Source organism: Apus apus, chromosome 3 (assembly GCF_020740795.1).
Source record: "Apus apus isolate bApuApu2 chromosome 3, bApuApu2.pri.cur, whole genome shotgun sequence".
Classification (NCBI taxonomy): domain Eukaryota; kingdom Metazoa; phylum Chordata; class Aves; order Apodiformes; family Apodidae; genus Apus; species Apus apus.
In genome coordinates this window covers 57,327,310-57,440,255 of record NC_067284.1, presented here as the reverse complement: position 1 = coordinate 57,440,255, position 112,946 = coordinate 57,327,310, and the positions used below count along the sequence as shown (strand labels likewise).

At 43.5% G+C, this 112,946-nt stretch overlaps 4 protein-coding genes and 3 non-coding genes across 7 annotated transcripts; 6 read left to right on the top strand and 1 right to left on the bottom strand.

Annotated features, from left to right (window-relative positions):
* Positions 1-10,270: 10,270 nt before the first annotated feature.
* On the top strand, positions 10,271-17,778 carry SPDYA (speedy/RINGO cell cycle regulator family member A). The gene is made up of 7 exons (XM_051615025.1): positions 10,271-10,356; positions 10,877-11,123; positions 12,165-12,223; positions 12,476-12,561; positions 14,144-14,315; positions 15,908-16,202; positions 17,681-17,778. Exons 2-7 carry the CDS (start codon positions 10,895-10,897, stop codon positions 17,776-17,778), a joined length of 939 nt encoding a protein of 312 aa, XP_051470985.1. The 5' UTR covers positions 10,271-10,356; positions 10,877-10,894.
* Positions 17,779-17,954: 176 nt separating this feature from the next.
* Positions 17,955-25,369, bottom strand: TRMT61B (tRNA methyltransferase 61B). Its single transcript, XM_051615361.1, has 7 exons — positions 24,840-25,369; positions 24,634-24,736; positions 20,875-21,065; positions 19,596-19,687; positions 18,950-19,179; positions 18,237-18,317; positions 17,955-18,063 (listed from the first exon to the last, which is right to left on the bottom strand). Exons 1-7 carry the CDS (start codon positions 25,326-25,328, stop codon positions 18,020-18,022), a joined length of 1,230 nt encoding a protein of 409 aa, XP_051471321.1. The 5' UTR covers positions 25,329-25,369; the 3' UTR covers positions 17,955-18,019.
* Positions 25,370-25,420: 51 nt separating this feature from the next.
* On the top strand, positions 25,421-50,934 carry WDR43 (WD repeat domain 43). The gene is made up of 18 exons (XM_051615359.1): positions 25,421-25,709; positions 30,293-30,427; positions 32,074-32,195; positions 38,021-38,141; positions 39,333-39,472; positions 39,982-40,084; positions 41,146-41,210; positions 41,592-41,763; positions 42,233-42,319; positions 44,170-44,301; positions 44,743-44,880; positions 45,340-45,426; positions 46,763-46,794; positions 47,588-47,651; positions 48,542-48,655; positions 49,093-49,162; positions 49,647-49,702; positions 49,791-50,934. Exons 1-18 carry the CDS (start codon positions 25,497-25,499, stop codon positions 49,908-49,910), a joined length of 1,971 nt encoding a protein of 656 aa, XP_051471319.1. The 5' UTR covers positions 25,421-25,496; the 3' UTR covers positions 49,911-50,934.
* On the top strand, positions 38,286-38,369 carry LOC127383435 (small nucleolar RNA SNORD53/SNORD92). Its single transcript, XR_007889203.1, has one exon. It is a non-coding gene; the product is annotated as a small nucleolar RNA SNORD53/SNORD92 (small nucleolar RNA).
* LOC127383437 (small nucleolar RNA SNORD53/SNORD92) lies at positions 39,594-39,677 on the top strand. The gene has a single exon (XR_007889205.1). It is a non-coding gene; the product is annotated as a small nucleolar RNA SNORD53/SNORD92 (small nucleolar RNA).
* Positions 43,127-43,205, top strand: LOC127383434 (small nucleolar RNA SNORD53/SNORD92). The gene has a single exon (XR_007889202.1). It is a non-coding gene; the product is annotated as a small nucleolar RNA SNORD53/SNORD92 (small nucleolar RNA).
* Positions 50,935-70,286: 19,352 nt separating the features above from the next.
* Positions 70,287-98,748, top strand: TOGARAM2 (TOG array regulator of axonemal microtubules 2). The gene is made up of 14 exons (XM_051615024.1): positions 70,287-70,299; positions 75,307-75,441; positions 77,921-77,998; positions 79,972-80,136; positions 80,959-81,094; positions 82,693-82,798; positions 84,479-84,714; positions 85,902-86,060; positions 88,742-88,859; positions 89,776-89,879; positions 91,121-91,322; positions 92,649-92,865; positions 96,264-96,350; positions 98,516-98,748. The coding sequence occupies exons 1-14, from the start codon at positions 70,287-70,289 to the stop codon at positions 98,746-98,748; spliced, it is 1,989 nt and encodes a 662-aa protein (XP_051470984.1).
* Positions 98,749-112,946: the final 14,198 nt, after the last annotated feature.

The window sequence follows — 112,946 nt, the reverse complement described above, 5'->3', positions numbered from 1 at the left end:
TTTCTGCTGTTTTTCTAAAGCACAAGCTAGGTCACTCTTGGGCTGCTTTGAAATAAGTTGCTTCTGGTGCTGCAGTATCCACACTTCCCTTTGCAGAAAAAGGCAGTCTTTGGTGCTTTGTCCTACAACGTAACAGGTAGTGCTGAAGCCCTGCAAGGCTGCTGAGGAGGAAATATATCCTGCTGCTGGTTTTAAAATGGCTCTCCAAAGGGTAAATGCAATGCCAAAACAGAAGGTGAAAGATAGGTATGGTACACTGAAAGTATTTCCTGAAGCTTTTTTTTAAACAAACAAACAAACAACTGTATTAATTCAGTTTAAAAAAATATGTAGAGACCTTTCTGAAAGATGCATTAGTGTCCTAGAAGAACAAGTTATTTTAGTAGACGAGAAAACCAGAAAGACGTGTCTCTAAGTCTGTTCCTGCGTTTATAAGGAATCAACCGCTTTTCCAAAGACTTAAAACTTTCTCTCACTAGTGTTTACATTAAAAACTTGTTGCTGCTTTTGTATCTGCAGAGCTCAGTTAATGAAACTTTTGAAAACCTTTGCACGTTCTGAACTGTAAGTTATCTTTGTTGTTTTGTCTCTGTGCGCAGCTGTGTTTGTGTTGTATCTTTGGGTTTGTACTTACTATTGTCTACAGCCCCCTGCTCATACCAGGTTGGTGCTGTCTCAGATGGGTTAAATGAGTGTTTTTTGGGTTTGCTCCTGGTTCAGCCCTCATTAGGTTTTTGCAACATTAATCTTGATTCTTCTTGCATTTTTGTATGGCTTCTTAATACTCGTCTGATACACTTGTCAAAGACTCAAAGTGAGATAATGATCTTAGCAATGAGAAAAGTTGGGAAGGTTTTAAGTCTCAGATATGGACTTCTCAGTTTGCTGCTGTCAGATGATGCCATTCTTCAGAAAGATCAACAGGATCAATAACCTCAGAAATACCCGCCTTGTTGTAAAGCTCATTTTCTATATGAATGTACTGGTTTGTTTGAGATGATAAGAGTTACCCTGTTGTTACCAATTCACTAAGCTGAGCTATGTAAGCCTTGATAATATGGAACAGTACATTTTATTATAGGATTTTGCCCTTTCAACAAAAAAGAGGTAAATGCAGAATAATATAATAGTCTGGGTACATGCTAACACTTCTCGTTCTCTTGGCCTTCGTGTTGTGTAGGTAAACCTTGGTGCCCAGTTTTAAAAATCCAAGCCTTAGTCTGCAGTCTTCAGACCTCACGCTGGCTACTGCTGAAAGTACCTACTAACTGCTAGAAAGCTACTGCTTCTTCAACCACCTCTTTACCAGATGGGTCTTTGCTGTCAGTATACAGCCATAACCTTTTGTGTCTAAGGGTTGAATGATCTTAGGATATTTGTGTGGGGTAAATAAGCCTGTTGCAGTGTGTTTAGTGTTTTTACTACAGCACATTATGTTTTCCCTGAACTGTTGGTATCACCTGTAGAAAGCCATACCATAAATGTGGTGCAAAGATAGGTGCATCATGTTTATTTTTGTAGTGTAGCATTTAATTTGTCTCCAATTTGTGGGAGCTAGCAAAGAGCTCATTATCTATAATTTTCCCAGGTTTCCAATTCTGAAGAAATTATTGTTTAAACATTGCTCAGTATTTTGGAAGCAGAAAGGGTTTTTTTATACAATGTCATTCCCCAGAAAAGCAGTAGAAATAAGGGCCCATTCACAATAGCATTAATCTTACCTTCTTTCCAGGTTATTTTGAGGGAAGCTTCTCCCTGGAATCAGAGCCAGTGGAGTAGCCATATAGTTAAAAAGGTAAAACGGGCCCAAGTATTGAAGTAACTTCATTACACAGGTTCCTTGGTGCCTTGGAAGGCAGTGTCTTTTTTGTACCTTTTGCTGCATTACATAGCTCTTTGTGCTGCAATAAAATTACCTTATTCAATGGCTTTTCTAAATTAACTTTCCTAAGGCCTTGCTTATTGGTTATAAACAGGATAATTTTATCAACTGTTGGAGATACCTTCTCTTATCAAATTGCTGAATGCTGATGAAGCAGTGCAGTGTAGGCTAGTTGTGGTTTACACTTATTAAAACATAATTACAGCTCAGACAATTTATAAGTTAAATGCTACAAACACATTACCAGCTCTATCATACAGAAAAGTGGAAAAAAAAAAAAAATCATCACTAGACCTTAGTGAATAATTTAACTTCTGTTTGGAAAACTCATGTGATTTGTCTTTTTCAACTTTTGCTCTGTAGACCTGTTTGGAGAATAAAGTTCATTTCACTAAAGTATTATGAGGTGCTGACGCCAGTGGGAACTATTTTGTTGCCTTTAGTGAACTGTGGATCAGATCTGAGGAGGTAAATCCAACTCTTTCTGAAGTCAGTAGGAATTAGTGTGGTATGGGGATCTGGCCTAGGTCTTTATGACGTCATTTCCAGGTCTTCCCTAGAAATTGGGTAATTGGGCTTTGTGATACTCCCCAGGCACAGAAAGGGCCAAACTTTGCTTTCAGGGAAAGTTGCAGCGATGTCTGAGTCACTCCTGAAGTATCAGGAAATGATTGAAGGTGGGGCTGTGACATGCACCGTGGTCAGCAGATCAGAGAGATGAGTAGAGAGAGCGTGATCAGTGCCATTGGAGTGTTTGGCAATCTAGCTCTGAGATTCTTCAGAGGCTGCAAACCTGATCAGTTTTGGGTGTACCCTTCTGAAGATAACCAAAGTCTTGTCCCTAGAAAATAGGTCATATATTATACCAAATTGCAAAACATAGTCTTACTTGTGTTTTCTAAAAAAAAAATAATAAAAAAATTAAATACTTCCAAAAGTTCCTAATGACTTTTAACTGTTTAAGGCCGACAAAGTTAGAAACAACCAGAAATAGTCATAGGCTCAAAAATGCCAACTGTTTTTTCTTTTACTGTAGACATTGGTATATACATTATCTATATTACAGAGTTGCTCAGGAAAATTTTTATTAGGACAGTTTTAGAATGTTTGTGTTCAACTTCTTTGGCAGACTGGGCCATCTGAAGCCTCGAAAGAACTGTAGGAAGAGGAAAATAGTGAGAAATTATACAAAGTGTCTTGTCCATCCTGTGTTTCTGAAGACTTCATGCCTTCGCAAGCAGAAGTATGCTGCTGCTCAAAGACATGTAATAAAACTAGTGCTTCTGTGTATTTTGGTTTTCCTGCAGGTTTGAAACCCACTATATAACAGGGAAGTATTGTTATACTGATTTGAATAATGAGAACATTCAGGGTCATGGAGAACTTAAATGTTTTGGCTATATGGAACTGGTCAAATATAGAGCCAATAAAAAAATAAAAGAGCAGTCATGTCTTTCTGCTACACTGAGGGTCTGACTACTTCTGAACACTGTAAAAAAGCTACTTTACACATTTTGTTTATTTTTGGCCTGTTTCTGGATTGACTTTTTTTTTTCCTTTGGATAATAACACAGTTTATAAATGTAACTGTGTGTTTTGCTGAAGTTGTCATGCACACTGGATATGGAAATTAGTTTAGAGGCAGTGTCCTCAGCTTCAGAAGCCCATAGCTTGGTTCTCTATCAGGACTGAAAGTAAGAGTATCTACTAAGAGGTAAAGTGCTGCTGGTTCAGAGGTTCATAAAACTAGACAGGGTGTAGCCACAGGAGAGAAATGCCCATGCAATTAATGTATGTTCTATTTGCGTCTTTGAGGATTGTAGAAACCAACCTGTCTGATGCGTTGTGGCATCCTCACCCCTCTGTCTTAACTCCAGTGGGTGGGGTCAGTAACAACCTTGTCATCCTTGTCTTTACTTGAAAATACGTCACCCTAGCAGCACTAGCTGTAAAAAACTTAGTAACTCTTCATCCAGACTACTTTGTAGCAGAGAGGCAAACCTATTCATTCCATACTGTGCCCAGTCCCTCTAAACACTCACTGGTTTAGTAGGGTTTGGAAAGGGCTCAGAGGAAAACATGAGATTGCTAGTTGTAGAAAGATAAAGAGCTTTATTTTTGTTGCCTTTTTTTTTTTTTTTTTCCAGCCATTCTTTGTGAAGGAAGGTTCAGATGGAACCTTGTCAAAGCACTTGTTAAAAACCATTTGAGAGTCCTAAACAGTTTTAAACATGCTTTATCACGTGACAACATCTCTGTGCTGTAGGCAGAAGCAAAGCAGATGGTTATGCAGACACAAAGTTTTCCCTTCTCTCAGTATGGTGTTATCAGAAGGCACACTAAGTACTTTCCTCACAACCTGAAGGTGTCTGCCATTACACTTGCTTTTGATGGACCTGTCTGTATGTGTAAGTTGCTACAAGGCTAGCTAGGGTGTGGATTTAGTGTGTCAGGGAACCCACAGTAACAACCTACGGACACATCTGTGCCCAGCAGTCAGCAGGAGACATTTATTCCTGAATGAAGAGAGAGCCACAGTGTGCACACAGGTAGTTTCCATGGAACAGCTAATATGCTGCAAATTCCCATGCATTCTTGCCTCACTCTGACTTGTGTGTGTAGTCATACCCCAAGCAAAGGTGAACAAATACACCCGTGGGCTGAGCAGGAAAATCCTCATCCCACAAACACCATTTAGTGTAACACAATGGGCAGCAGAGAGCGGGGTTTAGAGAGCTAAGTGTTTGATAGCTCACAGAATGCTTTTGTTTTCCTTGCTGAAATAAATTGCTTTTGTGTTGAAACTACTTTCCTAGTTCATGAGTTTCCCTTATTTTTTTTCAGTTAGCAATAGCTCTTACCAAAGTTCATCTGTTTCTCTTTGCACTTTAATTTACAGCCCTTATATTAGTTGTTTTATTGCTTCAACCTCTGAGTGAGAGAACTTTTACAGCTTGTGATTACTGAAGTCAGAGAAACAAGAATGCTTTTTGACCTGCTGTGGTGTAATTATAGAGCTCATTGCTTCTAGGGAGGGGCGTTCAATGTTTAACAAACTGTGGCAATGCTAATTTAACTCTGTGGAGCCTGGACCATTGGATGGGAGTAAAAAAAAAAAAAAAAAAAAAAAAAATTTCCAGACTCTTTCCAGCTTACATTTTAACTTGTCTGGTTTTAATCTTCAAAGGACTGGCCTCAAAGTTCTGCCTTCTCTCTATTGAACTTGGTGTTGTTCCTTTCTGAGCAGTATGAGGGGATTGGAGCCAAACTATTTGCATATGAAAATAATTTTTACTTCAGAAATTATAGCAACAGTACTCTTGATTCATCCTTTCATGGGGTGAGTCTTCTGAAGGCCATGCCAAAAATAAGGCTCTTGACAACAGAGAAATTGTCCTGTGTTAATTACTACTATTGTTTAATATTGTAGGGGGTGTGGTAATGGACAAAGATACAATTGTGTTCAGCAGTGTTTTTAAAAAAAGAGAATAGATAAATACCCTGTGCTTGAAAGAGTTTGTGATCTGAATTATGTGACCAGTACACTAAGAGGCAAATTGAAACTTTGGAACTGGAAAACAAGATAAGAAATATTTTATGCAATTCACATGTTTTTGCCTGGTTATAGAGTCATATGCCAGATGGCTAAGATTCAGAAGGGTCCCACTTTTCCATTGTATCTTTTTGTACCCCCTCAAACAGGTATTTAAGAAATGCTGAACTTGCCTTCAAAAAAAGAATTAAGACATTGTGAAAGCACCAAAGTTTTTCTACTTTTTCTACTTTTCATCTCCCTAGATAAAAAGATGTTTCCTGCATAATAAATTGCTTAGATCTTTTGTGGTTTTGTGCACTGATGTGTACATACACATTGCCATCAGACTGTGCACGTGTGCTGTTCACTAGATGCAAATGAAACATTTTCAGCTCATGTGATTTTATACCAAAAATTCTACACATTTTAAAGTGAAATTCTTGAAGTTTTATTGGCTCAGTTACATTTTTATCACAAACGCTTTTGAAGTCTGGGGTTTGCTGGTTATTTCTGAGAGGAAAGAGGAGGAAAACACAAAGAGGTCTCATTTTTCAAGGCAAATGTGGGCGACCCAGCCCCTGGGCAGGCGCAGTGCGGGGGCAGCGCCCTGGGCACGGCCAACACACACCTGCTCCTTGCTCCTACCCCTGTGTCTCGGGAGGCCTGGTGCTCTTGGCAGCTGGAACAAACGGCTCCAAGGGCATGGTGAGATAGAGGAGTCCTGTCTATTAGTGCCCTTCACACAACACAGCATCAAGAAACAGCATAGGCACAACTGGGTAGCAAATAACTGTGATTATTAAATATGATACAAAATTATTGCAAATACAGTACAAAATACAATACAAATGCAAAACACAATCTCCAGTGGCTTTAAGAAGTTAGCATATGGTGTATGATGTCAGAGGATTAAGAAAAACAACACTTAAAGGAGCACTGCACAGTTCATTTTACCCTTTAACACTGAGTTGTTGAGACATACATCATTCATCACTTGCCATTTTGTGACATGATGGTGAAGACCTAATGTAGTCTATCTCATCTTTTTATTTTGACAAAGTAGTTGGGACTCTTCAGACCAGGCTACTTTTTTTCATTTACAACCAGCACAGAAGTACCAATCCTTAAAAATAAAACCTTACAGGCTTCCATTGTCTTCATTGCATTTAAGTTCATGCACGGTGTATCAGTCTATTTACAGTAGAAATGAACAGCAAGTTCAAACTCATGTTCCCAGTACTTGTAGATTTGCTGCTGCAGAGTTCTGGGCTGTTCAGAAGTATGCAAGAAGCAGCATGTTTAAACATGCATTGTTTGCTGGCAGCCCTCACATTCTTTTACCGTTTGCTGTATTAGTCTAGTCAGTACACTTCTTGTTCACTACATAGTTTCCAAAGTTTTTTTTCTTCTACTTCCGAATTTCTCAGTACCTGAGAATAACTACAGCTCTTCTCAGACTTCAGTATTAGAAAACCCTGCTGTGTGCTTAGAATTTCCATTCAAGTAAACAAAGCTGAAAACGATTTTCCTGTCCATTCATCCATCAGTGACATACACTGTGGCACTGGGCCATTTCTAGTTCTAATCATACTGTAATGTTTGTCAAAAGCAAGGATTTAGCTGTTAGGCACCTTTCCAATGTCCTTGCTATTTCAAGCCATATTCAGTCTGCTTAGTTCTAGGCCAGACACCACATTGTTTCACTCAACTCATCTAAATCCTTAGTCTCTCTTCCCACGTAAAAAAAACAGGTTTCTGGTGATAGATGTGGGTTCAGGTGATTTATCTGTTCCTTTTTAATTTACTGAAACTTGTGTGACTTGCTACACCCTTTATTCACCACATATCCAGAGTTTGCTTTTTAGATGAATGGTTCAGTTTCTTTATGGACTCAAGGAATCAAGCTCTCAGTCCGTGTGCATTTCATCTAGAATATATTTGGTTGTGAGGCTTGGCTCCCCCCAGGAAGGTCAGGAGTCATCTCTACTGGGAAGAGAGACTTTTTTTTTTTTCCTTCTATTTCACACTCCGCAGTGATTAAGGAAAAGTCTATAACTGAAAAATATGTATTTTATTATGAACTTTATAATGCTTTGAAAAGACATACCAAGTGTTCTTTCTATGGTAATTTTGGTAATCTTTCTTAAACAACAAAAAAAGTTGACTGGGAAGGATGTCAGAGGCCAAAGGCATTTGTTTTCTTACCTCACAAATATTAATTTATTAATTTATTTTAATCTATGTATATCCTAAATATAATTTATCAAAATACTAGCCCTATGTTTTTCTTCAGTGATGCTTCTTAATCTATCTGTAAGCAACTCCATCAGTGAAAAATGTTATGCTATTTTTTAATTTCAAAGAAGCAAACTGCTTCGTAACTGCCTTTTTGGACCAGCTACTGGGTAGCTATATAAGTATATATCTCATATAATTGAGTTCCAGTGCATTTATTGATTTTTATTTATTTTTTTTCAAAAAAAAATTTTGTAAGAGTTCCAGGTCTTTCAAACCCAGTTCTTATTAATTATATACATATAATATGATCAGTTCAAACTGTGATTACATATGAAGATGAAAAGTAGCTACATTTATTTAACATCCACCTGTAGGAAGGATTAGGAATGAAGTACAACATGAAATCCAGTGTGTTAGACTAGACAAACGCTGCCTTGTCTCAGTTTAAATTACCGGTGGTGAAGCACTGCCCCCTGATGTCCAGCAAGCTACCTGGAAATCAGAAAGCGACATTCTTCCAGATATTCTTGGATAATTGTTCAACAATCTTCTAAAAACTGTCGTTACTAATAAACAAAGTTTAGAACCAGTTAAGTCCACTATATCCTGATTGAGAGTCAGGTAGAGTTCTGCTTCCTTACTGCCACTGTGTTCAGCATTCAATCCATGTTGAAGTTTTTCCATGTTTTTTCCAGGTTGAATCCTTGAGTCATTGCCAACTCAGCAATCCTACCTCAGGCTGCAGAGTCCTGCAAGGAAAGAAAAGCAGAACTGCAGATTTCACATAGCTTTTTCTGACAAGTTCAGCCTCCTCAGAGTCTGAGCCAAGGTTATACAACTGGTCTGTGTCAGAGGAGAGCCCTGGGTCCTGGGACAGAGGAAATTGAGAGTCACAGTACTTGTTGAGTAACTTGGTTGTAACAGATTTTTGAGAGTGAAAAGAAAAAAAAAAAAAAATCTTTTAATATTTTGTTCCAGAGCCACCAGCTCAAAAAAACTGCAGATTTTTGTTTTGCAGTAGGGAAAAAAAAATGGAGAGTCCTGTTTCCTAGTCTGAAAGGTTTAGATGGCTGTGTGGAAGTTAATGTGACTTATCCTTTCTTTGTTTTCCACAGTTATCATATGAATGGTAATTAATTTAAGAGTGTTTGAGTTCCTTAGATGAAAAGTGTTAAGCAAAAATACAGAACAATTGAATGCGGGGTAACTCAACCTGAACATGTGCACGAAGAGAGAACCTCAAAGAAACAGACTTTTGTGAAACTGATGTGTTTGGTATTATCTCTGCCCTGCTGCTGAATTTTCTGACTTCAGCCCATTTCATACAGATATCTTGTCAGTTTGTAGATTTACCACTTGGTATGCTTTCTCTCTCTCTAGAGTACACAGTCAGAAACTTTATATGACCCTTCTCTGAATATTAACTGACTAACTCAGAGCACCTAAATAAAGATATCTGGCAACTTATTAATAAAAGATGAGGAAGGAGTAAAAAGGCCTCTCTTCTCATCTCCATAACAAATGAGACCAGTTACAGTTCGATTGCCCTGTACAAGGGGAAACAAGGAAACTGGATGTTCTTGCTCTCTTCCTAGAGTGAATCTTTAGCTCTTGCAATGAAAGACAGCAGTGAGTTTTCACACTAAAATCTTACTAGCGAAAGAGAGTTCTTAATTCCTGTTGTTACATTTCAATAAACTGCGTTAGACTAGCGGCACAGCACTACACCCATTAATTGCTCCTGCGGAAAAGGAACAGCAGGGTATATCCCACCTGCGTTTTTCATCATCTCTCAAGCTAAGACGTGCCTTCTCCCTCACAGCCTGTGTCTGGCGGGGAGATGTTGGCCATCCCGGGCGGGTGAGTGAAGGAAGCTCCTGCAGCGCTGTCGGGCAGCTGAGAGAGAGAACTCGATCCCAGCCCGAGCTCAGCCGCTGGCACAGCCAGATGTGGCGCCACACAGGCGGCACGGCCGAGGCGGGGCCCGGGGCCGCTCGGCACCGCACGCTGCGGGCGCCTGGTCCCCCGGCACGGCCCGGCCCGGCCCGGAGCTGGGGCACAGCCCGGCCCGGAGCTGGGGCGCGATCTCAGCCCCCCCAGCGCCGCGAAGCGCCCGCGCCGCGCCGCGCTGCGCTCCCTCCCTGCCGGCCAAGGGCGGGAAGCGAAGCCGGGTCCCCGCGGCCCAGCCCCCCGGCAACAGCTGCGCCGCTCCTGATTGGCCGGCTCCGCCCCGGGCGGCAGGTGTCCCGCCTTCCGATTGGCTGCGGCCGCTGCCTGGCGCGCCGGGATTGGCTGCGGGAGGCGCCATCTCGGCCTGGGGGGCTGCGGCGCCGGTGCGGGCGGCTGAGGCGGCGGGGAGCGGGGAGCGGGGAGCGGGGCCGGGCCGGGCCGGGCCGGGCCGGGGGCTGCCCCGGGGCGCCGTAGGACCCCGGCTCACCTGCTGGGAGCCAAAAGCGCCTAATCTCACCCACACCTGAGGGGATTGTCTGTCGTTTGCGTGGCCGCTAGCGAGGAGCTGAAGAGCCGGGTAGACTGCTGTGAGCCGGCCTCAGGCAGCCCTGTGCTCTGTGGAGGGATCTGGCGAAGAAATAAAGGCATTTGCTCCTGTCTGAAAACACCTTTCCTCGGGCTCCATTTGGTAGCTGCTCGGTTTTTATAGTTACAAACACCTCAGGTTTGTCTCCTGGGTTATGCCTTCAGGGTATGTCCTACTCGAGGGTAAGTTTTATCCCCGCCAGCTACAGTCAAATGTTATAAAAATGGGGAGCTCAAGACCTGAATTTTATTCTTACACGGCTTAATGATGGTTCTGTTGCATTAATTCTATCAATGTTCTTTTAAACATACACAGCCACAAGTTGGAAGGGGGGAATGGTAATTCTTTGGGAGATCTAAGGAAGCGTGTAGGGCTACAGGGATGTGACAACCAGCAACCTTTCATGGGAAGGATTTTTTTTTTCTTTTTTCCATTCAAAATTAAAAAAAAAAATGGAAGATTGAAGGCTCCCTCCACTGAAAAAGAGTTTGATATAATTAGAACTAAATTAAAGGCACTTACATAGTTGGCTAAGGCACAAGACTTACTAGTATTGATACAATTAATTTTTGTATCACCTGACAGACAAGCTCTACCGAAATGCTTCACCTGAACAAAAGAAATACAGAGAACTGCTAAAACTAATTTTTTTTTGCAATTAATTTCTTCTTCTTTTTTTTAACAGGATCCTTTACTCACCAAAATGAGGCACAATCTGGTGTGTCCCACATCTCCCACTGTCACTGTTCCTGTAAAATTGAGTACATCCAGATCACATCACCAAAAAAGCCTTCTTAGACTAAAGCGGCCTGCTTTTAAAGACCATGAAGAAAATGGTGAAAAAAAGATTCCCAGTCATAAATATAAATGTCCAAAGGGGCCATGTCTAGTTATTCAGCGTCAGGAAATGACAACTTTCTTTAAACTATTTGGTAGGTTAATAATGACAGATAAAAATGTATTGACTGAACAGTAGAAAACTATTAAGCAAATGTTTTCTAAACTCAATTATGTTGGGAGTTCTTTTTATATAGATACTAATGGCCATGTCTTTGTCTAAGTGTATTTTGTTGCTATATTTTACTGTATATTTAATGCTTAAGTTAAAGATGCAAGGGCTACCAAACTGATTGAAAATATCTTCTGAAAATACAAATGAGACAAAGGTGGTATGATACTTCCTTTTATGATAATTCCCCTTTCATTTTTCTCTTATATTTTAACAAATACATGTAAACCAATATACATCTTCTTTTACACAAGGCTTAAAAATGCTGGAGTCCCATTTTTTATAAACGTTATTTATAGTGGGAATAACCATTAAGGGGGAGGAGAGGAATGGGAAGAGAATCTGAGCAGTTGTAGCATCTCTCTTGAATTTTTCATTTCATTTCAAGTTTTGTATTTGATTTAGTGAAAAGATTCAGTAATAGTGGAAGATGACACTTGGTTGTGATATGAACCTTAAAGTACAGAAGTGTATCAGAGGGAGTTTGTGGTAATCCTGTTACAGCACATGTTCACAGACTGTAATGCAGCACTGACCACAAATAATCAAGCAAGTGTTGCCTTATAAAGGCTGTCAGGTAACCAAGGTGCAGATATCTCAACACTCTCAAGTTCATCAGAAATAATGGTATGTGATTAGATGGAACCACTTAATGCAGGAAGAAGTCAGATAAACAGCAAAAAATACTTGTGATTTTTCACTTTCAATTCCTACTACTGAGAATGAATGAAATACAGTCACTAGATTTTTCACCTTGCCTTTCTGGTAGTTTGTCTTCTTTTGGTGCTTCAGGTTTTTTTTAGTATCTCTTTTCTCCTGTCAGTTTCTCTGTTCTCTACTGGCGCGTCTAGCTTCTTTCCTTTTATTTGCTCCAATAAAAAGACCATCTGTTATTTATTTACAAATACTTTCTAACAAAAACCAATTTTGGTGTTTGAAATGCTACAGCCTGCTTTTGTTGCAGATGATGATCTAATCCAAGATTTCCTTTGGATGGATTCTTGCTGTAAAATTGCAGACAAGGCAAGTCTATTTCCTTCTTAGTTAATAGAACATACATTGAGTGAAAAATCTGCCCTTAATTACTTGATACTGTAATGCAAATATAAACTATATTTTCTTCCTAATGTGTTTATGCTTCGAGAAATTAAATTTCTGCTTTCATCATTGACAGAAATGATCAAAATATCTTGGTGCAAGATAAATGTGTGAAGCATTTTAGAAAATAATATACTGAAATAATATATTGATACTTCATTTTACATTTTAAAACAGTATCTCTTGGCAATGACTTTCGTTTATTTCAAGAGGGCTAACTTCACAATAAATGAGTATACCAGAATCAATTTCTTTGTCTCTCTGTAAGTACTTTTAAATTACCTGGTTATATTTGCATAAACTTTGCATTGTTTTATTCCTTTGTTTATGCCACTGATAATTATGAGACTTACTTGATGTGTGTGTAGTTATTTGGGTTCTGTATGAAGTATAGAAACATAATTACATTATATATATATATATATATATATAGTGCTAATTCAACATTCTTCCTCTGATGACCCACCTGGGTGGAACAAGCTTGAGCAGCAGTGAGGGGATGCTAGTGTTGGGGCAGTGATAGGTAGCGTGGCAGTCTGCATACCAAACCAAATCTGTCAACTGTTTTAAGCATTACGAGAAATATATGCAGGGCAATACATGGCCACATACCCGTGGCTCATGCTTCCTGTTAGAAGACACTGTATCTTTGCTAGCCTTTAAATAATTTGTACCAAAATGTTTCATCATGATGCCCACCTTGGGGGTAACTTTTTATTAAAGTTTCTGTTAACATAATTTAAGTCAACTGTGAAAATGTTGGTAGAGAATTCATAAGAATTTTCTGAACAGTTCTAAAACTTCTGTGCTTTGGAACAGAGGTGCAACCAGTAATCTGTCTTTACCAAGCCTATATACAATCTCTCCATATTTGGCTGTACCTACAGAGGATTCAGCATTTTCTTTCATAGTGTTATGGTGCTCAGCTAATCTTTTCCCATAATAGTATTCCTCAGATGCTCTGATTCATGCACTAGTGTGGGAGAAAGGTGTTTGTTCCTTCTCCTGTGAGTGGTATTCTGGGTAGTGCCCACAGAGCATGGAGGAGGAAAGTGTCTGACTCCAAACTGAAGGAAGAAAAGCCAGGCCAGAAAAAAAAGAGATTAGAAAGGGACAAAGGATCTGGTGAGAAAGGGACTAGAGAGAATATCTGGGTAATTAGGAGAAAGTGAGAAAATGGGGGAGGAATTTAAACATAAAAAAAAAATTCAGGTATGATTTACAGGCGTTTAGTACTGGGTGGATCCAGAGGAAATAAATATTCGCCTGTTGTCTGAGAAGACAGGCCAGATCCAAAAGTAGTATGTAGTGAAGGAAGGAAGAAATATGGACACAAAGAAAATAATTTAAGGTTTTCATTTATACATGAAACTAGACCTATATTTTAGATGTTTGCTGCTAATATAATGTGAGTGATATAATTTTCCAAGAATAGTTAAAATCCATGAAGTAGAAAATGTAAAGTTTAAGATTTCACAAAATAGTTTTAAGCTTCATTTAGAGAATCAGTCAGAAACTGCTCATTTTAGTACAGGGGTATCTTGCCAGTTTGGAGAAAGCTGTCCAGATATGTTAGTTCTTGCATATCCTCTCATTTATGAAACTGAAGGGTAAAGCAATTGCAGTAATAGCTTAAGTTAAGTTTGTATTTACCCAAAGATACATACGCAGCTTTCTGAGTATGAAAACACTGCACTCCAGAGGGTAGGCTGGTTTTTTCTACTGTTTTTCCTACAATACTGGGAAAAAGAACTACTTCAATATTATGCCTTTTAATGTTAGAAATCATACTAATACAGTGATTTAAGATTGAACGTTTACAGACACAAACATATGTATTTGAAGGTATCTGGCAAATACAATTGAAGAAGATGATGAAGAATCAAAGTATGACATTTTCCCATGGGCCTTGGGAAAAGCCTGGAGAAAAATCTTCCCTGATTTCCTAAAGTTAAGAGATCAACTGTGGAGCAGAATGGACTACAGGGCTATTGTAAGCAGACGCTGCTGTGAAGAGGTAGGGAAGGTTTTCATATTGTAGATACTGAAACTACAACAATTAATACCAAATAACAATCTAGCTTTAGATGAGTAATTTCTTCCCAGAAGTGTGTAGACAAGCCATGGGAAAGAAAAAAAAGCAGTTAAAATGGAATGGTCCATTTATTGTCCATGATTTTTTTTTTCTTCTGCATTTAAAATACATTCTTTGAAACTGCTTTTGAGGTAAACTAAGATACTTTACGTTGCACAACTGTTGAAGCTTTTATTGACTGGAATCTTTCTGCTTTGCATAAATATTTTTATTTAAAGTTTACCATGTTTTTTTTCACTTCATTCACTTTAGAAATAGTTCCGTGTTTGCTTCATAAATTACAAGTTTGTACATGAGTGAAACTTTAAAATAAAAATCCCAGCACATCTTGTGAAAATTTAACCCCTTCAAAATTAATAATACAACTTCAGTTGACTTTTTAAGGTAATGGTTTTTCACTGCATTTACAAAAGCTCACAAGGACACACCTTTAACATTCTCTACTATTAATGCACTATTACAACCTACATTTTTCAAACGTATTAGGAGGGAAAAAGACACTTTTCAGATGGAATGCATCTGTCTGGAAAAGACCAGTCATGTTCCAAGAACATTATGTTTACTACAGCTGTTGGAAAAGAAAATCTCATTTACTCTAGAATCCCATCTTGGGGGTGGGACTGGGTGCTTATGGGAAAAGGAACAAGGGAAGTGCAGAATGCTTTTCACAGCACGCCTTCCCAGCTTCCAACTGTCACCAGTTCAGTGAAATTGTGAACCACAAGATCCATCTAGTTTGTTTAGTAGTTAGTAAAAGACACCATCTTCAGTGCAATATACAAACCATGAGCTGGTATTTGTGATGATTCGCATTAATATTGTTGCTGGAGCCTGTTGCTGGAGCATGTCCAGAGGACACCAAGCTGGTGAAAGGTCTAGAGAGTAAGTCCTACGAGGAGAGCCTGAGCGAACTGGGATTGTTTAGTTTGAAGAAGAGGAGGCCGAGGGGAGACGTCATTGCTCTCTACAACTACCTGAAAGGAGGTTGTAGGGAGGTGGAAGTTGGCCTCTTCTCTTTAGGGAATAATGACAACACACGAGGAAATGGCCTGAAGGTTTAGGCTGGATATTAAAAAGAATTTCTTTACCAAAAGAGTTGTTGGACAGTGGAACAGGCTGCCCAGGGAGGTGGTGGAGTCACCATCCCTGGAAGTATTTAAAAGAAATGCAGATAAAGTGCTTAGGGACATGATTTGAGCTCTGAACGGGTAAATTAGGTTATGGTAGGGCAATTTAGATTATGGTTGGACTTGATGATCTTCAAGGTCCCTTCAACCAGGATGATTCTATGAATATACAAAGCTGCAAACTGCTGTGTTTCCACATCTGATTCATAATAGTTCCCCTTCTTGTGCCTAAGGTAACAAACTGTCTAGTGAGAAAAAGATCATAGGCAACACCCACTGCAGCTATGCAGTATTAATCCTCTGCCATACATGAATTCAATCCCTTTTTTTCAGCTGTATGTCCTCTTGTTACTTGTATGGTTTCTGATTCATGGCTGGTTCTGATAGGTGATGGCTATTGCTCCAACACATTTTGCCTGGCAGCGAGAACGTTCTGTGCACCACAGCGGAGCTGTGAGAAACTACCACAATGCTCAAGTTCAGCTGCCCCAAGGACCTAATGCTACTCCTACAGACTGCCTGCTTTGTGGTAAGAAAGGAAGATTTGTACGACTAGGATTATCACCATCTTCCTCCTCATCTGCTAGCACTCTGGAGATGGAATTGCCTTCAGTCCAGAACTTGAAGGACACTTTTACAACTGAAAAAATGCTCATCAAATCTCCTTTGTATTATGCCCAAGGTATGGTTTAATACTGCACATAATTTTCAATTAATTTAGGCAACTGAAGCCATATTTGCCCTTCAGACTACTGAAGGGAATACTGTGTCCTTGGTGTGACATGACACGATCTCTCTGTGTGAGCAAACGTCCCTACTACAAATACAGTTACCTTGGCAGGACTGTGCTTTTAGTGCCATAGCTTCATTTTCACATCTTGTCTCTTGACTTCCTGGAAATACCAACTGTTTTATGTTCAAAGTCTGTTCAAATTACCTTTATCTACTGTGGTAGATTTTGGGTCACATTCCAGTCTATGTATGCATTTATTACTATTTTTGCATTATAAATTAAATTGAGACTCCTATTTTAAATACTAAGGATTGACTAGAAGAAAGAGTAAAAGTAGTGGTGTGTTGTCATAAGAGTTAAGCATGTGTGTTACATGAGATAAAGTGCTTTCTTGAGAGCACTGCTTTTAGAAAGGGCAGGCTGCTCAGTTGCTGTCATCAGTTTGGACATATGTTAAATCACAATTCACACTTTAATTCAAGTGTTTCTCAATTTTTGACAGAGTTGATACAAATTTCCTGTTAAGGCTGGTTGTGAATATTATTATTCTAGGTTAACTGAACCTTTGCATGTTAATCTATTAAAAATAGCACTTTGAGCCTTTGTATGAGAAGCTTCCATTACATACAACAGCTATGGGGCAAACACTCCAAGAGATTGTATAATTGAGAAGTAAACTTCCTGGTGGAGCTGTATAGGGCCTCAGCTCTTTAAAGATACTTTATGGGCTTAGCCACTACAGACTTCTTAGTATATTTAATACAGGGTTAGAGTTATTTATAGCTTTATTTTTTAAATTTGCATATGTTCTCATTAATATAAACATTTTTACTATTACAGTAGAATTGTGCTTTTGACAGTTTCAGTACAACTGTGACTCTCAAGGGAGCCCTCAGCTTTGAAAAATTTTGGCATTTGAATCTTCCTTGAGATACAGAACAAGTCAGGTGTCTGCAACATGTCACTTAATACATTTAACATGTTAAACATCACCATGTGTTTATATGGAGTCTTATGCGAGACTCTGGAAGACTTAATTCTAAATCTAGTTTTACTTCAGAGATCTTGCTTTTCATATCTGACAGAGGTCAGAAAAGAAATGTGTTTGTTTTGACCACTTGAGAATGTTTTAGATACAGTAAAGTTCACAAATAACTAGGCAAATTTCAGCACAAGTGCTGGAAGTGAACCAAAGCTACACATGTCAGCAACTGGTCTTTTTCTTAAAATAAGCACAGCTCTATCAAGCAAACATTCAGTCTGTTTCAGTTTCTCTTCCAGCTGTGCTTTAAGAACACTGCTCTTAAAGGAGCAATAGCCACCAGATAGTAGCCAGTGAAGTCAGAACCTGCTTCATTTGCATTTCAAAGGGCAGACTTTGATCCATTATTTCCTTACCAATTATTTTTTCTCCTTATTTCTGGCAGACTGTCAGAGCCTGTCCAGCAAAAGGAGACGAGGTAGCATCTTGAACCAAGACAAATCCATGGACTGGTTTACAAGCAATGAAGAATACACCCAGTGAGATAGAAGCAGATATTGTGCTTTGTGGAACAATCTGTGTTGCATCACAACACTATACCTGATGATTCTGTTAAAACTTTTCCCTTTAAATAGTCGGTGGGATTTCTAACTTTATACCCAGTAGAAAATCAAAGCTGTTATTACTTAAAAGTTATACAACTTGCAAAACACAGCAGCTACTTTGTAACATTTTATTTTATTCTGATACAATGCTTAAATTAGCAGCTAACATCTCAGCAGCCTCAAGAAAGAAGCGGTCGAAACTTTCTCAGCTTGGTAAGGAATGCTAATTAAAAAACAAAACAAGTTACTACTTCAGTATTTCAATATACAATTATTAGTTTATTATTATAAGTTCTAGGATTTCATTATATAGTAACATGTCAAATGCTAGTACAAAAAAAAGTTTTTAAAACCCACTAAACATATAAGATAAAAAACATTTTCCAAATGTCTCACCTGAATGAGCCTCCTGCCAGTAAGATGGTCTAGCAACGTAAGGCACCGAGCAGTATGTTTCAGGATCATTAGAAAGTGATTCTGTGAGAAGTAATTTTTAAAAATTCTTTCCAACAATTTAAAAACATACATGCAGACTACAGTTGCCAATGCGCATGGAATATTTCTCCCTGACATTATTTTAATTTTCTTTTTGCTTCTGTTGAAGTAATTTGTTGTCACCTATCAGTACATTCAGACCTCTTTGCTTTACTATGGATTTTGCAAATCTGTACTAGTATGAGGCATTTTTTTTCGGACTTGCCAGAACAGCAGGATTAAAAACCAGAGCACCCTGGTAACATTTATTCTGTGGTAACCTTAAGCCCTTCAGGGTTCTCTAAAACAGCTACAGGACTAGTATTCAGAGGGCTGAATTTTAGTAAAAAATAAAAATTTGAAAACAGCAGTGGAAGGGCAGTCATTCTTTATTTGCAGATTGCAATTTATTTTCTATTTAGTCTAGTTTAATAGACATTTAAACTTAAATAAGCATTAATATATACTTTTTCAAACCTGACAAGGTCTAGGCTGTCTAGAAGTTTGTCTATTCTTCACAACCATCTCAGCTGACCTAAGAAAAAACACTGCCTTTTCCTACAAACTTTACCTTCATGATAACCTTGCATTATCAAATTGCAGTTATAGAATCTCATCAGCAATAACATTCTTACCATTGTATTCTCTGAGAACTACTTGATCCTCAATGTGGCTTTCTTTGTATTCCTTTTGAAGTGGTTCTTCAGTATTTTCTTCAGTCTCCACCATTTCGTTTGATTTGCAATTCTTAATTTTAGCAGGGAGTACCAACCAATTTCTATGAGTTACCTCAATGATCTTTTCACACAAAAAAGGGAGCCTGCAGGTCCGTATTCTGTCTAAAAGGCCAATAACCTGTGTGATGCTTTTGAAGAAATACAAAGGATAAAGCAGTATTTAGAAACTCAAATCATACAGTTAAGTCTCAATTCTGCCTTTGTAACATTCTTTACCTTTGATGAAACACAAGCCCTTTGATTTTAAGGTAAAGGAGCTAGCAACCTGACTACTGAACTGGAAAACAGTGCAGTTATTTTGAGGATGTCTTAAGTGAAAACTTCTACTGACCATAATGAGAACATTTGCAAAGTAAAGGCCAAAGGATTGAGCCAGATGTAATTTATACTGAGTGCAACGCCCAAAACAAAAAACATTACATGGGGGAAAAAAATGTTATTAAACACTTTCTTAATGCTGGATGCCTATTTTAAAAGATTTTTTTATTTTGTAATGTTAGGCAATGCCTGAATAAATGCACAAGTGCCAGAAGTAAATACTTACTTTGCTAAATACACAGCACAGACACCCCCCTGTTTCAGACTTGTGTGTACAACAGGCAGAGCAGACTGTGGGCTAAGCATATCCAGAACTATCTGCAAGAGAAAGATACATATGTTTTTTTTCTAGTAACTTTTTATACATCTATAATTTTTTCCCATAACAACAATGCCTGCAAAACAATGTCTATCTATGAAAAATGAATGCATACAAGAATAGTATGTAATCACAAACCAGTTTTATTACTGCCTCTCAAAACCTTAAGAGAAACCTGAGGTCCACACATTTACAAAACAAAGTTCTTGCTACTTTCAAATGTGTTTTTATTAAAACAGCAAGTAGTGTTTCACCAGCGCAGAAGTCCTGTGTTAATGTTTAAACTCTTCCTAATTAAATTCCATAACGTAGACACTATTGAATACTTTTTGAAGACAACATTTACTAGTTTTCAAATGTAAAAAAGTAAATGTTCAAGTGCATCTTTATCATTAAAAGAACACACTACAAATCTCAGTGTCTAGCTTGCTGTTTATTTCAAGATTTAGAAAATCCATCTTTGGCAATTTATCCATCCTCTGCTAGAAAACAATTCAAACTGTACAACAAATATCTGAACCTTCCTGTAGATTGTTACTTATAACATTTAAAAAAAATTATATTTTTATGCTATATATTTTCTTTCTCTGCTCGAACTGTTTAACACAACTGTTTGTTTAAAGCATTAAGGTAAGTAGTTTGTCTGCTCTACATGGAAGAGTGGCTAACATCTAGCTGTTTTCCCCAGCACACCTCCCTTTACGAAGCAGGACAAGAGAGCAAGCAAGAACATTCCTTGTTCTAACTTAGGCTTTAGTTATATTGTGCATTCTATATAGCTGATAGCAAAGTGTTTACCTATTTATATTTTCAATAAGCTTGTGTTTTTCTTATGCTTAATGTTTGAAATACATGCCTTAGTCAGATACGAAAATATCCATTTCTCCAAAATACACTAAAGTAAGTTTGTCTTTGCTTACAAGACAGCAGTGATTAATTGTACTATTGTATTTGTGTACTTCAGCTATATTGCTCTTTCATTTGGGAACCTGTAACTGAAACCTTAAAAATACTTGTAATCTGACAAAAGAAGAAAAAAAAATAATCACAATGTTCCTTCCAATGTATGAGGATTCAGTTGTTTTTTCTCATGTTAAACTACATACGAGAATGTGAGTGTGAGCACTAGAGGTCTTAATTTATGCAGAAAAGATAAATGTCAAATGGGGAGATTTCTTGGACTTACTGCGTCACATGTTAAAGATTTCATATCCTCAGCAGCTTTTGAAATGTCTTTAAGAATGAAATCCACGTTATCTGGCCACTCTTCCATATGTCCTATTTCCCATGCAGCACGCCAGTGCCTGTAATTTTTCTTAGCTAAATTATGATGATCGTCTCTGATTTCATAACTTATAACACGTCCTTTGGGCCCAACTGAAAACAAACAGAAGATACTAGACTTTCCCCTCCTGGTAATAAAGAATTTAGAAAAATAAAAAAGTAGCATAGTAAGTAACAGAAGTACATCTTTACATCTCAGATTCACTTCAGGAAATTACCAGTTACAGTTTATTTTTTCTTTACATTTAAAACAAATTTATGCAGATAAAGTGCTGTGTTAGTTCCTTCACGGTCTGAAATCCATCAATGAACAGATGAAGTAAAGCATAGTTCTAGTATTACCAGTTGTTCCTAGGATGTTCTGAAGTAACTCCTGCAGCAAAAGACAACCTGAGCATCTGTGCCACTATCAATCTCTGATTCTCTTGCTACAGCTACTAGAGGTACGGGCTGAGAAAACTGCCGCATTGGTCACTACTCACAGGTGCTATAAAGCTGACAGACAGCGACTGCTTCTGCTGCTAATAAGGTTTGAAACAGCTGGTTTAAAATTTTTGCTGAAGTTTGCTGTTTTCCAGGCATAATTTTTTCTCCACCCGTCCCTTCTTAGGGTTGAGGAAAGGTTAAGAAAAACCCCACCCCTGCTCACTGAGCTCATGCCCTTGAACAAGATTTTAAGTGTATCCTGTGATTTACATAGGGTTGTGTTATTTCCTGTTGTTTTCCTATGTCATCCCACTACAAATCCATTCAGAACACTGAACAAAAAAAGGGATAGGTTTCCCAGCAGTCCTTCCCTGATCTAGCTCACCCTGGATCAGACAGAGGTCAGAGCCAACACATAAGAAGTGAAGGCTTCAGCACTGTCATGTGTGACCATCTTTAACAGTTGTAGAATAGCATCACCAATTCTTTATTACTCAAGATTATCAGCTTGCAACTATTGGAGGAATAAAATTATTCACATTGGTCCTCTGCTCACTCAAAAAATTTCCTACATTTTCAAACTGACTTCTGGAAAAACAAGGAAAACTAGTTAAAACAGCTACATATCTTCCAAATCCAAAGATCTTCAAGTCATGACAAATGCCACATGCTTAATACAGTCTTAACTTTGTCATGTTGCATGTCAATAGTTTCTGGGAAAAAATAAAGTAATAATGGAAAATAAAACAAAATGAGAGCAAAACAAAGAGAGGAGATTAATGAAATCTGTTAAATAAATAAGAATTTCGGAAATTAAATACTTCCATGGACCTTGGTAATGCATCCACTACATTTAAATTCCAGCATTTACCAGTGTTTTCTTTGTTGGGTTTTCACTGTATAAAATGGTGGCAAAATTAGTCACCATTAGGAAAGAGCACATTAAATCACTATTTTTCTTGGTCAGCACCAAATTGTGTTAAGCTGTGACTAACACTGCCTATATTTGGTGCTGATGTAAGTTCAGTAAACTTGAAAAAACAATATAATCTTGTACCTTTCCACCCTCTCTCCTCAAGACAGAGCTGAACTGGCACACAAGAACCTTCTTCCCATGGATGGGGTTAACAGCCTGGCGATGCTAAGGATTTTGCTGACTTAGCATGATTACAGCTAAGTTTAAGGGGTCAGAGGAACCTACTGGACAAGACTGGAGAAGGAGAAGAATAATTAGTAAGTCCAGGTGTGGTGGTAAGAAATAGCCACAGTGGACTGAATATTCAAGGCAGAAAGTAATTTGCTGTGTTTAGCACAAACTAACTCTTGCCTTAGCCAACCTCAGGTCTTCAATCTCTTTCTTAGGATTTAGGGTCTGCGTGTAGAGGAGGATAGAAAAAGCTAATTACTCTTATTTTCCCTCTTCCCAAATGCATCTCTGGAAATAGAGGTGCTGACTTTCATCTTCTGTTTTGTCAGCCTCTAGCTCCCATGGCAGCATTGGCTGCTTTAAGGATAATGCCACACAATTTTCACAATCCCATTAAGGAAATACGAAAAAACCCTAGTGTCTTGGAGAAAGATGATCGAAGGAACTAAGGAATAGCAGTAGGAGATAGAAAGTGGGAGGGTGGGGTGGGAGCAGAAGTGCAGCTGCTGACCTCAAAACTTGGGCCCAATGTATATCATGACCACTTGCAGCTGAGTGATCTTGGGGCAACACTTAATTAAAATCATCATTAAAACATGCATTTCAACTGAATTAGCATGCCAGGCAGAGATTACTGCAGCTAAACCAAAGTACTAAGAAGAACAAACTGCTCTGTTTGTCTCAGTAGAGGAGCCTACAGATTCCCTTTGCTGCTGCTTACATATCCTCACCAATTTTAAACTCCTACCATTTACTGAGTGTAACCATTCCTAGCTCCTCACAGTGTCCTCAGCAGTATGACCTGGCATCTAAGAGCAGGGCTGGAGTAATGGCAATCATGACACCCTTGCCAAAAACTAAAACTCCTCAGAAAAACTCAGGCTTCTATAAAGCCTTATTGTTATCCCAGAACACGTGTCAAGGGACAGCAGATATACAGAACAGCTACATGGGAGAGTTCAAGAAAACCGATTTGCTGTCCTAGACTCTAAGGTTATTTAATGGACTTGAACAAAAAGAGTGGCTGATTTGTTCAGTTTGTCCCCTCACAAGAGTGTAAGAGGAAGCACCACCTCCCACAGATACTTAGCTGGGAGAAAGGTTTTCTGTCATGAGCTACTGAATGATTCAGAGTACAACAACAAAAGCAGCCGGAATTGTAACCATTTTACAAAGCATAGAATACATTGGGAAATAGTAATAAAGAAATGCTGGGGTTTCACAGAAGCTCAGGATACAGGAGGCTTCTTGGATTCCGTGATTACTGCTGGCACCTTCAGGTATTCACTTACTCTGACGGAGGGGCACACACAAACACTGCCTTTGAACAAAAGCCTTCAGGATATGCAAGTCGTGCTTTTCTGCTGTATTTATTAAAGATGATCCATGATGAGGTTCCTGTCTTTAGCCTTATTAGTCCTTTAACATTGCAGAGAAGGGCAGTATTCTGCAGTAGCAGAAATCCGTTTAAAAATCAATTGAAAAAGAAATTTAAAAAGTGCTTTTACTTTCAGGCGTGTGCAAAAGCAACCACAGCAAAAACAACTGTGGGGTTTTTGTCTTCTTTCCTTAAGGAAGCTGCTCTATCAGGAGCCCATAGGTCAAATTACTCTAAAATATGGTCCACTAACTGAACTGCTACAAATGAGATGAAATTGAAGGAGGAGGTTTCACCCTCGGGTTGCTGAGTGCAAAGGCTCTCTATCTTTTACAAGACCGAGACCTAGATCAAATCAGGCCAACTGTAACTTGAAAAAATAACAATGAGGATCCACATACGCATTTTTACTGTTATCAGAGAAAGGATCTAGTACGGTTAAGCCAAAGCCAACAATAATAACGGCTAAGACTCAGCTTTTTGCAGGACCTTTGGTAACCCTTTCTGCTATGGCTCTCAAAATACAACCAAAACAGCCTGCAGTCCCTACAAAGGTTCTGGCACAGATGTAGTCTTCCTTTAAGTCTACAAACTATTTGTGAACATACAAACTACAGCAAAACTTTCAAGAACTGACCAGAAGTATGCGGTCGAAATAAAGTTAAACATGGTAAGCGCTGCTTCTGTGTTTTCTAAAACCAGGTTCTCACCTGCCCTCGACAGAAACAAGCTCATAGCACCAGTCCCGCTGCCAGTTTCCAAAATGGTATCTCCCGGATGGATATCCATCATCATTAACAGAGCACTCACATCCTACAGGTAAGAAACAGACGGCACGTTACCAGCCTTGAAAACCAAGGGTGGGATTTGGTCAGTGACCTCCCGGTCACCAGCCAGACCGGTGAAGAGCCGATACCTTAGGGTAGGCGATGGTGGGCCCCCGAGGCATCAGCAGCACGTACTCCTCCAGCGAGGGCCGCCTCAGCAGCAGCCGCGCCCCGGCCGACGTGCGCAGCATCTCCCCGGGCAGCCGCCCGATGATGTCGCTGTGAAGCAGCACGCCGCCGGGGCCGCTCAGCGCCGAGCCCGCCTCCAGCCGGCACAACCGCTTCAGCGTCCTCTCGTGCTTCCTCCGCATCTCCGCCAGGGCCAGCTCCCCAGCGCGAAAGGGCCCCGGCCGCGCTCCCGCCTCCCCGGGCGGCACCTGAGGGACGGCCGCTTCCTCCCGCTCGGGGGCCGCCGCCGCGTACCGCTCCAGCGCCGCCGCTTCCTCCAGCGGCAGCAGCCGCCTCACCCGCTCCAGCGGCGACAGCGACGCCCCCCACGCCCGCTGCCGCGGCCCCCCGCCCGGGGGTGCCCCCCGCCCGGAGGACGCGGCCCGCCGCAGCCCGGGCCAGGCCCGCATCGGGGCAGCCCAGGCGGCAACGGACGCCCCAACCGCCGCCCCGCGCGCCTGCGCCGCCGCGCGCTCCCCCTCCCCGGGCGTCACGCGGAGCGCGCGGCGGCGCAGGCGCGCGGGGCGAGCACGCGGGCGGCGGAGGCGCCGGCGCGGAGGGGCCGGGCCGGGAGCGCCATGGCGGCGGCAGCGTGCGGCGGGGAGGCCCTCTGCGCCTTCTCCCCCCGCGACCGGCGGCTCTTCGCCATCTCCAGCTCGGATGGGCGGCTGCGGGTGTGGGAGACGGCGAGCAGCCGCCTGCAGCACGAGTACGTGCCCTCCGCCCACCTCAGCGCCGCCTGTACCTGCCTGGCCTGGGCCCCGCCGGGGGGACGGCCGCCCCCCTGCAAGGTAGGGGCAGGGGGCGAGGGGAGGGAGGCGGGGGGGGGGACGGGGCACGGCGGGGGAGCGGGGCGCGGGGGGCTGGGGAAGGCGGCAGCTGCGACGCGTGGCCGCGGCCCGCTCGGCGTCACCCCGCCCTCCCGGCGCCATGTGGCGGGGGTCGGCGTGGCCGGGCGAGCCGGGGAGCGGGGACGGAGCGTCCCGGGGTGGGGAAGGGGGATAAGGCTCCCGTGGGTAGGCGCTGAGCTCCGCAGAGTTCCGCCGCGGTCCGCGGCCACCCCTCCGTGGTGTTCGCGGCAGGTCCACGCGTGACAGCCTCCGGGGCGGGGGGGGGGGGCTCCGCTCCCCTCGGGAGCGTCGCGGGGTTGCGCTTCACGAGGCGAGGTCCAGGCGCTGGCGGGGGAGCAGCGCTGCAGCCTCTGCTGCTTGCTGTGAAACCAAAGGGGTGCGGGCTGTCGGCAGTAGCACCGGCGGTGTAACGTGATGTGTCTTGCGTGCGACCTGCGTGGAGGACGCCTTCACTGAAGGAGCTAGGTATGTTACCTCATGGCACATATCACCTTAATTGAAAAGATGATGCTGCAGAGCAGGTTGGCTGCTGTGTGTTCACTTAGCTTAGGTGCAGTTCACATTCCGGTAAAGGCAGTATCTCTCCATGCTTCCTTACCCTTGGGAGTGTATCCATGCAAGCTGCTGTGCTGTCTTTCCAAGCTCAGGAATCCTGTGAGAAGGTATTCAGTAACTTTATTCAGAGGGCTCAGATGTTCTCTGCTTTGAATTTGTTTTATTTAACTTCACCTTAGGTGAGCAGTCAACCTGAACATACTTGGCATGTACACAGTATGTGTATGGCATGTACATAAACCTTTTCGTATCGTTTATGTTGAAGTAAAAGTATTTTTTTTTAGTTAGAACATACCATTTCCCAAGAAATAAAATGTATCCCTTGAATAAAGTACGTGAAATCTATCTCCTACATCATAAGTAGTAGGGAGGCCTTTTTAAAATGCATTTTGGTAAATCAACTATTTAGTTTACTTGAAATTCTGTAAAAGGCGTTTCGGAATGCTTAACATTGGATTGCTGATCCAAAGGTAGAAGGAATTGCCGTATTTTTCTCAGCTGAGCAGCTTAATCCCTGAACTTTGATAACTCCCTGAACATTTGAAGAATGCAGCAGAAAGGGTTACTTTTATATTGGCCTTAACCTGTTCATTTGTCACGTAACTAAAGAAAAAAGGGTACATTCATTAATTGCAGGATTAGGTTCTTTTTCACGCTTAAATAAACTGTAACTGGCATGTGAAAATGGGCTTCGTATATCCTCTGTGAAAAAAACCCCTTACATAGTGCACTGCTGTGGTGCCATAAGTCAAGAGTTTCTGAGTGGCTTTTAAAAACCAGCCCTTTTCTAGAGACACACTCCTAAACCCCACAGATACTCCAGTTTAACCTGGTTTGGGGTTATATAAAAAATAGACTTGATGAGATAATACTTGTCTTCCTCTCAGTGCTTTCTAATTATTCCATTATCTGGAATTTTATTAATTGCTTGGAAGTTTGTACATTTTCAAGAGGAGCTCAAAAACATACAATTTCTTGGGATAATGCCATAAAATTTTGTAATTCAGTGGTTTGTCTTTAGACTGAACTGAAAAGCCAAGGCTGTGATGGTTCTGCCAAATACATTTGATTGAATATGGGGTTTTTGACATTACTTAGTCTTTTTTTCTTCTTTTTTTTTAATTCCTGAAGAGTTGACATCTCTGTATAGTACTAGTATCTGCTGTCCATGAGTAAAACTCTGCCAGTAGATACCTATAAGTGATGTTTGGCCAAGTTACACCTAAACTAAGTATGTTTTGGACTGTTGCCATGTTAATGAAGGCCATGTGTTACAGGGGAATATTAGAAACCAAGTTTTGAACTGCAAGCCCAGGAACTGCTGATGCAGTGGTGGCTTATTCGGATGTTCCCTGCATGTGTGCTTTCACAGTGTCAGTGCTTCCTGCTGCCACTGGTCACCAGCTCCTGCTCCATGAAGTGGTGCCTTCTGCAAGAATTTGTGGGCCACCAACTTCCAAAATACCTTATTCTTCTTTCATTCTAGTAAGCTTCAAGTGCTCTGTCATCTTCAACTCTCAAGTCTCTTTAGGTTTTTTGTGTTCTAAGTGATTTACTTCACATGTGAACAGCAGAGATGGGATTTTGTTTTGGTTTTTTTAGAAAGTTTTGGTGGCTTACCTGCTCAAGTAAGAACATCATGGAAAAATACATGCAAAGTCCCCTTTACAGATAACTTCTTTTAAACATCTCTAGTAATTAAAACACTCCTTTTTCTGTCAAAGCTGGAGGATTTCTGAATAAGCTTGAGTTTCCATAAATCTGAAAAAATCAAAAGGAAACTAACAGTATAGTTCAGCTGTTCTGTCCTGTTCCATCCTATCCATGAAAACAGGGTGCTCTTACATTTCAGACCCCAGTCCGCAGGCAAGTCCCACATGGATCTCTACTGCAGTTGGCAGCCTATGTACTAATCTAATGCAGAGTAGAGAAGTTTTATGGATTTTTTTTTGGTATTTATTTATTTATTATTGACGTTTCCCCCCCCCCCCCTAATTTCCAGCATTAGTAGGTGTCTGAATTTTCCACTGGCATTTCTTTCATCCAGAAATTTCTGACTAAATGCCCCATTAACACTCATGATAAAGGATGGTCAGTAAAGAAATACATGAGAAAAAAAAAAACAATGGAAAAGCCTTCTTGACTCTAGCTTTCTTCTCAACACTGGAAATAACTGTGGACTTCCGTGGGACTTTTGTTTTACCTTTGGGTTGTTCCAAGGGAAATTGGCCATAACAAACTGAAATGGAGGAGAAAAAAAATTAGTTAAAAGATTTATGCCAGGGAAGAGAGTAAAATATGTTCTTAAATGTGGTTTTGTTTTGCAGTGGAGTTGTGTGAGGTAATAAAACTACATAAATAGATTGAAAAGTACCAGAAAACACATAAACTCTACTTGAAGCTCTACTGGCTCTGTGGCCTGTATCTTTGCATATCAGTGAACATTTTCAAGATGGCTTAGTTGGCATTGCTTCCAGAAATTCTAACTAGTTGTCTTTTCTTTTATATTTTTGTGGCAACATGGTTGATTTACTTGGTTGTGTTTTGTGACTGGTAGTTTATCAGCACCTACATTTTTGTAATATTTTATAAACACTTTTCCTTCCCAGGAGAGATGAAGCCTAAACAAATGCTTGCAAAAAATCCAATGTAATCTCTTTTCTCAAGAGACTGCTTTTCATTGAAAAATATCTATATATCATTTTTATAGTTACTGGTCTAAACCAAAATGCTTTTCTTTGCAGAAGGTGTTACCTGCATTAAATATGGAGGAAAAGAAAGTCCTGCTTCAGTGAACCAGAGCATTTATCCTGCACTGTTGAACTTCTAAATCTTAGTTGTGCTGAAAACTCCAAAATCTAGATTGTCACTGTATCTTTGGGCCTGAGTAAAAATTATTTACGTTTACAGTGTGATACCTGTTGTATGACAGATTAGCTACACTACATGATACTTCCACTGAGCTGGTAGCTCACATTTTATCAGTTTCCTTTGGATTCTTCTAGCTGCTCATCTGTGCAAATATTTCTGTTGTGTAGAGGAAGCATTAGCTTATGTATAATTATGGGGCTTTTTTTAATTGGAAAGAATGCTTTGTTGTGATGTATTAAATGTAAGGAGACTTACTAAAGTCTAATTTTAAAACTAATCAGTAGCATTAGGGATGATTTTTTTCTCCTGAAGTCCTTGAACAGTTTTCTATGTTTGTGTGTGATTAGTTATGTGAGATTAACCCAGTGAGAACAAATGTACATGGATCTTCTACCTTCTTTATTTTTGTTTCACATGCTCAAGAGCTGGTTTTGTTCCTTCTCCCCTTCCCAGGGATGTGCTACATTCACTGTTGAGAGATGAAGTGAAATCCCTCCTTGAAGTGGTTGGTAGCACTTGCAAAGAAAGCAAGAGGGTGAAGACTTAAGAGTTGTCTGATCCTTGGACAGTCTCTCATACTGACACCAGGACTTGGGCAAACCACTTAGCTTCAAGTCTTGGTTGCTTCCCTCTGCTGAGTGGGGTAGCACTTTCTTTTTCAGAGACATTATGAGCATTTGATTTTTGCAAGACTCTTCTGAATAGCTTTTGATAAAAAACAAAATGATCATTCTTGATCAAGCATTTCCATTTAGTGGATGAAGTATTCCGGTAGTGTTAATCTTCTGCTTCTGGGACACTCTAAAAAACTTGAATGTGGTTTCTTTTTTCCCCACATGGATGTGGTTGCTAGGCTAGCAAAAAGGCTTCCATCAAACGTTTCCAATGACTCTCACCAACTTCATTACCTTGCACTTGGAAGTACAAGATGAGTCTCTAGGTTGCTGAGCACTTCAGTGTCTTCATTTTGTGTCTTAGCAGAGTTTTCGCTGGCTGACTGGGTTTCAAAGTTACAGAAGTTTTTTTCCTCTCTGCTTTAACACTGAGAGTAGCTGATGAGCCTAATTAATTTAATGTTTTCTCTTTTGATTTTCCAGGATGGCCCCCAGAGGAAAAAACGGAAGTCTGAAGATGCAGAAGTGGACAGGCAGTTAGATATCCTGGCTATTGGTACAGCAGTTGGTAGCATTTTGTTGTACAGCACAGTAAAAGGAGAATTACAGAGCAAGCTAGTAAGTAATATGCTCTTCATCACATGCTACCAAGTACTGATGATTTCAGTCAGTTTATGCTGTTCTTTCTGCTGCTTAAAAATGGAATAAGTTAACCTAATTATTCAAATCTTTTTTTTCCTTAATAGCTGCATATACAAATAGAGATGCAGTAGCTCAGGTGCTTGGGAATCCTCAAGTGGTACTTTTTCTATTGTTGGCAGTATGTACACATTGAGAAGTCTTTATTTCAGAGTTAATGCAATATCCATGCACAATGCAGATTCATCCATTGTGCATGGATTTGTTATTTTGCATTAAAAATAACAGCAGTGGTGAAATGCCTAACTGGAAAGTTAAGTCTTCTGTGGAAGTGTTATACCCTTAGTTCCTGCACGGTATTGTAGCAGAAGAGGGCAGGACTGAAGTACTCCTTGACTCCTGAGATGGTGTCATTTTGATGGAGTCTTCTGTACAGATGAAAACTTACCTCCCTTGTGGAAGCTTTTGAGGCCTCTCAGCAAATGGTCTTTCTTGAATGAGATATGCTGATTTTCAGAGTTTTCCTTTCTCATTGGTATCTTCCCTGTTGCTCCCTAAGTACCTTGATTTCAGTCTTGGGTTACAAAACAAGCAAAATAAACCTGTATGAATGACTGCAATATTTGAGATTGCTGGGTTTCTAAACTCTTAGTTGTGAGTCGGTGATCAGTTTGCATGGTTGAAGAGAAAGCAACTTCTTAAGATCGTGATACATGGCAAGTTACACTAGCTAACAAATATCAGCTGTTTTATGGAAAAACTGTGTTTATGCTTGAAAACTATGAAGAAAATAAGAGTTTCAGGTTAAGATTTGCAGTTTCAATTGGTTTGAAAACACTGGCTGCTCTCTATAGGAGCAGAGTATTAGATTTTATTTGGCAAGTGATTTTTATTTTTTTTTTACAGATAGGTTGAATGAAAAGTTTATTCCTCCTAGAATAAGAGCTGTCACTTTTAGCTGTACTTACTGAACAGAACATCTTGTGATGGTGTATTTTGTCTTGCTCAAAACTGATTTGCAGTGACACTTTGGGGAGTAGTCTGAGCTGGCTTGTGCCAGTTCAAATAGTGACATGTTAGGAACTCCAGGGAGTATTTTCATAAATGTTTAAGTGTATATCTGGGCAGCAGAGATTTCGGTTGTTAAAGAGGTGAATCATGCTCCTTTGCAAAGTCTTCTGATCTGATAACAGCTCACTTCTGAATGCTGAGTCCAAAGGGAAGGATACTCATCTCTGAATGTGCTTAAGCAATCAGTCACATAAATGGCTGTCTGCGAGACATCTGTGCTAGCCTTTCCTTTGCACAAATTTCAGACTGTTAGATAGCCTTGTTTAGCTGTATGTATAAAAATAGTGGGCAGGACAATTTTTTTTGTAAGTCTCAAGTGCTAGAGCAAGAACTAATTCAAATACTTGTACGTATCAAAATATGAAATATCTCTTAACTTACATAGGTGAAGAGGTATATTGTTTTTTTAAAACCACACCATCTCTTCAAGTTGCCACTGATTTAAATTTAGTTCTCCAAAAAGCACCTGGTTCACATTGTTTGTGCGGGGAAAACTCAGGAGTCAAGACTTTCTTGTTTATTAATGAGTGGACCATCTTTTTACCTTTTCGTAGGATGGTGGTCACGACAGTAGAGTAAACTGTGTGAGATGGCATCAGGACAACTGCTGCTTGTATAGCTGTTCAGAGGACAAACACATTGTGGAATGGAACACACGGACATGCAAAGTAAAGTGGTAAGTGATGCCAGCTTTTGGTCAAATTTATTGTTACTTGCTTTTGTGTATTTCTTTCTTCACCAGTGTTAGTAAGGCCATGTTGGAAATGCTGCACTCTGCTATCCAGGCTTCATGCCCTCTGTACAAAATTAACCATTGGCTGTTATTTTTCATACATTGGAAGTGGTAAAAGGGGTGAAAGAGTAATTTTCATAGTTGGCTTTTGTCCTCTGTGTATTGGAAAGGCTAGACAAAAGGGGTAACTGCACTGAGAGGGATTTGTGTCCTTTCATGCTAATTTTTAGTGGGATTTGGGCTTCCAGTCACTTGTGATTCTGAAAAAATACTTCTAAGGATATTTTCTAGAATTTATATGGAGGAGTGCATGCTGGAGCACCTCATCTCAATTACATCAGTTACATGCACCCAGCTTTGCTCAAAGGGCCTTGCTGTTATGATACCCACTTGGTTTCACTACTGATGTGCAGTGGTCACATTTCTACTTGGCTATCTGATCAGGCTTCTACTGTTTAAAGTACTGTTGAGCAAAGCAGAGCTTAGTGCAGAGTAACAAGATGTCTGGTGTATGCGTTTATTTTGTAATGAAGTCAAACTGTTTTTAAACTTTAAAGAAGAAACAAAGATTTCTATTAATGATCCTGATTATCTTACTTCAATAAAAGCCTGATGTGTGATGGCACCGTGACCCTTCTCTTATGCTGTTATTACTTCTTTGTAACGTTTACCACTGTGTGTTATTCTTACTGCAACTCCTCCTGGTTTTGTTAAAGATGTTGTGGGCACTGCACAGTAGCCCTCTTTGATTTCCCTAGAAAAGAGATGCACCATTAGGTTGTATTAAGTTCGACTTTGTGCAAAGTGGCTATAAAGTCTCCCACTGGCCTTAGGATTGAACAGATCCAGTTCCCTCAGCTTTTCCTCTTACGTGACACACTCTGGTCCCTAAGCCACCTTGTTGGCCCTCCACTGGATTTACTCCACTGTGTCAGTGCCCTCTGTGTACTGTCCCAAACTGGCCATAGTGCTCAGGTGCAGTTTCAAAGGTATTGCACAAAAAGCAAAGCACCACTTCCCTTGACCTCCTGGCCACACTCTGCTAATGCAAATCAGTATACAGTTGACCTCATTGCCACAAGGACTCGTTGCTAACTCTTGCTCAGCTTGACTATGAGGACTGCAAATTCCTTTTCTGCAAAGCTGCTTTCTAGCTGTTTGTCTGGGATTTTTCCATCTTGCATGCAGGACTTCGTATTTTCCTTTGAGCTCTGAGATTCTGACAGCGTGTTTCTCAAGCCTGCTGAGTAGCCTGCCTGCCCTTCAGCGTATCAGCTGCTCTTCCTAATTTGGTATTGAATTCAAACTTGTTACGTGTGCATTCTGTCCAGTTTGAGGTCATTAATGAAAACATGGGCAATTACTGAGCATGTTAAACAGTGTTGAGATATCCTTAGGGAGTGACACCAGTAACTGGCCACCAGGTGGACTTCATACCAATGATCACAATGGCTTGAGCTCAGTGATCCAGCCAGTTGTTATCCCTCCTTAGAGTCCATCTGTTCAGTTTATATATGTCTAATTTGTCTGCAAGGATACTATGTGAGACATTGTAAGAAGCATTGCTAAAGACAAGGTAAATGGGATATTCAGCTCTCCTGTCATCCACCAAGACAGTTGAAGACAATCAGGTTGGTTAGGCATGATTTGTGATTTGTAAATCTCTGCTGGTTATGCCCAGTTACTTTTTTGACCTTTGTGTGCCTGGAAATGTCTTCCAGGTGGATTTGTTGTCTAACCTTTCCGGTTGTTTCCTAGATTCTCTTCCTTTTTGGACACATTTTGTCACTTTTTTCCTTTTCAAGTCATCAGAAATTTCTCCTGAGCTAGCTACGTGGCCACTGAGAATGATAGTGTAGTCTTGTAATAACAGTGGCCTTAGCACTTCTGGATGTATCCCATTCAGTCTTAAAAAGTTGCATGTGTTGTATTTGCTGTTGCAATCCCTAATTTGATGTCCTTTTACTGTGGGGAGGGCTTTGCTAGCTCTGACTCTGGCATTAGATTTGGGAACATAGGCCTGAGAGACTTTGCTCTTCAGTGCTTTGGCCTTTTCTCGAACTGAATGGGTCCCTACACTATTGAGCAGCAAGTCCACACCTCCCTCAGTCATCATTTACTCTTGCTGATGTTGCTGATGCTGCATGTAGTTTTCTTACTGTTGCCATTCATATTCCCTGCTGCTTTGAACAGCAGCTGAGCTTTGGCTAATTACTTCGCTGTGTGCCGAGACCATATTTTTATATTACTGTGGGTAACCTATCTCCACTTTCATCTTCTCATACATACCTGTAAGCTCTCCACTGGCCCTTTGCCTGTTTAAGAGGAAAGCTCCATGCATTCATGCTACCCTTTTGTGTGGAGAAACCTCTCTCATTTTTGCCATCCTGGCATATCTTTGCTGAAAAGCTTTCCTAAAGGTCCATTTATTGCATCACTCTTGCAAGCTGCCCATGGTATCTAATTCACCCTGTTTGTATCCCATATCATGTGTCTTCAAGTACATGTACTTGGGATGGGTCCCAGTCATGCTCCTTCCTTGGAAAATGTGAGAATTTTTCTTGTCACACTTTGTCTTGGGTCTTTTCCTATGCCCCTGCACCTTACCACTGCTCTTTTAGGGGGCTGTGGTTATGAAAGGTAATTAGAGGCATTATATACTCTACTTTGAAGATGGCAGCAACACCACCAAAAAGTAATCCTGGAGCATATACATTAAAAGTATACCAGTAACTTAATATTATGCTTTTTACCTGATTTTTTTTTTTTCTGGTGATGATATGAGTCATACCCTCAGCAGTTTGCTGACGACATCAAGCTGTGTGGTGTGGTTGGAACGCTGGAGGGATGGGATGAGGGACCTTGACAGGCCTGAGAAGTTCAGCAAAGCCTAGAGCAAGGTCCAGCACCTGGGTTGGGGCAACCTCAAGCACAAATTCAGGTTGGGTGGAGAATGGATAGAGAACAGCCTTGAGGAGAAAGACCTGGGGGTGTTGGTCAATGACAAGCTCAACATCAGCCAGCCAAGCCATGTGTTGTGTGCCTGCAGCCCAGAAATCCAACCACATCCTGGGCTGCATCAAGAGAATCGTGGCCAGCAGGGCCAGGGAGGTGAGTCTGCCCCTCTACTTTGCACTCATGAGACCCCACCTGGAGTACTGTGTCCAACTCTGGAGCCCTCAACACAGGAAGGACGTAGAGCTCTTGGAGCAAGTCCAGAGGAGGGCCATGAAGATGATCTGAGGGCTGGAGCAACTCTCCTGTGAAGACAGGCTGAGAGAGTTGGGGTGTTCAGCCTGGAGAAGAGAAGGCTTCGGGGAGACCTTATAGTGGCCTTCCAGTATCTGAAGGGGGCCTACAGGAAAGCTGGGGAGGGACTTTTTAGCAGGGTGTGTAGTGATAGGTCAAGGGATAATGGTTTTAAACTGGAAGAAGGTAGATTTAGGTTAGATGTTAGGAAGAAATTCTTAACTGCTAGGGTGGTGAGACATTGGAACATGTTGCCCAGGGAGGTTGTGGATGCCCCCTCCCTGGAGGTGTTCAGGGCCAGGTTGGACAGGACTTTGTGCAACCTGGTCTAATGGAAGGTGTCCCTGTCTTTGTAGGGGAGTTGGAACTAGATTATTTTCTAGGTCCTTTCCAATCTGAACCATTCTGATTCTATGATAAATGACTTTGGAAAGTATAGAAGGAAACAGTTCTCTAAAATTTTACCTAAATTGATGAGACTAGAAGGGACAAATAGAAAACAATTGTTCGTGCCCAGTGTACATGTGAGATTGCCTGTATTCTTTAACATTTGTCAGGACCTGGAAATGAATCTGTATGTATCCCAGAGAGCATCCAGGATGGATGCTGCGGGGGTGGAGAAGTGTTCAACTTCTTTTGATTTGCAGGCTTCCAGACATTTTCCTATAGAAGTATGGACTTCTAGATAGGGAATTGAAACCACGAAGCTTTAGATTTGGCTTTATTAATTACTGTAGAAGTAGTCTGCTTCAGGAGGTCTGTGCAGCACACATTGAAACCTCTGGCAGCAAGGACAAGCTGTTGGGAAAGTTTCTGAAGAGGCAAGAAAAGGTATTGGGAGAGAGGTAGTCTAAAATATTCTGGGTTACTTCTGGTTGTTTTTTCATGTCTTAAATACTCTGAGTACTCAAAGGCATTCTGTACATCTTATGCAGCTTCTTGTCTCATGACACCCTGTTTAAAACTCTTTCCTGTAAAATGATGTAAAGATTATGCAAAGTAAAAACTAAGAGAGTTTTTTTTTTCTTTTATATTCTGCAATCTAGTTTAGACTAGTCTTTTAATACATTCATAAGTACCTTTTTGGGTTTACATTATTAAAGGGTTTGAAATTCTTAGTCCTGACCTTCTCTTTGTAGAATACAAAATCTTGTCATACTGTCCTTAAGGTGTAATGTTTATAAACTTTGTAGACAGTAACATTTTCAGCTTCTGTGAAATCCAATCAAGAGGGATACAGTAAAGAAGCTGTGTTGTGGAAGACAGGAGGGGCGCTGCTTGGGCATGGAAAAGTTATTTGGAAGTATTTCCATAGGAGCTGTTTACAACTAGAATGTGACAAGTTGCTGGGTACTTCCTATCTGTAAGGGGTTTGTATCAGTGCTTTCTTTTAAATACTGTTCTGCAAGAAACACGTAGTGTTCAGACTCCTTCAAAGCAGATGCAAACTTTTCATAACATCTTTTTTTTTTCATTTGTAAGTAGTGCTTTGAACCGTAGATGTTTTAAGGTGAAGTTTATTATTGTTAGTGTCATTGAAGTCCTGGAGAGGAGGGCCAGGAACTGAATTGTGCCTTAAAACTGTGTTCTGGTTTAAATATTAAAAGGTGAACCCCAAAAAACCAGAAGATAGAATTGCTCTCTTATTACCCCCCCCCTCCACACTCCCAAAGGAAGAGAGACTTAAACTTTGGAATTTGAATCTAGAAACAGATTTACTATAACATAAGGAAAAACGGTAAAACTTGGGGGAAGAACAAGTAGTATTTATATAAAAATATACAAAACCGATCTTGAGGATCGCAGGGATATGGGAAAAGCAGGACTGCTCCAGGAGAGAGGCCCACAGCTCCTCCCAGCACCCGATGCAGTTGGATTCTGGAGTGAGCACGTGGGAAACCGAAGAAACCAGCCGCAGCCCCTGCCGGGAGAAAGGAGCAGGAAGGGAGAAGGTGCAGCTTCTGGCTCTCCTGGCTTTTATAGATTGTGACAGGAAGTGGGCGGGAATACTGACCCTTCCAGTCTGTCAGGGTCCTACGAACCTCTCTCTCTATAGATGTCCAACACCATGCCAGGGTCTCCCAAGCCATAACACACTGAATTTTAGTGTTGAGAAGGCCTTTCTTCATGTATTGGTGTAGGCTTTTTGTATTATGGTGCAAAGAAGTTTTAGTATGGCTCCTTTTACCCTGTAGCAGAGAACTTCTGAGTGAGGAATTCAGAACAGAATATAAAAAAATGTTAACAGTTGTTGAGTATTAAATAGCTTTGCATTTTTCAGGTGCTGTGTGTTTATGTAAACCAATTTGAAAGAAAGGAGCAGAAACAGAATAGCTTTGACCTCATCTTTGACTGCTTTTTTCTTTTTTTTTTCTTTTTTTTTTTTTAACTAATTAGTTTTTTCCTTAAGCTTTCCAGCATGGTTAATGTGGATTTTGAAATTTTGCTAATAATTTTTTTTTTTTTGCTATTTCTTCATCTTTCTCCCTTTGTACAAAACCCCTCCATCCAAATTCTAGCAAGTGGAAAGGCGACAACAGCAGCGTCACCTCTCTATGCATTAGTCCAGATGGGAAAATGCTGCTGTCAGCTGGTAGAACTATAAAACTGTGGGACCTGGAGACCAAAGAAGTCTACAGAGTAAGTAACTCTGTTGAAGTAGATGCAAAAAAAATTTACTCTTGATTGGTGACATTACCTATCATCTAGTGTTTCCTGATAGGACATCTGAAAATTTCATTTGGTGTGAGGAGACAATTGGCAGTTTTGGGATTGCTGGAAGCTGTGCTGTGATGATACCCTCAACTGTGGTTTCAACTTGCTGAGAGTTGTATGAGGACATAAAATTCCTTGGCTGTGTCTGAGCATGCTTCCAGCACCCTTTCTCAAGTCTGTAGCAGAAAGATGGATGCTGTTGTTTCTCACTGGGTTCCTTTCTGATACCCTTCTAGCAGGAGATCTCAGTTCACTGCAGTATTAGTTACAGGTGGCATGGGCTTGTGCATGAGCTCCTTGACTTTTACTCCTTAAAGCCTTCAGGTTTCTCTGATAAGCTTTATGTAACTGGTGGCATTACCAGTTCTGCTGTTGAAACAGTTGGAAGGCATAGGAGTAAAGCCCTTGTTATTCCCCAGAGCAGGGCTCAGAGGTGAGCAAGTTACCGTATTTGAGCTCTGGTAAATGCAGTCATGTTCTCTTGCCTTTTAGCAGATAGGACTCAGCTAGTCTCTGACTCTCCTGGTACTTGCTCTCAGGTGTGTACATGTGTACTATTACTGTGGACTTGCTGGCACATAGCAAGTACTGTGTATGCCTGCATCCTATGATAACCAAAACGGCTATTTATAAAAGTAGATTGAAGAACCAGTACTTTTTGGTTTTGGGTGAGGGGCATTGAACAGCTTCAGTGGATCAACAGATGTGTGTTTATCTTACAGTTTAGAATGAAACTATGAATCTAGATTAATTGTAAAAGTTAAAGTGCAAAATTGTGTGGAATAAAGTACTTTCTGACAGTAACAGTAGTACAGGTGGGTATGATTTCTTTTGCATGGACTTAGTCCCAGTGAATTTCCCCTTGATTCCCCTTTTAGCTTTTAAAATTCTGATAAGACCTGGAGGGTCAGAAAAAGTTTCCTTGAAATACAGAAATTCAAGGAAGCTGATGTCTATTAAAAAAACCAACAAAAACAACAAACCAAAACTGGTATGTCCTTGTTGACTTGGTAACATTTTAATTTTTCCTGGTGTTCTTTGTTAACAAATGTTAACTTATGACTGCTTGTGGCAATCATTGAAAGATTTTAAAATTTATTTATTTTTTCCTTTTAGCATTTCACTGGCCACGCTACATCAGTGTCATCATTAATATTTACCACAGTGAAACCTATGAATGAAAATAAGCCCTTTGATGGAATTACAGGGCTTTATTTCTTGTCTGGAGCTATACACGACCGGTTACTGAGTGTATGGTATGTAAGCTTTTCATAATCTAAGTTACAAATTATGATCAGTATTGAAGGTAAACTCAACAAGTATGTTCTGAACTTTGTGATTAAACAGAAGGTTAAGCAGAAGGGGCAGTCTGGAGAAATGCGGTGATGATCTCTTAAATGATACTTTCAACTCACTGATTCTTGAATGAAGATGTGAATTTCCTTGGCTGTGTCTGAGCATGCTTCCAGTTGCCATTTGAGTCACTAATGTGTTCCAGGAACATACTATGTAATAGGCTTCCTTGATATTTTTACTTACTGTAAGGTTTACACTAAGTTTTCTCGTTAAATTGGAAGTTGGAAGTTACTTTGCACTTGGAATTTAGAACACTTTCTAAGATGAGAGCTGAAATTAGAGCATGAATATTTTTGGGTGGGGTACATACTGCCACAGTCACTGATGATTTATAAGCTTTAAAATGGTTTTCTGGTGCAAAGGGTGCTCTTTGTGCTGTGGTTAATAGCATGTACTGTTTGTCTTCCAGGCAGATCAGATCAGATAGGAAAGAAAAGAATGCTGTGATGTCTTTCACAGTAACAGATGAACCAACTTTTGTTGACCTAACTGTATCAGAAGTCAAAGAAGAGGTAGGACCAATAGTTTGTAACCAAGCATGCTCAACAATTTTCAATTGTCTCATCAGTTTCCTTTAAGGGTGTAAAGAAAGAAGCTGGGTTTGTATTTGACTTCTGTTGTCCAGTGATGCAATCTGAATGACAGTTAATGAGTGTAAGGATTATTTATTGCAGGTGCCTTTATAAAGCTAATAGCTTGAAATACTAATTTTCAAAGTTACTAACAGTGTTTGCTTCAAAAATTTTGTTTGTGATGCTGGAAATGTCAGTTGTTTTCCTATTTAGAACAAGTTAGTAATAAAAATGGTTAGAACTTGGCAGCAAAAAAAAAAAAATTTCTAAAAATATGCTTTGGGTATGATACCGTTTTTTTCTGATTTCAGGTGGCTTTGGCAGTGTAACTGCATTTTGAATCAACTAGTCTTAAATGAGTTAAAACTAGCAGTGTGCATTCCCAAAGTGCCTCAATTTCAGCATGTACAAGTCTTTCAAAGTAGTTGTCTTACAAAAAATGACTGCATGTGAAATGTGTTCATAGACTGTTTTGGTAGTTATTTAAAACATTTTTCTCCTGCTACCTTTAGATTCCTTTTCTAAAACAGTATTTCATGCTATATTTTCTGATGCTTCTAGTTGTGCCCTCTTATTGCATGTATTGATGATAAGAGTATTCTGTAATGTACACCTATAATTTAGTTGTTCAGAGTACTCATCTCCATTTCTTTCTTCTGAGCATATTTACAGTGTCAGTGCCTTTGTAGACTGGTGCCTCTGGACATGTTTGCTACCATATTTTTGGAACTTTGCTACTGTCCAAAGTGTTCAAATTTTCATAGATCAACAGTGATACAATAAAGTATGCTTATGAGTTATCTTTTTGTTTCCTAATAGTTGTACTAAGTATTCCTGAGAAGTTAGCATCTTTGATCTTCCTTATGGGTTTACTTATATCAGTAATGTGTTTAGCAACCAAAAAGTCAAATTGTAATCATTCAGCTGTCTGTTGTTGCCCTGTACTTATGGGAGATTTGTTCTTCGAGCTAACTGAAATCTCTTACTGTGCCTTCTTTCAGCCTGTGAAGTTAGCAGTTGTGTGCAGGGACGGGCAATTGCATTTATTTGAACATATCTTAAATGGGTAAGTTAGTGTCCATCTTGAGGTGTCTTTAGGAAAGGATTGGATTACTGTAAGGCAAGACTCGGTCTTGTCACGCTGCTGCCTTTGAGCTCTTGTATCTGTTCAAAAACCATGTTCCAGCTGGTTCTTTTTCATGGGTTGCTGGACACATTTTTGGAGAACTTACTTGCTGCGGGCTGTGATGCACTTTAGTATTAAGTGTCTTTAGCTAAGATTTTGTGTGCCTGTGCCTCATCTTAGCCATCTGTAAAAGGTGTAAACTGGCTGAGTTTGCTGAGGACCTTATAATGAAAGGTGCTTAGATTTGCAAGATATTGAAGTGGTTAAGCTAAATGTCTTGGACTTTTTTTTTCATTTCCTTTTTTTTTTTTTTCTTTTCAGTTATTGCAAAAAACCCTTAACATCAAACTGTACTGTCCAGATAGCAACGCCTGGAAACGATGGGGACTCCACACCAAAACCAGTCCCTATCCTAGCAGCTGCTTTTTGCGCAGACAAACAGTCTCTGCTGCTTGTGTATGGAAACACCTTACAGCCCATCATAGAGAAAGTGGTATGTAAAGCTTGAGAGGTTTTGAATTTTGTGATATGGACTGTGTACTGCCCTCAGTTGGAGGGATTTTTAATTTTTTTTTTGTTTACTTTTTTGAAATTGTTGAACCAGACAAAGCTTAATCCTTTCCACTTTTCTGGGATCTGTGATGGTTGCCCCTGAGCTGTTTTGAAAGGCAATTTGTATTCTTTCATTCTTTCTATTAAAATGTCATTTAACATTATGGCTGGCTTGTTTCTTGCCATTTCAGCTGTTACTGAGTTAGGCCATTGAGCCTGTTTCAGTTTACCTGTCTGAGCTTCTTCGGTGAGCATAGAGAAGTGGTAACAAAAAGCAGATGTGCAAATCAGCTGCTGTTCTAGAATGAAAAAAAGTTCATTCTGCTTTTATACATCTGTAATTTATTCTCATCTTTCAGTAGTGTGATGAATATCAAATGTATTAACTGGTTTTGTTCCTGTCCTTCTAGTCTTTGAATACCACTGACCCTCACATATGTTTGATAAGGGACATCCAGAAAGTGTTGTCACTTAAAACAGATGTTGCTCTAACAAAGGTAAGCTTTGTATGAAATACGGTTTTGTTGTTTCTCTTATTTTGCTTTGGAAATGATAGAATTCACTGCTCTCTTTTCAAATGATGTTGGATTTCTGGATGGACCTGCTCACAGCTGCAGTGGTAGCTAAGGATGCCCGTAGCACTCAGGCAGGTGTGGGTAAAGTGTGTTTCAATGGCTGCTGTGTGTCATAGTATGCTCTTGCATACTGTTACCCTCCTGTAGATCACAGCAAGTCCTGATCTCAGCAGATCTGCTCAATAGACAGGACTGGCTGATGGTTTCTTTTCTGCCCAAGATCAGTCCTTCCCCTGGGGTCTGTCAGTTTGTAGAGCCTTTTTTGACCCTGATGGTTTGGGGTGAAGTTGGGATGGCTTTGTTTTAGAGTCTAAATGAAATGTAATGGAGCATTAAAGCGCATGTCCTTTGAGCTCTTTCTTGAGGTGGCTGTCACGTGTTCCTACTCACAGGGATGAGGGATGTGACACCTGGGAATGTGAGCTGGACACTTCGATGGCAACTGTGTCCTCCAAGTCCGCTTGCCACCATTTTCTGTCATGCAGGATCCCTTGGGGGTTTAGAGACAGTCTGTGAAGTTCTTAATCAGTGTGCATATTCAAGGCCTTGAAGATGTGAAACGCTTGCAGTATCAGTGAAGTGAGCAGACAGCGCTGTTTTTCTAACCCTCAAGCTACCTACGGGATCTGGTGCTCCATCAGCCAGACCGGGTTTTGTGCTGATTCCTCAGTCCTGGAGCTGGTGGGTAGCAGAGCTGCAATGCAGTGAGAGGTGTAGGAACTCCCTGGCATGCGGTGATGATACCCATCTTGGTTTCGCTTTTTGCTGAATTCCAGTGAAGACGCATTTCTCTTGGCTGTCTGAGCATGCCTTCTGGGAGAAGGTCAGTGGTTACTGTGATGAGCAAAGGGGGTAGTATTTTAACACCATTGCTATTCTGCGGTAAAAGTCTTCAGCCACAAAATTATGATTATTTTTTTTACTTTTACACAGGGCATAGGGAATTTGCTTTGCTCACTGTAGTAGATTGTAATTGTATCACTTCAGTGGGCACCCAGCAGGGCTCCCACAAGTACAGAAGTTAAGGTACTTAAAAAAAAAAAAAAGGCCTGCACAGAATCACTGTGGTTAAATAAGTGTTCTGGAATAGCAGGTAGCATTCCTGATATTCTGGGAGGGGCATACTCCCTTACATCCTCTGTGGATCAGGGGAGCACTTGTTTAATATTTTGTCTTTAACTTTCGATCTCCTTGTTTTTCATTGAGGATGGATACCATAGTTTGTTTGGTATAATGTAAGGTTGCTCTGTTTGTCACCAGATCATAGCCTAATTTAGACTACTGAGTTCTGCATCTGAGCAGTCCCTAGAAGAAAATCGGTGGGATTCAAGTGAATAGTAACTACCTTGTACTATTACATCGTGCTGCTGTTCATGATCAGCTCTTACTTTCCAATGGAAGCTGAATTAATTTGCATGCCGTTTATGGGCTTGACTGTTAGTACATATGGGTACCTATTGCTAGCAGACATCCAAGTATTTGTTTTTGGATGCAAACAGTTTGGGTGTTATGGAACAAGCTTATAATAAAAATTGCAGTGATTCCAAAGAGATTTGTTTTAGTTAATTATGAAAACTAGCTGACTGTTGCTTGAGGTTATTAATTGCTCTTAAAAATGTAGGAGTTTCCTGATATGTATGTCAAGAAGATGAGTTGTGGTAGGCTGGTTTGACCCTGTATGTGAGGATCTCAGAATAAAATCAGTGGTTTTAAGTGGAAGAAAATTAAATATATGAGCAATTAATGCAAACATGGTTATCTCTGTCTACTAGGTAAAGACACCTGTTGCAAACTCAGACACCAAAGTTCTAGTGCCTGGCATTCCAGGGCATAGTACAGCTGTCAAGATTCCATCCTCAGGAAAGGAGAAAAAGAAAAGCAAGAGGAAACCGGGAGAAGCAGAGGTGAACTTCTTTCTCTTTTAAATACAGCAATAACGGGGAAACTAAAATCACAAATAATTGTTGTAACTAACTTAGGTGAACTTGAACTTGCTTTATTTGGCGTGGAAGCAGGTTCAACAATAACATCTTTTTGTATGAAAGAGACTTTGCTCAAAACCATTCCCTCATTCAGGCCTTGTGTGCCTTAGCCATAGTTCTGCCATGTTCTTGCGGAACTTTGTCACATGCCTGTGTCTTCTAAGATTAATTACTGCTTTTCAGTCAAAGCTTGAGATTATCTTATTTTCTCAGGCTGTTCTCTCGGTACATTTAAAAGAATATGCAAAATTTGTTTTATTTTCCAGCAGAATTAGAAGGAATGCTATAGGTTAGGTACTTTGCTTTCAGTTGGTGTTTGTGAGAAGCTGCTCTGAAACAGCACTACCCTTTTTCTCTTTGCAGGAAAGCATTGAAGAGCGCCTAGGAGCACTGGATATTGATGTGAGCAAAGTAAAAACTCCAGATGGCCTTCCACAAACAGATAGCTTTGCAGTACTTCTGGTTCAAGGCTTGGAAAGCAATGATGCAGAAATCCTTAATGTAAGTGTTACAAGATCATTGCTTGATGCTTAGTCTCTTCAGAGACTTGTGGGGAGCCTTCCTGGAGCTGGGGAGGCTGAACAGTCAAGAACCTGTTGTTTCTCCCAGCTGCTTTTTGCTGATCTGCTGCTTAAGGCAGGTACTGGTGAAAGGCATTTATCTACAGAAGTCAAGCTTAGAAAATAGCATGGGAAGTTTTGATGTGCCTGTGATGCTTCATTTCTAACATGGGATGGGTGGGCTAGACGCAAGGCCAGATTCTTTTAGATGGATTAATCAAGTGCCTTGTGTTGTTAATTGTCCCTGTCTTGAAAAGTATAACTCCTTTTCATAGTAAATCTTCTTTTTACTTGTTATCCTCATCTTACTGTACAAAGCCAGGAATTTTTTATTGTGCTCATTGCTCATGTACATGTTCAAACTGAATGATTCTCTGATCATATTTTTCCATTTTAACAGAGAGTGCTTAACACAAGAAAAGAAAATGTAATAAAGAACACTGTAGCCAGAATGCCTATACATGCTGTCATTCCACTGCTGCATGAGGTAGGAGAGACTGCATTTCTTGTACTGTCATACAAATGACATTTGGTTTGCGTTGTAGTTAGGGAAAAATCCAGGATATGTCTCTTTATTTTTACCAATGAAATTGGTTTGGCAGTTTTTCAGGACAGAAATTGTTCTTAATTTTTCTCTAATATGCTTTTATCTTATCTGGCTGAAGCTTAACCAAAGGACAAAGTGTTACTGTTGAAGAGCATTAGATTATGTAATATTATCTTAAATGATTGTATGGGGAAAACAAAAGCAAGAGGTTAAGCTAAAGCTTTTTTAGTCCATGGTGAACAATTACCGTTACATCTTCTTCAAAACTATTAAAATGGCTGATAATTTGAAACATGAAAATAGCAGTGCTAGCCAGAGCAAGTTACATGAGCATAAATATGCTAGATATTCACATGAAAGAAAGAAAAACAGCATACTTACAGCAGTGAGTTTGCATAGCACTTAAAAATACGAAAAGCAGTTTGTTTCCTCTTCTGAAGATATCTCTAAAGTCCTATTTAAGCTTTGAGATATTACTTAGTAGTAATTATAAAAGAGATTTGGCTTCTGAACTGCTTATTCAGAGATACTAAAGAAAATCTGTATTTGGACAGAAATAATTATTAGCTCAGTTGTTGCTCTTGTATGAATGACACTGTATGACATAAGTTAATGGTTAGATTTCTCTTGTATTTTAATGTACTGGCGACAAGTAAGATGTCATTTTATTTGTGGTACTTATCTTAACTGCATTATGCAGGTGGCCTGGTTTTTATGCTTAGACTTCCTTTAAGCAAGTGTTGTGACACCTTAGACTTATGTTAATGAGATGCAGCATTTCTTGTCTAGGACTTTTGTCAGAGACTGTAAATGCAAGTATTTCTCTAAATAGGCTCAGTGGATGGACAGATCTTCATATAACTCTTCTCCAGAGCTTGAGATTTGTTCTGTGAAATAGCTTTTACCTGATACTACCTTCTTCACTTGTTTCCCCACCCTGTCCACCTTGTAACAGCTGCTCTACTGAGCAGGTACACAGAGACTCATAAACAAGGGGATTTCCTTCTACTTACTCCTGCCAGCTTTACGTTCCTCTGGATATATTGCCTGTTCAGGGTTCCAGTTTTATTGTAATAAGGAAACTCAGCTTCTGCAAGTCATCAGCCTGCATATAGATAATGGTGTAGCCAGCAGTGTAATATTCTGGAATTTGGCAATGGTTAATGCCTAGAGATCTTTCTGCCTTGATATTGAGGCTGTTGTACAGATGTAATATTGAGTTTTTTAAACTTGTTATGTCTTTGTCACTTATTGTTGACTATTTTTGTCCTTTTAGCTTACGAAGAGGTTGCAAGGCAACCCATACAGGTAAGAGACAGCTCAACTGCAGTTTAATTCACGTGAAACTTTTCTAGTTTGTGTGTTAGGGTCCCTCCTTCCACCTATATGTTTGATTTCCATAGTAACTGTAATTAAACTGCAGCCTCTTGAGGTAAAAATTCTCACTTGATTGTGGGTGCAAAGAGGAGCTTTTGCTAAGGCATTGTTGTGTCAGGATGGCTGAAGTGAAATTAAAAAGGGAAAAGGATACCTGAAGTAAGCACATCACCCAGGCAATGTATCTGAAGTCCCAGAATATTGACACTGCAGACCTGATCAGTATGTAAAATAAAATAACTAAAAGATGTATAGCTTGTTCAGATTAATTATCAATATATTTAGACATTTCCTGATATTGTGTTTAATAACAAAATCAGCCCTCCCCCCCCTTGTTATATTGCTATAAGGATAGCTTTGTGAAAGCTAGCTGTCCTTAATTGTGGTGTTTGTTTAGTTTTGTCTTTTTAATATGAAAATTCTCTCATTGTAGGTGGAGAAAAAAGTAGCATGCTTTGATCTTTTGTTCATTGAAACCTCAAATAAAAGATGTCAGAAACAGACCCATTAACATGTCTAGTTGAATCCTTCACTTAAATGTCTGTTCTTTTTCTAACAAATCACTTACATAGGTATCTCATCTGGATAGCCAAACTGTTATATTTCCATCTGCATTTATCTTTTTATATAACAAGAGTACTTTCTATAGAACTATCTAGCATCTAGAATATGAAATGGGTGTTTCTCAGCCAGTATCTCTCTGATATAATTTGTTCTTTTCCAGTGCCTCACTAATGGTTCGATGGCTGAAGTCTGTCTTTACTCTACATGCATCCTACCTTTCCACAGTAAGTATTTGGCATGAATAATAATGCACGTAACTAAAACTAGATTTAAATGCTTAAATATTTGTATGATCTTCCTTTGTGAATCTGTCTTCTGCTGTCCACATATGGCAGTGCTCAAATCAATGTACAGAGGGCTATACTTCAGCCACTTATGCCAGGTTGCTGTGCATTGGTTATAAATAGTTTGTCTTAGTCATTCTTGACATAATTATTGTAATCCCAAGTCAAACCAAGGTAAGTTATATCTTACCGGTGAGAATTAGGGAACAAAATTACTGTTGAAGAATAATCTAGACTGTGTCACTAAATCTTACAGAGCTAAATTTACCTTGCTGTTGTAATGCTCATTTGAAGGCTGTCTTGGGAATAGCTAGATTTCCAGGGTAAAGGTGTGCCAAACTTGGCACAAATAGTACTGTAGCTTCTCAGCTGAACTCCAGCCTTGCCTTACAAGTATGTTTAAAGAAGCTCTCCCCCCTCAATTAAGAAAATTCTCAATTAAGGAAAAGGCATTTTGGTACTGTTAATCCATTCTCCCAATTATTATAGGATGGTTGCCTGTCAGAACATGTTGCTGAGGCTGCATTCATACACTGCATATCCAGTTCCCATATACACAGCTTTCTGAATGCTGCTTTGACACCTGCTTATGGCAGTGACTGTGGAAAGGAAAAATAGTATTAGAAATGTGTTTCTAAACATGGCTAAATGATAACTGATGAGGCTGCAGGTGATTTCTTTGAATCCTCAGCTGTCCCTTCTGTCTAGAATAATGTGAGCAAGGATTGCTTGCCCCAAACATACAAAGGGTAATTAAAAATTCTAAAATAAGACGTTTGTGATGTGTTGGTTAACAGCTTCGTTTTTCTTCATCCTTCTCTTCTCCCAAGTTGCCAGACCTTATTCCTCAGCTGGGAATGCTATACCAGTTGATGGAGAGCAGAGTAAAAACATTGCAAAAGCTTTCCCGTCTGCATGGAAGACTCTTCATCCTTGTCACCCAGGTGAGTTCCAACTAGGTAAGATGTTATGTGTAGAAGAGTTCTTGATTTCATGTTTGTCCTCCCGTTGTGTTTACATCCAGTGGGACCTGTCATCAGGAACTCAGTACAGCTGCTGTACAGCTATGCTGATGACACTCAAAGCAGCATGCTTAATTGACTGTCTAGTCTGTGCTCACTGGAAGCATTACACATTTTTTCCTGCCAAATGTGTCTACTAACTCACAGAGTAATAAAGGGGGGTAAATAGGACGTACTGAGCCACTTCAGAGCAGATGCCTCTCAAATTTTACTTTATTCTTTGTAGTTTGGCTGTTAAACTACTAGAAATGAATTCACATGTGTTAAACTTGATGTAGACTTAATTTACATTGTTACGAGTTTTGTTGACTTTTAAGGATGTATATTGCATCTAAGGCAAATCTGCAAATCTCATTCAGGTTGCAGCATCAGAAACGGTGCAGGATGTAACGGAGGTTAATCAGGCTGCAAAGCTGGTATATGAGGATGGTAAGTGTTGGATTCTCGGTATAGCATACAGCTCTCTCCCCCGCCTCCCCCACCATTTATTTCTTTTTAGTCCCTCCCACCCCTGCTTCACAAATTAAGGAATCAGTTAATTGGACGTTGGGTATGCTCCTTAGCTGGGAACCTCACATTTCTAGTGTTCTCTGCCCTTTTGCGAAGGTAGATGCAGTCAGGGCACGTTCACGTATCGATCAGCAGGCTGTCAAGGTGTGGTGGATGTCAGCCTGTCAGTGTGCATGTTCACTTCCAATTGGGCCTTTTTTTTTTTACAGCTTCATACTGTATAATCGAAACAGAAGTGACTTGTTCCTAACTCATGTTCATCAGCCTACTCTTCAGGTAGAATTAGTTTTGGAATTGAAATAGCACAGGTTGGAGACATAGCGGCGTGTGGGGTTGGGTTTTGTTTGCACAACGACATTTTAAAGTCAGTTCTCCAGGCTGAGGGATTACTTTCTCTTTGCAGAATCCTCAGAGGAGGAAGGCACAGATGATGAGATGATTGCAGATAAAGACTCTGATGTAAGTGGAGTTGGCTGGGATCTCCCATTTGTAACAGAAATTGTGTGACTGTCAAAGTTTCAAACATTCTTGTTTATTTTTTTCCCAGGAAAACTGGGAGGAAGATGAAGAAAAAGAGGAGCAATCTGATGAACAGGACATGACTGTTGAAAAAGAAATCAATGGTGATTCTGATTTGGAACCAGAAAATGAAAGTGAAGAAGAATAACAGCACGAAATAATAATTTTAACAATTTTAACAAGTGGGCCACCAAACTCTTTAATTCTGGATCATTTTGCTGAAAGATGCTGTATTTGCATACAGGGAGTGCAGACCCATGCACAGTCTGTGTGCAGAAGCACATGTGGGGAATCCAGAATGTTTAATCATGCCAGCCTTCTCTCGCCCTATTTCCCTGCGCTTACTTGGAGAAACATTTCTTCCACCTCATGGTCAGATTATGCCTGTCATGTGGACATGCATTTGTAGCTCAAGTGAAATAAATCTGCCACCGCTGTTGGTGTGGTAAACTTGGTTCAGCTTTACATTGAATTTGTTTAAAATATTAAAGGATCAAAGACAACCAGTCTATACCTTCTTTCCATGCTTCAGTTAGCAATAGCAAATGGGCATCCTGCTGCATTTTTAAAGAAAAACAAAAGAGAAAAAAAGTTATTTTTGTAATATTTAAATTCTCTAATGAAATTATTTTCTTTCCTCCCTCATCTGTCAGTTCAGCCATGCTTTGGCAATATCTAAATGCCACCCTGACTTAAAAATGGCTTTTTTTTTCTTTTTTTGTAACGAATTTGAACTCAAGACTTTTATATGTACAAATTGATTACTTTTCTTGTGCTTCAAAAGGACATTAGAACTATCACTGGCTCCTAATTTTGTTTTAATGGAGGCTGTATATAAGTTTAATGCTAACCCAGAGGATAGACTGTGTTGAACTGGGTGGGGAGAGAGGAGTAACACAGGGAAATGAGGAGGTGAATGCTTGTGAATACATAGCACACAGCTATACCTTTATTATGAATTTTTAATATCTCAGTGGCAGAACAAGGACAGCTATTTGCTCAGCTAATGGAAGCTGAAGTGGTGCAAACACATTTTTAAGAGCAAAACAAGGTAAATGTTTGAGCCATTCACCACTATAATGTACAATAATATATTTGTCTATAAATGGAGCTGTTGCAACTAAATACCACCCTCTTTGTAAAGTGAATAAATATACATGTCCTTTACCAAATATCTGTCCTGTGGTGTTTGTGGAGAGAGACCCTAGGTAGCTGAGGGTGGAGATTAAGGATGAAATGCTGTTTGTAGAAAGTAGATTTCTAGTGGAGGAGGAAGCCAACTTCTGCAAAGCATCTGTTGCTACAGTTTTCTTGGCTCCCTACATTTCAGTCCTACCACAGTTGGTTTGTCCACTGCTTGGAAATTGCATTGGGGTTGAAGTGTTGTCTGGAGATGTGGGGGACCATGTCATTGGCAAAGCTGGAAGGGATACGTTCTGTCTTTGGAGAGCTGGAGGTGGAAGGGTTGCAGTTGGAGCCTTCCGGCCTTGGAGGGTTTTAACTGGCAGTGAATTTGTGTCTTAACGATTTGTAAAGCTGGACTTTTTTTGCATTTCTGAGATGCTGTGAAAATAAATGCCAGCACTTGCACACTGTTTGTATTCAGTCAAGCTACCAAATAGGCTGAACTGATATGCAAGTTATTAACTGGTACTGATGCTATCCTATCCAGGCAGGCTTCAAACCAGGCAAAAGAGGGATGTGAATGAAGGTCCGCTGCATCTCAGCTGTGTACAGTTCTGAGATTTTGGGGATGTGGAGTGACAAGGAGCAGCTGTGTTTTGGTTGTACAGGGTCCTGCATGTGTCTGTATGAAGCAGGAGCCCTGGGTTGAGGTCAAAGATCAGGCTGAGTAACTTGTCACTGTTTGGATATGGGGAGCAGTGGCATTGGAAACCTGTCATCACTTCTCATGGCACCTGCAAGGTATGCATTGCTTGTGTCCATCCTTTCAGTGTACCACAACCTGTTCCAGAAGTGGAGCTGTAGGAGAATGTGGCAGCAGGAAGAGGAGGGGGATTTCAAAACTGTCTGTTCATTCTCACTGACATGGAGATTCTGTGAATCTGTTTCAATGTCAGAGAACAAGCTGGTAGTAGGGGTATGAGTTCTGGTCTCCTCATTTTTACAACAACCAGGTCACACTGTCCTCTGAGCTCCCTGACTGTATTAACCTTCAAGCAACCATTCTGTGCAAAATGGTTTGAGTATGGCAACTGCAGGCAATTGGGCTGCTTGTTCCAAAAATTTCCTTCACCTTAGACCTGAGAACTGATTCTCCTGTGCACTTTCTATTCCTTACAACTACTTACCTGCAAAGCCAAGGTCTCCAACAGCTGTTTGTGTCATTGTCTTCCAATGATGTAGCATTGGCTGAAGAAAGAGGCTGGAAATGGGGTAGGTCCTCCCTTGCAGTCCTAATCCTGCCTGGTAGTTTTGGAGCAACGAGGAGAGTGAGGAGGACAGATCAGCTGCTCATTCGGAGCAGAAGAGGTTGGATGAGAGATGGTGTGAAGAGTCCAAGCTGTGCCCAGAGCAAACCTCCCCTGTTGAGCAGTCAAATCAATAGGGTGGAAACACTGAGGCGTACTTTTGTTTTTATTTGCCTAACTAGTATTGTGTCCTATTTCTAGGTAGGTAGTTAACATTTGTCCAGACACCACTGCACAGCGTAGGGGATTTTTGGTCACTATTTTTCATGTAGTGGTGGCCTTATTTCCACGTTATAGAAGTATACTAAGGTGCTAAAGGCGCAATGCTATAGGTGGCCAGGGGGTGTCCCTCCAGCTCCACAAAAATTCCTTGCGTTGCCGAGCGGCAAGGGCACCTTCGGGCTCATGCCTTTGAGGATGGCTTAACTAAGGCGGTGTAAGGCTCCCATTGACACCTTATGGTCCCACTTCCTAAGGAACTTAATACTACACCTGGACAGATGTGCTTGTTGCCTCTCTTACAAAATATTTCAGTGTTTAATCCGATTCTTGGAAGTTTGGTAGGGCAGTTAAGAGCTGCCTGTGTGGGATGTACACCTTTGTTAAAAGTTCCACTGTGTAAGGATTTGGGGTGTGGCTGTTTTGCCCTTGGTCTCCCTGCATGCTATGGAGAGTGATTTAATTGTTGGGTCTTTTTAACAAAAAAAAGGCAACTTTTTGTTCATTCTTTAAATTACTTTTGCTAATGACTTCTCTGTCCCAAAATAACTATCTCAATTACATAGGGTAAGAAGCAGCAAAAAAAAAGAAAAATATGTTGGAAAAATGGTAAATGAGAAGGAGGCTGTGGAGGAGGAGTAAAGAAGAAAAAAATTAGGATGCCAACTAGTTCTTAGAAATTTCCCGATTACTGGGAACATGAGCATGTAAACATTTGAAAACTGCACCTGAAAATGATGGTGTGAGCAGCAATGTGGGTATTTGTACTCACTGTTTCAGCTGACTGGTTTCCAGCACTTGAAGGTTGGAAGGAGCTTGGGTCTTCTCCAAAACTGTGGTTCTCTGAAGCTTCATCGTGCATTTGGGCTCCTCAAAGCAAGGTGTATAACTGAAATAAAGTTTTTAGATACAGTTAAAAGTTTTGGGAAAGGGGTACATTTAGTGAAAGAATCTAACAGGACAAAGGGAAGGTTGTACTGGAAAACAGGAACTCTGGTGGATGACTTTACCTTTAAATAAAGGGACTTTCAGAGTGACAATTCTTTTGCTACAGTCTCATCATTTCCAGTGAAATACTTTCATGTTGAGAGGAAGAGTTTTCCCCTCTATTTTTGCTCTCTAAGGTAATTCCACAGACTTCCTTTACAGAGCACAGAAACCTATGCTTTCTGCTGCTTCATGAAGGGTCTGATAATTTTGGAGCTTGGTTGGTGCTTCTGGGGGTTGTCACCCCATCCCCAGCCCTGTCCTCTTCCAAGTTCCATGCATTCTAACTTAGTTTGCCAGACTTTGTTTATTCTAGATGATTTCTTCTAACATGTATCAGTGCTGTGATAACCACTGCTAGAAACTGCAAGCAGAACTGCAACCATCTGCTCAACACCAGGCGTGCTTGTGAGTGCACAGGAGGCTTTGGCTGCATATCCCTGGATCTTCCAAAGGCATGTTGCTGGAGTGCTGACAAGCCAGCCTAATGCACGATGTTCTAAGCCTGTAAAAGATGGTGAAAATGAGTGTTTGTGGTTTTATACAATTAAAGCCTGAGCAGAACACCACTAGGTGGCATCCACGTCCTTCTTGGTGCTTCCAAAATGTTGCAAGTAGGAAACGATGCTGCTCCTGCTGGTGAGCTGATTGACATCCTCCTCCCGTGTCCTGGGAAAGACCAACCTTGTCCCTGCACCACGTGTCCTCCACCGTTCTTTGTGGATGATCTCCTTTTACTCTGATTGTCTTTTAGGAGAAGCATGTATTGTTATGGAAGTAAGATTGCTTTTACTTCAGAAGTGGCATCTTGAATACTTGGCTTTTCTGGAGACTTGAAGTTCAAGATTTCCATTCAACTTGGAAATGGTACATTTGCAGAAGAAAAAAAATAATGCTGAGGAGACTAATAGTTTGATACACAAAAAAAGAGTGAGGGTGAAGTGAATGACAAGGGAGGCAAAAACAGAAAAACTGAAGCTTTTTGGCTGGTTATATTGAGGAGTGGCTGAAGCATTTTATTTTAGTATTTTAACAGAACTACTGGATTTGGAATGAACTGATATTAAACTGAGTCTTAATATTTTCATTTAATCCCTTTTAGGTACTCATAACCCCCCCATTATGTCCGTACTGGTTTTTTTTGGTGTTTTTTTGTTGGAAGAGACAAAATAACCACCAAGGCAGGTTTTTCCTCTTGTCTTTCAGTCCGTGGCTCCAAACTGTTGATTGTTTTGTAGAATGGTGGGGCAAATTAAGTGAACACAAAACTACTGCAGAACTGCACCTCCCCTGCTGCAGGATCTGTCCCAAGACCCTTGTGGTCCATCATACAGGCAAGCCTTTCTGAACATGACTTTTGGCTCTCTGTCTCATGCCTCTGTCAAACACCAGTCTGCCTTCTCTGTGGGAAAGACTGTTGCAATGTTCTGAAAATGTCGGAATGATAGGGAAAAAGAAAAAAGAGAACTTGATGATCCCTTCTTAAGAAAAGCAGTAATAGCACCTTTGTAAATACCCAGAACTTAAGTGCACTCAGGGACCATAACGTATGCCATTTACAGTCCTTGTAAGAAGATAAATGAGCTATATTTGTCAGCTAATGTGTTAATAACCATTTCAACCACAGCTTTTTTCTAACCAGGGAAAATCTCTATGGCAATAGACACTGTTTTGCTTTAAAACTTGAGAGCTTTATCAGCCTTTACCTGAACCAGCAGCTAAGTTAAAACTTTTGTAACGCATCTTATCTCTTGAAATATTCAGCAGTAGAATTAAATAGGTGTTGCGAGAAACAAAAAAAAGGATTTTTAAAACAAAATGAGGAAATACTCAGTAGGCATTCTGACGTTTGGTTGCCTCACTTCCTTTGGTGGCAATCTAGGTAGCATTTTCCTGGAGAAGTGGAACATGAGGGCTTTCCATGTGTTTGTGCAAAGTCTAGATGAGAAATGGGAATCACTCTGTTACAGGGAGATGGTTGCAGAGTTGGTTGTGTGAACTCCTTAGATATCAGGGAAAGGAATAAGCACTGCATTGTGTGCCTGTCATTTTGTCCTTGTGAGGCTCTTCAGAACTGTCAGGCTGGCATTTGTATTTATTATAGAAAAATAATGAAGAGCATTAGTTGTAGTAAAATAAAGTAACTTGGAGAGAAGGTTAAGCACCACTGTGTGCCTGCCTGTTGTTACATTTCATCCAGCATCTACTGTAGCCCACTGAAGAGGACAGCTGTGGGCAAGGCAGCCCCTCAGCCTGGCCCAGCACACAGCCACTCTTGTGACACGCAGGGACCTGCCATGTTTTCCTCTGCCATACAGGTGCCTCACAGCCACCTTGCAGTGAAAAATGGCAATGCCTGTGGTGGGTGCCTCAGGGGGAATTTAGTGGAGTGTAATACAGAGAGCTACATCCTATTTGATCAGATCAAATGGATAATATTTGCATGGATAATATAAGTATACTTCATGTATAGACTATGCTGGTCTAGATTTTACTGCTTTCTCACACGTTCCCTGCTCCTTCCAAAGAAGACTCATTTTGCAGTCATGCACAAAATATCCTGCCAAAGTGCTCATATAGTGGTGTTTCCTAGGAGTGTGTTTCTTACGGAATTGCGTGTACTTCAGGATTCCCCTCCAAGTATCTCTACAGCCTGATCCTGCTTAATTTGTGAGGTCTAATGAGATCAAAGGCCAAGGTGGAAGTACTATGGGCAAGCTTCCTGCACAAGTTGAATATATGTAAATCATAATGTATTTAAGCATCCTGCAAAACTGTAACTCTATTTTGCCCCTAATTACAGGGCCAATAGCTGTATTTATCAGTAATGAAATGAGTCTCTGGAAAGGACATGAGTGAGTCTCACCACCTGTGACAGCCAGTGCATGTTATGGGATGTAACAGAATTAACAGTGAAGATACCTGCCTAATGCTAGTGACTGCCTCCCTTTGCACTGGTTTGGTGGCCTTGTTGGTTAGACTGTGTTCTTATGAAGGAATAGTCAGTCCCTTGGGATTTGTTTTGGTTACGGTTAGTGCCACGTTGCCTTTACAATTGAAATGCCCTGTATGCTATGACATACATGAAAACTACACCATCTCTCCAGAAGGCAGAGAAAACTGGTGCTGTCTTCCTGCTGTCTTGAAGCAAACAGTAGGTTGTAAAGTCTGCTAGTGTGGCTTTGTGGAGCTGGTGCTTTCTTTCCCTCCCTTGGAGCAAAAACACTGGCAAGCTGCCTGCTCTCCCCCGAGAGCCTCATCCTCCAGGTTTGTTTGTACACTGTTTGCCAAACACCTAAAAAAAGAAACCAATCAGATTGCATTTTTTTAATGCATTAATGAATCTGCTTAGGTGTCATCAAGTCTAATTTCTTAGTGAGCTGTGACAGTCTAATGCCTTGGGACTGAATTGCTGAGAAGTTGAGGAGCAATGGATGGCCAGAGGAGTGCTGAAACCTGAAGACTTGATCACACTAGGTCTCCCAGCCCGAAGTTAAACTTCCCTGGGTACTAAAGGAAGCATATAAACAAAAAACAAAGATGGAGGTAGGCTCCCTTTTTGTCATTCTTGCAGCAAACATATTATTTGCTTTGTAGTTAATGCCCTTTGACAAAGGAACTTAAACTCCTTGGCTAGTTGCACAAGAATAGATTTTACTTATTAGTCATTGTTTCAAAAATTTGTTTTAAAGGATCATTTGGTAGTGCAAGATTATAATAGCCTTTGTTATGCCTAGCAAAATGCATGTGCAAAACAGAGTCAAAGCATGCTAGCTCCTTCCCTGTCTCCTGTGGTGATGCACCAATGGCTCTGCAGCAGACATGTTTTATGTGTAAGGGTCCACACACAAGATTCTGACACTTCTGAAAAAGCAGCCTGTAGCCAGTGGCACTGATCCTCAGAGAAACGGTGTGCTGCACTGCTCTTCACACCAGAAAGGCCACTCAGATGCTGAAACGAAAGCAGCTGGCCTTCCAAGCAGTGTGAGGAGGGTGCCTGATCTATCCAGGCATGGGTCCAGCACTGCTTTTGGGATGAACCCTAGCAGATGTTCAGTCCTAACAGAATGCATTACAGCTCAGAGAAGCAGATTTGTGTTTTTTCTTCATCACACACAGTTAGGTTTGCCTTGAATGCCCAGTGTAACAGGCTTCAGGGCTCTGCAGCCAGCCTCTGCGTTCACTCCTCTGCTGGCTGAACTGGCAGCACATTGCAGTCTATCCCAGGCAAGGCTCTGTTGCTGAATGCTGTGCCAATCCAGACTGCAGGAGCTGTGCAAGTTTGCTGTGCACCATGTTTCTTCCACAGCTGCTCGGGGGCTCTCCTTAGGGCTTCTCTGGGGACCAGCAGGACCAGCGAGGTCCCAGTGGGCCGTTCCTTTGCTTTAGGAAAACAACTGGCCGAGAACTTCCTTTTAGAAGCTGTAGCTTCTCTGGGAAATTTCTGAAACTTTAAACTTGCTACAAAAGCACTAGGCATATTAGCCAAGGTGTATATATATATAAAAGTGTGAATTTAAAAAGGCAAGCATTTGATAGAAATAATGAGAGCTGTTTGTTTCATGTGTTTGCGTGGCTTTTTCAAATGCTTCCAAACATTTCAGCTACTGTTTAGCTAAAAATTTTTTTCATCTTTTTTTACCTCTTCTGTAGAAAATAAAAAGACCATGTGTTTGGAGAAATTTTGTATTTTTATTGAAGAATATATTTCCAGTGAAGTTTTTTATTGCATCTTTTTAAAAATGCACAAAACCCAGACTTCATAAAGAAGCTTTATTCCATTTTTAATTTTGTGCGCTGAAGTTTTTTCCTTGACATTTAAAATCAATCATGTTTGCTATTGTCACAGTATTAAGCTTGCCACCAGACCCAGATTTCAAGGACACTTCTTCGTTTGGGCACTTATCTTACTACTCCTAGGTACAAATAGTGCAAGCCTCCACTGCTCAAAAATCATCAGATTTGGCATTCAGAAATGCCATGTTGATACAGAGCAGCACTTGATGCCCCACAGCAAACCACAAAGCTGTTCCCTGTGGGAAGCTCTCCTTTCAGTCCTCTCATTTCTTCAGAGGCAGCATGTCTTGTAAAAAGCCTCACTAAAGTCTCAGAAAATGTTGTTAACTAGGAGTTTTATTTTCAAGAAAGATGAAGTTCTGGCTTTCCTTTAAAATAATGGTGAAACAGCAGAGATAATTGCTCTCACTCAAATGAGGAATTGCATGGCACAGTGTGAGTAAGGTATGTGACAAGAGATTAGTTTCATTAGCTGCTGAGGCTATCACAGTGGTATCCAAAGTATCTCAGGGATGAGCGATTGGAAACCAGTGACTGTCCAGGCTGAAAACTTGTGTTTCTAAGTTCTGTGTCTCAGTTTCTCCATCTGCACAGAAGGGATAACCCTACTTAGCTAGTTTGCCAAAATGCTTTCTTATCTGTGGCCGAATGCCTGGAGCTTCTTGCAGAAAAATGTGTGGTGGAGGTAAAGTCTGTGCTGCTGAACGTCCCTTGTTCCTGAGGAAAACATCACAGAAAGGATCTCCAGCTTGAGCAGGCTTGCAGTGTAGCTGGAGAAGAGCATCAACAAGATGTGGGGAAGAATTTGCAGCTGGGGTGCAGAAGATACACATGAAAAGGTGCAGCACCCAACTGAGCTGATGACTTTTGTTCTTGGCGAGGCTATGTGGGATCTACTTTGCAGGGCCGTGAAGAGTTGCTGGCTTGGGATCCATAAACTGGTTAGCAGTCACCTCTGCCCAGGCACGAGTTGCACGTGAGGTTTCTTTCTTGCCCCAAAATTCTCCTTTTGTTGGCACTCACATGGTTTTATCTACATGTACTGATGTTCCAGTTACCTGCCTGCCTCTAGGCTCAGTCTTGAGGCCTAATGCATGGAGGCTCAAACTGCTTTGAGCTCTGCCAACATGGAATTTCTGGCATTTCAATGTGCTCCTTGTTTGCATCTTTGTGAGCAAATTCTGCTTCACACCAAAGGCTCAGTGCACAGCTACCAGCTTGATGAAAGAAAGCTGTCTGCTCAGCGAGCTGTTCCCACCATGCTGCCACCACCTTGGAGCAGGCAGGGGTGGTGCCATTCCTCCTTAGTTTTCCCACCAATGTGCTCCATTTTCAGAATTCCCTGATACTTAAATTCTGCCATCTAGTGTAAATGATAGCTTGCTAGTTTTTATCCGTTATTATTGTCTGCTGTGGGCTAGTGGCTGGAAATAATTTTCTACTCAAGACTGACAGGGACAACACAATTCAGAAGAGGAGCCATTTCTCAGAATGTGCACAGGCTGAGCCTGGTGGCTGCTGGATTTCAGTGGGGTCAAACTTGGTCCTCTAATTGCTACTATTCGCCCCCCCTTGCATCCCTAGCAGGTTCAATGAAGGGAAAAGGAGGTAGAATTGCATCCTCTGCAATTTTATTTCAAGAGCAACTATATAAAAGAAAGAAACAGAAAACCCACCACCCCTTTCACACAAGTTAAATTCAAGGTAGCGATACAAAACTTTTTCTCCACTGCACACACAGAGTTTTGTTCAAAATAGTGAAGGTGAAAAGGGGAATACATCCATCTACCACTAAAGCTTTCTCCATGAATTTACTGTGATCTGAAAATACTTTGATTTTTTAAATTTTTTTTAAAGAAATATCCACTAGCCTGTGCCTATTTTTCCTGCTCAGGCAGCTAAACTCTGGAGCCAGAGAGGATTTGAATGGAAAGCTGTTAACAAGGAAATGGGGTCTTTGCTCATTGTGTCTTGTCTCTGTGTTTATTTTGTCACAATATCCTCCAGTATGGGAGAGTGAGGTAGAAGCTGTCACACTGCCATCTCTTTGAAAGAAGCTGTTACTTCCCTGTGAGTCTGGGTATCCTTCAGCTCACGGTATGCACTTTGCCAAGCTTTTCCCATGGATTGAAGGAAGCTGAAAGAGTTTTTCAGGACCTCTTCAAAGTTGATGGCAGGTAAAATAAGTTGCAGACCTAAGTTCTCTTGTCTCTATCTCCAATTCAAGTCTCCATCACTTTCATTACATGAATGTTCATTAGCCTGAACAAATCTTTTAATCTGCTAGCCCTTTTATTTTTCCATCCAAATGATCACACTGGGAGGTACTGGGAGGTCCAGCATCCCAAACATGGCTTGGTGGCTGCCACCTGGTAAAACATGGGCAAAACGTGGGCTTCTCAACATGCCTACTCTGCACCTTCATCCTTCATCTCCATGGTGCTCTGTCTCTGTTACCATGAAAGTACCTGAGCTTATGTGTTTTCTGCGTGTAATCTTTGTGAGTTCAAATCAGCAATACAGTCCTGAACCCTTAGCCTTGTACCCCAAACTGTGCTGACAGATTTTCTGCTTAGCAGATAAAAGGTATTGAGAGGAAAAACGGAGCTCTTGGAACAAGTGTGTCTAATCTTTCTGTAGGAGCAGAGGGATTTTAACATCTGAGGACTGAACTCTGCATTACTGGGGCTCAATTTTTGGTTCCTGCCTGGGCTTTTAAATGCGACTTTGTAGAAAAGTGTTTTATTTTTTTGTGCAGCTTTGATGTTGTGTGGCTGCCTCACTGTGTACAGTAGCTCACTGCAGCACTTCAAAGCGAGTGACCAGGGCCTGTAACCCCTGCAGCTGCACTTCAAGGCAGCAGAGCAGGTATAGCAGGGCTGCAGTGAGCAGCACCATGTGTTGCTCTGTAATAGTGGACCATGGTGTAGCCTGAGAAGTGCACCAGCCCAGCTCTGCCTCCAACAGACAGGTCCCCACAAGGACGTCCAGGAGGCTGAGTGGTAAAAAACTTGAGTCAGGCTCAGTTTTCAGAATGATTTGGGCTAAATTCTGGTAAACCTGGGGAGGAGACTTCAGCCTTTTGAGTCATATCTAGCCCTCAGGAATGTAACAAGTGTATTTGCGTACACTGAGTTAGCAAACTGGCTTGCTGGCCCTGCTTTTGACATGCCTGTGTAAGAACCAGGACCTTGTTGTGTGTGTTTGGTTGGTTGTTGTTGGGGTTTTTTGTTTTTGGTTTTCCTCTCTCTCCTGTTTATATCTGTTCTCAGAATTTCTGTTTGCAAAGGGTGTCCTGACATGATTGCATTTGGGTTTTGGTTTTATTGTGTTCCCCCTCACACACACCCTCCTCCCCCCCACCAGCTCCTGTTATATAGTACCAGCTCTATTATAGTACCAGCCAATAAAACACAGACTTGCACTAGACAGCAGCAGACACTAGCAGCAGGTTTCTCTCCTTCCCAGATGAGGTGGGACTTCATGTGGCTGCTGACTCTTCAGGTAGCCAGAGCAAACAGATGGTGAGACACCACACTTGGCAGAGTTAAAGCCTACAATTAGACAATATACTGTTAACTAGATTAGCAATATGGGAAACCAAGTGGCCTTAACTGAAGACCACATGATCCTGAAAGAAATAGGTAGCAAAGCACAGCGTGTGTATAGTGCCTCAGGTCACCAGAGGGGCTCTGGGCAATTGTAAACTGGGCTGCTTTGCTTCTGCCTCGTGGAAGTGTCTGTTCAGTTTGTGGGTACTCTTTGGGGACTGGCACTGTGATGTGCTTGAGTATCTGTGATGCCTTGTCTTTGTCCTTTAGGGCACACTTGCAGCTTAGAGCTTATTTTCCTGCATCCCTTTTTATCCTAAGTGTCCAAGAAGCATCCTGAAGTCCCTTTTTTGACCCTTTCAGAAGTTAAACAATTTCTACTCCACTGTTATATTGAAGAAGCACTGGAAATTGGCTTTTGGTCACCAGGGCTGATCTGGAAGTGTGTGTGAGGTAGGCAGTATGTAGGTTTTCACTGTGTGGAATTAGGATTACATAGAATTGAGATAATTTTATAGTTTCATGGAAGAGTTTGAGAAAAATACCCAAAGTTCAGCTCTAAAACTTACTTTTTACCCAAAATAGTTGAAACAAGCACATTTTCACAGGTGATGTAAGTTTTGTGGAATCACTGCATTCTCCAACAAAAAAAAAAAAGCAGGCTGTAGCCAAGATGCCCAACCCACCAGTCTGAAAGCCTGTGATCCCACATGTGAAGCTCTGGTAATGCTTGGCCAGCAGCTCTTCATATAGTACCTCTGTAATTGAGAACAGTGTCTTCAAACCCTATGTGGTTTTAGACTTCTTTTTGAAATGCCTCAGCATTTTCTCCTCCAGCTGACCCAACCCCAATTGTTACCCTGCCACAGGGAGTTGCTGCGGTGTTTTGCTGGTCTCACTGCAGTTTATTTACTCTGAGGTCCTAAGTGAGGTTTGGAGCACTTTCACTTGCCTCAGTTTCCCTGAGCAGTTTAACACTGCTTGAGTCACCTCATGAGAACGAGTGAAGTGCCACTTGTGGCAACGTAAACTGCTCTGAGCTCATCAGAGGGAAGCTGCATATACCTGTGAGCCCCAAGGGTTACCACAATACTTCTCCCTGGCTCTGTGTATTTACGCTTTAGAGTGCAAAGTTGTCATTTTCTTTCACAGAAGAAGTCTCCTTTAAGGAAACTGAAGCCCTCTTTTCCTGAGATTTTTGGTTCAGGCATTGGCCTCAGCATGGGGCAGTGCCAAAGCCTTCCACTGCAACAGAGATTTCCGAAAATGTCGATGCTGAAGCTTCAGGTTTGTCTACATTGCATGGTTTTGTATCTTAAGAAGTCCTCTCTGCTTGCCTTTCGTGCTGTTGAGGTGCATGTCCTGCACCCTTCTCGTCACTCCTTGGATAATCTGATTTATTCTTCATAACAGCACTTGGTGGAGGAAGGGTTGTAGAAGGTGATATCCCTCTCAAAGCTCTTGGGCCCCTGATGATTAGGGGACAGTGTCTACTGAATAAGGAAAAGCTAGTGAGGGCTTTGATGTACCCCAGGGCTGGGTAAAACAGAGGCAGATGGAGAAGGGCAGATACAGCAGTATCTGTATTCTTCTTTTTTCTCTCTTTGTCTATCAATCTGAATTCAGGACTGATAAAAACAAACTTTTTAAAAAATAAAAAAGCCTTCAAACCCACCTTTTCTGCAAGTTAGTTTTCCAGTTCACATTAATTTTTATCAGTGGAGGAGGCTTTGGAGCACAGCTTGTACTTGCTACTGAAACTCAGCTCTTTTCTCTCAGTGTGCAGATGCTTCACTGGCACCTTGTCATGATCTGGTATTCGGATACGTAGCAATGTTTTGTGATCTTGCCAGGACAAAACAAAGATCACACAATACCGGGTGCACAAGGAGGCACTGGGGCTGGTGTAGGAGAGATGGGGCAGAACCCCCTTGCTTTCCAACACTCCTCACCACAGTGGAAGCCTGGGGCTGGACTCTGCCTTCCCTCCCCTGGGATGAGCCGCACGGCAGCTGCTCCCTTTGTTGTCCGGCAGGACCTGCAAAAAAGTTTAAAGGCGATCCCAAACTGTGAAATTAAGATGCAAACGAGCTCAGATGTCAAGTGCACAACAAACTTTACTGGTGTAACACAACAAAGTCCCTAGAGCAGATAGGACAGGGAGGAAAACAGAGAAAAGAAAGGAGAAAGCAGAGATACAGAGGACAGCAAGCGAGAGAATAGTTACCACCACGGTCCAGCGATGTCGTCGGTGGGGAAGTGGTTCCTGGTGGGGAAGTGCTTCCCTGCACCCATAGTGTCCCAGATTTTTATACAGTTCTTGCCCACTGCACCCCCACCTTTCTCCCTGAATAAGTGAGAAAATCCTTCTATCATTTCCGTGCTCCTCCGAGATAGGAGGGGGGGTTATGGTGCCGGGGCTATGCCCTGCAGATAGTCTTTGTTTGGCTAATTAATGAGATCAGCCATTGCAAAAGAGGAGGCTGAGACAACTGGCACCACAGGATTAGTTTATTGCAGTGGAGGTTTGGTCCTAGGAGGCAGCTTGAGACAGACTGGCACTCTTCATCTTTTCCTGCTAAGTTGGTGTTTTTCATGAAATCTCAAAGCCTAGTTATCCCTGGGTATTCTGCTCCCACTGCCAGCTGTAGAACTCCTTTGTCTCCAACCTCAGCATGTCCCACACTGAACTCCCCAGTTCTCAGGTACACATCGCAGGGAGGGAGTAAAACAATTTGGTGGGTTGCTGAGACATCGCTTTAGTCCATCAGCAAATGTTGCTCAACTCTCAGATGCCACAAGACAGACAACAGATATCCTGAGTGCCTAAGTACATCACTTATCTCTTGGATTGTTTGAGACAAGCCCTATACATCCTGAATGTCACACATGTCCAGTGATTTAGGAATTAATAACCTGCTTCTGCTGCTGTAGGTCACGTAACCAGGAGGTCTGTATAAAGTCACTAGTTCCAGACATGTCTGCTGGACTCTAATTAACATTTACACTGTGCACTTGGGCTGTTTCCCTGATGGGACTGGATGCCAGGCAGTATTAACTGCCCTTGCCTGATGCACAAACGAGGTTGCCACGTGGAAAGCCCAAGGGCTCCCAGTGGAGAGGTTTCTGTGAGCAAAGAGAAGGCTGGCTGTGTGCCAGGAGGCTGCTGGAAAGGGCCACGCTGCTCAGCAAGCACGCCACGTGAAAGGAAGTGCGCTGAGAGGAATAGCTGAGCAGGTTTCTGGATACAAGAATGTAAGGTGGTATGATTCTATCCCTGCTGTGGATGGGGGGAAAAGTCCTGCTCAGCTTGGTGCTCCTGCCTGTGTTGCCCTTAGGCTTCAAAGCAAAGCATGGAGGTTTAGCCAAATGGGTGAAAAATGTGCTTGCTGAAATAAAGAGGCCTGGCTTCATGTCTAGAGATCGGGGATTTCAAGGGAAATTGTTTTGTTAACTTGTGAGGGATGACTGCACTGTTCTGTCAGGGGAAACTAGCAGAGGTGCTTGGGGTGCTGTGGATGGCTGAGAGGGAGGGTTTGACCTGATAGCATGGTTTAGCCCACGGCTGTCTCAAGGAACAGCATGACAGCTGCCACCACATTCCTTTCCAAGATGCATGTGTGCACATGAACATGGCCCCTCCCTGTGTAGCCTAATGCATCATTACAGGGTCTGCAGTGAAACAAAAGCATGGCCAGGTGGGTGATGCTGCTGGAGGTGAAGTGGGTCTGAAGTTAGGCTGAGGGGTGAAGGTACTCTGCTCCCTGATTAAGGCCGTGATTTTTTTATTCCTTTTAGAAAAAATGAAATAAAACCTTGGCTTACTGTTTTTAAGTCTAAGCATGTAGGTGTTGAAGCTTCTTTTTGGTTGAATCTCTCCTCTCAGCTTCAGTACTACTGAGCCAAAAGAAAAGAGGGTAAGTAGGTGCTGAGGGAGGGAGACTGGACATTAGATGTTTGGAAGGGTTATGCCCCTTACCACAAAAAAATATATGTCTCCCATAGAACTATTTCAAGATATAAGGGCAATTAAATGGACACTGCTCCTGCACGGCACCTCTGGCAGCGGGAACCGTCCAGACCTGGGACGCTGGCTCCGTGCTGAAGGGTCTGCCCCCCGCCTGTGGGTGTCTGTCCTGCGCGGGACTCGGGATTGGCTGGGCCAGGGCTGGTGTGCAGATGGAATAACGCATCGCGGCAGCTGGAACTCACCCTGACCTGAAGAGAAGTCACCAGACCAAAGCAGAGGGGGCTTCTGGCTCTTTGTGGGAGGAGAGCGGGACTCGCCGGTAGCAAAGGGGCTTGTTCTCGTCCTGCGGCTGCGCCCGATCTTCGTGGGATCCCAGGGGCCAAATGAAGGCTGAAATCGAACTGTTCTTTTAAGAACATAGAGCTGAGACTGCAGCTGAGGACAGCGCCGAATCCAGCTGAGGCCAGGACCCGCTGCCAGCTGAGCCGGGGCCGCACCTCTGCCTGCAGCCCGGGGTAGCACCGAACCGAGCCGGGAGCCACCGCCGCAGCAGCCCCGGAGCCGAGGCCGAACCGAGCCCAGGAGAGCGCAGCGCCGAGCCCGGCGGGACCCAACCCGAGGAGCCGCCGCACACGCGGTGCGTGCCTGCTGCCCTCCTGCTGCCCTCGTGCTGCTGCCCTCCTGCTGCCCTCCTGCTGCCCTCGAGCTGCCCTCGTGCTGCCGCCCTCGTGCTGCCGCCCTCATGCTGCCACCCTCCTGCCGCTCTCGTGCTGCCGCCCTCTTGCTGCCCTCGTGCCGCCCTCCTGCTGCCCTAGTGCCTGCTGCCCTCGTGCTGCCGCCCTTGTGCTGCCCTCGTGCTGCTGCCCTCGTGCTGCCCTCGTGCTGCCCTCGTGCTGCCCACGCGGCTCGTGCCTGCTGCCCACGCGCCGCCGCCCTCCAGCCCCGGAGCTGTCACCGCCGCGACCTTCAATGTGTAAGAGCCGCGTCCGTCCGCGCGCGCGTCTTCCCTGCTTCTCTCTCTCGCTTCTCGAGTTCACTCCCCGCACTCGCACACACAACGGCGACTGCAGCGGGGGGAACTGCGGCGCGCTCTAAATCACCTCCCTTCACCGTAACAGTCTTCACCTTATCCGTGGCTTCTACTGTAGTTACATATTTGTACATCTTCGTTTTGCTCATAGGGTACCAACACATGTAAACCCCCCACTCCATGACCTCGTTCCCCTTTTGAGGGGAAGTGCGCGCGCTACCCCTGGCGGGGGGGTTGGCAGGTATCAACTAAAGCCTGAGGGGGAGGGGTGAACTGCTCGAACCCCTCCTTGCTCTGTTGTTGAACCCTTACAGTGCCCCTGGGTTGTCTTAGTCTGATCAGCTGGCCATCTTTCCTCTGCTTTAGTCAGTTTTGGTGATTTCACGAGGGTCACAGCTTCCAGTGCTGCTCATGCTATTTCCCTGCAGAAGTGCTCATTTCAAGACCCCCAGAAGCTTAACTTTTCCCTGTAGAGCTGAGCTGGTAGCTCCCCTGGTAGCTGGACTCCCTAGCTCAAGGGAACAACCAGCCTGTTGGCTTGCAGGTTGGGTACAGTGGCTGAGCACTGGCTGCTTAGTGTCTGAATTCCTTTTCTCATCTTATTCCTGGGGATGCTCTCCATCCAAATAATCGTAAAGACAGGCTGAGCTGCTGTTCCTCATGGTTAACAGAACCTCACGTGGGGCCTTGCACCTCTGCACAAAATTTCTCTTTTTATGTGCACAGGTATTTATAAGAACAGCCAGCAGTGAGCTTGTTATAGACGATTTTCAAACAAAAATATTGTTTAATTTGAAAGTAGCTTTTGTGAGTGAGCATAACAGCAACAAAGCATGCGTGGTAGGATGCACATTGCATGATTATCCACAGCACAGGGGAGCAGTATAAAATATTTGTAGTGGGAGTGGTGGAGTATTTGTGTTTGGTGGTGCTTAGTGGAGATTGCAGCGACTGTGAGCACGCCCATGTTGGAGAGGGTCAGGCTGAAGGAATTAATTCTTCTCTTTTCCTAATCTTGCCTGAATGTGGTGCTTTCTGTAGGGCTAGTATGGATTTATAGTGATCTAATCGAGCAGGGTTCCAAGGTCTTACTGCCTAGCTATGCAAGTTACCATGTAAAGATGTCATCAAATCCTGCAGCAAAGGGGGTGGAAACCATCCTCTCCTGTAAGTTGCCAGCAGATGTCTGCTTTGCTGTTTGCTGGTGTGTCATGCACAGCTTTAGGGATGATTTTCACACAGTGGTTGTGAGAAGGCAGGGAGGGGCTGGCAGCACATTGCAGTTCAGAGTGTGTCTCTGCATGCAGCTCTTGGGGGCTGCTGAGGTCCCTCGGGTCCTTACAGCTGCAGCACCCAATGAGCTGCCTGCCAGCCCTGCAGGTAAAAGATGTTTTTTGCATCTCCCACTCAAGATTTCTTCAGAGAGTGGTTGCTATGCAGCTTTGTTTATTTACGGTGTGTGGCACTGTTTGCCTGCTGCGCTTGTACACCTGGGAGGGGGAGCCTGCTGTCCTCCTGGGGAAAGGGTCCAGCTTAACAAATGGCCATCCCTGCCTCCAGCGTTGGAAACGCAGGGTCTGGAGCAGAAGAAATCCTTGTACCCTTGTGGGAGGCCACCTACAGTGGGGCTCTAAAGCTCCTGGGGGGATTACAGGCTTAACGACACGAGCTAGATTTCCAAAGTGAAGGACATGTGTGTTTGTGAAGGAAGGAGGTTGGTGGACAGCCCTGCTTTGTGCACTGTTCCTTTCTCAGCAAGGTGGTGCTCCAGTGTGGGCTGGCAGGAGCCAGGCAGAGGGGTGCTCTGGTGGAGGTTGCTTGGTGCAAGCCTATGTCCCAGAAGACAGTAAGATCTGGGAGAAAGATTTGATGATTTTTCCATTTATCTTTCTCTTTTCAAACAGTGCTAAGAACCGTACTGGGACTCTAGCAGAGTAGATGTAAGATCAATAAAATGGACAATTACACTGGTCTCATTGGAGGATATGCTCTTGCTTTTGCCTGTCAGCCTTGCACCTCATGCTCCCCATGCTTGTTACTCATAATGAAAAATTGCAGCACAAAACTCGGATCCCATGTTGCAGCTCAATGAAATTGTTTCAGATCATTGAGAATTCCCCTGCCTGATTTAGGATGCTCACTTGCAGTTATCTTGGATTTATGCAGCTGTTTGTGGAAACCTGCTGTAGTTAGAGTTCTTGGAGCTGGTTTGTGCCTTCATGAAAGGCATGTGGAGCAGTATGCAGGGCCCCAGAAGGAGAACACTGCTGGCCAGGGAACATGTTTTAGTAGCACTCTGGGATAAGTTCACACAGGAGTATGGTGTGTAAGTCCTCTCTGTCCAAGACAGCTAAAAGGAAGGCACTGAGGGAGACGAGCTCCCTATTTCTAAGGAAAATGCTTTTAGAAGAAACCAATGTGAGCTGAAAAACTGCTGGCCTAATATTTCAAGACATGGGCCACTGGTTGGACTTGATTTGAGAATATATTAGTTCAAGGTGCTAGTTATGACTGCTTCTGTACCCAAGCCTTGAGTGCTGGGCATCTAGAGCTTTTCCTAGAGTCCATTGTGGCAGAAATCCTACATGCCTTGAAGACCTACTCTCAGAAGACAAGCAGCAGCTGATTGTTGCATGCTTTTTCTAGCACTGGTCCTTCCAGGTTATGCTTTCAGTTAATGTGTTCATACAGCCTTAGCACCTGGAGGCCTCTGAGGGTGAGGACCTCTCTGCATGAGGTGCTCTGCAAACCCCTGCATGGGCTCAGAATCTCACAGTTTTTGGGTTTTCTTCCAAGTGCCTCAGTGAGTGCTTTCTGCAGGGAGCTAACAAGGTTTGGCATTCAGATCAGCCTAACTCTAGATTTGCTGCCCTGGGGAAGCTGCTGCTTGTGGTAACTTGTTTCATGGTTGAGCAGCTCTGCTCTACTGAGAAGCAGCCATTGCAGGAGCTTTTATAAGGGCACTGAACTTTTAAAATTGTCCAAATGAAAGCTGAGGGCAGAACTTGTAAAAAAAAAAACATCACTTGGGTAATGTTTTTCATGCTACATCTTCTCACTTGGAATTGTGCAGAAAGATCAGGAGCAATTCTTGTGAGCTGTGTGTCTAACCTGAGTAGCTTTAACACCAAAAACTTGAAAGTGGGGAGAGATGCAGTAAGTAGCCCAGGCCTGGGGAAGCTGTCCAGTTGCACTTGGCAATGGCTTTTTACTCTGCATAAAAACTTCATGCTGTAGATGCATTATGGCCCTGTAAGCTGAGATTCACTGGCCAAAAGAAACCTGAAGCTGTCATCTCTCCAAGCCAGTGGCTGGTGAGATACTTGGTTCAGCCTCCAGCGGCTCCAGCCCCGATGTGTGAGCTGGTTTCATTGTGGCCAGGGGAGAGGTCCCAAAGGTGGCTCCTGTAAGAGGCTGCTGAAACCTCTCCCGGCTTAAAATGTGTGGCCACACCTCTGGCTAAAACCAAGCCATCAGCAACAAGTGATGCATCTCTGCCATTAACATAGGAAACGGGAGGAATGAACTGATAGAAGACATGGAGAACAGAGGTGAGAGTGGGGGAGAAGAGCAGAGGAAGAGCAATGCCAGATCAGAGATGCCAAGGTCGGTGAGGAAGGAGGGGGAGGAGGTGCCTGGCAGAGGTTCCCTTGCAGCCCATGGTGAGATGGCAGGCTGTTCCCTGCAGCCCATGGAGGAGCACGGTGGAGTAGCCTGTGCAGGACCATGGTTGAGCAGATGTGCAGCCATGGAGCACCCCAGGCCAGGGGAGGTGGCTGTTCCCAAGCAGGCTGTGACTCTGTGGGAAACCCACACTGGAGCAGTTTGCACCTCTTGGGAGGGACTCATGAAGGAGAGGTTTGTGGAGGATTCCCATGGGAGGGACCCCGTGGGGAAGCAGGGCAGGACTGTAAGGAATCCTTCTTCCTGAGGAGGAAGGAGCAGCAGGAACCACCAGCCTGTGAAGTGACTCTAAACCCCATCCCCTGTCCCCCTGTGCTGCTGGGGGGAAGGAGGGAGAGAAACCGGGAACAAAGGGATTTGGGCCTGGGAAGAAGGGAGGGGTGGGGTAACATATACAAGCCCTGCTCTGTGTGTTGTCTGCATCCTGTTCCTATATGATTACTGATAAATTGATACTTTTTTACCCAGATTGAGCCTGTTTTGCCCATGACCATAATTTGTGTGTGAACCTTCCCTCTCCTTGTCTTGACCCAGGAGCTTCTAGTTGGATTTTCTTCTCCCCATCCCACAGTGTGGGTAGGGTGAGCAAGCAGCAACAAGATTCTTTGTTGTTAGTTAGGCCCAAACCATGACAGCACATTTCACATAACACTGTTGCAGCTTTGCTCTGCTGGGAAGCCACCAGAGAAATAGCTTGTTAGTTGGGAAGGAAAGTAATGGTAACATTAAATAGTCTCTACTGGGTGCTAAAGGCCCAAAGAAGCTGAAAATCCCAGAGGATACATTTCCTTTTGATTAACGCAGCAGAAGGATGACAAGCTCAGTTACTGTCTACTGAAACAACACCAGGGCCTGAAGCTGTTCAAATGCAGCTGTGTTCCATTTTTTCATCTTCAGAAAGCCACTTTCTAAGACTTTATTTTCACTCAGCAGTGAGCCACTGCCACTGTTCTCTGTACAGAGAATGGCACCAGCTTATTTTCTATGATCAGCAGCAGCAGGAGATGATTCCTGCACACCCAGCACCTACCCCAGGCTGCAGGCAAGTTGCTCTGCCTTACTGTTCTGGTCACAGTGGTTTCAGTACAAGAGAGCTGACTGTACATTTGGGATTCAGTATCACGTAGCTGGCCTGAATTAGCAACTATGCCTTGGATTTAGGCAATTAAGCCTTTTGTGGTCTGTGGAGGTGCCACAAGTGCCCTTCCTAATTACACTTGATAGCTTGCTAGCATTTTGGCAGGACAGCCTGGCAGAGGAACAAAACTGAGGCACGGAGAGAGAGCCTGGCTTTGTGTTACAGGCTAAGTCAGTGGCAGAGGCAGCCTTCTGTCCTAGCTACATGATGCCCTCATTTTTGGTACCTGCTGCCTTCACTTGGGCATCCCTTGTTTTAAACTACACAGTCCAAAACAGACCTTCAGTTGTACTTGGAAGTGTTTTCAGTGCTTGCCTTTCATTGAAAGTAATGGAAATAGGGCTCTAAAAACCCTCTAAGCACCTTCATTCCTTTACCTTAAGCTGTGAATTTATCTAAGCTAACTAAAAGGGTGAAAGGCAGAACAGTCTCAGGTAACCCCAGCCATTCTGAAACCACTTACTTTACTCCAGATTAATGCTTTGACAAATTCTGAGAAGAGTAAAATCTCCTGGGCAGGGGGTGGAACAGTACAGGATGTTTCTGGAATATGAAAAAATTATATTTAAATTTGCTGAAGGATACAATTTTCTCTGTAAGTTTGATTGATAGGAGGGTACCTAAAGTCCTTGTACAGGCATTTTTTGTTATTTGTTTTAAACTTAAAAAAGACATTAATAGGGACCTGCCTTTGCTTCTTCCATTAAGTACAGAGGCTTTTTTCCTTCTGTCATAATTTAATGGAACTGTGTTTATGATTGATGCTTTCAGCTGCACTTAGCTGCCATGTGATAGTTGTTCTGTTTGCAGAGCTTTAGAGGCACCTGTGAGTGGATTTTCAATGGCAGTTCATATTGGCATCCTTCTGTACTCAGATTTGTAGGAATTTTACTGCTTGCCTGCCATCCTGACCTTTTATCTGAAAGCATGCTCTGCAGAATCCCCTCTTTCCTCTCAGTTGGGCCATAAGAAATGGGTTAAAAACGTTTTAAGAATGCAAAGGTCCAGTACGGTGACTAAAGTCTTTGTCAGAAGGTGAAATCTCTTATGGAGTTTCAAAGTGAAAGCCACTAAACTGGTAAGGAAATGGATGCAGAGCCTGAATCTGGGAAGTGTCATGTCTTGCTATAGCACCTGAATTGCTAAGCGTAAGTTTCCTTTACCCACATGATACCCTGCACAGTATAACACTGCCTGCAACTCCACTGGCTCCGTGGGATGTGCATTTGCTGATGTGAGCATGGCAGGTAGTTTCTGGATAACCAGCACCCCTAAATATGGGTTATGCTGTAGGCTCGGGCTTTCTGAGGTGCTGCAAGTGCTGTAGATACCGCAGCAACACTAGAAATGCAGGCAGTTTAGCTACAACTGCAGTTATTTCAATGGGTTTTCTGTTTCCTTTCCCAACAGGTGGCAGATTTGGAAATATTTGGCTCACGGTTTGAATTGTTACTGTTTTAAGATGGCTCCCAAAACGCAAAGAGACTACACTAGGAAGGAGACATTGTTATTTATTGCAGGTTTGTGCAAAGTTGCATGCTTGGTGCCCTCTCACAAATCAAGCACACTAAGAGGTTTTCCACAACACATTTATTCATTAAACTATACAGTTATTATGCTTCCAAGTCTATCCTCCTTATAGTGATTAGTGATTTACATGTAGTTACATCATTTTTTCTGCTATCACACAAGCTCAGGGGAAGGGTCTTCACCTGGGCAGAGGTCTCTTTAACCTGGAGGTGTGATTTTTAGTATTATAATGACATTATAATAAGCTAAGTTCACATAAAGGATGCAATATCATAACTTCTATAGCTTCAACTGTCCAAGACTAGTGTAGCTGTAAGTCTTCTTGATTTTGTTTCTTCTTTATCGTCTCCTTCATTCCTTAGATCCAATTATCCGTATAGACCTGAAATCTTCTCTGCCAGCTTGGTGATTTCCATGAGATGTGCTCTAGACCTCTTGATTAATTGCCTTCTTCAAGGCCTAGTTATCACAGGATGTCCTTGCTGTGGTACTGGCTGTGGTACTAATTGTGTGCCTCTCTTGACTGCAATGTCATGTATATACACAGGTGTGTATATATATACAGAGTGCATCTTACACAAAATAACCACATCATTCTAAATTTCTGAGTTATTTTTTATCATTGTGCATCAGAATTACTCATGGATAGGTCAAAATCTTATTTACCCCTTTCTATGGAGAAATCCTTGCAGACTGCTGGAAAGTGCTAGAGGCAGGAGTTACACGCCAATCTCCAGTATCGTTAGCCTGGTGGCTCCCCTTAAATACATTTGTGTTCAATAGGAGAAAACTACTCTGCAGTGCTGAATTCAGTGGGAACAACTCCAACACGCTGCACTGGGTCCAACAGCAGTGGGTGCAGTGAGAGACTTGCCGTGCATATGGGGGCCATGGGGAGAGCAGCTGCTGAGGAGGAGTTATGCTTCTGCCATTATGCCGACAGCAGTCTTCCTCCAGTGTTTGGACTTCCTGGCCATGGTTTCGACAGAATGTGGAAAATGCATAGCTTAAATACATTTTTATGTTGTTTTAACACCACCTGCTTTGAGTAGTTTCGTATGCAGGAATCCTTGTAGGCAGGGCTGGGCCAGAAGCTGATGTCTGTCATGGGCACTAGCAGTGCTCTTTTTCCGTGCAGGTTCCTAATGCTGCAGGGGAACCCGCCAGCAGCTGTACCAGGCCCAGTGACCAGCAGCGCTTCAAGTAGATTCTCTTCTGCAAAGAGCCCATTGTCCCCCTGACCAGGGCAACACAAGATGATTTCACAGCAGGTAAAGGGCTGCAATAGACTGGCAACTTCTTTAGCCAGGACTTGTTGAGGTCCTGTTCCCACAGCCTTTGCCTGGAGGACGTTCACCTGCAGCAGCAGTACTGGTGCCTGGGAAAGCTGCTTGGCACAGGGAGGCAGAGCATGTACAAAAGCTGCACTCAAAGTGCTGATCATAAGCCTCTGGAGATGCTGGCCAATGCAGCAGCTTACTCTTCATGCTGTACAAATGAGAGCCCGGCCTTGGAAGCTGGGTAATGGGGAAGATATTGGCAAGGATGAGGGGCAGGGCAACGCACTGTGTGTAATTTTGAATTTTGGGGAGCAACCAAGGTTGGAAAGTTTTTCGGGCAGGACATGTTTCTGTTGGTTTTGGGTGACTGTGCAGTAAAGTAAGCAAGGAATAAACCCCTGTGACAGTGAAGCAAACCAAAGCAGAAGGTTTGGATTAACAATTTGCATCCTCCAGATCCAGTAATGAATGAAGCTCACTGGATACTGGGACATATAATGCACAGTGCAAACCTTGTAGTTACAACATCTGGTGATTAATTGTGTCCTAGTCCTTTCTTTATTATGAAGAGAAAAAAAAACACAACAAAACCCCACCCAAAATTGAGTGGAAATTACAGAAACAAAGGGCTGTAAAACTAGCCCTAGCTTTGGAAAGCATCTACTTATTAGTCATTGTCAAATTCTAGAGACCAGGGTGGGTTGTTTAGCCTGTGAAAGGAGTGGAAAGAAATCCTTTAGTTGTGGATGGGCAGCTTGCCACATCAGAATTTGTAAAATGTTCAGCTCTCACAGTTCTGGAATGTAAGTGCATCAGTGCAGAACACAGTGACTGCGAGTCTCCACTGTGGAGAATGGCTGCCTGCTTTTTCCTCTCCATATCTAACACTGCAAATTTGAGTAATTTGTACTGTCCTTATTTTAAAGTTAAGTGCCACGGTCCAGTTGCTGTCTACTGTGGGATCATTCCCAAATTCAAACCCAGATATGCAGCTCTCCAAGGCAGAAGCATTGATTTGGACTTGCAGTTTTGTAGCAGCGTTTGGGCCACTGGAGAAGAAGGTGAGTATGGAAAGGGGTTGAATATTGAAGTGTTGGCCTCAGCCAAATGAAAACAAAACAAAACAAAACAAAATTCTGGGTGAAATGGCCCTTATAGGTCAGTCCTCAGAGTGTCAGAGTAGGTGGCTGACCAGAGCTGCAGATGCCCTTCTCCAGTGTGGCATCACATTTCTCTGTTGTTAGTTCATTATGACTTCTCCATTATCAACTGTAGCCAAATCAGTATTATTGCCATCCAGGACAGGGACTATGGTCCAACTGGGCATAAATCAGGCGTGGTAATGAGATGTAAGGTCTGTATCTGTTCCTGCTATCGATGTGCCATCTTGCCATAGGTAAATTCCCAGTTCTGCCTCTACTTTGCCCATCAGATCTGATCTAAAGGATGGGATGGCACTGTAGAAACACTGGCAAGGTCTGCCTAGTTGCTGAGATGTCTCTCTGGAAATTCCTGTAGCACTGTGTGGGTCTTTACTGGTAGCCTTCACGGACGCCAAGGTCTGAAACGAGATTCTCTTTCCCCCTCTTACCAGTGGGGGCTTCAGCCTCGCCTTCCTGGCTTGCTAGCTCAATGCTGTTCAGAATTAAGCTGATGCTAGTTTTATGAAAAACAAAATAAAACTGATCTTATGAATTATTCTAAAAAACATTGAATGCCTCACTCATTAGAGGGGTTGATTGCCAAGGTGTGAGTTGAACTAATTTCTTCCCTTGCTCCTGATCTACAGTTTCCATGAGAGACACTGTGAAAGTCTAGTTGAAAACCCTCCTGTAACTTTTTTCAGTTCCTTGATGGGCTCAGAATGCTACCCCAGAGCCCAGTCACTGGGAAATGTGATCTGGTGATCCAGTGAAAATTAACTCCAGCATGGAGTTATGATTGGCAGGAGCTAGATGTGGAAATGTTCCCACTCCTGTCTCCTACTTTTGAAGGAGAAAACCTTCCCTTGGAGCAGTTTCTGAACCAGACTTTGAGATCTGAAGTAGATTTGTCAACATTGCCTGTTTTTGCACTGGGAAAAACAGTGAAACCTTGTGTAATAGGAAGGCCTTGTGAATTCTTCATTTGTGGAGAAAGAGACTTGGGAAAGGATGCAGCCTCTGCAGGATCTGAGCTTTCTGTCTTTAAAAGCACAAGCCTGAATTAAGTGCTGAGTATTGAGCTGAGGTTTCGTTTTTGCAACTCATTCACCTTAAACCACACAAGCTAGGTAGGTTTATTATTACAAATCTCTTTCATTGCTCTATCTGCATATGTGAGTATTGCAAACAGAGGCTGGGGCAGGAAATGCCTTCTGGCTTCTCCCCCCTCGCAGCTTTGCATTATCACTAGCCAGAAGAGTTCTGCAAGACAAAATGTGGTGTCTGGTGCATCTGTGTCAGCCAACACTTTTCAGTTGAAAACCTCAATGACACTGTTGATGTCCCTTTGCCATCTGTGGGTTTGTAGCAAGAAGAGAGATGAGACTTTAATAAAAAATTTTGCTGTTACAGAAATAGTGATACAATCCACCCTTCCCTCAGCACAGTGTTAGTTCTGCCAAATTACAGGCATGGCCCTAGGAATTGTTCCTTTATTGCTCATATGCAGCTAGGATGATGAATGCAACTAGGGAGAAGTACTGCTGAGTAAGTAAGGTGACATTCTTGCTGGACACACTCTGGACTAGAAATGGGCCATATCATTAAACCATCTCTTTTATTAATGACCTGACCATTCCACAGGGAAGAAAATCCTGATTTAAGAAAGTTACTCCTTTTTTTACTGCTTGGCTATCATATGATTCTATCATCTGGGAAGCCATGTAAGGAATTACTAGTTCTCTTGAGTTTTAACAGCTCTGTTGGAGAGTATTTTAGAAAGAGCTGCACTGTGCTGTTCCCACTAAGAAAATCAGCTTTTAGTGAGGCTGCCCAGAACAGGGACTGATTTGCTACAATTTGGAATGAAACCCCTTGGGAAAAATTACTTCTAGCTTCAAGAACACAATTCTGGTTTTGTTGACACTCCACCAATCCAAAGATTTTCTTCAGATGCCCTCTAAAATATTCCAATAAAGAGGAGGAAATGTTGATTCTTACCTCTACAAAAGCTATTTAATATAGCTATTAAAAACCAGGAGTTATTTTAGTAACTGGGAAATGAGGATGTTTGCCAAAATCAAAAAGCATAGGAGCAGGTAAGAACCTTTCTGGCAAGGGCAATCTCCATCTTTGCTCCATCAAACACAGCTGCTCACCAGAAGCCAAGGGCTGATTCCTTTATCATGCAGTAGGTGTGAGTCTGATGGCCAACGGAACAATGTCATTCCTGCTGCCAGCACAGAATGGTAGTACCTGCTGTTCTTACGCATAATCTGTATCTGTGTCTTACCAGAGTCCCCAGCTCTGGAACCTGTCTTGCCTGTATTTCAACATTGTGTTGTTGGTGACTTGAGGTTTGCTGGACCTTTGTGTAAATCTGTGTCCCCATTAACAGGCCTCCCACTCAGCCAGGCTGAGGAGATGGATCATCTTGTGAGGCCTCACCTTCCCAGTGATGATGACTTGAAGGACAGCGATTGAAAGGTAAGGGCTAAGGACAGGGGTGAGCAGGCTTCCTTTTCAGTGACTGTTCAGGACTTAGCACAAAATGTCACTGAAATTCATAATCTTCCTCTCTTGGGGAGTGGATTCTCTTTGGAATACATTTGACAGCTACAAAGCAATTGCTTGAGCATTTTCACTGGTGCAGGAGTCACTGGTTGGGAGTTGGTGCTAAGGTTATTTAAGAAGCATTCTTTAGGTACAAAGGCCAATTTGGAACAGCAAATTACACTCCAGTGAATGTGTGCAAAGTGCATGTTGGAAGCACAGAAGCAAAGATTATAATGTCGAGTGTAAGCAAGGCTGCAAAATAAAATGGGAGATCTTGCTTTTCCTTGGTTACCTTTCTTGCTGTATCTCAGAGCCCTCATTCTTGATTTTTCCATTCATTAAGACAAATTATTCTCAAACTTGTTTTTGCATGACTCTTTTTTTGGACTTGTCTTCTCAGAGAGCATCTGAGTCCTTCAGAAGCAAGGATGTGAGAAGCAGGTGCCAGTACTAGCCCTGAGTGTTCCGAAACAGCAAATTATCTCACCTTGCTGGTTGTTGCAGATGGGTTTTCTTCCCCTGGCCTGTCCAGTAGGAACAGAACTGCCTGTTCACTGGTAATTTGTGAGCTCTTCATAGGTCTTCGAGCACTCCTATGACTTTGGTTCAAGGAGGGCTTCTTGACAGTATCTTGGACCAGTGGTTATTTTACACACAACTGGGTGTAATTGTATGCTAAGGTGAGGAAAGGAGGAATTGTTCTGAAACTATTGGTATATATATGGAGCTGCATTTAAAGACTATGGTAGTCTGCCACCGTATTCCTGATTAAGTGTTTTGTATTGTTTGTGTATCTCTCCTCATACTCAATGATGTATTTTCCTTGCAACTAGATCCATGTTATCTTGTCCGCATCAGTTTGGAAGAAAATACTCCAGAAGCAAATGAATGTGATGGAACTTTTGCACAGAGGGAAAGAAAAGCCCTTGCTGCTCCCTAAGCAGAGTATTGACCCTGAGGTTGCAGGCACAGAAAGTAAGTGGTTGCTATAGATATGGGCCTTTTTGTTCACTTGTTTGCTATTTGCATAGTGTTGCAAACATTCATGACATCAGACTGGAAGGTTGTATCAGAGTGGAAGTTCAAATAGGATTTAGCTATGCTTTCCAAAGAAAAATACAGAAGCATGAGCATCTTGCCCATGGCCCACACTGAGTCAATTAGGGAATATCACCTTCCTCTATGAAGTCTTTCAGACTGGATAAGTCTGTCTTGCAAAGTACAGTGGAGCTTCAGACTCTCAAATTGAGAGTAGCCTCCAAGAAGGGTGAATGGGTGAGTACAAAAGAATGCTTTTCAACCCAGGTGCAACCTGGAAGAAACAAAATTAAACTTATTTCTAATGAGCAAGATCTTTTGTAGTTTCATGTGACAGGACATGATCCTGCTCCGACCACTCCCTGCTGGGGAGCCCACATTGCAGAGCTGTGCTGGAGCCCTTCACCACTGCTTACGTTTTACCCACACGAGCAAGAAGCGTCACTGGCTGAATTGCAGCTGAAGGGCTCTGATTGTCCTGCTGCCTGGGCTCCCACCAGTGCAGTGGCAGTGAACTTCAGAGGCAGCAGTCAGCCCAAGGGCATGGGGCAAGGTTATCTGCTCTTTTGCTATTATTTTGTGAAGTACTGGTGAGCAGTCCCAAAAACGAAACTTCACTATCCAGGCTCTGAAACAAAAGCAGAAGAAAAGCAGTGCTGAGTTTTCCTCATTTCTTAGGGAAAGCATCACTGCTTTCTGTGATTATTGTCCCATGCTAGTGTGCAGCTTTTATGCTTGGAGTTGTTGGAGACAACAAAGGGATGTTATCCCACTCCAGCAAGATTTCTAGCCCTTTCCAAGCCCATAGGGTGGTCTGGCACTCTCCACTCAGATGATCCTTTTCAGTCTCTGCAGGTGTTGACCCACTGCCTGTCAATGGGACAGTTTCCATGTTTCCCAGAATAACCAATGCACGCAGAGAGAATACTGGTACTGCCTTTAGGAAACAGGTCAACAGGCCCTCACTGCCCAGCCTCCCTGTCACCAAGCAAGGTGGCAGCTTCCCACACAACAACTCAGGTGAGCCCCCTCGGCTGCAGCCCAATCTGCTGCAGTCCCTGCACCAGCTCTTTCCTTGCACAAGGAGGACAAACTGCCTCATTCCTCAGCCACAGGTAGGCTCTGTCACTCCAGCTTGATGATACTGGAGCAACTGCTGCTTATAGATTCATTGGAAAGTTTAGCTAAACAAAGTACTGGTAAAGCCTTGAGCTCTAGCTTTTGCTCATACTGATAGTCCAAAATATAACACTGGTGCTGGGAAATTACCTGACATACATGAAAACAGAGGCACTGTCAGATTTAGAGGGCCAGGTATCCCTGTTCCCTGGTGGTTGCTTTTTGTGCATTCTTCTGAGCCCAGCAGTACTCAGTGTTCAGACTTGGTAGCCACTGGGGACAGCTGGAGGTGTTGCCTCAGAAAACTGCCAGGTACTGCTATTCCTGGTGCTCCAAGTGACAGGGAAGTGATGGAGGGAGATATGTGCTGATCTCAGCTTACTCCTGGGTTAGCAAGTCCTGCTGGGTGGCACTGGCTCTCAGTGAGTGTGAGGCCTGTAGCACTGAATTAGCAAGTTGGCTGTGGTACCTAAATGGACTTGGGAGCTGGCTCTGTGTGCCCAGTTTTCAGGTTTATTCAAGAAACAGGTGTCCAGCTGGGGGTGACTGGGAGGTGTTAGGGTGCTGGGGAAAGCAACAAGCCAGACAGCAGCCAAGTCTCTGGACCAATGCTGGTTTGTACCCATGTGTAATCTTGGCTGGGAGATGGGGTTGCAGTCTGCTCAGTGGTGGGGTGCCTTGCCCCGGGATATGTGATGTTGACAGCTGACCCTCTCCTTACAGTGAACTCGCTGATGGCCACCGCTCTGGACTCCCTGGGATGTGGAGAGGAGACAGGGTGTGGAGACACTTGGGGAACCAGACCCAGGCCCCAGCAGATGCTGCTTGCCACGCTCACATTGCTCAGCAGTGATGACTGGTAAGAAGCCCCCTGTTCACTCTTTCCTCCTTTCAGTTTAACAGTAAATTAGAAACTTTTTTTCTAGTGCCACTGAGCCCAGACATCCCAGATGTCCAAAGGTAGCTCATGAAGCCACTCCAAAACAGTCACAGTGTAAAGATGCAAGAGCAGCCTTTTTATTTTTTCCTGCAGTGCTACAGCAGCTGCAATTCCATGCTGTTTCCCATGCTCTCTGCTCCATGTAGCTGCAAATGAAATATTCAGGGAAGAGAGGAAGCTGTGGAAGGAGATGATTTGCTGGCTGAAGCCATAAGCAGGTCTTGAGTTTAGAGATTTGGGGGCCTCAGGTCACTGGCCCAGGTGGGACTGCATAAGGATTTATCTCTGGTCCCACTGCTGGATGCAGCAGCTGGGGCAGGGCCTCCCTGTGGCCACCTGCATGAGTCTTGGGGGAGCACCTGTGGGGAGTTCCTATTTCTGAGAAATGACTGAGACATGGTACAGAGTTGCTCAGCCTGTCATTTCTCCTGAAGGGCTCATGGCAGAAGCCAAGGGAAAAAAAAAAAAAATCCCTTAGGAATCTTAAACTTTTAGAACTCAGCTTTTTCCTCCTCACTGCTTAATATGAGCCAGAGATGTTTTGTTGGTAATTATAGTGTGTCCAGAAACTAGACACAGACTGGAGGAGGCTGTACACCCTTCAGCTGCAATTAGTTGTCTTTTTGCTTTCTGGGTCTGCATACACTCACTATGGCTCCTTTGGCACTGGGATAACCACGAAAAATCTTCCATGATCCATCTCCTTGTGTGACTGCTTTGTTTTGTCCCTCTTCCCTTTCTCTTCCCCATTCCTGTTTGGTGCCCTGTGAGGTACAGAGAACTGCTGCAGGTGTGGGGGTCTGGGTTGCACTCAGGGACCCCGGTGGGTATGGGTCCCCGGTCCAGCCCTGCACCCCTTGTGAACCAGTGACTGCATCATGTGCCTTCATGTAGCTCAGGTTCTTCACAAAGCAAGCTCTGAATGAGGTGGGTGTTTACTACTTCTAAATAGCATGTTGCTGTTGTGGGTGTTTCTTTAAGTATGGATTTTCTGGAAAATCCAGCATTTCAGTTGTTCTTGCCTAGGTGTGGAATCTTAGGACACAGTGGCTTTTTTTCTGGGGGTTGGGCACATACAACACGACTAGATGGCAGAGTGCAAACTCAGCTATGGGCTGGCAGTGAAGACTCTCACTGCTGAACTGCCTTCCAGGCAGGGAGGGAATTTTACCCAGTGTAAAGGGCTGCATCTCAGGTTACAGGGAGGGTGCAGGAAACAGAAACATGGCACAGTGTTCCAGCTTCGAGGAAGCAGCAACATAGGGACTTCATGTGCCAGGGATTTCAGGAATGCTGTCTTGTTTAGAGCTACAAATGAACACATCCACTCTGAAACCATCTGTGTACCTTCTGGATTTATGTACACTTTTGACTGTCACAGCATCCTGTAGCAATGAGTTCCATGATTTGAACAGGTGCTGTATGAGAAGCACCTCCCTTTGTTTGTTTGAGCTGCCACCCTGCTCAGTTCAGAGGGTGCTGAGAAATATCAGTCTGTTTTGGTAATTGCCTTTCAGGGAGCAGCAGGTGAAGGGACTCTTTGACATCAGATGCCTGGCTAACTGCCACTCAGAAGTCCTTCTATCTAGACTTCATGATGTTTCTGTCGCAATTACCAAAGAGGTAAGAACACTGTGTTGAATTGTGTCCCATGTACTCTGTACAGAGGGCACAGGGTCGATGGATGCTTGTTTTGCATGTGTGCTCAGTGTCTTCCTTTGTTACTGCTTTTAGTCCTTATTTTTCTAATAGCTGTGTCACCTATCTATGTGATCCGTCTGTAGATAAAGCTGTGTTTACTGGAATGTAGGACACCTGTTTCTCTCCTCTTTGAGGTAGGTGTCATTATAATGCAACATACAAATGCAGAAACTGAGACAGAAATTAAGTGATTTGCCACTGCTCCAATCTCTGCCCAACCTGTAATTAGACACTGCAGCTTTTGTCTCCCAGGTTCTTCCCACTTCCTCCTCAGCATCGTGAAGGATTGACTGCAAGGATTTATTTTCCAGTGTTTCCTGATGATGTCTTTCTGTGTTTCTTTTTGGTTATTTGCCTTTTCCATTGATCTGTTGCCTCTGGGCACAGGTGGAATTTTGCACTGCAGTCACCAGGTGGTTGGAGAACCTGTGTGGGGTTTGCAGGGCTCAGCCTGAGCTCCTTAATAACATCTGTGGTTGTATTTCCAACTTGGCATTTGTCTGTGGCCTGAGCCAGCTGCCTTGTCCTCTTACTACATGATTGCCAAACATAATAAATTTTCTTTTGCTTGCAGAAGACAGTAAGACTTAACTCATTTCCATTTAAATCAGTCCTTTTAGCCCATACTTAATGGCATTAGAGGCTTGAATGCTGCTTGTGGTGTTGGACCCCTCAAACCTTTCTGTTCAGATATGCAGGACTCGGATTCTCCCGCTCTGAGATCAGGGTTAGGAGGAGAAGCCCTTTCAGCTTAGCTCGTCTGATTTTTATATTCTTTTTAAATTTCTGAGGAAACTTCCTTCACTCTGTTACACACCCTCATGTGCAGAGACATCTTTCAGCTTTCATTTCACTCCAGTCCCAGATTTTGCTTTCACAAGCACTTCTAGTACTTGTGTTGTTCATTTTCATTAACAGGCACAACTAAATCTGGCAGAAATCAGCACTGCCCCATCCTTCAAATTGTCTTTCAAATGAAGCTCCTGAGTCTCAGATGCTTCTTCCTTACCCATATGGGAGAGGCTTTTGGAATCAGGGATCACTCCAAAGCAGCACTAGATGCTGTAAAACCCCACAGATTGCAGCTGTAATTGCATGTGATCTTCAGGATCCTTGAGTACCTTGAGGCCACCAGCTGGGGTTCTCCTGAGTCGACAAGTCCCCACTGTGAATCAGTCTGTGGTCTGGGGCCCATATTTTCCTTTTTTTAGCTGAGTGCTCAAACTGCCAGTGCTGCATTTTTGGAGAGGAGGAAAGTACTTGTTTTCCTCTATCTTGTCTTTAAGAATTGTGCCTTTTTATCTTAAAAAACTTGCTTTAATTTGTTTGTTTGTTTTCAACAAAAGGGCCTAAAATCAAAGCAGTGCAAATTATGGGCTAAGTAGCACCCTTTGTTCTAGGTGAAACAATGTTTAGGCTTGCAGTCTAGTTGAAGTTGTATGAGTGGGCCTGAGTGAGTGTTTCTGTGCTTGTGGCCTGCTCTAACCATGCCCTTATTTTCCACCTGGACACAGTAGTCATGTGCTTTCCTGGGACTTTTGTTCTAGGGGAACTGATTTTCTTTACAGAGTGGTTCTTGTGTTTCCCTTATGACTTCCACAGGTGAACAACCTCCGCTCAAAGGTGTCTCGCTCTGCGGTCATCACTCTTGGAGAGCTCTTCAGGACCCTGAAGCACCACATGGACCATGAGGTGGCTGGGATTGCTTCTGTCTTGCTTCAGAAGACTGGGGAATCCAGTGAGTTCATTCGGGAAGCAGCCAGTCAGTCCCTGGGAACAATGGTGGTGAACGTGACTCCTGAGCGAGCAATGACTGCTCTCATGGCTACTGGAGTCTGGTATGTCATTCTTCTTTTAGTGATACCCTTCACCTTAAATTGTGTGGGTGGGAGGGAAGGAAGAGGAGGCAGAAGGGGAGGGAATTTTCTCTGAACTCAGTGATTAGATTCTTTCATCAACTTCACTCCCTTCCTTGTCATCTGCTTCTGCCCTACTGCAGCCTGTTTGTTCTCACAGTCTGTCAACACTGCCTAGATATGGTGAATGTTGGGGAAGCAAAACTTCCTGCAAAGGGTAGAGATACAGCCTTGTGGCTTTGCGGGAAGAGGGACAATGGGATTCCAGCAGTGAGCACCCTTAGACATTTCTGTGCTAACCACAGAAGCACTGGAAAAAAAACAGGCATCATCATTACGTCATTAACTTGAGAAATAAGGAGGATAATTGCTGGGTTACAGAACACGTGGAGGAGAACCCACTGTGTGTGGCACAGCCTGCTCAGCAGGTGCAGCTCCTGCTGAGAGAAGCCTGTCTGACCATCGTGTCCTTAGAGCTCCACTTTCTATTCAGATTGAATCTGTATACTAGCTTTGGGATGGTGAGCCACTTTACAGGTGCCTTCACAAGCCAGCTGCCATGGGATGGCTGAAGCCTTAAAGTATTAGGCCTGTGCTGGATGGTTGCAAAGAGGCATCCTCTGGAAAGGACAACCTGGCTAAAACAAATGCTACCCTTTCCTCTGCTTTTAAAAAGGGCAAAACATTAAAACATACCTTTTGCCAAGCCTCGAAGAACAGGCTTAAGACTGTTTAGCTGGATATTCCCTGTCTTCATGCCCCACAGGGTTTTTTCTCCCATTTGTTTTTTTCAAGGGTTTGCAGTTTTGGAGAGAAATGGGTGAAATTAGCCCCAATCCTGTTGCAGTGCTGTCTGTGTAGTGGGAGCCCTCTGACGAATGAGCACGAATTGTCTTTCATTTCCCTCTTTCTCAGAGTTAATGTTGGGAAGGAAACTGAGTATCAAGCAGTCCAGGGAGATTAAATTCTTCCCTCTTCCTTGCACATAGCCCCTCTGTACAATGGCAATTTTGTGCTTATCTGAGCACAGAATCTTCTACAAGTGGCTAAAATTGCAGTGAGATGCCACGCCTCCTTCCCCCAGCAATGACAGGGACCTTGGCTATGACCAAGGCCTCTGCTTCTGGCCCTGCTTTCCCTGTTGCCCCAGTGTTTGCTCTCGTTTCCAGGCACTGCAACGTCCTGGTGCGGAAATGCGCGGCCAAACACCTGCTGACCTTGGTGGAGCAAATCGGAGCCGGGAAGCTCCTGTCAGGCACACGGGACAGGACCCAGCCGCTGGTGCACACACTGGTGAAGCTTGCTCAGGACTGTCATCAGGACACAAGGTGATGATCTTCATTCTGCCTCCTTAAATTTAAAAACTCTTTGATATCTGGCTATAAATGATAAAACCACAGAAGTGTGGAAGAGAAAGTGTGTTATAGACTTGTCAGAGTTGAAGGGACTTCTGAAGATCCTCTAGTCCAACCCCTGTGCTAGAGCAGGATCACCTAGAGCACATCACACAGGAACACATCCAGATGGGTTTGGAATGTCTCCAGAGAAGGAAACTTCACAAACCTCTCTGGGCAGCCTGTTCCAGTGCTCTGTTACCCTCATAGGAAAGAAGTTTTTCCTTAAGTTTAGCTTGAACCTCCTGTGCTCCAGCTCGTGCCCATTGTCCCTTTTCCTGTCATTGAACACTGCTGAAAAGAGACTGGACCCATCCTCCTGACACCTGCCCTTTAGATATGTAAAAGCATTTATGAGATCCCCCCTCTGTCTTCTCCAGGCTGAACAGCCCCAGCTCTCTCAGCCTTTGCTCACAGGGCAGATGCTCCATTCCCCTAATCATCTTTGTGGCCCTGTGCTGGAATCTTTCCAGTAGTTTCCTACCCTTTATGAACTATGGAGCCCAGAGTTGGACACAGTATTCCAGGTGAGGCCACACCATGGCAGAGTAGAGCAGGAAGATAACTTCCCTTGACCTCCTGGCTACACTCTTCTTAAGGCACCCCAGGATGCCATTGGCCTCCTTGGCTGCAAGGGCACATTGTTGGCTCATGATCAGCCTGTTGCTCACCAGGACACTGAGGTCCTTTTCTCCAGAGCTGCTCTCCAGCAAGTCAGTCCCCAACACATGGAGTTTTCTTCCTCAGATACAGTACTTTCCACTTGCTCTTGTTCAATTCCATTATGTTTCTCCCTGCCCAATTCTGCAGCCTGTGGAAGAAACTCTGGATGTCAGCACAGTCCTCTGGTGTGTCCAACTCCCCTCCCAGTTTTGTGTACTTGCTAATGGTACACTCCATCCCTTCATCCAGGTCATTAATTAATATATTGAACAGGGCTGGGCCCAGTACCAACCCCTGGGGAGCCCCACTAGACACAGGTCTCCCACTAGACTCCGCCCCACTCACCACAACTCTCTGAGCATTGTCCTTCAACCAGTTCTCAATCTCACTGCCCTACCATCTAATGCACCCTTCCTGAGTTTGGCTGTGATGACGTTGTGGGAGACAGTGTCAAAGTTTTGCTGAAATCAAGGTAGACCACATCCACTGCCCTCCCCTCATCTATCCATCCAGTTATGCGATCATAGAAGGCTATCAGATTGGTCAAGCATGACTTCCCCTTGGTGAATCCATGCTGACTACTTCTGATGACCTTCTTTTCTTCAACATGCTTTGAGATGGCACTGAGAACAAGCTGTTCCATCACCCTTCCAGGGATGGAGGTGAGGTTGACTGGTCTGCAGTTACCTAGGTCCTCTGTCTTGCCCTTTTTGAAGACTGGAGTGACATTGGCTTTCCTCTGGTCCTCGGGCACCTCTCCCGTCCTCCAGGATCTTTCAAAGATGATGGAGTATGGTCCAGCAATGACTTCTGCTAGCTCCCTCAGCACTCTTGAGTGCATCCCATCGGGGCCCATGGTTTTGTGGACGTCCAGTTTACTTAGTTGGTCTCTAACCCAGTCCTCTTCAACCAAGGCAAAGTCTTCTTTTTGCCCCATGCTGCCTTTTTATTTGCTTCGATTCCCTTCTCTGATGTGGGCTTCCCTGCACTGGAGGTGGTCTCCTTGGTGAGGAGGATGCTATGGATAATGTTTTCTAGGGAAATCACTACTAGGTAACATGAAGTTGTCCAGCAGGAAGGACCACTAACAGATTCCTATGACTTGAATTAATCTTTATTTAGATCAATGGACTTCAGATTAGTCAGTGAAACAATTTTGTTTGATCTTATGCACACAATGCAAAGCTGAAGTCTTGGGCACTGTTCATCACTGAATGGTCCCGAACATTTCTTTCTGGTAAGATTGAGATTGTTTTAAAAAAAGTCTAGCTGTCTTCAACTGATGTATTCAGTCTTTGTAAATCCCTTCTGCAGATTGAGTTTCCTGAGGTAGTCACAAATTTTTCTTCCCAGTCTTTGTATAATGTCTGTTGCTGAATAACCTCCAACTTTCCTCTGGATGATAGCTGTGGTTTAATCGTAGCAAAACCAAAGCAAACAAAACCCACCTCCCTTTGATTATTAATTTAAATTCTGATTAGGAGGTGGAAAGAACACATGAGCAACTAGCTGCCCATGTGTATACATGTAGTGTAGAATAATAGTGAGCACGGGGTGATTTGTCTTAGCTTCTCTGCCAGTTAAAGAAAGGTAAATTCTTGTGCAAGATACTGCAAATAGGCCATGACAGCAAAGGAGACATGCTTTGCTCATCCCATGTGATCTTGCAATCCAACAGAAGCTTTCCCAGAATTTCAGAGTGGAATTGTATTTTTGTTGCCCTGTGTTCTCCTCATGTCTCTTGTGTTCAGCTGGCTGCCTTGTGCAGTGGCAGTACATGGAGGTAAATATCTCTGCTGAACAGGTAACACCTTCTCATGAAGATATTACACATGAGGAGTTTAAAATATCAGCTCATTTTATTAACACTTTTCCTTTGTTCATTCACAAGGGAGCCAAGATAGTAAATCTGTAGAAAAAGCATTCATTCATTTTTCTCTTTCCTGTGCTAGGTGTTATGGACGGCAGATGCTGAATATATTGATGAGTCATCCAAAATTTGATAGGTATTTGAAACAGTGTGGACCATCACGTGACTTGGAAGAGATTATGGCAACAATTAAGAAGAGAGTGAGTGTTTGGCAGGAGAAATGTCTCCTTCATGCAAGTACTGAGATGGCTAATATGAGTTTAAACATACCTGATCTCTCTTAATTTCATTCTTATTCTTATCATTTTGCTCCTGGAAGTGCTCCTAGGTTGATCCTTTGCCTGTTAATCTCCATACAGTGAAGGAACTAGTATGGCTAGAAATAAAGTGGGTGTGTTTTTAATAGCAGCCACAAACAGGAAAGAGAAGTATAAGAAAATTATTTTACCTTCAAGCATAAAATAACACAACACCATCCTCTCTCTTCTCCCTGCTCAATAAAGCAAGGAAAGGAATGTAGTGCTTCTGAAGATAACAGAGTCATTGTAACAAGCAGTAGTGCCAAGAACATTTTCAAATATACAAAAGATGCACAAGGCAGTAATAATTAATACACATATCATCTTTATTCTGGGAATACTGCCCTGCTGTCATGCACTGTGGAGCTGGAAGAAGCTCTGTGAATCCAGCATCCAGCATTCATTCCTCTCCATTTACATTCTAGAAAGGAATGTGCCCTTGAGCAGAAATAAGGAGAGTGAGTGTGAACCAAATCAACTCCCAGCAAGGTGTGTCAGCCTCCTGAGACTGCAAAAGTTTCCTGCTCTTTTTAAGAAGACTTGTTGCCTACCTGTTTGCATTGTTCCCATTTGTGCTCAAGACTTAATGAATTCAGGATTTTATACTGCTGCCTATTATGGTAGCAACCTGCTTTGGGTTATTGAAAACAAATAGCAGACATCACTGAATCTCTGGCCTGTCTCCCTCTCAAAGTTATGAAATGTTTCCCTAGGGTTTTTTTGGTAGCAGTGATCCTGGTTATAACTTGGGTTTTAAACAAGTAATTTCCTATTTGATTTTCTATAGATTCACATTTTTTTTTATATCTACATACAGGGGATAGAAGACCATAGAGGTGAACCTCCAGCTGCCAGAGACCCCAGGGAGTCTAAGAACAGCAACTCGAAGACATCCCAGGACAAGTTGCCTCCTATTGGAGGGTACTGAGCATTTCTGTGATAAAAAATGTCTGCTTCTCCATTGGGCTGAATACAACTTCTTTGGGGGGTTTTCCACAAAAACTGAGAGAGAGGAAGAGACAACCACCAGTTGCAGCTTGGGAGGTCCAGTGCTGTGGCAAGGACAGTGTTGTGGAGGCTGAGAAAGGGTCATGTCTGTACTGTTTGACTTGGGAAAAGTAATTTCAATCAGGGTATTCTTATCTGAGTGGAGTCTTTTTTAGATGAGTGGTTTGAAGAGAAGTCCCAGTCGAGAACCAAGATGCCATTCCCCAACATAGCACTTTTCATGCATGTGGTTTGGCCTGGCCAAGTTATTGCTTTCTGACCCTCAGACAGTACCAGCAAAACAACTTCTGAGCAGTTCTGGTCAACAGATATTTCAACATGGACTTTTTCTATATCTATTCATGTCACTCAGACCCCTTACTGGTTGGTTGATGGACAGCCTGTTTTCTTTCCCCTGTGCTGCAATCAGCCTTCAAGCAAGGAAATTGGTCCCTTCTGACTCCCCATGCCAATGGGAGAGCTACTTGTACCTGTTCTGCTCTGATAACAGAGGATGTATTTAGCTGTGTTGCACTCAGCAATGGCAGGAAGGTGACCACATGCCTCATTATCATAGTTAGGATCTCGCTGTGCTTGTGGCAGAGAAAGACTGATCTAATAAGATTGTTCCCCTTGGGTTTGTTAATCTGTGGATCCAGTCTCCAGGGGAGCTATAATGTGAGCATAGTAGTGGGGTGGCTAGCTTCTCTTTTTATCTCTGTTACTCATCCTCTGGATCCTTTCAGGTATGTCCCTTAATATCTCTGGGTAGGATTAATCTCTTCAGATGTATCTGAGCTCTTCATCCAGATTCAGATGTGTCCAGAGCAATTAATTTCCTTATAATGCAGACACCTCCTATAAGATGAGGCAGGTAAACTTTCAAGTAGGGCCTATTTTGCCCCACCCAGGGATGCTAGATGAGTACCTAAGAAGATACCTGAAGACAGATGAGAATAAACCCATTCTCAGTCCCTTGGGTTTCCTGAGTAAGCACTAGCAATGATGTTAGTTGCAGATTGTCTCCTGTAACTATTGCCATGAGATCTAAGTTGTTTTTCAGATCAGGATCTAGCTGAAATCACACGATTAGGAAGTCTCCTCAAGATGTCTTCCTCACAATTATCTGAAGACATTATCACCAAAAGATCTTACCCTGTATTTATTATTTACAGCTTGAAGCCTGGCCCTGATGTCACCTTGCCCCCTCAGAAAGTCCCTCGCACCTCACTTTGCACTGTGGAAGCAACTGAACAGCTCCTGGAGCTTAATGGCCTCCTGAAAGCCCAGGAGTTTCAGTCAAGGATGAAGGGGCTGGAGCTCCTCCTGGATCACTGCAAAAGCAGCCCCCAGTTCATTTCCACTAACATTGTCCAGGTATTGCTCCTTTCCCATTAGCTCCCTCCCCAAGACTGTACCAGTAAAGTTAACTGTCTTGGCACTACTTACTAGTCATTTGGGACAGGCTGGTCCCTTCTTACCCAAGAAATTTAATCTAACTCCAGGCTTCAGGGCAAGTAATTTCAGTCCAGATATGTCTCTAGCAGGGGTCTGTTCGTGCTGTTCATGAGATGAAGACAGTAAAACGTACTGTTGCTGTAGCTTCTACTGACTCCTACTACCAGTTAGGTAGAAAGAAAGGAAATCCAGCCACTGAAAGCTTGGCAATTATTCTCTAGAAGAAAAATAGGTTGGGAGGTGGGGGAGAAGTATCAGGCTGGGTTGATTTATTAAAGAATTTTTTTTTTTCCAAGAATGCTCCTGTAAACTTTCTCTTGTCTTGTGCAGACAAAACTCTGCCTATTCACTTCTGTCCTTACCTCTTTCCTGCTTGGGAAAGACTTCCTGCCCTTCCTGGAGGTCCTTTTTATGCCTTTGGAAAGGGGAGGAAAATAGCTTGAGACAGATCTTCTCCTCCCAGCAGCTGCTGTTTTTCTCTTTTCTGGAAAATGGGGCCTAATAATGTGTCTGCCGAGGTACTGAACCTGCTCTAATGAAAACTGCACAGCACATTAAACTTATGAAGTCTGCCTCTTAGCCAGACAAATGGTCTAGATCCTGAAGAGTTCATCAGAGCCCTGCACTCCTCCAGATGCAGGTTCTGAAATGGATAAAACAAAACTTGGATCTCATCCAGCCAAAGTTCTGACAATCAAAACTACCCTTAGTACTTGGAAACTCCATCCCTGGAAGTGTTCAAGGGCAGGTTGGATGGGGCTCTGAACAACCTGATCTACTGGGAGGTGTCCCTGCCCATGCAGAGGGGTTGGAACTAGATGATCTTTAAGGTCCCTTCCAACTCAAACCATTCTGTGATATTATGATACGATATTCTACTTGGGACAACTTTATGGAAAATGGGCATATTACATACATGTTTCCATACCTCTGTACCAAAGATCCTATTTTGCATTATTAAAATGAGATTAATTTAATGATTTATAGGTAAAGAGAAATGCCATATGAACTAGCGTGTCCCCACTCAAACCTCTCAATGAAACGTGAAAATCTTTTCAATCAGCATGAGGTTGTGCAGCTGCTGCAAGGAGCAGTCTGTAGGCAAACAGTGGAATTGTGCTGGCAAGGGCTGACCTGACAGGAAGGATTAATCCATCTGTATCTTTGGTGGGTATTGGTTTCTACATCCCTTCTTGAAACAAAGACACTTTAATCCATCTTCCATGTCATTTGTTTTCTTAACAGGTTTTTGATGTTTTTGTCCTGACACTTCAAGACTGCCACAAGAAAGTGAACCAGAGGGCACTGGAGGTGTTGGCTTTGATGATACCCGTGCTCAGAGGTGCCTTACAGCCAATAATGGTCTCTCTGGTGACAGCAATCATTGACAACCTGAACTCAAAGCACTTGGGGATTTATGCTGCAGCTGTGAAGGTGCTGGAAGCATCCAGGGCTCACCTAGGTAAGGCTGATTCTCCTCAGCTGTGGCTCTGCCATCTTGGAGCCAAGTGAACACTGAATCTGTTGATAGCTGTTATTTATTTGTGAAAATATCCAGCTGTTGCTTATGCATTCTTTCTATCCCAATCTGTTGTATCATGTTGTGATGTACAGTTGAATGGATGTTAACACCGGAATCATGTTCAGTAGAGAGGACATCATAGGGATTATTTTAAGGTCCTGCCAGAAGAGCATGAGGAAAAGTGACTAGCATCTGTCATGACTCTTTTTCCTGCTTCCTCCTGAGAAACTGCATGTTTTGTTTTTTATTGAATTTGACTTCTAAGATGCACATTCTGCTAAGTTTACATCCACTAAAGAAAGATGAAAGGAATGTGCTTTCTCCTTGAAACACGTGGTGGGAAGGGTGGTGAAGGCTCTTAGCTCCTGCTGGGCTTTGTTCCATACTCTGGCAGATGCATCTACCCCTTGCAGACCCCAATATGAAAAGCTTTGAACTCAAATTACTCATTCTGCAGTTTTAGGTAGTTTAACCATGTAAAGCTGAAGTGAAAATGTCCTTTTGAATTCAAAGATTGAGACCTTGAATTTAGTAAGATACTGTTTTATCAGAAATTGTACTGGAGATCAATACAGGATGAGATGCTTGTTCCACAGTTGGCCTGGAGGTCTTCATGTGGGTAGGGTTGCCTTGGCTCCCTTCTTGCAGAAGGACAAGGAACCCCATTATCATCCTCTTTTCTGGGTGTTTGAGCATGAGGCTGCAAGTGTGCCTGTTGACGCAAAACATGTACCTGCAGTAGGGAGAGGGTCTGGTCCTGATCTTCCCTGTGTATGGAGCCATATGGCCCACTGCAGGTTGTGCAGCATGTCTTCTACTGCCTCCCAGGGTCATGCTGAAGCTCTCAGGGATCTTCAGGCTTGTTTCAGCTGAGAGCACCTGCCCTGCAGACTGCGCCTGCAGCCCATCCATCCCTTATTGCTACGTTTGCATGCTACGACCTGGCAATACAGTAGCATGTTGCTTTATGTGTAATGCTATGTTGGTGTCTTTGCAGTTCCTCAAAGCAGATTTTAGCAGCTACTTTCTGGAAGTGTGTTTGGAATTATTCCCTTGTGATCTACTTCAGAAACCTGATTGTATTAATGTGGGTAGCATGTATTTCTTAAATGTACATGGAGATCCTGTCCTGATGTTACCTCCCTGCTTCTCTTCATCTGCCACAGGTTTCAATTTGCCTCAGTTTGGGGGCAGTAACTTAGAAAGTCAGAAAAACAGAAATAAAAGGATGGGAGTGAAGTTGAATGGGATTATACTACAGTTTTTTTCTTCACCTAAATTTTATGGTTACTATTAATGATTCACAACAATGAGTACAAGAACTGGGTGACCTTGTAAGTGAAGAAGGGGCTGGTAGGGCTGGTTGCAGCCAGGGGATGTGGTTGAAAACCAGACCCAAGTCTTTAGGCAAGTGTTGTTCTCTGTGACTCTTAGGTTATACTCAGGCACTTTATTTTAGGCAGCTGCATCCTCTGGAGGATCCAGCCTGACACTGGCTTCGATGTCCCCAGCTGAAGGCCAGACACTTTCATTAGCTGTGACCTGGGACCCTAATCCCACTCAAGGGAGCCACCTTGTAGATGGGGGCGAGTCAGCCAATCAAGCCTGACTGCAACAGGACCAAGACAAAGATCTTGCTCTCATCTGACATCTGTCCTTATCTGTCCTATGCCATGAAAGAAATGCCCTTCAGACTGCCACTGCCTGACACCAGGGTGTGAAGTCAGGCCACCCGCCCATGTAGCTCCCAGAGGAACCAGCCCTCTGCAAGAGGGGAAGGGAAATGTCTGCTGTAGATGTTAACGTAGCAAAGAGGGGAGTGCTGTGAAAATGAGTGCAGAGAAGCAGATTCTTCTTTTGCTCATTTTGCAAATGCTGGGCTGCCTCTCCTGTGGCAAACAGGTTTAGCTAATTCGTAGTGCAGAGAATTAAAGCTGAGTTAGTAAGAACTGAACTGCTTGCCACCTTGTTTTCTCTAATAGCTGATAAAAGCCCCTCTGTGTTTAGGTCTCTCAAGGCAGCTAAAGTAATGGTTGGCTAGATTTGTTATTTACTCAAGCTTTACTGTTTCAAGATGCACAGGGCATTTGAAACCCTTAAATTGAAAGGTGAATAGTGCCTCTACACTTGGCTTCCTAAAAACCAAACAGTTCCCCCTTGCCCACCCATAACCCACGTGTTCCCCTGAAAAATCTGTGTAGATACCGGTATTTAAGATTAATTAATATCTTGTGCTCCTTCAGGATCTCCTGATCTCAGGGTGTTTCTTCTTTCAAAGCAGCTGTAAGGTAACTCTGGAGAAGAACAGCAAGTGTGCAACAGTGTCTGCCAATAACACAAGAGTGTGAGGCAAAAAGTGAAGTGTCTTGTTTAAAAAGGTGAATGAAAACAGTGTAATTACCAAAGCAGAAGCTTAATTAGGGTAGCAGGACCAATTTTTTACTGCATGCTTGCAAGGTTATTTGGGACTTGCTTTTTATACCTCATGCAAAAAAGGAGCACTTCCTAGCACAGTGCTGCTTAAAGCCACTTTGGGATTTGGGTCTGTGGTCGTTCACTAAGAAGTAGGTTTCCTGCTTTACAGGTGCCACTCCTGGTGACACTGTGAGGCAGTGTACCACATCCCACATGCATTCTGCCTCCAAGAAAAGCTTTCCTTGGCTTATGAAAGCAGTAGAGGCTTGCAGACTTATCCAGGCAACAGTTTATAAATTAAAGCAAGATCCCAAATCAACAACAGGCAGCACAAGAAAAACTAAAATACAGATGACAGTCACATTTTGGGAAATCAGTCAGTTTTCTAGTCTCTGCCACGTTGTGATTTCAGAGACATTACAAGAGACACTGAGAGTGAATGGTCCTAGCAATGAGCAGTGATTTGCTCTTGTAAGAGTAACTTGGAGTCTTGTCCATTGATCCCAACAGATATCTTAAAGATTTAACACCAGCTAATCCTTAAAGTGTGAATGGATATATGGACTTTGAGCCTTCTCAGCCTTTTCCTTGGAGGAGGGAAGAGGTAACTTCTGCAAAACTCTGGCATGCAAAACCTTTTCATCACTTACATGGGATTTAAATTTTGAGGTCCCTGATGTGAAATCTTTAACACAGCACCTTGTACAGCAGTCAATTTTGGATTATCAAATGGGAGAATTAGAGCTTTTCTTTTTGAATTTAAAATCCTCCCAACTAAGATGGAAGGAAAGAGCCGGAAAAGGACTCAGCAACTGGCAGAAATTGCCTTTATTTTACAAAGTGGAGTTACCTCTGTCCTTTCCTCCCCCCTTTTTTTTTCATAACCTCAGAAGAGTGAGAATAAATAAATGTTTCTCTTTCAGATAACACATCTCTGCTGCAACTGTTTGCCAGCCGAGTGCCTTACCTGACTGGCCAAGCTCTGCTGGATGTCACTGAGTATCTCTCAGGTATCTCCTGCTTCAGCTCATTTCCACTTCTCAGTTAAGAAGTATTCAGGGGTAATGCCTCTGAATGGGCAGCACAGTAGCTCATCAAACACCAGAAAGTCCTGAGCTTGTTGTCCTCCCTGCAAAATGCAAATCCTAGGTGTATTTGGCAGGGGTTTGCCTGGCTGCTGTGGAGGTGTGCAGCACATGAGGATCACTGGGGCATCTCAGGACCCACCTCCAGGAGACCATCTAAACGTACCCTGGTTGGCTTCTGTCTTTGCAGGACAGTACAGTAAATGTACAGGGATTCTGTCAGAGAGTCTTTTTCTAAAGCAAAGGACCACCCTTTAGAAAAAATGGTGGCAGCTTGTATTTCTGAGGATGAGTTTGGTTTGTCATCACAGGATTCTTGTTTTGCTGTCGGAAACTTTGAGGCTGAATCCTGCAGAGCCTGGGGGTCATAGCATAGGTACAGGCAAGGATTTTGTGCAAGGCAGGATCTGGGGGCAGAGGGGCAGAAGCAGGCAGTTGAGCCCAACCTGCTGAGGCTCCCTGCCTGTATTGCAGATATGTCAGACTCTGAGCATTTCAGGATGTGCAAACAGTCAGTATCCACACTGTCCGACACGTGCAGCTGATAGTTGATGAGTAATAGTAGCTTGCTACCTCAGTGATAGCCAAGGAATGGAAAAAAGTATAATCTCAATATATACTAGAGAGGGCTGTTTCTAGCCTTGTTTTAATTAGGGCTAAATCCACTGCTAACTATGCCAGCACTTTTAATCCAAGGTTGAATACATCTTACTTATGCATCTCAAAAGAGCATGTTTAGCCATAGTGAGTGCAAGAGGATCTATAAAGAATTTGAATAAAGTAAATCACCATAAACACAGAATGTAATTTTACAGCTATTTTAATTTCTGTTTCAAAGCTAGCATTTGAACATAAATTTGGACTACTTTAGAGAGAGCAGATGTTCCATTTGGAACTTACTGGGAACAGACAGCTCTCTCTCTTCTGAAGCTCCATAGTGACCACTGTGTTTAATAGCATTTAAACTCAAATTGACTCCCATTTTAAATAGGCTGCATAATCCTTTTCCTGCTTACCAGAATGGGTTTTAGGTACTTCTTAAATGTTGGTGACTGCTGCTAGATTAATAGTGTAGAGAAAATGAAGGTCCTTCCATTACAGAATATGAAATGGCTACTGCACAGCATTTCCACTGAACAGAAAATACCAACTCTGTCTCCAGACCACTTGAGATTTTGATCTCAGCAAAATCTGCCATGCAGGGAGCCTATTGCTAGTAAACTTCTGTTCATATGTAATAGAGTTCAGTTCACTAAATGAGCTGAGAGCAAACTTCAGGGAGAATGAGAGAAAATCCTTGTTTTTTGGTGAAATTTCAGCCCTCCTGAGTAAGATTTTTCCATCTCTATTTCACTATTTCAGGGAACACTGAGGGTAAATGCCATTAAAATTGTGAGATGCTCAAATGCCATGACAATGGAATCTGGGTGATTATCTAAGACATGCTGAAGTTTGAAACAGCTGTTCATTAGAAGCCACCAAGAATAAGAGGGAAGAAGCTCAGATCAGACTATTCTGCCAATGACATCAGTTAGTCACTGATGTTTCTAAGAAAACTCTCAAGCAGCACACATCTTTTGTGGGCTGGAGTTTGGAAGTGTGGTAGAATACTGCTGTTTGCTGTGTGCCACTGAGCAAAGGGAACTGCCAGATTGGACTTCGAGCTTTTTTCATCAAAGGTCACAACAAAGTAATAATCCTTTTTATTAGAAATCTTCTGATTACCTCTCTCAGCTGCATTTCAAAATCTTTAGCAGCTGGTTTAGACAACTTCTTAATGGAAATAAACAGCAATGTGACCTTTTGGCAATTTGTAATGTAGAAGCGGGTAGCAAAATTATGCCCAAAATGTGTATGATTCACTTTGCTAAGTCTGTAACAGATGCAAAGCCTTAGATTTGGAGAAATTAAGGTCCTCAGAGGTTGGTTGTTCTGTTCAGTGGATGGTCAGCCACTGTTGCCTGCTTCTGGATCATTGGGCTATTTGTGCTTGCTAATATTAGCTGGAAAAGCCTTCCAAGAACCAAAAGTAGAAGTAGGTACTTGTTTGCTTTAAGGTTGTTAAGAAACTTGTCTCTCTTGCCCGGCAGTGCTTGTGGAATCATCTTATCCCCGGAAGCCCCAAGCCATCCAGCGCTATGCCCTGCCCGCCCTCTGGTATCTCCTGGGGAACAGGGCCCTGCCTGTCCTCAAGGCTGTGGTCACCAAGCTTGCGAAGAGCCTCTACCAAGTGATGGGCTCCAGACTGAAGGAACAGGCCACCAAGCAGCCTCCACATGTGGCGAAGAACCTCTGGGACATTTTGGAAATGAGTATCGGGTGAAGGCTCTGTGTGCTGTGGGAAGATGACAGAGCTCCTGAGTTGGGATGGGTGGAGGCAAAGGTGGATGTTGCACTGGCATTGGTTTTATTATTTGTGTTTGAAACAGAGGTTTTACCCAACAGAGTTTATAGTTACAGATGTACATCATATGTTTGATGTAGGCTATTAATAAAAGAAGCTTGCATAGATAGCAAAAAAATAAAACCTGTTTGTAAAGGAAATTTCTAACTGTAAAAAGGAAAACTTTTATATACGTGCTTAGAAAGTAAGAGATGTACATATATGTATGTTTACTTACAAAGTAAGAGATGGGCTTTAGAAGCATTTGGACTATAAGATTAGGAAAAGGACTTGGGGGTGATGGTGGATGAGAAGCTCAACATGAGCTGGCAATGTGCACTTGCAGCCCAGAAAGCCAGCAGTGTCCTGGGCTGCATCAAAATAAGTGCGGCCAGCAGGTCAAGGGAGGTGATTCTGCCCCTCTACTCTGCTCTTGTGAGACCCCACCTGGAATGCTGTGTCCAGTTTTGGAGCTCCCAACATAAGAAGGACATGGAGCTCTCAGACGGAGTCCAGAGGTGGGCTATGAAGATGATCCAAGGGCAGAGTACCTCTGCTATGAAGACAGACTGAGAGACATGGCGTTGTTCAGCCTGAAGTGGCCTTCCAGTACCTGGAGAGGGGGGGCTACAGGAAAGCTGGGGAGGGGCTTCCTACAAGGGCCATGTAGTGATAAGACAAGGGGGAATGGCTTTAACTTAGAGGAGGGTAGATTTAGGTTCAACATTAGGAAGAAGTTCTTCACTATGAGGGTGGTGAGACACTGGAACCCCAACACAACTGCATTTCAGAGATTCAGTGCTTGGGGGTGCTGATGGCACAAATGGTCCCATCAAAATACAACTTTGCATTTTACAGGCCCCACAAAGGTACCATTCAGGATACATCCCCAAGGCAGCAACAAGGCATCCATATGATCACACAATGAATATATAACTAACTCCAAACTCCATTAATTTTGAGCATCCCTATGATTTTACTTGACTGTAGATACTTACCCCAGTTCCAGGGGGGAAGTTTCCCCATACTTCCCCCAGACCATTCCAGGAAGGACTAGTCTCCTGGCCCTTCATCACAGCAGTACAGTCAGTAGCATGGATGGAAGACTCCTACAGCACAGACAATTTTGTACCACACTGAGGTGCAATTCTGAGGCACCTGAAACCTCAGCCCTCTGTTCTGTCTTCCCTGAGGATATAAATCCATTCCCTTTTAATACAGCAAATACAGCTGTCTTTCAGATCCAGTCTCTAATGAAGAAGCTGGGGAATTTAATATTCTTCCTGTTGATTTGCTGAGAGCACTTGCTCCACCATTTCATGTGTCACCTAGAACGTCACATAGTAAATTTCCTAAGTGCAGCTTAAATCCAAAACTGCTGTAAACTGACAGCATAAATCAAGACAGACAGAGGCTTTGTGCTAAATCCCAGCACTGAGGTCCTGGACATACTTTGTGGGTAATGTAGGAAGATGGTAATGTCCATTGTGTGCCACAGGGGAGCTTAACTCTGCCTGAGATAATTTAATTTAGGTCGTATAATTTTAATTACTATATAAAAGTTGTTGTAAGTGGTTTTTTTCTAGGATAATTCTCAGATTGGAGATCTAGGATAATGTAGTGATCCAGAACCTCAGGAAGAACTTGCAGCACTAGGACATGGACCCCAACAAACCCTGTACCATCTCCCCTGCCCTGAGAAACTGCCTAAAGGATGAGGATCCAGAGCCTGGACTCCACAAACTATTATATAAAGGCAGTCATAACCTGGTGAATGAGTATGGCAGGAAACAGTATGGAGTACGGGGTAGAATGTTATGGCTTGAGTGGACTTGGCTAATGTGCTGGCACCGACTGGAGGAACTAGAGGGAGTGTCTTTAGAACCCTGAAAGACCCAGGAGGGGTAGAACAGAGAGGGGTCAGTATTCCCTCTTCACTTCTGCTCATACTCTAAGCAAAGCCAGGACAGGAAGCCCAGCCCCTTTTTCTTGCCTCCTTTTTCCTTGCTGCTGCTGTGCTTGGAGGCTCCTCCTTTCCCCTCAGCTTGCTACTGTAAAGTCTGGCTGAAGAAAACTCCCTAAGACTAATTTTGGAGTTCTAGAAAGCAGGTAATCTTTATTGCAGTGCTGGATACATGATAAATAGCTTCCAAAATTATGCATTAATCCCATTCACAACAGTTAGCTTATATAGAACTTACCATAGTTTTCAAGAAGAAATAGAAGATCTCTCCTAACAGGTTACAATCTGTATTTTCACTATGTGTGCACAATAGATAGCTAAAACTTTTCCAAGAGGGATTATCAGATGGTCTCTGGTGCCCCTTTGTGGTTGATAGAGGGATGTTTTTCTGGTGACCTTTAGCTAACTTGCATACTTTGCTCCCAAATATTGTGCATTGTTCAATGATGGGGCTAAATTTCACAGCTGGGCATCACCAGTTTTACCATTATCTCTGTCCCACGAACTGAGCAGACTGGGGCAGACTAAATAGCATAGAATCATAGAATATCTGAAGTGGGAAGGGACCCATAAGGATCATCAAATCCAACTCTATTGTGATAGTTCTTTTTCAAATTTTATTTTAACTAGTTTGTTTTGGTTTTTTAAATTCTTCTGAAAGCAAGAATTATTACATCTCAAACTGATAAAAATCAGAGTAGCTATTCTGCATTGCAACCCAACTGAACTAAGGCTTTAATCAGTGAAGCACTGGAAATTGAAAACTATAGACAGAAAAAGACAATAACAATCAAAGTGGTAGAGGAAATCTACAAAGACATACATTTGCTTAGATATATTTCTTAGTTGTTTCTTCATTTAGGGGCTAAAACTAGCTGCACCAGTGCGTCTACAGGTGCATCTTGAATGTGCTGGTTTTTCTCCTGCACTAGCAGTATGAATAGCATGTCCCGTAAAATCCATTTTCATGCCTGATACAGACGGATTATCTTTGAAGGATATTGCCAAAAATGCACCTGACACACTTGCACTGTGGAGGAAACAAGGGATTTGGGTTCATTGTTATTGTTCCCTTCAATGAGATGCGTAACAAAGAAAACCTCCACAACCAAGATAGTTTTTATATGTGTATGCATGGGAGAATACCTCCATAACTGATATTACTATCATTACAGAAAGCAATTATGACTAAAAAATAGTCAGAAAAACCCTGTGTTTAGAGCACACCTCCTGGAAAAGCCACACCATAGCAGAAATACCAGAACATCTGCTTGTTGCTTTTAGCAACCATCTCTCTAGCCTGGGGACCTCCACCTCATGCTCTGCTTTGCAAGGCAGTCACAGTCCCAGGCTCCTGCAAGTTAACTCCGGAAGCTCACAACTGAGTAGGAAGTAATGAGATAACCACTGAGTCTGCCCACACCCTCTATGCTAAACTGGACTTCTACACACCTTCAACAAAACCCGGACTGGAATCTTAACTCCAGAAGGGAGGCGGACAGACTGAAGTGATGTCAGAAATTAATTTTGTATGGAGTCCAGAATGGGACCCGCAAACCAAAGCTAACCAAACAACCTTGTGTATGAGATTAGACAGGGGTCTGCTCAATAATTTTCAATCTCTCTTGAGAGACTGTGAGCCTGCTAGAAAATTAATAGATTTGGACTCTGAAGCTAACTAGAAAATGTTCAACATGCTGTTTATATGTTGGTCAGCCCTGGATAACAGAATGCATTGCAAGCAAAAAGCAGAGGCCAGGGCAGAGTGATATGTGTGAGATCATTGTCTATGAGGGATTGCTGAAATCTAGCTCCATTAGGGTTGAATCAGTGTGCATATAAAAGGGTATTGGAAAAAGGGATTATCCCTGGATCCCTGGCAGAAAGGGCATCTCTAGGTCTAAATTAGACCCTATGTCTGAAATAGTGACTATAGATCGAGATAGGGACTTCAGATTGACAACACAATATATTCTGTGTTGAATGAAGAGGAGTTACACTTCACACCTGCAGTACTGCAGACTAATTCTTGGCCACCACTGAGGAATCTCTATAAACCATTTTTAACACTGTTTTGGGTTAGTTCAGTCTTAAACTTCATTACTAGCTTTTTCTCTTTACATGACATTTCTCTTAACATCTCTCGGTAATGTAATTTCTCTTACATGACATGATTCTCTTAATGTACAGTATTTAAATATCGGTTGTCTAAATGGCTTGAGAACATTATCTCAATGTATCAAACCACTTGGTTATCTCACAACTAATTAGTGTATTGGCTCTAATTGCAGTAGTACCTCTTTCCATGCCTGTACATCACTGCAGTTGTGTTCAGTTCACAACAAAGCTGAAGTCTTGATGACTGTATTTTTGCATAATTGAATTTGTAACATACTGTGGGAAAAACATGTAACTGTGCCTTGGTGATTTCTAAAGTCTTTGTTGGAAGATTTTGCCTTAGAATCATAGAATGGTTAAGGTTGGAAGGGACCTTAAAGATGATCAGGTTCCAACCTCCCTGCTATGAGCAGGGACACCTCACACTAGACCAGACTGCACAAGCCCCGTCCAACCTGGCCTCGAACACCTCCAGGGAGAGAACATCCACAACCTCCCTGGGCAATGTATTCCAGCATCTTAATACCCTCATGGTGAAGAATTCCTTCCTAATATCTAACCCAAATCTCCCCTCTTTCAGTTTAAAACCATTACCCCCCTGTCTTCTCTAATGAAAAGTCCCTCCCCAGCTTTCCTGTAGCCCCTTTCAAGTACTGGAAGGCAGCTATAAGGTCTCCCCAGAGCCTTCTCTTCTTCAGGCTGAACAGCCCCAACTCTCTCAGCCTGTCTTCATAGCAGAGGTGCTCCAGGCCTTTGATCATATTGGTGGCCCTTCTCTGGACCCTCTCCCACAGCTCCACATCTTTCCTGTGATAAGGCCTCCAGAGCTGTACAAAGTATTCCAGGTGTGGTCTCACAAGAGCAGAGTAGCGGGGCAGAATCACCTCTCTCAACCTGCTGACTATGCCTCAGGGGGGAGGAAGGACCTTGTGCATGTGGTGTCCTCTACAATGCTCATACCATGTTTTTTCTTGCCCATCTTGAGTACCTGTCTTGTCATGAACAGGCTCCTCTGGAGGGAACAGAGGTTTTGAACGTGCTTGTGGTTATGACCATGCTTAGCAGCCCCTCGTGTCAATACTACAACCTTAGCCAACTCTGCCAGCCCCTCCGCGCTGCAGGGCGGGCAGTCATGATCTCTGGTGAGGTGGAAACCGGCAGCCCCCGTGGCCTCCCGCTCGACTCCTCAGCCTCTGAACCGCCGGGAGGGACCTCAGCCTTCACGCACCCAGCGTGACAAGCCTCTCCCGGCTCCTGCCGGCGCTGCCCGCGCCCCAAGCCTGCGGGCAGCGCCGCTTCCAGCCTCCAGCGGGGGCCCGGCCCCGAGGCTGGGATCGCGCCCCTCTTCCCGCTTGGCTCCCGTCTTCCCGCTGGCCGCGGCACGCGCAGCAGCGGGAGGCTCCGGGCGGTAACAGCCGCGGTGCGAGGAGCTGCGGGACGGAGCGGGACGGAGCGGGAGGAGGGCGGCCGGGGGAGCCGACACCTGCGCCCGAGGTACCGGCCAGGGGAGGAAGCCGCTTCCCGGGGGCCGGCCCGACCCCTTCTGTCCCTGCAGCGGGTGGAGAAGGTGCCGGTGGCCCCTGTGGCTGCCGGTCGGTGGTGAGGAGGGCCCTGTGGATGTGCAGCGCCCATACTGTGGTCTTGGACCGCTTCGCGTTTTGTGTCCTGTTGTTGTCGCCCCGCTTCCTCGGGAGAAGAGCCCAGGGGGAGCCAAACCCGGCCCCGCCACTGCTGCACCGAGCTGTGCGGGGCCTCAGCGCTCCCGCTGCCCCGTGCCAGCGCTGTGCCGGGCCGGGCAGCGCCGGGCGGGGCTTCCGAAGGGCAGCGGCATGGGCAGGAGCCCTGGCCGGCCCTGTTGTCTGGCGGCGGGTGCCGAGGCGTTCGTTTTGACCGCAGCCGCGGGCGTCAGTGCCGCCGGCCTCTGGGGTGGTGGTCTGGGTGGAACGGGGGTTGGGGCCGTCACAAAAGGAGCCTCTGCCCGCCCCGGAGGGTGAAGCCGCGGTCTCCCGGCCAGCGGCTGGGGCTGCGGAGCTCCGCTGCTGCTGCTGCGGGGGAAGCCCCGTCGGGCGAAGCTGCCGCCGCAGCGGCGGGGCAGGACCTGGCCCCGCCGGGCCGGCCCCAGGGGAGGCGGCTCGGCAGCCGCGCCCGGGAGCTCCGGGAGCGGGGCTGAGGTTGGGGGTGTCAGGGCGGCCTCTGCCGGACGCCCGGCCTCGAGGCAGCGATCCCGCCCGTCTTCCCACCGGGCGCTGCACGCGCGGCAGCGGGAAGCTTCGGGAGGGAACGGCCGCCGGCTGAACTGCCGTCGGGGCGGCGGGAGCGGCGCTTCCCGGGGCAGAGAGAGGAGGAGGAGCGGCGCGGGGAGCCGACACCCTGTCCCCAGGTACTGTCGAGGGCAGAAGGGCTCTACCCTCCAGGGAGCCGGCGGCGGGCAGACCTGCCGGGAGGCGCGGAGCCCGTGCCCGGCACTGCCGTGAGGCTCCGCTCCTGCCGCGGGCACCAGGTGTGCTCCCGGCTGTGGTGCTGGGCGCTGGAAGGCTGAGTGCCAGCGGGTGAGAGGCTCAGGAGCGGAGCTGGAGTCTGGGTGTTGTCCCGAAAGCGGGGTCCGTTAACTGGGGTGCAGGAAGCCAGTCCACACGCAGGCTCGAGATACTCACTTTAGTATCCAGTTCTACGCAGAAAAGGGAGCAGGGTGGTACTCCACAAGCAAACGCAGTTTCCTGAAACGCATGTTCTACTTTTATACCCAAACACGTGAGAAGGAGCTTTATCTCTACCACAGTTCTATCACTAGCGCACACGATTGGTCAGCTAATCCCTCAGATCCATTTAAAGTGGCGCGGCTCGGGAATTCCACTGTGCCTGCTCAAAGAGTGAGAGGCTTGTACTTAGTAGGGGTCCCTCTAGCCTGTGGGGTGTGAATTTTAGTATGCTAATGGCTCATTAGTATATTAACACGGTGATTTCAACTACTCAGTGTTTTTCCCCACAGTGCTCAAGGCTGTAACCAAGACAAGCTGTGGGGATTGCTCCTTTCCATCCCTTCCATCTGTCTGGCAGGTGTCCTGCAGGCCTGTCTCAAGGCTGGGCTGTTGAGTACTCGGGGAGTGTTTCTCTCTCATTGGAATCTGGTTTTGTCTAATTCTTACTATTTCACTTATCTGCATTTTTGATCTGCATGTCCCTTGTGTTCTCTTTTATGTGATTTTCCCCCAATTGTGATTTTTCCCCCCCCCAAATTTTACGTACTTCAGTTCATTAATGACATCATGGGGACTGCAGGTGCTGCCTGTTCCTGCCTCACTAAATCAATTCATATACACACAGATCTATAGAGATTAACCTATTGCCAAAATTTAACATAGAATAGTCAACCTATGATTAAGATGTTTCCATTTATAGTAAATTTTAGTACCCAGTGATCAAAATCAAACCATCCTCAGTCTTTTCCGTGTGTCAGCTTCTGCCAATGGATGATCTGAATCATGTTGCAAATTACAGGGCACCAGTGTGTGGTGATCCTGGAGAGCTGTAAGGGCCTCAACTACGATTGGTATTTATAGGTTTGAAGGTGGTTGAATTTAGCCAGTTTGGTGGGGTTTTTTTATTGTGGCCATAATTCTTGTCAGGTAGTCTTGGCAACTTTTCAGAGTGGTCTGTGATTGAGGCAGGAGGGGTTTTTGGTATATTTCCCAGGCAGCAGGAGTTCCTGGTGTGGTTAGGGAGTGCCTGATAGTTCCAACTCACTGTACTTGTACCAGGACAAAAAGGTACCACCAGATTGTTTCAACTCACTGCTCCAGTAGGTGAGGTCAACAAGTGCTGGATTGTCTCATCCCACTGCACGTCCCATCAGGATGTATTCTATCAACCAAGAGAGAAATACTGCCTTGCCTCACCCTTCTGCCTGTGCTCTACTAAGAGTGCATTGCTTGTGTACAGGCAGGAGTACCCCCCTTCTCCTTCCTCACTAGGTCTGTTTAGATAAACAATACATGTTCTAAGTACAGAGACATCTCTCTGCTTTATGGACAGTGTATATTCCACAGGGCTCTTCTGCCTGTATGTGGAATATATGCTGTCTGTAGAGCAGAGTGTGCACCAGGTCTTTGAGCACCTGTGTGCACCAATGCTTTGCTCTGCAAAGAGAAAAGCCTCAGCTCACCTGTGGCAATGCTTCTATAGGCAGAGTGTGCACAATGTACAGAGAGGCTCTCTCCTCCCCCCTAGTCTTCCCAGATTTCACATGCAGGTGGTTGGAAAAGTCCTGCCTCACTTGGCCCATTTCTGCTCTGTGACCAGAATATGCTTTGCATCCTGAGAGGAAAGTGCTGTGTAGTGCTCTCCATATGTATTCTTAATGAAGCCATTTTACAGTCTGTGTGGTGACAGAAAGGTAATGCCCTGCCTCACCTTTGTTTTGTTTTCTGTTCTCTCTACAGTTAGTGTGCACTGTAGGAGCATCCCCAAAAGCCCTGCCTTGGCAGTATCTAGTCTAAGACTAGGCAGAAGAGATGTGGTTTGCCTGTGTGCAGCCTATAGCTGGGATATCAAGAGAGAAAAGCCTCACTGTCTCTTTCCTATAAGCAGAGCATATCCCGTTACATGCTGCATACTGAGAAAACAAGTCTGGCTTTGCCTGTCCATGTGCAGTCTTGAGGCAGCCAGTATATGTAGTCTGTATAGGGACAGAGAAGCCTCCCCTTGTTGGCATGTCAAGTGTACACACGGTAAGCCCTGTTTGTATTTTGTAGACTAGATCACTTCTGTGTACAGGCACAAAAGCACTGCTGTATGGGTGTCTGTCTTCTACAGAAAGCAGCTATCTTCTGTAAGTAGAGACTATCTCCTTCATTGGTTTGTATCCACTCTACATACAGATCAGCTATAGTCTGTATTCAGATAGTACATGTGCTCTTTACAGATAGCAAAACAATGCCTCTCCCCTGCATATGTCTGCATGTGAAGTATGTGTTTACATGTGTTCCAACATTAAAAAACACATTAAAGACAGCTTACAGAGCAAAGTCCCTTTCCTCCCTTGGCCTTGAAAATGTGTATGTTCTATGTAGAGAGAGTATATACTTAACATAAAGGCAGAAAAATATAGCTTCCCCTCACCTGTCTATGTAGTACAGTTGCAAAAATGCAGTTTACAAATGGTATGTCTATTCTGTATGTTCTATGTACGTGTTCTGTGTATAGAATGCATCTACAGATAGAAACACATGGTTGTGCTTCCTGTGTCCTTATCTTCTTTTTATGCATAGATAATATATCTTCTGCACGCAGAGAAGAATAAAGCCTCAGCAAGATGAGTTCAGCTGAGGCTTCTCTTACTGCATAATAGAGTAAATAGTGTCTGTACAGATTGTGTCAGGGTGTGTGTGTATTCCTGAAAGAGATATGTTTGCATGTATCTCTGTATGTCTGTCTGCATATACTTGCTGTATGTTTTATGAGTATATTCTGTGTGCATAAATGTGTCTAGATGGTGTCCTAGCCTGTATATTTTATCTCCAGACAAAAGTTGCCTCCCTCAGGCAATGCAGGACTTGTTCTGTGTGTAGAGTATTTTCTACCTACATATAATGTAAAAAAAATGAAAAAAGCTTCAGCTAAGGAAGGTGTAAAATACATGATTTCTTGTTAATGCCCTGTTCACAGATCCAAAAACGTCAGCAAAGCTCTGAGAGTTTGCAGTAAAATACTGTCAAGTGCTATTCAACCTACAGATGAAAAGCAGGAAATAGTCCAAACCCTTTTTTTGTTTGTATGCAGAGTTTCTGCTTTCTGAATGTCTTCTAGCTTCAGTCTGGGGATCTCAGCTGAGTCTTCTGAGTTCACACAGATGTGAAATTTGTGCTGCTTCTGTATCTCTCATGTAGCGGACAAACACCGAGGATGAGGTTAGAGTGACCACAGGAGCAGAGAGTGGCTCTCCAGGTGCTCGTTTGAAAGGGCTGAGGGGAATGTTTTGGGAGTTCCCTTATATACCAGTCAGAAAGGGCCTTCTGTGCATTGCATGCTTCCTCAAAGATAGAGCGGTGGATTGTGCCCCTATGCAGGTGCCACCTGTGAAGGCTGGAAGCTCTCTAGGAAGCATTGGTAGAGGTTGCCCACAGAGTTGACTAATCGCTGTGCAATAAATAGTGTGGGTCTGGGAAGAAGTCTAGCATTTCTCCATAAGGTGTAGTCTGGCTAAACACAGGCAGCGTTTCAGTTGTGGGAGTGTGCAGTGTGGTTCTTCAGCACGACAAAAACACTGAGAAATGAAGAATTTCCCAGGAACCCCTAGATTATATTGAATTCAAAAGCATTCAAGAACTTGAGTGCAACTTAGTAGGAATCATTATCTCTAGATTGACAGAAATGTACAGTTGTTGGCTGGGAATTTCCAAATGAGAATAAAAATAACTATTTCACTGCTGTTTTCTTGGACTAGCCACAGCAGTTTTGAAGCACGTGAATAGTGCATCACCATGTGGCCCTGGAGGAGCACTTTAACATACAGCTATTCCAGAGTCCTTCACTGAGTGGCTTTTTTGGGTTCCTCTACTGCCTGGTTTTATTGGGTGGTAGACTACCGTGATTTTTTGTGGAGCTTGATGTGTATCTTTTTAGCAGTGCTTCATCAAGCTTTTATTAGAGCATATCACCACACAAGCTGGGTGGAGCTTAACACTGAGTGGCCCTGAAGGAGCTCTTTCCTGCTGAGCTTTTTTGCGGTGTTCACGGGTTGATGCTTTTTGAGTGTCTTATTGCATTCCTTTTTTCTGGAGTGCTACACTGTCCAGTAATATTTGGGGCCCTTCATCATGCCACCCATTAGGTTGCCCTGGAGGAGCCTTCACCACCCCATAGAAGACCATCGGTGTTCCAACCCATCATAGCACTATGCCAGAGGAGACATTCATCGTGCTGTGCAGGCCTGTAGGAGCCCATTGTCAGGCCTCCTCTGAGCAGCCCTTCTTCATGCCTTGGAGAAGCTGTTAATCATGTGGTGCTCATCATTGCAAGACCCTGCAAGAACACAACTGTACCACTGCACAGGACTCCATAATTGTGCTGCATTTGTTTCACCGTGCTGGAGGATCCCTTCATCACAGAGCGCCTGAGGATCCCATCATGATGCTGCACCATAGGAAGCCTGCAGTGTGCTGTGCCAGAGGAGGCTGTCACAATTAATCCACGAAGAATCCCGTCATTGCTCCATGCCGGAGGATCCTATCATGGTGCCTCATCAGAGGAGACACTCTGCACTGAAGGATCCCATAATTGCCCACCACTAGAGGAGGTTTTCCCTGCTCTTCTCCACATTAGCCTTTCACAGCAGAGCTTCGGAGAAGTCCTTCACTGCACAGTCATGAGTAGCTCATCATCTCTCTTAACATGGAGGAGTTCTTTGTTGCCTCACCATAGAGGATGCCTGCATGTCTCCATCCGAGAAGCCTATCATCTCATCACAAGAGAAGCCTGCCATCTTACCATCCTAGAGGACACCTTCATAGTGCAGCAGCAGAGAATCCCGTGGTGGTGCCCTAAAGGCGCCCTTTGTTTCTCAGTGCCTGGGAAGCCATTCATCAGCCAGTCCTGTAGCAGCTCCTTTTCTGGCTCCTTAATTGTGCTTCACCTGAGGAGCCCTTTGATTGCTTCTTGCTGGAGGAGGTCTTCATTGTACTGCACTGGCAGAGCACGATGTTGTGCCTCTGAAGGAGCCCTTTGCCGTGCTGCTCCTGAGGAGCCCATTGTTGCTTCATTTAGAGGAGCCCTTCACCTCTTTATCCAGAGGAGCCCCTTGATGTCACTGTGCCAGAGAAACCCCTGAGCTTGCTACACTGAGGAAGCCCATCACTTTGCTTACCCTGAGGAAGTCTTCACTGCGCTGTCTTGGAGAAGCCCTTCATTGTACTTCACCTGAGGAGCCCATCACTTTGCTTTCCCTGAGGAGGCTGTTACTGTGCCATCTTGGAGGAGCCCTTTATTGCTCTGCACCCAAGGACAGCCCTTCGTTGCTCCTGGCTGGAAGAGCGCTTTGCCACAACTGCCTGGAGCAGCCCTTCACCGTGCTGCCCATGAGAATCCCTTCACCCTGCCCTTCTGGGGAGCCCATCATCTCACTGTCTTGGAGGAGCCTTTGATTGCCTAACCTTGGAAGAGAGCCCTTCATCTCTCCGATCTAGAGGAGCCCTTCACCTCACCTGGCCGCTCCTTATGCTGCCCCGCAGGAGCCCTACCTTTGTCGCATTGGTGGATCCCAACATTTCCCTAGCCTGCAGTGAAGGTATGGTATTTATCGAGTTGCGTGTGTTGTATCAGATTCTATGTAGGACGTAGTGCCTGTGTGTATTTAAAGTATGGTATTGTTTCTATTGCCCTTTGTCACGAGGCCCCGGAGGAGCCCCTCGCCGTGTGGTGCCTGAAGAGCCCCATTGCGGCGCGTCCCTGGAGGAGGCCTTTGCTGCGCCGCCCAGGAGGAGCCTTTCATCGTGCGTTGCCGGGTGCCCTTCATCGTCCCACCACAGCGGAGCCCTTCATCTTTCTGTGCCAGGGGAGACCATCGGTTTGCTGCACCGGAGAAGCCCATCGCTGTGCTTCCCCTGAGGAGGCCTCACTGTGCCATTTTGGCAGAGCTCTTCGTTGCTCCTGGCTGGAGGAGCCCTTCTCAGCGCTAGCCAGGAGGGACCCTTCATTGTGCTTCTCTGGAGGAGCATTTTAATGTTGTGCCTCCGGAAAGCCCTTTTTCATCATTCTCCACCTGAGGAGCTCTGTTGCCCGGATTGGAGGAGGCTTTCGCCTCTCCATCTGGAGGAGGTCTTCACGTCACCGTGCCAGAGGAGCCGCTCAGCTTTCTGCACTGGGTAAGCCCACCACTTTGATTCCCTTAGGTGATCCTCACCGTGCCGTCTTGGAGGAGCCCTTCGTTGTGCTTCACAAGGGGAGCCCTTTGATAGCTCCTTGCTGAGGGAGCCTGCTGCTGAGCTGCCGAGGAAGAGCCCTTCTGTGCAGATCCCGGGAGGAGCCCTTCATTGAGCTTCTCCCAATGAGCCCTTTGATTGCTCCTTGCTGAGGGAGCCTGCTGCTGAGCTGCCGAGGAAGAGCCCTTCTGTGCAGATCCCGGGAGGAGCCCTTCATTGAGCTTCTCCCAATGAGCCCTTTGATTGCTCCTTGCTGAGGGAGCCTGCTGCTGAGCTGCCGAGGAAGAGCCCTTCTCTGCACCTTCCGGAAGGAGACCTTCATTGTTCGTCACCCAAGGAGCCCTTTGATTGCTCCTTGCTGAAGGAGCCCTTTGATTGCTCCTTGCTGAGGGAGCCTGCTGCTGAGCTGCCGAGGAAGAGCCCTTCTCTGCACATCCCGGGAGGAGCCCTTCATTGAGCTTCTCCCAATGAGCCCTTTGATTGCTCCTTGCTGAAGGAGCCCTTTCATTGCTCCTTCCTGGAGGAGCCCTTTGATTGCTCCTTGCTGAGGGAGCCTGCTGCTGAGCTGCCGAGGAAGAGCCCTTCTCTGCACATCCCGGGAGGAGCCGTTCATTGAGCTTCTCCCAATGAGCCTTTTGATTGCTCCTTGCTGAGGGAGCCTGCTGCTGAGCTGCCGAGGAAGAGCCCTTCTCTGCACCTTCCGGAAGGAGACCTTCATTGTTCGTCACCCAAGGAGCCCTTTGATTGCTCCTTGCTGAAGGAGCCCTTTGATTGCTCCTTGCTGAGGGAGCCTGCTGCTGAGCTGCCGAGGAAGAGCCCTTCTCTGCAGATCCCGGGAGGAGCCCTTCATTGAGCTTCTCCCAATGAGCCCTTTGATTGCTCCTTGCTGAGGGAGCCTGCTGCTGAGCTGCCGAGGAAGAGCCCTTCTGTGCACATCCCGGGAGGAGCCCTTCATTGAGCTTCTCCCAATGAGCCCTTTGATTGCTCCTTGCTGAGGGAGCCTGCTGCTGAGCTGCCGAGGAAGAGCCCTTCTCTGCACATCCCGGGAGGAGCCCTTCATTGAGCTTCTCCCAATGAGCCCTTTGATTGCTCCTTGCTGAGGGAGCCTGCTGCTGAGCTGCCGAGGAAGAGCCCTTCTGTGC

Excerpts from the sequence above, each read along its gene's own strand:
- SPDYA (XM_051615025.1), top strand. The coding sequence starts at position 10,895 with ATGAGGCACAATCTGGTGTGTCCCACATCTCCCACTGTCACTGTTCCT. Across the intron at positions 12,224-12,475 it reads GCTGTAAAATTGCAGACAAG|TATCTCTTGGCAATGACTTT; the intron begins GCAAGTCTATTT and ends ATTTTAAAACAG. Across the intron at positions 12,562-14,143 it reads ATCAATTTCTTTGTCTCTCT|GTATCTGGCAAATACAATTG; the intron begins GTAAGTACTTTT and ends ATGTATTTGAAG.
- TRMT61B (XM_051615361.1), bottom strand. The coding sequence starts at position 25,328 with ATGCGGGCCTGGCCCGGGCTGCGGCGGGCCGCGTCCTCCGGGCGGGGG. Across the intron at positions 19,180-19,595 it reads TGTGCTGTGTATTTAGCAAA|CATCACACAGGTTATTGGCC; the intron begins GTAAGTATTTAC and ends TTTCTTCAAAAG. Across the intron at positions 18,318-18,949 it reads AGTTCTCAGAGAATACAATG|AATCACTTTCTAATGATCCT; the intron begins GTAAGAATGTTA and ends TACTTCTCACAG.
- WDR43 (XM_051615359.1), top strand. The coding sequence starts at position 25,497 with ATGGCGGCGGCAGCGTGCGGCGGGGAGGCCCTCTGCGCCTTCTCCCCC. Across the intron at positions 47,652-48,541 it reads ATGCATCCTACCTTTCCACA|TTGCCAGACCTTATTCCTCA; the intron begins GTAAGTATTTGG and ends TCTTCTCCCAAG. Across the intron at positions 49,163-49,646 it reads AAAGCTGGTATATGAGGATG|AATCCTCAGAGGAGGAAGGC; the intron begins GTAAGTGTTGGA and ends TTCTCTTTGCAG.
- TOGARAM2 (XM_051615024.1), top strand. Across the intron at positions 82,799-84,478 it reads CTGTCGCAATTACCAAAGAG|GTGAACAACCTCCGCTCAAA; the intron begins GTAAGAACACTG and ends TGACTTCCACAG. Across the intron at positions 92,866-96,263 it reads AGCATCCAGGGCTCACCTAG|ATAACACATCTCTGCTGCAA; the intron begins GTAAGGCTGATT and ends TTTCTCTTTCAG.